This window comes from Megalops cyprinoides, chromosome 19, assembly GCF_013368585.1.
Source record: "Megalops cyprinoides isolate fMegCyp1 chromosome 19, fMegCyp1.pri, whole genome shotgun sequence".
NCBI classification, from domain to species: Eukaryota; Metazoa; Chordata; class Actinopteri; order Elopiformes; family Megalopidae; genus Megalops; species Megalops cyprinoides.
Genome location: NC_050601.1, coordinates 10,267,943 through 10,412,121, shown reverse-complemented (window position 1 = coordinate 10,412,121; position 144,179 = coordinate 10,267,943). Strand labels below are relative to the sequence as shown.

At 39.3% G+C, this 144,179-nt stretch overlaps 1 protein-coding gene across 1 annotated transcript; it reads left to right on the top strand.

Moving 5' to 3' along the window:
* Nucleotides 1–51,171: 51,171 nt before the first annotated feature.
* On the top strand, nt 51,172–111,256 carry hs3st4 (heparan sulfate (glucosamine) 3-O-sulfotransferase 4). The gene is made up of 2 exons (XM_036553118.1): nt 51,172–51,806; nt 110,600–111,256. The coding sequence occupies exons 1-2, from the start codon at nt 51,172–51,174 to the stop codon at nt 111,231–111,233; spliced, it is 1,269 nt and encodes a 422-aa protein (XP_036409011.1). The 3' UTR covers nt 111,234–111,256.
* Nucleotides 111,257–144,179: the final 32,923 nt, after the last annotated feature.

The window sequence follows — 144,179 nt, the reverse complement described above, 5'->3', positions numbered from 1 at the left end:
ATACCGGTAAACGAGAAATGAGTTCTCATTGGACCTTCTTGGTTAAAATGATAAATACTATATTGCAATCCAGAAAACAATTTTTTCTCCTATTAGGTAAACATGGACCAAAACAATCACAGCTTGTGATTAATTTATTTAAATGTGATTTTTTTTTTTTTTACTATTCTCCAACCAGCTGAAATTGTGCATGTTCTGTGTTTCTCTTGGGCTTGGTTACTCTCAGAGGCGGACTTAATGTGATAGAAGGGAGGCACTAAGTAAAGGCCATTGAACAGCAGGGCTCTCTCTCCCCTGGCAGGTATTGAATCAGCTAATTGTTGTTGACATTTTCCCTGTGTTGTTGGAATCAAAGCCATGTTGATGTATTGATTTTCCATGTTTGCTCTCAAAAGAGGAACATGGCACAGAAATGTCACCCTATGCTGAGCTGTTTCTCAGTCTTGCTGTGGACCTGGTTCTTGCAGTCAGGTGATTTTTAAAGAGTCTGTGCTGACCACACACAGCAGGCTCTGTGCTGTGATGGAAGGCCCAGCCTTTAAGATCCTCTTAGAGCAGCACAAAAAGCATCGTGTCAGAAAGGCACAGACAGTGATAACTGCCAATATCTCCTGCAAAAAGGCACAAAGTTCATAACTCCTGCTCCTACACACTGTGAGACCAAATCTCTGCTTGGTACAATGATGTCTGTAGAAAATGAACAGATCTGGCTAATTCCAAGGATGTGACTGACAGAGATGGGTACATTAATGTTCACTACATAGACATGAATTAGGTTGTCTCACTTTTTTATGATGTCTGTTGCATCACACAAAGTAGCCTGAAAATGTTCAGAGGTTTAATATTCTCTCTTCTGTACATCTCAATTCCTAAACCATACAGCTGCTGACTAAATTCTGTAGTTTGCTTTTTAACCAGAGGCAGATATGTGTCATTCTTAACATAATAAATGAGACAGTGTACTCCCGGCATTATATTTTCTGTTGAGATATACATTTAAACATGCACAAAAGTTTTGCTCTGGCTAAGCTGCAGGGTTTTTGGCCTACTACTTTTTTGCAGTTTTATTGACTCATTTTCCCAGATGCCATTTCACCCGTAGCGGTTCATCATCCGTGGGAAATAACCAGGATATCACCAGCCACCCTGTCTTAGATGAATGGTTGCCAAATGCTACTCCTGACAAACACATGGCATCTTTTATCTAAAAACGTCTGCTTTCAAATTGCCAGTAGTTTGTCTTGTCTTGGCTTTGTTTGTGCCAGGAAGCTGAGCATTTTACTGTTAAAAGGTTATTAGGTGTCACAGAAGTACGATTCATGCATCAAATTCATACCTCTTTGTTGTCCCTGCACATATGACATTAAATCTATCCAATTTTCAACCGAAGAATCTATGATGTCATTTTTTTTTTCTGAGGTAGAAAGCATGCATCATTTTTCAGAGGATTCATCTTTGATCTTGAATCAACAGCTAAAAAGTGTATTTATCTTCATAGCATTTGGGTCCTTCAGTTTAAATATGATAGTTCTGGATGCTCATATACCACACTGTTAATAAGATAATTGATCTATTAATCTACACTGCTTTGATGTGACTGTTTTGTATGGAGTGTCCAGTTTTGTAAAAACCATGTACATTTTGTTCAAATAAAAAGGGATGACCTGCTTTCATGCACAATTTCTGTTTCTAGCGTGGTGTATTTAGTCATTACAGAAATACGTTATATTCTGCACACATATTGTGAAAGACACAAAATAAGGAATCCTTTATAGGGTCCAACATAGAGAGTCTAGTTAGGATGCTTACGTGTAGTCTAATTGCTTGTAAAAGGCTTTAAGTGTCTTTTCTCCAGCAGCCAACCTGCCCTCTTTTTATCTAATCATTCAATTCAACTCTTTGCACTTTCTACTCTATGTGGCTTTGAGAGCTTTGACTCACTAGTTTTCTTTTTTTTTCCTGCAACCTCAGCTCCTCTTTTGAAAATCCCCTCTGCCTCTGCTTTCACATAAGCCACAGAGCTGCTTTAAGATAATAAGCTGGGGAATAAATATTCTGATGTGTTTCATACAGGATGTTATTTGCAAAACCATCCTTTAGTGTGTGAATGAGGGAATCTGACAGGATGGGAAACAAACACAGGCAGTAGTCACCTTTGCCTGACCGGACATCAGTTCGTGATGATGTCCGCAGACCGCTGGCCATTAGAAGCAAGCCTTTGTAGGTGGAAATTTGCTGACCTCCCAATATGGCCTACTCTCTATCTTTCTAAGCATAGCCCCTGAGGACGTCGGCATAATCCTCTCAAAAATGTTGGGCTTTGAAATTTCACAAGCGAAGGTCAAAGACTGCCCATGGGGTGTTAAATACAAACAATAAAAAGCAGATCCAAATTGCAGTAATATAGCCCTCTATGAACAAGACAGACTATTTTATCTTTGATAAAAGAAGATTATGATAATCGTCTCAATAGGATTATCTACAGAGGCAATATTTTGAACTACTTGAAAACCAGGTGGTCTTTCCCCTTTAAAGTTATCGTAAATCTCAAAACAACTGGGTACATTAAGGTATCCATTAATACGTTATATCTGTGTCAGAGCTCTCTTGGCGGGACCCTGATGGAAGAGGTATTCTGGAGTTTGGGGCTGAACATGGTTGAAGAGTGCAACTTGAATTTCAGAAAGGCCACCACTGGTTTCTATTTTTCCTACATTTATAAACACAGGTCCAAAGGTGATTATGAAGTCCTTCCTTGCAGTGTGTCTTGAAACACCTAAGCGACTTTTCCTTTTTTTAAATAATTTTTTCTGCTAATGTTAGAATTTATGAATTTCAGTGTCTGATGAGCTGATGATGGTTTGTTGCAGCTTAGGGAGGTGGACACCATTCATGGAACTAAACTTTAGGGGAGGTGGATTCTATCCACGACACTAAAGCTTCAGTGAGGTGGGCACTGTCTGTGGTGCTGCAAACATCTCCAGTTTGTGCTACACTACAGGGAGGCCACAGCTGTGGTCAGAGCATGTTCAGGGCTCCACCCAGCACTGCATCATCCTATTTCAACCGATAGCAAGCTGATTTTGAATTGCCCTGCAAATGAATTCACCACATTATCAGTGTTATTTTGCATACTTTGTCAAGACCATATATAGGATTGAGACAAGAAGGGTTAATATTTCTCTGAAATCTGTACTTGAAGGGTACTTATTGTATCATTATCTGTATCTAGTCAAAAAGTGATATATAATATTCCTTTTTATAAAATGATTATTCAGCATTGGCAGATTAGTTTCTTTTTCACCATATGTGACCCTTGTATTATTAAATGTTCATCAGGGCATTTTAAAAACATTTTAACACACACAAAAAATTAAAAAGCAAGTGGAATAAATTATAAATATTTCCTAAATAAATACTGCAGTGGGTACGTTGTGATCTTGTTGTTATTCTCCTTCCTCTATAATGTGAATGTATCTTCAGAAGACAGGGAAGGTGTTATTAATACTAGATAGTGGTATGCATGACACATTATGTATGCTCCACCGTAGATTCACAGCAGAAAACCCTACGATGAGGTTTTTTTGAGAGTGGTGCAGCTTTATTTTCCATGCAAGCCTGCTGGCATTAAGATTTTAGACACACCCACATTTCCAGGAGCTTAAGACCTGGGGGATAGAGCAGTTCATTAGTGAGGTAATTCAGAAATCGCACTCAAAGGTACCTGTCAGTCCCATGCTGAAGGCCAAGAATTCCAGCTACTCTGAAATGAGGAGATTTATCTGGTTATTAAGTTGAGGTAAATGCATTTTGATGAGGGTAGGATAAAATGCATGGCTTTCTTTGAATATGAACAAAACAGGTCTGCCTTTGGAATCTGAGGCATTTGTAGGTGTGTATCATTTGACACAGTATGTTTGTGAGTGTTCTGCCCTGTCAGGTAACATATTGTCCCAGTTTTGCCAAGCTGTTCCTAAAATAAATCTGCTATAAATTGTTTAACTAAAGAATTCAGTTTATTTGAGCATATTTTCCATGCTTGGATTATTATCACATGTTACTGTATTATAAATAAATATATGATATACATTATAAAAAATTACATTCATTTCAGAGGCAAGTTCTGGACCTGTGGTTAATCGTTTAACTAAAGAATTCTGTTTATTTGCCCCTGAAACGAATCTCACTTCATAATCACGTCCTTATAATCCAAGTATGGTAAACACAATTGAATATAACACATCAAGCCTCACCTGCAACCAGGAGATCCAGGCCTCATCAATCAATCAATTCATTCCAGTCATGTTGGGAACTGCTTTGCACACATAGCATCAGCTCAAAGTGCCACCTCATGTTCCATGAATCACGACAGTAGAATTACTGTCAGGGTTCCCAGCTGCTGTTTCCGAGGACAACCACTGTATGGCCTCACCTCCTGACTGTTCCCTGGCTCATTTAGTTAATGTGTTGCACCTGTGTTTAGTTATTGTCGTCACGTCTTCTTTCTGTTATTCAAGCCCTGCCTTTTCCCTTGCTTGTTGCTCAGTTCTGAGTTGCCACATTTTGTGCATGCACTTGTGCACTAAGCCTGCCTTTTGCTTCTTTGAGCCTTCAGTAAGGAAAACTTTGTTTTTTTTGAAACCAGCCTTTGTCTCTGATTGATCCCTGCATTTGGATTCACCCTGCTCCTCGTAACATTTACGTTCCCTCGCTGCAAAGTGGCTGCGAGGCCTGCTTGCTGTATAGGCGTGTTGGGCTGTGGATGGGAGGCACTCTGCTTTGGTCCTGCCGCGACAGGCCACTCGCTCCTAACCTTTAATGTTCACGAATGGTTGAATGTCAGTTTAGATGATTGTACAATGATTTAAACCGATTTAAGGAATCAATACTAACCCAGATACATATTTAAAAAGACTTCACCATGCCTCTCTTGCTGCTCTGCACATATTATTGTTGCTCCTTTTGTGTATATTTAAGGTACGATACTATATTACCCTCACAGGACACTCTTAACTAGAGCATCCACCAAAAAAAGAATATTTATTTACTAGGTAGGGTCAGCTGAGGACCAATTCTGTTTTACAGTGATGACTTAGGGGAGGAAATTATTTGGGGAGGGAATTATCTGGTCAGTTAACTTGGAGGATTATTAGATGGCCAGGCTGAAAGAGCCTGTTTGGGAATTTAGCCAGGACACTTAGGAGGCCCCTATTCTTTGCGATACGTGTAATGGGGTCTTTAACGACCACACACTCGGGACCTCAATTCAACATCTCTTCTGGAAGATGGCGTCTCCTACAGCATAGTGTTCCTGTTACTGCACTGATACATTTGTTTCCTGTAAGGTCCCAAAGGAATGCTGCCCACCAACATAACCAGCAGCAACCTGGTTTTCTCAAGGGGTCTCCCATCCAGCTACTAACCAAGCCCATCCCTGCTCATTCTTATCCATCACACAGGAGAAAGCTGCAGGGTGTGATAATACCATTCATAATTTAAGATGTGGAGGACACAGTTAATGAGATGCAATGAAACACTGTGCTCTGCTTACTGATGATTAACTTAGCAAAATAACAGTCATATTAGATGAATGCAAGTCTGAATGCATTGATTGAAATAATGGAGGGTGCTCTCATTAAATGAACGTAAATGATTGCTTAGACACTGCCTGGTAATCATATTGATCAATTTGCATTGTTTGCATGTTGTCTGACCTTCTGTCATCTCAGGGACATTAAAATAAAATATGTATACAAATACATACTTGCACAGACCCACAGTTACAGTAAGTACAACTGTATCATTTAACTGAAATATGATTATCATCCTGAGCTGCACCGTTAGTACATCATTAATGCATATTATTTTGAGACGGCTTACTTACTTTGACTGTCCAGAGACAAACATTAGTTTCAAGTCCTGATCAGACACATGTGTTAAATAATGACAATAAGGTAAAGTGCTGATAATTAGCAACAGAAATGCACTAGGTGCTTTCGAATAGGTCGAAGTTGTTGTTACGGAATGCAATTTATCTCACTGGGAAATATCACTGCAGGGAATAAAGTTCAGCTGTCTGCAAAAGGGGAAATCTGCACTCCATTTGCGATTCTTAACAGGTATCCAAGAAGAGGGGCTGAAGATGAGTCTAGTTTAGGTACAACATACTGATCTTCTAACAGACTGCAATGTATAGATTAATCTCTAAATAAATTTTGGGATAATTCTTTAAAAATATGCTGGTGAAAAGATGGGTTGGTGAAGAGACCTAAAAATAAAATGAATTGGCATGAGCTGAGAAACTGAACTTTACCTTTGAAGACACTACTTTATATAATTTTTACACTTTTCCGAAGATTAGAAAAGGTGACACTGAATTCATGAATTTGATTAAGATTATTTAATAGAATGTAAATATTCCTCCCTTTTTATACTCTCTGTCCTTCCTTTCTGGTGTGCTATCATTCTGGTTATTGCTTGCAAACAAGAGACACCTACAACTACAGTATCTTCAATTTAATAAGTTTATCATCTCTTAATTGCCCAGTAGTAGTCCAAGAGACCAGCATTAAACACCAGCATGACTGCTTGATAGGGCTTTTAACATTTACCTTTTCATCTTGTCCTGAACAACCGCTAAATAATGTACTTGTGTGCTTTTAGTCAACAAAAGGGTTTTCCTAGATGAAGACGCTATTTTCTGCTATCCATTCAGTCACAGATTCTGAGGTCCAGGACTCCTTTTCAGATAACACCCTTTCTTGAATATGCACTGCCAAATCATCAACATACAATTGGAGCTGGCACTTAACTGCAGCTGTTAGGCCATTCCAATATATCAGTAACAGAGGAGGTCCAAGAATGGAGCCTGGAGGAATGCTATGCCTGTTTTCTATCTTTCAATTAAGAATTAAAACTGTAAACAGAATTTCCATAAAGACCTAACAGACCTTTGAGCTTACAATACAATAAAATAATGTAATTAAATGTGTTAAATGTTTTTTTTTATTGATCAAATATTACCATACTTGTGCATTCACGGTTATTGATAAATAAATTAGACAAATCTAAAAGATATAACGGCGTACACCCAGACTAAAATTCATAAAACAGACCTTGCTGGACAAAATAATTGTTTAATCAGTTGAATGTGACTTGGTGTTACACTCAGTACATTTGGTGTTATACTCAGTACTGAAAGTTACTAATAATTACCCACCCCCAAGGAACTTTTCCACAATACAACAACTCTGTCCTCAAATGAAGAATTTTGGCATTATTCATTGATCAACTTTAATTGAGCAGCTGGGTTAGAACCTGGTTCTAATAGGAAGACATTTTGTGTTTATCTGGAACAAATGAATTCATGCCTGTAAAAAGACTATTTAATCTTTCTCCTTGACAGAAAAATGCTTGAAGGTAAAGTTTGAATCACATTCAAGAGGGGTGTCCATAAATTTAAGTCTTGATGGATTTCCACTGTCTTTTTGTGTATTCCCCTCATTAACAATCTACTGAAGAGTTGAAGCTTGTGATTAAATAAAGAAAAAAAAAGATTATTGAGGAGAAAATTGCAATGATTTTCTTTTTTCCCCTTGAAAATTTATTAAAGAAGACCATGTTTTCAACAGGAGGTGATTCTACAGTGTAAAGAAATGTTAGTGAAAAAAAATCTCAGACCATGGTAGTGGGTAGTGACTATGTGTCCCTGGGGTTAAAAATAAAAAATAAAAATAATCTTGACTGAATTGTTGGAAATTGTTGTTTTGCTATTAATAATGATGTTACCTTTTATATTTCATCTACTACATTTTCAGAGCAAATAGGAATTTTTGAAAATAGGATAAATTGAGGTGCGCTTTGAAAGTGTTTCTGAGCTCTGAAATAGAAACTCTGAAAAAAGTCTGTTTTCTGCTTCTGTCAGCAGTTAAATCATACAGTAGGAATTTACTAGGAGAAATTCCTAGGAGATTTACTAGGAGAAATTTAGGGAGAAAGAAATTTAGAAAGTGGTTCAAAAATTAAGCAATATACAGTATCCGATAGTGGTTAAAAAGTTAAGCAATATATATTTCATATTTTGTTGCTTACCAGTACAAGCACAACATTTTACATTATTTTTGGTCATCAATGAAGTCTCCAAATTCTGCTGTTGAACAAAAAGGTCAAACTTGTACTTGTTTGTAAGAGTTAAGCACAGGTGTTGGTTGAGCCTAGAGGTTATTCTTTTACTCAGAGCTGGTTCTTCTGGCAGCTCTCCTCATTGCCTACGTAAATCTTAGCGTATCTGTGTCATTTAACCTGGACAGACAGGAAAGCCCTTGTCTGTGAAATCATTTGACATGACCCATTGATTTCAGCTATGGCACAGGATTTGCTGGGAGGCACATACAATATGTACTCCATCATTTCCATACTCATCATATATAATATATTCCCCTAATTTAAATGATCTCCCCATGCCCATCTACCCAATCATTAAAACTGTTTTAGGATAGAGCCATTATTTCATAAGGATGTTGAAATAGTGAAAACAGATCAAGTAAAATATTTATATCCCCCAGGGACTTGTGCCAATATGCATGTGCTGGAAGTAGTAGCCAATGCAGACAAGTGTGTTCATCGCTATTATTATTATTATTATTATTATTTTATTTTTTTAAAATTATTATTATAAATACAACCTTTGTAGTAGGATTCACAACACACAACATCAAATAATGTTATTCCCTCCCATGCCTCCTTCCTTGCCTTTTCAAGCATCAACATTAACACAAAACATTAACACACGTTTGTGAACACATTACTTGAGGTGGGTTTTATGCAGCTTTCATAAAGAATTTATAAGTAATACTTTGTAAAATATACAGGTCTTGGCATAAGCATATATAAATATTGTGACAAGCTGATGACAGCTTGCATAAGGTGTTGACTGTTGGTAAGTGTAATAAATGTATGTCATTTCATGCCCATGTTTAATATTTTACTGCTTAAAATATCTTTCAAATACTTCTCAAGCTACAGTCTCGGCTTACTGATATTTGTAACAGCGTATGAAGAAAATTCCTGGATTAGTGGTTTTGACAATTCTTAAAATATGAATTTACATTGCCTAAAGTTGATCATGACGCTGTTGAGACCACATAACCACTCATAACCACAGCCTTTCGGAAAGGTTTCTGTGGAAGTAGAAATGATTCATAGTCAGAAATAGATGTAGAGAGCAATTGCCAATATCTGAAGAGTGGATGGTTTGACAAAAGACTGATGAAGACTTGACGGCATCCTGTACTAGTAACCAGCCACAGCTACAGCCACAAACCAGTTGCTTTCTTGATGCACACTAAATTTGTGTGTAAATAGTTGAAGGTAGTCTGCGGATAAAATGTTCACATCATACCTTGTGACATTCAATGGGTGCTCTTATATTTCCTAGAGTATCTGAGGGTTTCCTCTCGTATTGCTACCTTCTGAAGAGTTTTTCTTTCCTTTGTGGTCTCCTTCATTACTTTGTTTTGTTTTATTGCATGGTAACTCCAGCAATGTAAATTTATGAATTAGAAACGTGGGCCATTAGACAAGCACCAGTACCACTAAAACAAGTCACTGAACGAGTGGTGGACATTAAATATTTGTTTTAGTGAATTATCACATTGAGTTGATATTTTGGAAATGCTTCATTTACACATTCACTATTATGATATTTGTATATTTGTGCATTCTGAAGTTGTACTGATTTTTTGTGAGGATGTGTGCTGGTACATTAATTGCAAAAAACAGAAACATAACAGCGATGATGTGATAGTAAATTGTACAAACTGAGGACAAATGACTGCAAGCGTTGTAGCAGTTCCAGAATCTATAATTGTGAGGTTTATACAGTCACATACACCAGTGCAAGACACTCTAAAATGGATCAGCCAAGCACTAAGCCACATACATAATTCATGTCTGAGGGTGAAATTTTAGAACTCTCTGAGGTCCTGTTGCATTCATAATTGATGTGAGAATCCCACTCTGCCCTGTCGTCATATTCAGAACTCATTTATTCTCTCTGGTGTGGATAGGGTCCTTCTATCTTCTCCAAATAAAGTCTCAATTAATGTTCTCACTGGGTTTAGGAAAGGGATTTGAATAGGATGACTCATGACATTGAGTGAGGTGCAGAAATAGTCACATTCCTTATGTCCAACATGTTTGCCCATGGTAATGGGGAGGTAATGCTAGGCTTTGTAGCTGCTGCTAAGGGGTCATACCGGGCATGTCAAATTTCCTAAGCAGTCAGAAATGTATGTTAATGATGATCCAAAGAGATTAAGAACCTGAGAGGTTATCTAATCAGAGATGCCATTATCAGGTGGCTGGCTTAAGTTGGATGGATAAATATTTAATTGGGACAAGTTGATTGTGGCAAATACTGATGGGAGCGTTTTCAATTTTTAACATTGTTTGTCTGGTCACCTAGGACCGGTTCCAAACCCATCTCATTCCAACCCAGCTCATTTGAATATTGCTCATAGACTGTGAGTCTGCGGGGAGAGATAGCAGACAGACATCTTGTGAGGAGGAAATGGAGGGAGAAGAAACGAAAAGATTGGCATCAGTTGCTGTGCCAGAGTAATTTCTGTAACAGAATGCAGAATGGACAGGAGTGTTGTGTCTGGACAAGAAAGGGAGGCAACCCCTCTAATTTTTAAAATTACAATATTTTAACAGTTGTTTTAAACATGATGAAGGATATACAGATAAACACAAATTACACTAAGCAAATGAGGCAAAAGAAGTAGAGTGACTTAACATGTGTTAACTTCTGACAGACTATTTTAACACTTATTCATTTCTTTTTGATATACATTGCGCTCATGTTATAACACCATTTTGTCAGTTGCTTGGCAAGATGGGCACAGAATGAATAGCTAAGTAAAAAAATGGTACTTTATTTCTTCTATATCTTTTTTTTCTTCTATTTGCATTTTTAGCTTTCTAGCTGTCTACCACTAGCCAACTTGCTCACCATAGCCCTATATTTATTCACATCAAGCAGACAGCATAAGACTAAGTTGCCATTATAGCTGTTTAGCTATCACAGGTATGGATAGTATACTACATCCTGACATAATTTCTGCATACATTTGTTAAATATAGTGAGGAATCCTGTTCTATTGCTTCATTGCCCATTTTTACTTTCCTTTCCTGTTAACAAGGAAAAGGCTTATGAAAAAACAGAGGGTCAAATTAATCATCGATCATGTGATAGAACAATAATTTGAACCATTCCCCAATCACAAACATGTTTGAATACATCACCTCAAGCTCAAACCATATGGCAAAACATACAAACCAAGCTCATTTATAGACATCATTGCAAGATCAGGGTAATTTACATGCATCACCACAAGTGGTAGGAATATCAAATCAAAATGCTATTAATTATGAATTTAAAATGTGATATAAAATATTAACATAGAAACCTTAACATAGGTTAAGGTTAATATACAGTGAAAGCATTTTGATATCAAAAGGGCTATATTAATAGTCATAGCAACATAAGATGTTTGTGTTCAACAGAACATGGGTGAGACACCCACCTTTGTTATCAGCAATATCTTGCTGATATGGAATGATATGGAAATATGGATGTCAAAATTAATGTATGTATATAAATGTGTTGTGTATCATTTAGTTGACTAATTTTTCAAATATCTCTTCATAGCCAAGATGCACTATTTACATTAATTTACTATTTATGTGAATTTGTCATTAATCACACGTTTTTACATTATTAATTTCTCAAATGTATTGCCCTGTTCCCAGCTCTCAAAACAGTTCTTATAGTTTTTATTGAAATTCTGAGTTGAAAATAGATCTGTTCACAATCTGTTCTGATTTTCATGCATTATAGACACTGCAATTTTCCTCCGTATATCCTATGAATGTGAATGGGATTGTTCTTTCCATTCCTATTTCTGAGATAACTCTCTTTCCGTTTTTTGTTCTGTCAGACTCAAGGTTTCATAATTAAACATGGGGATAGCTTTTTATTTTTGATGGGAAAATCACTTTTGTTCTTATAACTTTTTCTCTTTGAAACTTTACCCTAACTTGAAACATTATTTCAGCTCCAGATCATACTAAGTGGGTCACTAAGATGGGATTGGTTTTCTGCTTTGCTCATTAGGCCCTTTACGCACGCATTTGTTGATGATGACGTTCATGGATTATTGTGGAGTTGCTTTGTTTGCCATACCAGTCATCTGCCTGGACCTGACAATCTGCATTATCTCACACTGGCTTTTGATTTCACTGGGGTTGGGTATTTCACGCATATTTGCCATGAGTACGGCACATTCTCATACATCTACTTTTGGTAACTGATGACATTGGGCTGTGGTGAGGCAGAGCCAAGCCATACCCTGGATAGGATGAATGCCCAGCACATGGTAGGCACCCAGGGGGGAACTGTAGAGATGCCAGTGTACCCAGACAGCATGTCTCTGAACTGTGGAAGCTAAACTGCGGCAGTGTTTCTCTCCTCACTTAGACTTGTCTTTCAAGGCTAGAGGCCTTTCTCAAGACTCTAGACTAAGCACATAACAATACTTGTAGTCTCTGGTATTCAGAAATTTCTAATGATCCTAATGATCTTACTCCTTACAGGCTGAGAGCATAAAGTTAAATGATCTCTTAAAAAGGCAGATAAAATAGTTCCATTTATATCCAAACCTTTAAAAAAATGAGAGTCTTTCCAGGTTCCTCACTTCATCATTCCTCTTACAGGTGGCTGACTCATTTGAGACTACTGCTGACCTTTGTGTACAGATTTACTGAACTGAATGCGAAATTGGCCAGCTATCGGCATGAAAGGTCAGCCACCACACTCCCTGCATTTCAAAACACCTGATTGTTATCTTTTACTGTGCTACCATTCTATGTGTATTGTGAGCTATTTAATGAACAGGGAGCATGTTGAATTATTCAAACCCTTTAAAGAGCCACGTTTGCATTTTTACTTCTTTCAAAACTAAAGCAAAGCCTGCTGTCTTTGACATGCATGCACAGTATTGGATATGATAATGGCTGCTTACAAATATACAACCTACATTAATAAATATAATACCCATAAGAATATAAATCATGAAATTTAAACAGCTATTCTAACATATATATACTGTGAAATAATCTTTTAAAATCTGTTACCACCGCTACGGTTTAATGAAAAATACTCACTTATTTGTGATTTATCCATTTGTAATATGTATAATACATTTGAATGAAGGGAAGTAGAGTGACAAAACTTTGGAATACGAAGACTGTTTTTCCGAAGAGTACATCTGCACAGGGCTAACAAAACTATTAAGAATTAACATAATTAATCACAGCTGTCATCAAACTATAATACGATTTTAATTGAGGATGTTTCAATACAGACAACAAAAATAAGACTCTATATAACTAATTTACTTTTAAAGTTTGTAAGCATATAAAACACAAAAAAAAATTCAATGCTTAATGCAAGTTCCTGTGTAGCAATAACACTGCTCAAAAGAAATAATATTCAAGTGCAATGCCTCTGTATACAAAATACTAAGTAATCACGTATCATTACATTACATTACATGCATTTAGCAGACACTCTTATCCAGAGCAACTTCCAGCACAATAGAACAGTATATCCATTCAGGTTAAATGAGCAACAGTGTCAGAACAGGCCAACAACACTACACTTCCAGACCAGTGAATGTGAGCATAACACCATACAAGCCCTACCACAAGCTAACTTGTGCAATCTGACAATAATTAAACCTGTAATATGTCTGCTGCCATGCAAAAAGTGGGCTGTTAAGTCAGACATGATTTTAACAAGGGTTTCATTATTGCCTGATGGCACTGCCACACAGGAAAAGAAAGGCTGGCATTTTACCCATGCTTATTCATACATTTTACAACTAAAATCTTAAAATTGCACATTGTACATGTTTTACAGCTATAATGCAGTATCTGAGTATTACACATATTGAGTATTACAGTTTATGGCTTAAGTCTGGTGTAGACCAAAATGGCATTTTCATATATAAACATACAGTCTAGTTGTAAGTGTTATAGTTATATAGGCACTTGACTAAAAAAATCTGATTTTTAAAAAACTTTTTTTTTTATAAAAAGTATTCTGTATTCTCGTTCTGTTTGCAGTTCTGTGTTTTTTTTATATATAATCTGTGTTTCCTCCTCTTCACTGAGTGAGTTTGCAAAACTCCCGAGCCATGAAAAAGAACACTTGAAGACAGGAACATGATGGAGAAGCAGTAGGGAATGTGCAAGTGTTTACAGCTGAGAGATTCAGACATTCGGCCATTGGGACATTACACGGGACATTCAGATTTGCGGGTTGTGGGATTTTATGCACAAGGTGTCATTGTGAGGAAGTTATGGAAAACCAAGCAAGGTTCACATCAGGTGCACACTGTTTGTGTGGTTCATAGACCTCCAGTACATACAGATACTGTGGTGTAGTAGTTTGAGTGTCTGGGCCCGCTCTGGGTGTACTCTGGTTAAAGAAAGATTTCTGTGCCTGGTGGAGAATCCTCGCAGCAATCAGTATCCTGAATTAATTTTCTCTTGAAGAGGCTGGCAAATCAAGCCAGTAAGGTAAGGAGCTTGACTAGACAATGGCAATGCAGTACCCATAGGGCCTAATTAAGTGTTATAATGACTGCCACTGAGGGGGTGGCCTGTTCTAGATTCATCAGTGCTTATGCCCAGCATCAAGAAAGAATTGGTTCACAACAGGGGATGATCAAATGATGATTTCTGAAAATCAGAGCAGGTTATTTCAATATCCATTATGCTGATGGATTTGTGTTTTTCATTTTAGGTGTATTACCATTACTGAGAGTACTATTTATCCAAACTATCTGTTTCTACTGTGAAATCCATTCTGCTGAGTCCCTCACTATCTTCAAGAAACATCTGAAGACACAGCTCTTCTGCCCTCTCCTGAACACCTGAAACACTACCACCTAAAGCAATTTCTTATGCCTTAAGTTTTCCTTAAAAAAATATCAAATCAATGGTTTCATGCACTTACATCTCTACCAGCTAGCTTGTACCTTGTCTGTCCAACTATTGAAACTTGGTCATGCAGTGCTTCTAATATTGACTCCTTATATGACTTTTTGCTTGTGTTGTACTCTTCTTCACTTGTAAGTTACTTTGGACAAAAGTGTCTGCCAAGTGAATAAATGTGAATGAAAGAATTAATGAAACCAGATACAGTTCTCCTTAAACCTGAGCAAGATACTCGCCATAAGCACATAGACACGTTGAGCAAACCAGCACTACGCCATGTTGGGGTAATGTATCATAGCTCAACAAAGATATCCATGTAACCATTCCAGCGGGAGTCATAAGAAACAGGAGGTTTTCCCCAAATGTTGCTGGGAGATTTTTTTTGATGCCGTCAGAATGTCATCATGAATGTCATCATGCCAGTGGTGCCGGTGGTGAGCACTGTGGCGGGCAGGGTTGATTGTGAGAAGCAGAGGGAAGTGCCATACGTCCTGCATGCTGCCGCAGCCATCCATTCTCTGTCACTGACTTAAGGACATTTATAGAAACCGTACTTGAGGATGAAAATGGATGCGCTTTCCGTGCCTGCAAATCCACCTTCAAAATGAGATGTGGTTCTGTTTAAAATTAGAAGGTACACTACATTATTGAGAAATATTCATGGTTTGTCTAGAGGTGTCATACAATTTGTTCTGCATTGCGCTACCCTGAGATTATTGGATATTGAGGACACTTATTCTGGTAAGTGCCATGCAATAAAAGAGATTTGTCCTTCAGCTTTTAGTCTGGGGCTTTTTTTCCCCCCCAATCAGCAGGGAATATGAGGAGAAAAAAAAGGAATATGAAAAGTCAGACTATCTCTGTGGTTAATCCTCTTAGTTTGCATCTATCATATTGCAGTTCTGTTCTTAAAGTGCTTTATTGTAGCAATTTTCAGGTAGCTGAAGATCCTTGGGAGGTAGGAGTTCTGCAGGCTGTAGAATGTTCAAGTGGACAGAGATTGGCTGGTGTTTCAGAAATTAGATGTAGAGTGGGAATGGTGTATTAACATTACTTGAGGGGATATATTCAATGGAACATTGAACCTGTCTATACAGAAGTCTAAAGTTACTCATTCCCTTTTCCACTTTTGTTCGTGTTCACAACTTTGAGGTGTTGCAGAAAGTTTGAAAGAGAACTCTTCGTAAGATAAGGCCTCTGTGTAATCTATCCTCGGTTATCCTTTGCTCAGTAACACATTTTAGGTGTTTTTCCATTTATTACTCAACATTTTTAAATTTCTTGAACAAACATAAGGAAAAAGCACATTAGAGCTGGAACGGAGCCAAAGAGAGCCTGATGTGTTGAGTTGGCAATCTTCAATATATTTTGTAAACAAGGCTGTGTTGGTCAGGATGGTCAGAGGCCAGTCAGTTTATTCAGTGAGAAAGCTTGAGCAAACAACAGCCAATATTATTTTCCAAGAATACCGTGCTATCAGTCCAGCCTAAAAGCCTATATAACAAATCATGCCAACAACAAACAGGAAGAGTTTCCAAAGGGCACCTTAAATAAATACCAATACCAGATCAGTATATGTATATCAGCTTTTTCTAACAGCCACTGATACCTTCAGAATAGTTTGCTGCCATACCATTGAATGAATAAATCAATTTTTAATATTTATGAATACTCATCCAGGGATAAATGTATCCTGTGAGAAAAATGTCCATTCATATGGGCAGTGGTTTTCATGCTGTGTGCTGTCAGTTTACTGTGCTTGCCTTGAAAATTAGTAGCTTATAATAAGATGTCATTCTTTCATTCTTTGGATTATTTATAACAAGTAGTGTTACTTAAAATGATTAAATGCCTTGCAAATCTCCTACCACCCCTCAGTAACAAAAGTGTCATGTTTGGATGCTCAATATGCTGATTGTTTGGATGCCCTAGATTGTTGCCTCTGTCATTGAACTACACCTTGCAGATTTTAATGACAATATATTTATTATATCCTTTCATCCAATAACTTTCAATTACTAAATAATATATTGATCAGGAATATGAGAATATGTTTTTGTTGGTCTTTCCTATCTTTGATGTTAATCTCCAAAGGGAAAAAAAACACTGTAAAAGCTAATCAGTTATGTCTGTTATGCTGGAAAGATGGTTAGCTTTTGCATTCTAAAATGCCTGCAGTCCCAAATAAACCGAGTGTTTTAGGATAAACTAAAATTGGAGATTGTTGGAAAAGTAAAACTTTGGGATACATGGAACCAAGATCTAAGTTGTGAAGTAAAGTGCTAAAGAGCAAAGTTATCTTTTTTCTCTCCCTTACCCCTTTGAACTTCACTTAAGACAGCAGAAAAGAAGTCTTCAAACATTTTTAATTGCTGTAACCCAAGCATGAAACATTTAACGAATCCAGAGAGAAGAGCCTTGCTTCTGGGTACAATGATAAAAAATGAAATTAGTTCCAGGACCACAGTATTCATTTCACTATGCATTTCAAATTTCTTTGGGGCTCCTTTTTAATGTAAACCCTTTTGTTATCACAATATTGATTGGCTAGTCAGGCTCTATTGATAACTGCTAAATCCAAAACATTATATAGTAACTTAGGCTATTTGAGCAGAAGTATTATTTTTAGAATACTCTGGCCTAGATAAATTCTAAATGCGCCTTCTTCGGCCTATGTCTCTGTGCCCTGTGTATTTTATGTATAACATCTCATCTTATTCTGCAACAGAGTTGTGTAGTTGGAAGGAGCAAAGCTTGTATGTTACCTTAAATCTACCAGTTCCAATTCCCAGGTGTGGCACTGCTGTTGTGCCCTTGGGCAAGATACTTAACCCAAACTGCCTCAGTCAGTATCCAGCTGTATAAATGGATGACATGTACACTAAGTCATTCTGGATGAGAGTGTGTGCTAAACATTTTTTAATGAGGCAGTTGGATGCTACTGTTAGTAGTCTCTTGGGAATTGAAACACTTTGCTGAAGTATTGGAGGGAAAGGTCTGTAAGACCAGTGGGGAAAATGTGCATTGTCAGCTTACTTTGGGATTTGCGACATCTGTAAATGTGAGTATGTTAATAAGATGTGTTGGATAAAATAAAGAAATGTCACCAGTCAATTTAACTGGAACTGACAACTGCATTCACATTGCTCTTATAATTGTGCGCCATTCTCTGGAGCTTGAAGCTCTAATTCTCTGCTTGATTCCTGTAGAATCATCAACACGGAGTTCCATGATGTGAATGGCATGTCACAGCTAAGAATTCCGACAGGAACATGGAGGGTGGCAGAGATGACATTCAGAGGCAGCCTTCGCTCTGAGATCTAACAGGTTGGGTGGCTGTTTTCCCTATGACCACAAAGTCTGCACACCACTCTGATGCTCCAAAAGGGTTTTATGCGCACACATAAATCACACAGTGTTTTGATCTCTGCGGAGCTTTGCCAGGAGTCCGGTCTCTGTCCACCTGCATCTACCACTACTGTAACAATTTACGTGTGATTAATTGTCATGTTTGATATGACAGCAGACCAACATTACAATGTGCACATGCTGAGACAGGGTATGTGACGCTCCTATAACAGAGATCTGAAAGAAACCTTTGTTGCAGTTTATTGGCTTACATTTGTCTAATCTGTTTTGTAAATGAAAATACTAAAAATTAAGAACAGAGCAATCCTGTAAACTGTTGTATTTAAATGTTGTAACAGCTAACAAACTTACAAACCTGATGAGTTTAACAGGACAAATGTAGATTGTAGGAAGAGTATTCTAACATTGAACTTATGAATTTTTATTTGTCACTGATGAATGTGGTGCATTTCTACACTGTAGACACAGGACCAAGGAGGAAGTTTATACTATCATTATATCTGTTTCCTTTGCAGACATCATTATTCAGGGTGACTTGAACACCTTGTATTTAACATAGCATTCATTCATCATGCATTTCCTGAAGGAATTTAGGTTAGGAATCGTGCTCAGAAAGTACAAGCAGTGCCTGAACTGTGATGTTAACCTGCAATCTACTGGTTACAGCTGAAGTTTGCTAGCTACTAGAAAGAAATGTATTCTTTAGTACAGCTGGTCTGCATATTATGATATCTTTCTTGGTGTTTTTCTGTGTCTTGGTATAATCACCAGTTTTTAAGAAAGACAGAGGAGCTCATTGGATGCTCCTGTATGGTCAGCATAATGTGTTGCATATTCTCTTGGCACTTTTGCCCTATAATGAAATCCATTTCACATGTAGCGTAAATTGTGACCATAAGCATTGATTCATACAGAAGACACACACATTTAATCAAAATAACCATTCTGTCCTGGTTGTTATTGATTAACCCTTTCATCACTGTGTGTCTTATGTCCAGCTTAGTATGAGTACCAAACCACACTACCACAGCAATCTACACTTCAGTACAGTAAGTCTTAAATGTAACATTTGTTTTTGTTAAACTAATGGTAGAACCAAATACAAACTGTAACGACAACATTTTTTCATCATGCAGGAGTTACATAAATTTGGCTTTTTTTCCACAACGTAAAGCAATTCTAAAAATAATTCAATTTTAGTTCAAGGCTGCAATCAGGCTCCATTTATAGTCTTAAAATTTCCACAATAGATGGGTTGGTAATATTATTACGTGTAACCTACAGTGATATTAATATTGCAGTATCTGCAAGATTCTCATTTGAAGTAATTGATGAAGCTCATCAATCTATACATGGAGAGGCCAAGCATTTCATTTCCGTTGTGTGTAACACTGGAATAATGGGTGTGTGCTCATACATGTGGTGTGTGTGTGTGTGTGTGTGTGCGCGCGCGCGCATGTGTGTGTGTGTGTGTGTGTGTGTGTGTGTGTGCACATGTAGCTAGGGAGTTATTAAAGCAGTTGCTGGTTGTCCTCATGATTTTTGGCTTAGCTCCTGTCTGTGTGACTTGTCTTTGGCCGATCAACACAATGGAGCATCACTCCCCTTCTGATCATCATAAAAAGGAACTGCTGACAGGAAGAGCAGGAGAGAAAAACTGTGGCAGCAAATTTGGACTCAATGGAGACGTTGGTGACTAATGGATTGATGCAGTTTGATTTAGAGTGTGGAAACTGCTCTTTTTTGTTGTGAGGCCAGTGGTAAGTGTTTGTTTGGGGTCCTACAGCGATCAGGTTGTTTTGTGTATTCTGTTCATTTTTGCTCCAGTAGACAGTGTTTGTTTGGAGCCTACAATGATCTTAAGCACTAGGTTGTTGTGTTTCTGTTTGTTTTCACCGGGACTCACAACCCTGCATTTTGAGGTCATGCTTTCCCCATCATCTCCTGGAGGCAGATTTATTTTTTGGCCTGTCTGCTTCTAGCCTTGGTGTAGTGGAGTATTTTGTGGTCCTACCCTTTTGAATGTTTTCCCCCTTTTCCCTCAGATGACTTTTACAGACACCACACAGACAGCAAGCTCACAACAGCTGGTGGACTGAAACATGCTTTCTTCTATTAGTGGAGGTTGGAATATGCAGTGAGCTTTTTTGCAACCTAGTTGAATGTTTTAACACATTGGGGATTTATTGTTCTGTCTGTGCAGTGCATCTGTTGTGTACCGTCCTGTTTCCAATATTCATTTTTTGACTCCTTAAGTTTGTTGTAAGTTTTGTGGATTCTGATATTATGATTCTCGAGCCACTGGATCAGTTTGATAACCTATACACTAGAGTTAGAGAACAGCTGTTTCTCCAAACCTTGAGTGTCCTACAAGTAATATCTTTAATTCTTTCAACGTAACTGTATTGGGTGTAGTATCCATCCTCATGTCTTGGATAAATACTGATGTATTCTGAACTGTCCAGAATACCAAGTGACCCATCCTGTTTTGCATGGCTCAGGGGCAGTTTTATCAGTAGAGAAAAACCTTTCTGTGCAGGTTGCATCTCTCAGATGTTTGGTGTCGCATATTTTACTGCTTGGGCAATGTCTGAACTCTTTTTTTGCATCAGGATAATGACTGAAATGAGGTCAAAAGCCACATAGGGCAGGTGCTTGAGGAAAACTCCAGATGATCATTGTCAGGAAAAAAACACTCATTGTACCCGTCCATTGGAAGGAGTACGTATGGCCAATGAGAATCTACATTAGAAGCCTATTGTTAGAGGGATGATAAACACCTGGGGGAAAAGACCTGCACAGCCATGCGAGAAAGCCGGCCAACACTTCTCACAAAAAAGAAAAAAATAAAATGCAAACAAAGAAACCCAGCCTTGGCCACAAGCTGCTCACAAGACTGCTCCCAGCAAAAGCCACAACCTATATTTAAATAGGCCGGCATGGCCCATTAACCAAGGGTTGCTTCCCTTGCGCATCAGACAATGACATTGACAACAGGCAAACAATGAACAATTAACAGGATTGATGCAGCTTATGAAATATGATCTACTATTGGTAGGTTTGAATTGAATAGTAGACAAAGGGCCCTTGAACATATAACAATTTAACAACTGACACAAATAAACATTCAGTTTCTAGGAGAGGTAAAGGCTCTCCTTCACAAGCCACTTGCATCTTTTTTTGGAATGTGTTGGCAATTATTTGGAATTATGGGGGAATAATGATGCTGTTAATTATTGAGAGAAGCCTCACCGATTCGATGCATTCGTCACCAATGTCAACAAGAAGCAAGCTGACGAGGCTTTAGCAAACTTGCGAACTCATGTTGGCCCAGCTCTTGCAGTCCACTGAAATATAACTTGAGTCATGTTCCCTTTATATAAATACAATATCCTAGCTCCAATCAGACAAATGAATGTGTGCAAACACAACAGGACTGACTGCAACAGTGTGGCTCTCAAGCCAAATGATGTGTGTGTACAAAGCTTTTGTTTATGGGGGGGCGGGGGCAGGGGGGCACAGCACAGAGTGAGCTCTGCCCTAGGCCTCATATTCCCATTAGGGATGGCTCTCTGCCTTGGTCATCATACCTCAGCAGTGCGAGGCTTGGCTCTGGCAAACAGAGATGACTCACATCTCATTAAAGGCTGGGTTAGAAATGGACTTACTGCATGTCATCCCAGCAGGCTCCTGGAAACCCATTCTGCCGAGCGTACCTCCCCCGTGGAGCCGAGTCCATGTTAGACTCGGAGTGGCAACGGCACCCCCCGCGGAGTTTCATTGACTGCCTGTGCTATAAGTGAGGCCTCCGTAAACTGCTGATGACTGTAATATGTGTGAAGTGTTTACAAGCACCAGTTATTTCTACTGAAGTTTGTGATAGCAGACTCAAAGCTTAGGCTTTAAAAGCATCAATAAATTGTAACAAAAATGAATCATATTCTTTATTCCATTAATAAATATTCATGATAGATCTTATTATAATAACAACAAGACAGCAAGCAAGTCTGTGTAGGTGAGCTGTACACTTATATATGTTTATCACATTCCTGCAATTCAGAGCCAATAACATATTGACAAGGGAGCCACACAGTGGAGAAAATGTGAATAACTACCATGGTAACAGAATGTCTGAAACAAGGAGACATCCCCTCCCACTGGCCACTTGTGATAACCAGTAATTTTTTTAGAACTCATATATGAGTAATTTATTAGAATGTTTTGAAGAATTTAAGAACCTTTGTCATGTTTTACAATACCCTGAATAATCTATGCTTGCAAACTATATCTTATAGCATGGGGGTATCCCTCAGTTTAGAATAAGAATAAAAATGACAGTATTTGATTGGGTTTCCTGCTCCTGCTGTACTAATTCTAGTCATGAGGCCTTTTAAATTAAACACAATCAGATGGTTATGCCAGCTCTCTGTGTGGAAGGACATCTATTAAAGTGACCTATTTCAGAGGGAAATTTGTTCTTACACTGAGAATAGAGATCATAGTTTTCCAGTTGTCCATATGTTGGTAAAATCTGTTTCAGAGCACCTTTATCCTACCATTGTGTACTGAGAAAAACATATGATTTTTAAAATAACAAATTAAAGAATAACTGTAATTGGGTATGCACTTGTAGTGAGGAAATTCTGAATGGTAAAAAACCAAATGAGGTCAGTACTCATGAACTTCCTTTCGTAGAATATTGCCATTGGCTTGACATTGTAACAAGGATGCTGAAAGTTAATGGTAAACCATTTCATTTTGATATCATACTTTTATCTTAATGTGCTCTTGAGTTCTCTGAAGTTGCAACTTGCCATTTCAGTTCCTCATAAAATCATGCTCCCATAAGAGATCCAAGGTCTAAACAACAGCACAGCCAATAGCTGTTTAAGCTCAGAACACAGTGTCAGCCACTGAGTTCTTAAAGGAATATTTCAGCACATCAATTCACTGTCATTGAAGCAGTCTCAACTTGTCGTAACCTTTTCAAGAACAATAAGCATTCAAGAACGCTTGGCCATCTGGCATACAGATATTAAATGGACATGTGCAAGCCTTTGGTTTAATTTTTTAAATTCCATTTTGATCCTTTGTACAAGCATACATAACATAATGTAAAAACTCTGAGTGAGAGCATTGTATATTCTATCCACAGAGCAAATCGCTGGAACGGAACAGCGCTACAACCACACACATCAAACTCGGACAGCGCTGGCAGCGTGTGTCAGGAGGCGATGGGTTCTGATTTATTTTTCAAGCATCACAGAAAACCACACAACGAGATGCACTGTGTGACTGATGTCAAATTGAAGAGTTTTATAAATGGACTTCAATAGGCAATATGTACCATGCCACCCCCAAATGATCCAGCCGCAGTTTGGATAAATGCACGGCCGATGGTTTTCAATCAGCAGTTTATCATACAACTATTGAGTATAAATGAACACTGATATCAGCAGATGTTATCTCAACGCAATATATATTTTAACATGTCGATAAAAATGTGATCTCACTTTATAAATCTTGTGGCAACATGATTTAGAATCCCAGCTCATTCAGCCATTGTAGTAGGTGGGTGGTACAGTAATTTGATAGCATTCGATCGTGATAACCAGAAAATGTTTTTTCATTTGTCTTAGTCTTTGAATGGCATTTTTTCATGGTTAAACTAGGTTTTAAGCATGATATCCACCTGAAATTGGATACCCTCCAGGTTTTATTGTTAGATGGATTTGTGTTAACTGGAAACATTTAAAATTCTTAAAGTCCTGTATAGTGCTTTCTGGTGGCAAAAGAATGCTAATAAAAAGAGACACAATGTATTTTCCATCCAGTCAAAACATCCCTTGAATGCATGTCTAGAAAATCCTAGGAATCATGGACAAACAAACAAGCTGCTTATTCGTAAATGGCCTATCTGTCAGGGCTCCGCTCCCTCAGCTGTTCCCTGTCCATGTGCTTTTTGTTTTCCTTGTGTTCCAGCCCCGCCCTGCTCCCCGCCTGGTCTCCGCCCGCCTGATTGCCCCATTACCTTCACCTGCCTGCCTGCCCACCTGCATCCCATCTCCTTGCCAGCCCTATATCTTCCCTGCGTGTCTCTGTCTTGTTGCTACTTCATTTCAGTGTTTCGACCTGTTTCGTCCCCACCATAGTTTGTTCCTGTGTTTTGCCGTTTTCACTTTTCCTGCCTGCATCCCGACCACGATTCTGCCTGCCGCCTGGACGCGATTGCCTGATTACTTGCCTGCCTGGTTCCTGACCCTGTCTGCTCCGATTCCCCAACTTTGGATTTGCCCCCGGACTGCTTCTCTGTGTTTTGAACCCTGCCTGTCTTTGGTCTTACGAACTGCCTGCCGTTTTCAATAAACGCCCGGAACCTGGAAATCGCGTTGTCCGCGTTTGTGTCCCAGTCACCCGCGTGACACTATCATTGCCTCAGAGCAAATAATCTATAGAAGTCTGGGATTATACCTGCATCATTCAATCATGAACATAAAATCACTTCAAATTTTGGAGGATGACAATATAATGCATCTGAGATATTTCTTAGTCTAGCAGTCTGTGAGGTACATGTTTGTGTCTTAGCTACCTACTGTACCTCTTCATGATTTGTGGAAACTATATGAATGAAAAAATAGACATCTGATCTGTGACTGAGCCAAAAAAAAAAAACATTAAGGAGATTTAAGATTGGCTGCTCATGAGATAAGCGTGGACAACATCCATCACATTTTGAACCTCTTTTATGCAACATCTCTTGCGAAAACCCCTTCTGTGCAAAGCACAATCTACATTACCATAGTTCTGCAGTCTGATTATTCCATGTTGTGAGCTCTTTGGCTTGCCATATGTGTTTGGCTGGGAGCACCTCCAGGGACTTTTTAAGGGGCTTCTAGTGATCTGAGTAATAGGTCCATGTGAATCCTCCACAGCACAATGCAGAGAAGTGACAGGCACTTAATGTATCATACCACAATGGCCTTGTAAGTGGCTCTGGACAAAAGTGTCTGATGAATGCATGAATAATAATAATAATATATTATTTAATAATAATTCTGGCAGAACAAGGCCTCAAGGGAGGGGTAGGAATATCAGTTGTCTTGCTGGATGAGGAGTCTAAGGCCTCACTGTCACAGCAAACTCAGTGCCACATCAACGTCCATTGTACAGCTGTAGTGAGCAATGGACACACCCAAGATCAAGACCAGAAATATGAAGGTGACCTCCAAAGAGGACTGTCTGGAATTTGGAATGCTTCACGGGACCAGTCTGTTGTCCTTGGTAGTTTTACTGCCCCACATTTATAATGGAGTGTATTCTGAATGTTAGTGGAGAGAGGCATCCTAGAATGTCCTAGAATGTCCTAGGTGTCCTAGGTGTCCTAGAATAGACACAGGTAATTGTCTAGTGGGTAGTAGTGGGAGAATGAGGCACCATGAACCCCATACCTGGCATGGCTGCTGTATGCTGTCAACCAGTAATTCATATGAACCAAGCAAAATACTTTGCCCTCACAGAAAAAACACTATGATTCGTTCAAATCAGCTCAGCAGTGATAACACATGATACACATGATAGTGATGACACCTGATAGTTCCACCCCCTTTGGGGTTTGTGAGGCCTCTTCTCCCACCTCTGACAATGCATTTGAGGATTGGCTGATTTTTAATGCACTTTTTGGGAAACTGAAAGGGTGTGGTAGGGTTCCTCTCTCTAGTCCTGGAGGATCACATACCAACCCTAAACCAACCCCAAACCTTATTCCAAACTGTGGTGACAAGAAAGTATGGGCAACAACTGACTGTCATGTACAAAGTCATATGTACCCAGTTTTAAGTACCTTTGAAGTTTATTAGTTTCTGACCCTTCTGTTCAACGCTATTAGTGCCAAATTAGTGTGGAAGTGTGGTGGAGAGTTTATGCACCCTTACATTCTTTCCATTCATTCTCTCAGTAAATTGAGACCCAGTTATTTCTTGTTGAATAGCACATGCATACAGTAAGACTCCAGCAACAGCCGACTTTATGATAAGTGGCTATCAGTTTTCGGCTCTCACCTTTGTGCTTATGCAGTGGTGAACGAGAGGTACTTGGATTGTAATGAATGGGAGGATGCACAGTATTTTTTGTGTTGCATCAGGACATGCAGTATGACATTATCTGGTTTACAGCATCCAGCTTCAAAGGAAATTGGTTCCAATACCAGGGAGATTTCCCAGGGTGCCCCTTGCCGCATTAAGGCATTATGAGTCTCTCCAGAACAGAAATTACCTGTGAATGCTTCGGTGGTGCATCTCGCTGGATTTTTCATTTTTATTTTTGTTTTTTATATAAATGCTTGCATTATTAAAGTGGGATAGTTAAGCATGTGAAATCATGACTTTGAGATCAGTTGATTCCACCTGTTTTTATTTGTATTATGTGAAGAACGTGCAGGCTTTGTTGTGGGGTGAAAGCGTGTTTGCTTTATAAATAATAAGGGCAAGTAAAGCTGGTGAATTGTCTCCATAGTAATTAGTGGAATGTTGTTACGTCTTATAACATGTTAATAGATAGGCCATGGATGTCATCCCAAACTGTGGCCCAGCAATTGCAGCCTAGTAGCAACTTTTATCTACACATTGCTACAATAAAGCTCTGCAGAATGTAAGCATGGGAACTGAAATGACGTCTGTCCACTGGAAAAAAAAAAACAACCCAATACACATTCACTAAAAAGCTCTCTGCTGTGCCTTGCATGCATATTGACCAGCTGTGGACAAATGGGGCTCTATTTTTCTTCAAGGAATGAATACATTTGTTACAGTGGTAGATTGATTCTGTGCTAGGGCAACCATCAATATCTGAATATGAAATGAAGGGCACACAAGAGATTCATATTATCGTGGAACTAAATCAATTTGGGAGAAAAAGGCTATGCATTTGTTGCTGTACTGTAGATAGTTTCACTCAATTTTGACATCCAGCATTCAAGAATGTTATTTATTTACATTTCAATGCATCGAAATGTTTAGTTGTAAACAGGCACAGGCAGTGGTCTTCAAACACACATAAAAAAAGACATCTCACAAATAACTCAGACTTGGCAACAGTTGCACATTCAACTCTGCCAAGGCAAACCATCAAACTGGCACAGGGCTGACAGATTTATTTAATCTACCCGGTGCCAAGTCTGTCTCCCACTCAGACTGGCACAGAAGTGCTTGTTCCTCCAATCTGTGCAAGCTGGCACAGGATGGATCATTAAATTAAATCTGGCAAATGTTACTTTCAGAACATGGGGGAATCATTGACATTAGCTTGTGCTCTGGAAAAGACCGGGATGATTCAGCACTGGGCCTTGTACCGGCTTTACATTTGCTGTAAACTACAGGGGGGTAAAGTGCACCGTTTCAATGTATCTACAAATGGATGAGAAATTAAAGAACAAATGTGAATTTTTTTTTTCTGAACTCAGGATCTACCTCCACAGAATCTGCTTAGGACTGTGGAATCATCTTGTTAGTTGCCCTATACCCTGTAGCTGTATAAATTAGCTAGTACTGCATCCTCAAACAGACTTTTGCTCTCAGCTGAGAACTACTGTCTCATTGTGGAACTGTACACATCCTAAATAAATACATGTAAATGTAAATGTAAATGAATCAGCTGTAGAACAATACCAAAACCAGACCAAGATTATTATTTAAAGCAACAATATCTTAACACAAGGTTTGGTCAGGGGGTTATTAGGGGGTTACACAATTCCAGGTTTTGAGAATCTGCAATGTTCTGATTGCTGTGAGGCTGTCTGGTAGTGACTTTTCCAGGAAAAAAAATATGAACAGAATTTTATACCTATGTTCATGTAAAATGACACACTGCTGTAGCTATATTGAAGTCTTAAATTCTTGTATTGTATATAGTCATGTGAAGAAACTGAGCAAAACTTACCATCTAGAGGTGAACATGATGACAAAAAGCTTCTTATTATAAGCCCTAAATAAATATACATTATAAATATACATTCATATACACATACAAGAATAAAAACAGGAAGGAATAAAAAGTGTTCATATTGAAAACTGCATCTTCACACAAATACAGGATGTGTAGGACTCTTGCATTCACTCAAGGAACATATGCCATGACATCTACATGTATATATATGTGAGAATCATTGCCCACATCATAAATTAAATGTATATGCAGTCATTTTAATGTGTCTACTCCACCTGACTAGGCTGTAATGAGTTTTGTTTCACATGCCATTAGAGAACATGAATCTTCTCATTACTAATTAAAACTGAAGAGGCAAGATGAAAAAAGGCAAAATGAGACACCATTTACTCTTAAACTGTCTGTTTCAGGTGCAGAAAGGTGTCCTTCATATGAATTCGAGCTCATTTCTTTTCATCTTGTCAAAGATGCTTCTTGATTGTAAGTGTCATGATAGGTTAAACACAAAAGTGCAAAATAAATATTAACATGAACAGGAGTGTTGAATGTTGTTTATTTTTATTCAACAGAATTTATGACATAGGTGTTTTTCATGTTTGAATGTTTTTTTAGTTGTTCCGGTAATGTATAAATTTATAAACTTCAAATATGATCACGTATCTTTCTGTGGTAGCTGAATATCGTCTTTGTACAGATATATAATAAAAGATTATTTGAACCCTAACATTCTCACGATAATTTCAACAAAAAGCACCACACACCAACACCTGTTGCACTGATGGACAGCCATTTGGTGTTCAGTGGTCTCAGAAATGAGTTTGTTCCAGAATTACTGCAGCCATGGTGACCCAAGGTTCAGGGCCTCAGGACAAGAATGCGTCTAAGCACATCTTGAGCAGCAGATGGCAGCACTTGAACAGGAAAGTGTGTGGAAGTGTGCACGAGTCTCAGAGAAAACCGCTCCACGTCCACAGCCTGCAGGACCACCCACAGGGTGCACAATGCTTTTACAGAGAAATCCTGACTGCGTTACATATGGCCATTGGATGTAATATGGTAGCAATAGACTATTTCATAACAATTTTGTTTAGACCGTGCTCTCCCATTTAAACTGATACAAATTATTGTTTGACAAGTGTACTCCTGAATGCAATCAATATTTGTCCTTAACTGTAACTCATGATGACTCAGGGGAATGTCTGTCTTTAAAAATGTGTACACTACGCAGGGCTGTAGCTGCAAGCACAGAAAAAATGAACATAGGTGATAAAGTGTAAACTGGCCACACACTCACCACCCTTTCCCTGTTTGACAAACAAACACTCCCTGTGTAGACGTGAAATAAAAGAAGGGATCTCTTGCAAGGAGATAAAAAGCTTTTGCCTTCAGTTTGCTGTGCTGAATGTTCCCATGAGTCATCCCTCAGCCTTTCTGAGGTGCCGGGAAGCAGACAGAGGAGGGCGAGCAGAGCACAAAACCAAGCAGTGCATCACGCAAGAGCAAACTGTAGAGTGAGGCTCAAACGACAACAACTCCCCGAAGATGAAAGGCGAAAATGAAGAATTTGAAGGAGGTGGGGAAAGTTGAAATTGGGCCTTAAAACAGAGGAAAAACAACAACAACAATGGGAAGCACATATGGGGTGTCTCTATCACTGACAGTCTACCCCCTTTGTAGAACTTCTCATGCTCACAGAGATCCTCCACCTTCGTCTGCAACGAAAAAAAAAAAAACATTATGGATGCAAAGGAATACGTGTAAGGGGCCCGACGATGAAATGTCTTCCTCTGACAAACAGCCCACTCGGCTGCATTTTTACATTTTAATTGAGGTTTTAATCTCCCATTCGCAGAGCGCACACTCCAGAAATGTCTGGCCTGTGACATACGAGGAAGGCGGCGTGCTTGCACGCAGCCAGTGGGCCAGCACAAAGCGGCTGAATGCTGAGCAGCAAACCCAAGGACAGATTTGTTTCGTCTGTTACCCTGTTTAACAAACGTGAACGCAAGACGTGTCTCCTAGCCAGACTTTTAGGGTCAATAACTTCCTAATTCAATTACCGTCGCATGCTGTATTAATTCAGTCACGGACCCCTGCTGATAAGGACATAATGCAGTTATGCAGAACGCATTCGAAAGCATCGTCGAATGCCTGTCTGTTTCATCAGTATTACTAATCAGCACTGTTGTATAATGCATATGCTCAGATATCCTTTTAGTCTCTTTCTGTTGTGGGAACTGTGCAAGCATGTATTGAAGGCATAAGGCCACATCTGTCATGGAGAGTGAAATATTGTTGGCTGTTGCAGTTGCTGGCAGCTACAGAATTGTGTCATTTGCCTTGCCCTAAGGGGCTGCCCATCTGTTGGATTGAATCCTAAGGATGCTTTACCTTGAAATGCTACAAATTTGACTCACATTTGAAGGTATCTGTAAATGGTGTTGCTGTATACATGGATACATTCTAACCAGGTGTCTTATTACATTACATTACATTCATTTAGCAGACTCTCTTATCCAGAGTGACCTCCTGCACAAGAGAACAGAAGTGTCCATTCAAGTTGAATGAGCAGAAGTGTCAGACCACGCTAACAACACTCCCAGATCAGTGAGAGTGAGCATAACACTATTCAAGCCCTACCACAAGTTAACTTGTGCAATCTGACTAGACAGCCTAGAAACTGAGGGAAGCCAGGTATACTACCATACTTCACAGTAACTAGATCACAAAATCCAAAACACATTGTGATACTACATGTAAAATAAACAGCAAGTAATACAAGTGATACAAGTAGCCAGTGTTAGGGGATGGGGATTGAGATGTATTATTCAGATAAAATATTAGGTTAATAATGTTTTAATGTTAAAACATTATTAACCTAATATTTTATCTGAATAATTCAATCTCAGGGTTTAAAAAAGACCATAATTGACTTAATTGGTCACATGTACAGTACAACTCATCATGCAGAGACCATGTACAGCAGCCCCTCAGATGTAAGGGGTGTTAGGAGCAATTGGTGCTCCTGAGAATGGGCTTAAATGGTTACTACTGAGTACTCTGGTGGTCATTTTTTGAAGTCCACCATCCTCTTTTTTTACATGTGTCTTCACAATACGGTAAATGTATAATTACTCTATATAATTAAATATTTTAACAAGGAAGCCATAAACTCCTTTTACACTGGAAGACCAAACGTTTGCCTTGCCTTAAGGCCCTAGCGTATTCTTACTTTATCTGCCTTTAGTTGCCTTTTCCGAACTGCAGGCAGTCCCCTTACAACAAACGTTTTTGCATTTTAAACACTAGACTGTGACAAGCAAAGACACATCTAGGCACAAACAGCACAGAAAGCTTGCATTCATGCTTTTCACAGAACTAGCCAGTCTCTTAAAAGCACGTTTGTGGAAATCAAAGTATCTCTCCCTGTCACCATGGGTATAGCCTTGCGCTTTCTTTGTTAACTAGCCTGTCTGGACTCAATGTCCTGGCAACATTCCTCTTTATACGCAATATAGTCGCTGTCATTCAAGGTAGTAATGGATTGCTGCTGACATTCATGTAGAAGTGGGTGTATGTCCAATGTTTTAAAATCAGATTTCTAGGGGATTGACTGTGTTAGTTTTGCTTTCTTCTCTGTGGGCCTGTTTTCATCCAGGTCTGTGAATGCACAAAAATGCTATAGCTAGAATTGCAGGCTTGGACAGCTGTGTTTGTTACCACGCAAACACAGATATCAATAGCGGCTTTACATATGCTTTCATTGACTACCATATGTACAGAACTTACATTAAAATGACATGAGCATGATGTTCTTGGATTTCTCAAAATTGGAGGGGGGTTAGGGGTGGGCATGGACCCCCCCTCCCCCACATTAGGCTAATGTAGTATAAGGTAATTAATGTACCATAGAGCCGGCACAAAATTCACCCCACAATATGACCTACTGAGGAGCTGTCCCTGCTGATACAGTAAATAATAACAATTTGACACCATGGGTACGACCTTGTGACCTACAGTACTATCCCCCAGGATCAAAACACAAATGCTATGAAAGCACTGAATTTGGCAGGATATGTGCTTTAATCACATTTCAGGGGAAAAGCACAGCTGAATATCTGCAGTTTGTATTTAATGTCCTCTTTGTATGCACAGTGAACTTCTTTAGAAAAGAAGACCTGGTCTGTACTACCACGTGGCAAACTCTGTTGATGTATCATGGAAGATAGATAAAGGACAGCAGCAGAGAAAACTAATAGGTAACTCAATTGTGGCTTTCTTTTCTGTCTTTGTTCACATTCCAGCTCCGCTTAAATGTTACTATTTTCAGACAATTGTTATTTGTCCATTTCCATGCTTGTCTCTTTGTATCCATTTCACTATACTATATATCTATTATGATTTCCATTGCTTCCATTGCTCCATTGAAATAAGTTTTTTGTTCATGTACTCAACCTCGACAGCAGCACGTTGGTGACAAATCTGCCAAAGAATCTGCCACTTTCATACAGATATTTTCACATTCAGAAATTTGTCCCAATTAAATATCCAGGAAATAAATATGCGCCTGAATATTTGATTTCAAATCTGTAAAGAATGGGGGAAAGGAGTGGCAAATGGTAATGCCATGTTTGCTTTTATACAATACAAGAAGCACTTCTATTGTCCCACAAATAGTTAAAATTAGATCTTTTTTTAAATTTCTTCTGGTTCATGGGTTTTTTGTTTGCAGCAATATTTACATAGATGTACATGAATCAAAGACCAAACGCATTTCAACAGAGCCAGTATTCACATTTAAAGACATTATTCAAATTCACAGTGGAACAAATTTGTATCAATTTCCAATGTTATACTTATCTCAAAAAAGGAGATTCGTGTTTAACACCCGTTCCACAATGTCATGAAAGAAAATATGTCTGCAGGTAATATGGTCATGGTGTTAGCTCAGAAAAAGCTAGGAAATATTCCATAAGACTGTAAATGGGGCAATTTTACAGTCACAGACTCCTTAAGTGACCTTTTCACTGTGATGAAACCTGGATCGTTTAATATAAATGTACTTAACGCAAAGGAATGGAAAGGTCACAGCAGGATTGAAGAGAAATCCATTTTATCCCATATTTCAGTGAATTTAATGAAAAAGGGGAAAAAAATGCTCGTCCTGCGTTGTCACTTTACGAAATATGGAAAATATCCGAGGAAGCTCTTTTGCCCACACTGATTTTGGCATGATTTTTGCCTGGTTATTTAATCTCATAATCTGTGCATCTGACATTGCTATTGCTATAGAGTTAAAGTGACTGAATTACAACTGCAAAAGCACTACACTGTAATATTATTCATAGATGTTAACATGGCATTTAATTGCATTCAGAAATACACAATGAATTTACATGGTCTGAATAGCCCTATGCTGCTAAATCACAGGATTCATGCATCAGACCTCAGTCTGTCAGAGTCAATGGCAGAATGTCTCCGATTGTCATCATTAATGCTGACATGCCAAGGAGTTATGTGAAAGTCCCTTCCTGTATTGTCTAATGACTGTCAGTCCCCCAGTGACATATTTTAAATATTCTGATGACGCTATCATCCTTGCTGTCCTTAGTGACAAAGTCATTTTCAGTTTGTCACCGCTTAGAGCTTAAAATATCCAAAAGCAAAAGGCGTGCTGATGGGTTTTCCAAATCCATGGTTGTCTATGATCCACGATGGTCTAACTGTAATCAAGGGAGAATGGTTGACCCCGGGGGTTAACTGCTGAGAATCAGCTCTTTTAATCATCACATGATCAAAGGTCATAGGCAGTCCCTGTGTGCTTTGAAAGGTGGACTTCTCCTTTGTGTCATTCAGCCTGTCTCTGTGGCTGTACTGTATTATCAACCTAATGTGTTTGTGTGGCGTTGGAGTCAGATATTTTTCCATGCTGTCTATGTCCAATCATAATAAATTCCTGAAGCCTACACAGAGTCCATCAAGGATCCTTGAACTTCCTATTACAAACATTTATGTTCTACACATCCAAGCTAAATGGCATGAAACCACTATTATAATTTCTGATTCGGGCTTTTTGGTACATTGCCATTTCGATAAATTTCTCTCTAGCCATATGTGTTGCTGATTGTGCTGTGAAAATGATGCTTCAGGAACAGTTCTTTACCAGTCATTGTGAACCTTTTCAACTAAAAATATAGCTTCCCTGATTATCCTTGTGTATACTTTGTCCTGTTACACAGGCTTGTTATATGTACATTATGTCATGTGTAATTTCTGTTTGAACTAAAGAAATTATATCATTGGTAGATGGTAATAAAATCTCACCTAATTATTCAAATTAAAAGGATATTCAGGTTTTAATTAAAAAATAGTATAACCTTGCCTGTCATCATTTAAGTTACATAGAGGGAATCTTTTAGGATTCAAAAAGACACCTGAGCACATTGCGGATTGTCTCTGGATAAATACAGGCACTGACTACAACCTAGGCCTATTGGTATAACAGGCTGTGGCTGGACTTCAGCTGGTTCAAGTTGGAATTGGATTCTTACACTCAATATTAATGCATATTGATGCATGACAGGGCAAAGCTGAATTGCATTAGAAACTATTCCACATATCACTGAAATGAGTGGCTCAGGCAAAGAGAATTTGACAGGTTTAAGCAGCCCTATTATGAAAAGTTAGCTATGTTCCTGGTGGTCTTTTGCAAAGGTTATCTGCCATCGCATGCATTTTTGCTGCCTCAAATCAACATAGATTTTCAGAAGAACATTTCATGGCATGAGTCATGACAGCTTTAGATGCAAGCAGAATCTTCAGTCTGCAGAGAGAGAAGCCAGCGCGGGTTTGCTTCTGTCGCGGTGGATTGACGATTAAGCTATTGTGTTGCGTGTTGACTTTTGCCTACAACAGCCAGTCTCCTTCAGACCCTAATGGGATAAATGTTGCGAGCTAGCGTGGGGTCGGGGGAGAGTGAATACAGCTGTCCCATGTTAGAAATTAATGGAGACCACCGTAACAGATTACAGGCACTTTGTCTCAGAAGGAGAGGGAGGTCCTGCCCGCGACTCATCCATCTCACCACCGGTCCCTACATGGCCTTCGTCTCCCTGAGCCATGAGATAAAGGGCCGTGTCAGCTCCCGTCTGCTGCTTAGCTGCACCACCTTCACCAGCACTCCTTCCCCCCAGGATGCCAGGCTGGTGCAGTGCTTCACGCTGTCTGCCAGGCCTGTGTTTGACCACACAGCCTCAGTCCCTTTACAAAACACACCTGGCAACAGTGGGAATTAAGTGGTTCTGTGTTATTCTCACTTTCTTTGTTCTGTTACGGTTTGGATTCATTTTGTTCAGGGCAACGTAACTATAATGTCTTGGTATTAGTGGTGTGTGTGTGCACCCGTGTGTGTGTGTGTGTGTGTGTGGCCTGGGTCCATATGTTCATGTGAAAACAAACAAATAAGAAGCTTAAAGGTGGCATGTAAAATAATCCTCTTAATTAGTTGTGAAAGGCAAAAATTATTAATCCTTTCAGTCATGGACCACAGACCAGAGATAGGAAGCTATCCTCCCAAGCTGATTTTTCAGTAGTTGGTTCATTACTCCAAGGACTCACAATGTGAAATACTGTATTGGTTGGTAGCAAGGGAATGTGATCTTGCTTCAGTCTTGAGTATAAAGCTGTTTCATCCTCACCACCCTCTCTCTTTTGGAGAATAGGAATCCTTCTTCAACAAAGAATATTTCACACCTTAAATTTTTTTAGTTACATGCATAATGTAATTGTCAAAGCAACAAAGACATGGGTCTAAAAATCATTGCAATATGTGTTTACCTTTTTTTCTGCAGAACAATAAGTATTAATGGCTTTAACATGAACTGAAGCAATCTTGCATTTGTGTTTTCATTCCTAAGCCCATTTGACACTACCACCCAGGTCCGGCATTGTGTATTCTTGAGCTGTGTAAGGAGAGCACAGAGGGTAAGTAGAAGGGCTGTAACTTATTATGCCAAGGAAGGCCCACTCATAATTTCAAAGATTAGGAACATATTCACAATAACAATTTGGCCATCTGGCTCCTCTTCAAATTCTTAAAGTCAGCAATTATCTTTTTTTTTCTCAAAAAAAAAAACACGTTAATCTAATGTGAAATATACACAAAGACATACACACACACGGAGCTGCGTCTTCTGGAAGGACACAGCCTTTTTTTTTTTACTTTTGAAGCAAAGGGGCTGGAGGAAATCTCTGTGGCGATGGGGATCAAATGGAAAATACTAATCATTAATCACAAGTGTTTTGTTCCAGTAACTTCAGGGAAAAGAGACACCACTAACAGTCCCCATCCCATTTATTTTTACAGAAAAAGGTATTAAAGTCTGTACTCGAGATCAAATAGTCAGCACATGAGAAAACATGGAAATAATGAATGTCAAAGACAAGGGCCGGGCATTTGTGGCTGTCAACAAGAAATCTGAGAACAGCTGGTTCACGGCACCGAGGATAAACATCAAGACAGCGCTTATTAAATTATTTATCTGAAAGGAAATGGAAAGTAGTGTTAATAAATGGTGGGTTGGAATTAAGAGAGGAGTTGTTGTTTTCATTAGACATACTGTCCATTTCCTCTCAATAACTTCCCCCTGGTGCACTAATAAGAAGCCATCGATTTGAAATAATTGCACGTGAAGCTGAATATTCACCACCAAATATCTCTCACTGTTTTATTAGTCCAAACATACTGAGTGCATTTGATTATACATTTCATGATCATTGCGGTCTGTGAGGAAGGATGGTGTTGTTGGGACTGAGCTATGGCACGGGCAACAGAGTAACAAGACTATTTAGGTAATTGCTGGAAAGTCTTCTGGTGTTGTAAGTAGTGAGATTTCAGGTCTCAGTATGGGTCCACTCATGATAAAAAAAAGATAATTCCTCATTTTTGTATAGTTTTATTTGAACTATAATGCACCTCAGACTCTTTGTCACAACACACTTTATTTTGCTTTCAATTCTCACGTCTTTTTAATTTCAGTGACCATGTGTTGTAAATAATGCCTGTTGTAAATAAAGTCTCCGCTTGAGAGAGTACGTTGTGCTTAGATTGAGTATGGGGTAGAGAGAAATAGAGAACAACACACCAACTAATGATATTGGGCTGTAACAAAATAATTCACAGTATGCTCTCTAAATGGCTTGTCAGATGGTGTAAAAAAAAAAAAAAAAACACTTGAATGCTTGACCTTTCTTCAGCGTACAGGTTCTCCCTTTAAGTAAAGCAATGCCTCAGCATCCGAGATGTGGAAGCCTTTATGTTGTTTACCCTCACGCCTCATTATGGTCTGGACCCTGAAGGTGATGAAAGGAATGCGGTTTATTTATAAGCAGCGCCGTGGCGACGGACCGCATGACTGACAGCCTTATTGACGAATCGTTCGCACCCTTTCTCCACAGCCCTGCCCCTGCAGTAAAGTGTTTACCTCATATAACATGCCCTTGACACTTCAAAAGCCAGACAAATGGGTTTGATGACTTTGGGAGGGGGGGCACACAGCCTCACAGTATAGTACTTGTTCACTCTGGTTTTGGTCGTAAGGCTCAGGTTTAGAAACAAGGGATTCAAGGACTGTAAGTAGATGAAGGAGGAAGGATTTATGTGGATCAGACCCAGATGACTAGGTATATCAGAACCCCTGGAACTGTCTTCTCATCTTTTTGAGGACATTTTGTGCTATTTTGAGCATGCTGTCATACCTGCTGATCAGAGATAAAAGTCTATCCGCATTTTCTTTGAAAATTATGAGTGCTACAGTAACTGTATCCCACCGAAGCTAAGAGTGAGGCTGGAGCCACACCAGTTGCATCGCGTGTGCGTGACGGCTACGTCGCTGAACTGCTGCGGCTCGCATGCGCGTGTTTGTCCACACCGCCAGCGTTGCTGCTGCGGCGCTGCCACTGCCAGCCCTGTCTTTCTACATTGAGTTTGCCTTTGATAATGGCCATCAAAAATAGAACCTTTGATTCAATTTCATTATGAATTTAATTAATTTATTATTTAGTTTAGACAGACACGCCGAAACTCTAGATGACTCGCCGCTGCAGCAAGGCTCGAGCCGCGCCTGAGACACGCATCTCATGCAGGCTGTGTGGCTGCTCTAACCTGTTAACATGGGCGAAATGAAAATCAAGAGGTTCCGCGACCGTCATGTACACGCAACGCAACCGGTGTGGCTCCGGCCTGACACCCCTGGTTGTGATCATCTACTGTTTCCTTTAGTGTAAGTCATCAGAAAATTATCAATATGGCCCTGCTATAGGGTCCCTCTTTCATATAGAATGACCATAAATAGGATATATATGCTGGCTGTTTAACATTAAGCACGGCAGTTCTTTGTAATTAAGCAGGATGATTATTATTCATGAAAACCAACTTTCCTGAAATCCTCTTTTGTCATTTTCAGCTTTATCTTCCACACCACAATAGACTGACATAAACAGTAACATATTGCAAATATTACATAATTAAGCATAATAAATAAGTCATGCATTTTGAGCACATTGCACCAAGTTGAATTTTTCAAATGCTTAATTGTTTTAGAGAAAATTAGGAGTGCCTGCTCTTGCAAGGCAAAGATAAGCCTAATTGGCCTGTTTAGAACATTGTGAATGTGTTGTTTGGTATGCGTTCCTCTCATTCCAAACGTGGGTTGAATACACAAACAATATTCCTTCCATAACCAGTTCTCTCTGACCTTGTGCATGTTTCTCAGAGATTTTGTGTAATTTTTCCTCACTTGTGAGTCCTCGCAATATGCTGAATGAGATTTACATTCTAATATGTGAATGGTATTAGAGTGTGACAGGAGGATTGAGTGGTATTGGGAAGCTTTCAGAACAAAGCAAAGTGAAGCAGCTAGATATGCAAGCATTCTCTCATTTTTCAGGGCAGAATTAGCCAGGGGGTTGCAGTCGAGTAGATTTTCAAGGCCCTTGAAAATATAGCAGTCAAATACTGTATATCATTAAAGGTTCTGCCTCTTCAGAGCCGGGGTTACCTATCCCCCATCTTAGAAATCTATTTCTCTTTGTTCCTATTGTGCTAATTCCCAACAAATGCAAGGTGACTGGCAAAGCTGAATTGGACCTCTAACTCCAGGTATATCAAAAGCTTCAATGAGCTCAGCCATAATGACTAAAATTAATAGTAGCTGTGTGAGTCATCCACTCCAAAAGTTTGGTTTGATTTATGCATCTGTGGGTGGTGATGAAAAGAAAAACAGATTGGAACATGGAATATCTGTCAATGGCTGTGCTCCCAAACACCATCTCTAACGTTACTGGAAGGACCCTGACAGCGGTATTAGTCTAACCTGCTGAGATAATGAGGAAAACCGTAAGAAAAATGTGGCCTTGTAATCTGTCTGGATCACATTAATATTTATTCAATGAAGAGGTGGGTAAAAATCAGCATGACTTGCTTTTGAACATATTTATGCTCTGTAAACAAATATAAATAAAAATATGTGATTCATATTCCCATTGTCGTATCAGTTATATCAAATCGGAACAACACAGTATCTTTCTTTAAATATTCATTTAAAAAAAAATCTCTACTACTCCTGTATCCCTTTGCACAGAAATTTGTTTCGGCTCAAAAACCCAAACCACTTTTTCTGCTTCATAAAGATTGCACAACCTAAAGCTGAATTTCTTTCAGAAGCAAATTGAATTTGGGAATAAATACCCCAAAAAACACACTGAAAACTTTATCTTTTCTCCCTTGACATAGTGAAGTTGTTATACCAGGCCCTGTGTTCTTCTTACTCCATTGAACAGAAAAGTTTTTCCAGCTATATTTGCTTGCTTATTCTTGCCTTTAAACAATATAAATAAACTATTTCCAAAATCAACTTTATTGTGTATTTTCTGGTAGTTTGCTGATCTTATTTTTCTTATATTCTGTAGTTTGCTGATCTACTGTGTAATAGTTTATGCACACATATGTTTATCACTTTTACTCTGTAGTAGTTGAACGCCATTACAAATGCTCCCATTACTTATTTTGTATCAGTAAATCAAAAGCCATTTTAAATCATGTGTTGATCAGAAACATAAGGTAGTGTGTAAACAGAAGGTTGACTTACACATAATCCAATGGCCATTTCTCCTTCATCAAAACCATTATTAGTCATTGATTTGTGCAAGGCGCACCCACAGAAGCCCCCAGCACAGACAAACAGATAATGTTTTCACGGCTGCGACAAGCTTTCGATGTGTAAGCCCTTGCAGCGCTCCCCTTTCGAAAGTTGGCAGAGAGATGACAGGTGATCACTCGCGGACGATGATAAAGTTGATCATTTCAGCTGCCGATGCTGTGGGTGGTGTCGGCTTATTAATCACGTCCTCCAGGAGGGCATTTTCACCTGATAGTTCTGACATAACAATAAAAAATGGAAAATAAAAATTGCTCGGCTGTGCTTCTCTTCTGACATCCCCTTCCCAACCGCGGGGATTTGGAGGGCCACAGGTGCCAGGTGATGGGATTTCTCTCTCTCCATTCTAATTTCAATTCCAAAGGCTGCAGAATTGCACGGGTTCTGGAAGGATGAGGCAAAGGGAGTGATTATGGTGGCATGCTGTGCTTTGCTGTGCTCGTTCTTTCAGAAAAGACGGCCTCCTTTTCCAGCTGTGATTGAACCAAACACCTACACCCTTTGGAGTGACACAACTTGAACTTCAAAGCTGATTTCTTTTGGGTTGCTGAAAGGGAAAACAGTACAATGGATAGATGTGGTACTACAGCATATGTAGTATATTATCAATCGCTTCCTTATTTAATGTTCTGGAAAATAATAGTGTTTTCTTAGTAATAAAAACATTCTTGTTTTCCGTCTACTATAATTTGACTATCAAACATCTGACACAACAAGAATATTGTAACAAAGTTTTGTTCAATATTTAGATTTCAGTTTTGCCACGCATATTTGTCCTGATATTTCATATCTCAATAACACTTTGATATGTGTTAACATCCATATTAACTCTTTGCCATATAATTTACAACAGCAGTGCCATTTTTATTCATTTTATTATAGTTCAAATTCTTCCCAAACACACATTTTGGTATGAACACAAAACAAAAATCTATATTTTTTAGTGGGTAAATCATAATTTTAAATGCATTCTGTATAACGTTAATTTCCTTCTCTCACTGAATTTTGACTGATTTTGACTTTGCTCTGTAGGTAGAGAGTTACCATTTGTGAATACAGCCATAAGCTGAATTTGTCCTTCCTGCACAAACACACATGCAAGGACCCTGGGGCAGTTGGTCTTTCGTTCTTCCTTTTCATCTTAGGTGTCTAAGGGATTGGCCTTCTTCATTCCTGACAAACACAGTAAAGAAATCACACACAGGGAAGCTCAGAACTTTGAGTAAATCCCTCCAACCAAACACAGTAAATGAGGACCAAATTTAAGGCACACGATAAATGGGCTCTTTCCTATTTTTTATACTTTTTGTTATTGACTCTTCATTGTGCACAATGTGATGAATTAATTCAAACAGATGTGATCGTGTGGATGTTATGCTAGAAGCACACATCTTTGCAAGTACAATGCAAGCAAAAATCATAAAAAACCGTTGTCACATCATGAATAAGCTAACAGATGCAACCAGGATAAGTTTTTTTTTTTTTAACAAGTAACATGAAACCAGGTGTAGCATGTGAAGGTTTCACTCAGTTGCATTCAATTTATGGTAAGATTTAACTTTGTATGGTTAATAGGGTATCCAGTTTAAATATAAAGTATGTAGGAACTATTAATCATGGAAGTCAAGCACTTGGCATAAATGTCAAAAAGTTCTCTGTCATCTACTGAGAATTCAAAAACTGAACAAAATTCGCATGGATGAAGCACCTCTTCAAAATCAGTTGACAGTATCAGATTGGGTAGATTGTATCAACCCATCACGTAGATTTGAACTATAGAACCTGCAGCTGTCCTTTAAGGAGTCAGGTGGAATGACCTTTTTCTTCAAATCTGTATGGTCTTCATCAACACTTCACTTTATTGATTCCTCCAGGATTTTAATGACGCTTGCTGTCACCATAACCTTTATCAGCTTTGATGTTATAAATTATTTTGATGAGTTCCCCTTCTTATACTTTGGAGAAAGGCACATGTGGCTTATTCATCTCCTGCTCCCAGGAATAGCCCTCGACCAGGGGAGTAGTCTGTTGTGCCCTTCAGCTGTGCTTTACTGTACTGGGGGACTGGTCACAAGTGTCTGCAATAATCCTTTAATTAGGCGATGATGGAGTATTTATTCAGTATGCAAAGCTGTAAATCTCTGCAGCGGCATGTGGGCCAGTGCTAATGATCTCAGCAAGTGGCAGCAATCCATTGCAGTGGCCTAGTGAAGGCATATAAATCTTCTGGGCGAGCCAGCAGATGAATGACCCAAGACCAGGAGCATGGGGAAATCTAGCCCTAATTATGCGGAGGGGATCGTGCCTAAAGCATATGTGCAGCTGAGAGGGAGGACAGTTGGGTCTAAGGGCCTTGCGGGTACAGAAGTGCACCACAACTTGCAGTTGATCCTAAGGACAGAGAATGTATAGAACTTGATCCCCAGATACCACTTCTGGGAGGGGAGGCAAAGATGGTGAACCTCAGGAAGACTCCATGGAGTGGTCATGACATCTGTTGCTCCCATATATTTGAGTGTGCTTTGCTTTGTGATGTGATTTTGGGTCCCTTGCTGCTGTATGTTCATACTGTATGTGCTGAGTGGATGATTTGACATGCGAAGTACTGCATAATTCAAGTGATAGATTTCAATAGTGCAAAAGTACTTTTTTCCTTCTCACTGGTACATGTTGTGCTAAATCAGGCAAAAAGCCACAATATTCCCTGTGACCTGAGTTTTATTTTTGTCACAGACTGCATACTGGGATACAAAGCCATCTTAGGACTAAACCAAATACATAGTGCATGCACAGTGCTGACAATTTTCAGAGCCACATCACAGTGTTTGTTGGTTCAGCCATTTTCATACATTTAAAATGACACCTGCAATTTACCAGGAGGGAAGGATTTGTCTGGGTCCTAAAATTGAAAATTTGCTGTTTTGTACAATTTTCAAGCAAAAACTTTTTCAAATGTATCAAAACATTTTTAAAAATATATTTTCTTTATGCAGATGACACTGCATAAGTGTTTTTCGTAACAACTCATGAATATATTCGTGCAGTAGGTCATTCAATACTAAGTGTCAATACTGATGTTACAAGTGTTACTGAATGTTTTCTTGAATGTAGGATTTTTTTTTAGTGTCTCATGCTTTGTAAAGATTACGCCATGCTTGATCCAGGTCAAACATATGTGTTCAATTAAGAAGCATATGCACATTTTTACCAATGTGGCTAGGTGTGACCAGGGACCACATGACAAGACGATTACATTAGTTTGTAGTCCACACCTATCATATGTGCCAAGCATGAGATGCGTAAGTGAACACTGTGACAAAAAATGCATACAAGCCATATTAGACAAGGCAAATTTGTATAATATACACAATAGGTGTGAGTATGTCAGTTCAGTTTGAGTGAAATCTTGTGATGTTTTTGAGAATTATGCCAGGAGGAAAAATATAATGGAAAAAAACTGGACCAATGAAATCCTCTTTGAGCCATTCTGGTCAGACATCCTACTAAAGTAATCATTGATTTAATATTTCATTTTTTAGGTTTAGCCTTTCAGGACACTGCACTGTTCTAGCACATAGAATGCAACACTGATCTTTGAATTTTCAGCCAACTGCTTAATTGTAAACATCTGACAAATTGATTTCACTGCATTCACACAAAATCGCACTAGGATCTAATGGGTTAGCAGGAGAGCGATGCAATCCTTTAGAAGGGGCCTGCTGAATTATACACACATCACTCACATTTCATCGTCTACCTAGAGTGCGTAAAGGCAAGCTAATTATTGCTACCCAAAACAGTGATATTGATTTGATATCACGCTGATATTTATCATTCTACATACTTCAACTGCAACAATATCTGTTAATGTCAATATTTCGTACTATAGATTGTAGGATCAATAAAGCATTCTGTGGTTTCCTCAGGAAAGACTTACTGTGAATATTTCCATCAGTCATGCAATGTATTGGACTACATCAATGTCTTCATGAATGTATGTATGGAAATAAACAAATCTGTTAATGCCAAGTCAGAAATGACTTCAACAGGCAAACCCTGCCATGTGGTTTCTTCGAGATGCTGATGGAAGGTGTAGTTCAGCTCTAATGTTAACAGCCCTCCACACATTATAACTCTGGATGTCACCACCCCAGCTTTTAAGGGTGCTTGCTTGACAGAAATGATGTTGCTGAGAGTGATATGTGCACATTTGTTTTGGGATATGTTTGAAGGACATGTCATAATACTTTACATGATCTTTTTAAATGGAAATTTTGTATGATACTGATGTTTTCTACATAATACATATATTAACCTCAAGGAAATCCTATTTAGTATCAGCTGTTAATAATAATTCTAATATTGCTACTGCTAGTACAACTACTAAGTATTATAAGAAGAAGTAGGAAGAAGAAGAAGGAAGAAGAAGAAGAAGAAGAAGAAGAAGAAGCAGAAGAAGAACCTGAGTGTGAACATTTCTGCAAGTCAGTAGTGTGCTCACAGCTGGCCATTTTCTCAGAGCTCTGATATTTCTGGCTCTAAGCACAGCTGTTTCAGTTTGGTGTTCAGAGGAGGCTGAAGCACTGAACCAAGAATGTAACAACACAATCAGTTTTACATTCTGTGACAGTATTTATTAATAAAGGCATAATATAATATTAGTCAGTCTTATGCTGATTAGAGTTTAAATGGAGAAGGTTGTTCATATGTCCATGATCTGTCCTGTTTTTATTTATAATACTGTATTGAATATATTCTGGGCGACGTGTCCGTTATGTCTTCACGGATTGCCGTTTGGTTTGTGCAGATGATTATTTTTGTGCACTAATACTGTGAGCTAATATTGCCAAAACTCATTTCTTGCTTTTTTCCAGTATTATTTCCAATAGGATTACTGAACCTTGAATCATTACTCTGGTATTTAATAGCATGGTATAGGGCTTTCATAATACATTAGCCTTTGGTGAGTCAATGTTACAGACTTATGATGCCAAATATTAAGAGGGAATCTATTTTGAAATGAATGAATCCACAAATACAGTGTATGTATTCTCTATATGAGGAGCACTAAAGAAGATAAAGTATTCATTAAGAGCTATTGACTTTTTTTATAGATTTTCCAGTTGTGTAATCAAACTTGATTTACTGCTTTAATCCTGCTCTAATCTTGTGACATAGACAGTAGCAGACCTTCCTTTCCCCCCGTGAATACACACTGAAACATGAACAGAAATGTGCCTCTTGGAAACACAACAGAGAAGGCTGACTCTGTCCAGCTGCGGGTCCCGGTGTATGGACATCTGCCTGGCCTTCATGGCAAAGGCCAGTAATGACAGGGCCATCAATAGGCAACCAGATGGCTGGCCAAGAAAATACATCTGGTCTGTCATGCAGGTTGCTTATGAACAGATGTAGTCTGGCGTTGTTTCTTCCATTCCTCCATGTATAGCAATCAGCCTTTGCTAAGTCAGTCAGAAAGCAGGACTGCAGTGTCACAGTGCAAAGGTGGGATGGGTAGGTATAGATGGCACTCACAGTTAAAAAAGTATGAAGGGAAGCAACGGTGAGCTATTTTAAAATTCAAATTCAAAAACAAATTTGCAGGGCTGAAAGCCAATACCCAAAATTATGTGGTTACACAGACCTCTGTTCAAGCTAAAATCAATAAGATGTCTAGCACACGTCCTTGCTTTGCCTACTCCATTGCCTTGAGCTTTGTTTGCAGAGCGTCAATGTAGGAAATTTTACTTAGAATTGTTTTGTTTTTGATGTCAAAGATAGAGTAACAAATCAAATCCATGTTGAAAGTGATTTTACACACCTGGATAAAGTGGATGTGGGTGCTGTATAACCTGGCACATTTTGAACTGTAAAGAATGGTAATTAGTCACTACGAATTGCTAGCTCTGACTAATCAGGAGCCATATCAAGGCCATTAGAAGCACTAACCTTTAACAATTTCAGTGTAGAAAATGAACGATCATGCTGATGATGTTCCCCGCAAATATCACCATTATGTTAACAAATAATAATATGTTTTCATTGGGTTTTTCACTTAAACCATTATGTTATGCATCTGGACCAACTACTGCACCAAAATACAGACAGGTGACCATGTGCTGTAGGCATTCAGTGTTTAATGTGTTAGAGCAGCCTGCAAAGTCTGCAGAATTTTTTTTACCTAGCAAACGGGGTTCCATCCCCTGCCCTAGAATCCCACCAAAACAAATCATGCTTTTTGGTAAGCATGTGCTTATTTTTGAATCTTAAAAAGTTAATTTGATCATATGCAGTGAATGGACAAACTCTCATGCTGTACAGCGGCAGGTGTTTGGCACAGAAAAGCCTCACACAAGCAATTCCAGTTGAGCAAAAGTCACATCGAGGTGACCGTAGCGTTGCGCGGTTAATCAAGCCACAGGGGAGAAAGGGGCAGGGTGTTGATTTATTAGCCCTTCACCACTTTAGTGGGATGCCCAATGGATGTTAATGCATTTTATATCCTTTGGGAAACAACGGGTCAAATTCAAGAGAGCTGAACTATTTCAGGAATTATTGAGACAACCATTCAAGTGCTGTGGAGGCACGAGGTAGCAGGTGTTCATGGTTTACAGCTCACGCTGCTGACTTTTATCAATGGGTTATCGTTGTTTTTTGGGGAGTTGTAGCAAGGGAAATATAGTTAAAATTAGATTTCTACTGTTAACTGTGATTGGTTACCAGGTAAAGCAGTGTATTATGACTGTCCATTTCAGAGTTTGTTCATCTGTCTGTCTTCCCCCATAAAGGGGCCTCAGTTCAGTTTGCTGTGCTTGTTTATCAGAATTATGAGATGTAATGAAAAATAACCTGACCACATACTATTTATGTTCTCTCTCTCTCTCTCTCTCTCTGTCTCTCTCTCGCTCTCTCGCTCTCTCGCTCTCTCTCACACACATACACACACACACACACACACAGATAACACATTCTATCAGGTTCACAGATGAGTACCAGCAGAAACTCTTTGGTACTGGCTGTAATTACTTATCTTCATCCGGTTCACTATCTAACCCCTCCTTGTGGTCTGTCAGCACAAACAATAAACCTGCTGAGCTTGCTGCACTCTGGCCAGCCCTCTGGATGCACTGGTGGGGTCTGTTGACTGTTCACTGTTTTCTAAAGTTCATTTGCAGTCAAGGTCAAATGGTTGTGTGGTCATATTTCTCAAATTATTGTGCATCAGAAAAAAAAAAATCATAAGGCTGATACACAACATCTCTCCTTGTTTTTAGTAATAATACTATCCTGGGTAAACTGCCACTCACAACAAGAGCTGTATTATAACAATGCCACAGAATACAGCAATACTTTTGGTTACGTACAATTTGCTTTTTGTGGTCATTGGTGAAGCGGAAAACTCGGATTTTCTTAAAGAAATTATCCCACTGAAGAGTCCCTTAAATGTGGGTACTTGTGTTACAATTTGGTAGATGCAGAGTGAGAAGGAGACAGAGAAAGACACTGAGGGGTCCAAAATACAGGTGCTTCACCACTGTTGCAGAGAGGAAGACTCAGTGGCATCATCAGAAATTTCTCTTATCTTTTTTGGCACCCTTACAATAACATCTGTATTTTGGCTCCTGGGTGTTAGTTCTGAATGCGCAAATCAAGCGCACCAAAGTCTTTGTGTATTTCCCTAGAATTGGGCCGGTCTTCTTCAAACAAGTATTTTCACCCTGCTGGAGAATGACATAAAACCAGTGTTGCTTTGCCTCATGACAGAACAAACCACGGCTCTTCAACAATTGAAAAAATCGTGTTCATGCTGGAAAAAAAAAACACGACTCTTCTCAGCGATCTGGAGACACCAAAGCTGAGTTCAAGCTCTGTATTCGCTACAACGTGTCTCAGCTGCCCCATCACTTTCACCCTCGGGTAGTCTGTCAGGGAGTACTGTACGTGTAATTCTCTGTTTCTGCAGCAAGCTTCCACAGCATGTGCCTACAATTTCTCCACTGCTCATTACTTTCCCCTCACAGAAGCAAATCGCAATCTTGGATGGCAATATGTCTGGCTTAATTACAGCAGCTGCTTTGCCTTTGTGTTGACACTAGCACCTCAGAGAAAATGGAGGGTCTTTGAAAGCAATGTGCCATTAAAAAAAAAAAGTCAACACAGACACTGCTATTTAGCCAGAATGAATCTGTATAATCTTTGGAAGTTCTGAATGAAATGTTTTCTCCTTTTCTAGTTAAATGTATGAGTGAACACCTGCAACTAAGGTGACTAAAGAGTCCCTCCAATGTAGGACAGTATTTTACCATATGTTCTGAAAATTGGGAAAGACTGTTACCATATATCATTTTAAAATATCAGCATGTACCTGATTTTGTGTTAAGTATGATAGATGTGGTTTGTGCTATCACTATGACATTACCAACAGGTTCATATTAAATACAGAGAAACAAATTAAAAGAGGTACTGTTGTGTCCTTTCAGTCTTGTAATCCAGGACACCGCTTGTGGAATGAAACCGCATATTGTTGTCAGCTCTCTAGTGACAGATGGGAACGAGGTCAGGCTTAAGCAGCATTGAAAAATCACAGCATATATCATACAGCTTTTTGATTAGACCGTTGAGGGTAGGTAAAACATCATATGAGCTAATATATATAAGCTTCATTAATATTGAAAACAGAAAAACGCCACGCGACAGCACCAGTAGTAGTGTTTGATACATGGTGAGGATATTGTCATGGGGACACTTATATACCGTACTGTCCAGCTGAAATTTTTTTTCCCGGCTGTACTGTATATACTGTAAGTGGTGGAAAGGAATTTAAATTCTAAGACGCACCAGCAGAGCGCAGGAGTGAGCTTTACGCACCTCGCAGCACGCATTAATTTCTCTAATTCGGCTCTGAGAAATGCAGAAAGGAGAATAAGAATAATTTTACACTTAGGGTTAAGAAAATAATACAATGTTTACTACATTCTATACTGAAGTTACTACACATATATTTATGGTTAAATATATTTACATTTACTGCTCATCTGATTTCAACACACAACAGATCACGTTACGTTATTTTACGTTATTGTTGAGCAACTTTTCGTTCGAGTTGTTTTGTGTCAGATTTGTCTTCAGTTTCCTCAATAAATTGTTTCTTAAGATGTAACTATTGCTGGTGTTGTCTTAACAAGGATCCAAAAACTACTAACATTTGAAGCACTTCACCTTATTTAATAGTTGATAGATCGACAATACCGTTTTCATTGGTTGTAATTACACATTTTTAAACATTCATGGATATTAATAAATAAATAAAGGGTGATTAAATACATTCCACCTGTTATTTTGGTGAAATACCCCATGTGCCTCGGGGTATGCTCTTCGAATTATTTTCAGAAAATTCTGTCTCTTGTCAGGGGGAGGTAGTTTAGGGTTTGTCGCCAAAGGTAAAGCGGTTTATTTACACTGTTTTTTAAATCTAGTGATGGTGGAAAGAACGAGGCTCTACATTGCAGCAGAGATGGATGCGTTTAAGTATTGATTATAATTATGTTAACGACGATTAATTATTAATGTAATTACAGTTTATTCTAACATTATTTGCGCGTAAAGGATTATTACTCTACAGCTGGTTTTATCGATATTAAACGGATTTTATATATTGCTATAATTCCACCATTGTCTTACGTTTCGACTAATTTGATTGATCATGGGATATGCCCGGTACAAAATAACATTACTACCATATGCTGGGTTTGTGCATTTTCTCTCCAGTTCTGAAAGACTCCAGAAAGAGCGCAGCCGTTCTATGCGTGCGCCAGCGCGTACTGTTATTACTTGGGCTCAGATGAGTTTACAATGCTGATGCGCATATCGTCTCCGCCAATCAGCAAAAGGCATTAGGTCAACAGGCAGCACTCTCAACTAGGCAGTCAATGAATTTGATGCGGAGGGCACGCACCTTCAGCTGCACAAAGTTCGCATAAACCAAAGGGGTGTGGACGGTTTATTGAACTACACCACAGTGTATGGATTAAGGCTCGGCGAATTTGTATATGATCATCGTGAGACTAACGCTGTGCACAGACATAGTGCGGAGACGGGATTGGATTTAAGACAGAAAGGAAAAAAGAAAGAAAGATGCGCGGGACTTGCAGCATCTGAAGATGTGCGATGCGCACTACTTGTAAGACTTTGGCAATCTCCTCTATTTTCTCCTTAAAATGTCAGGACTTCTTCAATCATGCTCTGCCCGTTGCAAATTGGGCTGCATATTCAGAAGGGTACCAGACTGCCGCCTGTCTAATCTAAAAATTCGGTGCTATAAATTGTGACAAAGGCTGTCAGCGTTGAAATAAGAAATCGATATTCAAGAAAGCCAGGCGATATCCCTTTAGAATTTTAACGATCTGATTTCTTGCGTTTCCAGCAGTGCATTTGCGAGCTTTCTTTTTTAAGGTGAGTGAGGTCCGGCAGTTTCGGCAGGAGCAGTGCTGATAGTGACAGATTATTATTGTTGGGTGTCCATGCGAGACTTGGGGTGAAAACATGTCTGGCCACTTCTCTGAGGGGATTACTGCTATCAGAGATGGCATTTTGGTCCAGCACTTCAGTTTTCACCTCTAAAGTGCCTCGGAAGATCTTATTCATGTTTACCCTCTCCCTCTCTATCACCTACCTGTTTTATAGCTTGATGAGCTGTTACAACTCATTGCAGTTCCCCTTGCAAGAAAACTACGTGTACCAAGGGAGGCTTGTGACCGAGGAGACAACTTTCCTGACGATTAGAGAGAAACTTTATTCCACCACGTCTCAGGGTTATTTTGGCGAGGACTTGGGAGAAAGGACCGCTACTGAGCAAACGGTCGCCGGCTACGCAGTCTCCGTCGTTAACCGAGAAGATAATGTGGAAAGCGAACGAAAGACAACGGAGTGGTTTAGAACACAAACACCTCCGACTAAAACGATGGCAGGAGGTCAGATTGCAATTTTGGAAAGGGAGCGTCGGGAATTCAGCACCACAGACGACGAACTCAGTAGGGGGGTGAATTGCACCTCGGATTATGGGGAGAAAAAGTTGCCGCAAGCCATCATTATAGGGGTAAAAAAAGGAGGAACCAGAGCTCTTCTAGAAGCTTTAAGGGTCCACCCCGATGTTAGGGCAGTTGGGAACGAGCCGCATTTTTTTGACAGGAACTACGACAAAGGACTGGACTGGTACAGGTGCGTGCTTTCCGTTTTCGTTAATTGTTATTTTCAGGAATGGATTCGCTTTTCAAAGACTGCAGACGACATAACAGCAGATATGTAGTGTTTTAGGTTAGTGTGGCTTTAATTTGATGCAGTTAAAGTCAGCACCAGGTTCAAATCCCAACGATAACGTATTGCGTCTCTTGTGTCTGCAAATATAGGGTATTTATATACAGTTGAACTGATTGGCTACTGTAGAAAATACCACTGAATAGCATCAGTAAAGAAAACTACAAACTCCTGAACCTGTGGCACACACCCTAAAAAATACATTTAATTATTTAAATCCAACACTAACTGAAGATATATTTTTAGTAATTAGTTATAGTTTGTATTAAATACTATAGTTAAACCTTAACGAGAGCACTGTGTTGTTTTTTTGAACCTTTTGGCCTTTCATGTTTCTAATAGATTCAATGTCAGAACATATTTGTCAGTATTGCTCTTATTCTGTTACAGAAGACGTCAATGAAAAAAAAAAAGTCTTTCTGTGATAAAAGCTCACTGAGACACAGATGTGATTGATTCTGCAAATACAGTATATACCACACGTTAACTGGCTGGTGCATTGTGCTGAGAGATCACATAAGCATTGTCCTCTTCGAGCTGTGAATGAGAATTTTGAGACGTGCTCACAGTAAGCCCTGGACATTGCTTGTGACATTTGTCTGTATGCGTTCTGCATTCTGAGTGTGCCTGAAGGTTCATCTGAGGCTGACAGTACTGGAGGACCAAGGGAACATGTGAAGACATTATTAAGGCTGGTGTGAATGTATATTTTAATCATATTGTCATGACTGTGTCCAGAGTATTTAGGGAATTGCTGTAATGTGTGAACATCATTTAGCAATTAGACTAGGCAGCTACCTGGTGGCAAAACGGAAGGAACTCCCACTAGGTATGCCACCACGTCATCCTCGACCTCAGACAAAGTGTCTAAGACATGCTGGCTGCTGGTAATGCTGTTACCTAGGTTTCCAGGTGACTTTTTTTTTTTTTTTGTGATCTGCTCCCCTCAAAACAACTCTTGATCAATTGAAATTCCTTTTCTTGCTGCCACATAGCTAAACAGGGACAGTAATAGAAAGCAAACTGAGGATTGTTGAGATGGTTTGAGAAGTTAGAACAAGAGAAAGAGTTGAAAGCAATCTGTGAGGACAAAAAGGTGCAAATTATTGTTGGACGTTTGCAGATTATTACAACATGAAGGTGTGTAGTTTTAGCTATTTTCTATGGATTGCATTAGTAATCACTCTCCAAACAGGGATTAGAGAGAATTACTTGAAATGAGATGTTGAGGCTCTCAGTCTTGTGGTCAGTGATTGCCCTGCTCATGGTTGGTTCCTGGTTGACTTTGGTATCAATAATGGTTGGTGAGAAGAACCCATATACATAACATTGCTGGTTCGAATCCTAAATGGGTATGTAACCTTAATAGTGGCATTACAGTAAATGTAGCTGTAAAAGTGGATAATTGTATAAAATGAAATACAGGCAAGTCACCTCAGATAGGGACGTCTGCCAAGAAAATAAATAATGCAATCTACAGTACCGGGAATTTATGATTCCTGCTCTGATTTATAGTTATTTTCACTTAAACAGAAACTTTATTTTTTTTGCCAGGGGGGCTAAAGGGACCCAGGGGACAGTGGGGGAGCTGTGAGTAGGTGTGTCCTCTCTCTGCGGTTTTTTTTTTTTTGCCCATAGTGTTGTCTCATCTCTGAGGGGAGGGGTGGGAAAGTGATGGGAGGAGGTAATCAGATTGAGAATATTATTTTACCTCTCATGTCAGTTCAATTTTTCCAGGGGAGTTTAGGGAAAAGACAAGCTGTCTTTTAGCATTTCTTTATTGGTGTTCTCCTGCCAGGCATGCGGGGCATGGGCAAGGCGCTAAATTATCGCGGTGAAGTGCTGATCCAGCTGGATCCATCTAAACATAGCTGTGCTTTTCAGTGCTCTCTCAAGGGCAGAGGAAATGCAAATTCTGTCATGGTGTAGGGGTTTGGATGCTGCTGTGGGTAAACCACCAATTTAGAAAATGTCGCAAGATATCTGCGTACCCATTCGTCTCTATTCTCATCAGTACATTTTTATGCATATAAGACAGTGACATCCCTCATTTTTAAAATACAATTGCGCAGCCATTGGACAAAGATAATAATTCAAGATGAACCACTTTATGTCTTTGAGAATCTGGACTTTAGTTACGCATAGGAATGTGTGTTTTGAAAGCAGGGGAAAGTGTTAGGGGAGTAATAAGGATCAGGTCTTGTAACCCAAAGGATGCCAGTTAAATTCACACACACAGAGAGAGAGAGAGAGAGAGAGAGAGAGAGAGAGACAGACAGACAGACAGACAGACAAACAAAGAAACATTGGCTGTCATCTGTATAATTTTCATAGTTTTGTAATGTTTCCTTGTTTAAAACTGCAATAAAGTTTGTTAGCAACAGGTCTGTAGCTACACATGGTACTCACAGGCTCATGCCATGTATAAAATGGTGATTACATCTGTTAACATCAGCTACAAATTATCAGGTGTTTAGTTACTCCAGGCACTTATTTGTTATGGTCAATTCAAGGAGAAACATCACACTAGGGATTTTATGGCCTAAAAGTATTGCTTTTTTATTTATGAAATATAACTCTAATTAAACTGCACAATTAAAAATTGAACACGCTATATTACAGAGGCCCAAATCTGCAATGTGGTAATGTGAAAGATAGTACCAGAGCAAGACAGGCTTGGTCTCATCCCCATGTGTTAAGTACAGTGAGAAGGATATTTTGCACATCATTTGCCCCTTTAATCAATCAAGTGTAGAATTGTTTTGAAGGGGATTCCATTAGTCTTGAAATACTGGGTCAGAGATTTGCAGGTTTTTTTTCTTTTAATTTCCACCTGATCACACTATATGTGAGTGCTTGAGGAGCAAGGTTAAGATTTCTATTTTCACAGAGGTAATCTATCTTGCTGGCTAATTAAATGAATTCTTGATAGCTCTTAAAACTGTTTAGGCATGAGTGGTTTCCAACAGGAAATAAAAAAATAAGTCTTCATAGTGATTGTGGGGCATATGGAGATTGGACTGAAGTGTAAGTTATCCATGGCTTGACTGAGACGAGTCGAGACTCTCAGCCAGAGGCACTCCATTACCACGTGATTCTGCACAAGTAGCCAGGCCTCCGCCGTGATTCGTCCTGGAAATTTTGCAGTGAGACAACATAGTGATCACTGTGTTTCCACTGCACAAGTTAATGCGCCTTTGACCGCTCCCTCTGGGGAACACCACCCATTAAAAACACAAACAAGCCCTTGCATAACCATGTAGGCTTCTGTGTTCTTAATTGCTCATTTGCTTGGGATTTAATGGAGGCTGTTTCATAACATTTCAACGGTCATATAACGTGAGTTGCGTTTAGAGGGAGACTGACAAGGGCAAGTGTGCCATTAGCCTCAATATGACGCACAGGATGCAGAAATGATTATGGAGTGCAATATCTATACCTACGGGAAGAATATCAAATCCTGTCAATCCTCATCCATCCCCTGAATGTGGGAGCGTAACGATGTGGCATGAAGAGAAGGATTGAGTTCAAAGCTCTTCACATGATGTGGATGCTATGATGAGAAGTCAAATTTGGTGACCTATTTTTTTGTTTTATCCACTGAAATCTTTCTCTGTCTGAACATTATGCCTCCATGCAACTAACTAGCTACTGGAGCCATCCACCATTACGTAACTTTCCAAAGAGAGCCTACCAGCTATCTTAACTTTAGCTGGTGTGTAACCAGACAGCTACAACTAGTTCATGTTAATTTAAAAAGAACTGTCCACTTGGATTCAAATATGATTCATATTTATATATTTTCTTTCCTGTTCTACTGTTGCTTTCCACTGGGAAATACTCAAAGTGAACACTGAACAAAAAAGAAAATGTCCTGCCTTAGACTTAAAATGTCACTGTACGTCTGAGAGGATGTCCCCAAATGTACACTATACAGGTAGGCTTTCATGATAGAAAGGTAGAAAAATTGTCTTATTTCTCTTTCTGTGTTCATTTTTCTTCAGGTGTAATTCTGAAAAGCTTTGCATGACATATACATTATACATACATACATACAAATAGTACCTGGTCACTCTCATATTTTCCTTCTCTCAAACATTGAAAGTATATGTACACTTCACCAAACCTAAGATTCACCAGCTCTTCAGCTAGAAGCCTTCACCCTTCACCCAATGAGATGCCCTTCAGAGAACTGCGCATGCTAGAGTTTGATTGGTTAGATATTAATTATTATTATAATTATAAGATTACAAAATTTTGTTCGATTGTAAAGCGTCATATACAGTAGGAAATTGCATTCTGCCTATATAAGGTTTTTTACGTCTCACCCACTGGGTTTATATATACGTGATCCATTTCCTGTGCGACATTTATTTTGCTACCAGAGACAACGTTTAAAGGTCTTGTCAGCCACATAGGCTGTTAACCTGCTCATGTCACCGCTCACACAAGTCTGCGGTTTTTCACGGAACCGATAATCCCTTCTTTTTGTTCGATAATAATGGCATCGTCACTGTCGGTGGAATTGCACTCATGCTGTGAAGCCTCTGATGACAGAGGTGCTGATCTTTTGCAAAATTTACAAGTCATAGTATGCTGTAACGCTAACATTACTTGCGTTTAGAAATCGCTATGTATCTTACAATGTTATTGTTTTTATTTAACAGCATATGGACCATTTTAGATACTGTTGTATTGTAACATGTCAATGAAGTGCACAGGTAATAGCCTGTTGAATACTTTCCGAGCTCACGTTGTTAAGTGCGACTGTCTGACCACTACACACAAAGCGTTGGCTTTGAAGCTGTAAATAATTGTTGAAGGCTTGGCTGTCTTTACAGACCCATATTTCATCACCCTGCAATTTACCACATAGCCTATAATAACAGCAAATTACAGGTGGCTTAGGAGGTGTTGGCTGTTTCTCAGAAACCTGCCACGCTGATCAGCGTCCATTCATCCCCCAGCTGTCGGAGGACAGCGTGAATCAGAAATGCGGGGCTCGAATGAACAGTTTCCTCAGTCTTAATTTGAGAAATGTCTGTTTTTTTCTGAAATGCCTGAGTGCTCATTTCCCCATCACAAAGGATTTTTTTCCTTCTTTCCTGTGCAATGGCTTGCTCTCTGCTGTCCCTCCAAGGCTTCACTGTGCTCCCGCTCACACAGATCCACATAGCTGAAGGTTGTTATGAGCAGTATGAAGGCATTGGTGAAATGCTCGCTATAGATTCTGTAATTTGTTCTCCAGGGACACTTTTTTTTTTTTACAGAGAAATAGCAGTGTTTTGTCACTGCCGTGTAGGATGTAATCTCTTCCTCTTGAATGCCCATGGCGTGAGACTGACATTGCACAGAGTGTGAGAGCGGAGTGCTCTGAGCCCGCTGTGCTCACACTGAGATCCCCCGGGGGAAACGGGGTGAGCGTGCTCTAGCGGCGGGCTGATCCCGCCACTGCCCTTCAGAGTCCACGATAGAAGCCTCTGATTGAGAGTGTGAGCCAGAGACAAACTCCCCAGCGGTTAGTCGAGGTAGGTGGGACGCGGACCCCGCGTTTTAGGTCCACCTGCTCGTCAGCAGAGCAGCCGCTCGTAAGCCGGGCCCTGTGCCTCTGCTCTTCTGAGTGGGGACCGGCGGTTCCCTCTTCAGCGGGGGGAAATCGGAGCTGAGCGGATTAGCCCGGGCGGAACCCGCATCCTGCTGTTGTAGCCGAGCTCCCCTCACACCGTTGCCCTTCCCCGGCGCCGTGGAATCTGCGTGTGCCAGATAAGACGCTGGCACTGCGTGTGCGCACGGAACCCTGCTGCCAAAGCAGCGGGCGCAGAAGAGAATCTTTAGTTATAAGCCTGTGATAACCGAGCGCCTGGCGAGACTGCGGCCGGCTACCCCACCCCTTCGTTTAATTCACAAGCCCTGATACAAATACAAATGCTCCTTGGATATCCACCAGAGCAGTCAAGCTTTTTATATCATCATTTAAATATGTCATCACTATTGGCAAGGGTTTGCCTGACTTGCTTCCTGGTCTGATATGTTTGGTTTCACAAGGATTTGTGTTGAAGATGTTTTTTTCCCATCCTCACAGGACAGCATCGGATGTTATCTTAGCCATTTTACACTAATTACTGTAAGATTTTATGTGATACAGTAATGTACTGTTCTGCATAGCTCTATAATGTACTATGTTATAATAACTATGGAACAGTCTTCTCTGGCTGAAGCTGTGCTTCAGTATGGCTTGGGTGAGACTAAGTGTTCCAACAATCATTTTCTCTGTAACTTGCTGGGAAGAATTCTTCAGCCAGGGCCCTAAAGTGATCATAAGTCATTTCTAAAAGTAGCTGTTTGCAAAAATCTTAAGACAAATTGAATTCACCAACTTGAAGAACTGGCAGCTGAGAAATTATGCCAGCAAGATTTACCTCCCAACCAGTATTCTATCTGTCCTAGACACAGGAAAGGTCATCTGGAAAACTATATATAAAGACATAGTTGGCTTATACCAAGCCTGCCACATGCTTTCCTTAGGCTTTTACTTCCTTGTAGAACCATCCTATGTCCCTTTAAAGGGCTAATAAAAAAGATGCTGTAGCATCTCTGTCATACATGCAGGGAGACTAATTTAGATCCCAGTTTCTGCGTGGAACGCCTCCAGAAAGGCAGTGCTTCTCCTATTAAATAATTCATTCTGGACAAAACAGCAAAGTGGCTGCTGAAAGCTGAAGTAAACTCTGGCTCAAAGTGGTTCTATTCCTACAGCATGAGATTAAGTTGTGGCACAATCACCACAATGTTGATTCCATTCAAAAGGGAGGAAAAAAAAATGCAAATTTTACTGGCAGCTCTGAGTTTCCTCCAGAATAAGATTTTGTGAGGGGAGAAAATAAGCATGTCAATCATACTTGTCAGGACTCCAACACCCCCGAGAGTCACTGTGGACACTTCCATCCTGCCAGTTGCTTATCATTGAAGAGCAGAGAGAGCACTCTGGTTGTTTGTCACTGGACCAAACCAAATAAACCAATTCAGTAATTCAGTCAGGGGCTGAGAGTGACAGGAGTGGCCGGCAAGGAGGGGACTCGTGGGTTGCGGGGAGCTCGTCCAAAACCCCCACTCAGGGAGTGGCAAATATAACATGCGCCTGAGAGAGGGACTCCATTTTGCTCAGGGACATAAGGGAGTTGGCATCATATATCCCCCCCCAAGCCATGCTCAGTACATCAGTATTTACACAACAAGGTCAGTATGCGGAATGCAGCAGTCGCATGCATGAACAATGGAAATGACTGGGAAAAAAATGGAAATACTAGATAGCTGTTTGTGTTGGCTGCATATGATAGTAGACTAATTTGGCATGCTCTGTCTGAATTAACCATGAGATTGAGAGACTCCCCCTATTGAAAGACGCAGTCCAGTGTGCCAAGTACGTTTTCCTCGTGCCATCTGTGTGGTGCTGAGCTGACCACTGTCAAACAGTGCTTAATTCAATTAAAACTGTTTGCTGTGGTGAGGCTCCGGAGGTGTGAGCTCATGGTTCAGTTTACACCACTGAGTCACCATCGCAAAACAAAGACGAACACATTCAGTGGCTTCCAGGATTTTGCTTGGTGCGATTATCTCCCTGCTTTTGAAGTGTTCCTCGATTCGCGTTATTTATTCATGTTCTCCGTTTTCATAAATCACCATTGGGTACCCCGCCGGAGTGATTTTATTGTGGTGTGAAACAATATAGGAGCAGGGAATTAGATGTGTAAGCCACGCTCAACATGCTTCTTACAAAAAAAGATCACAGCGTTGTGTGATAGTGTTGAGAAAAAGGATGCTGGAGGAAGTCTTCACAGATTGTTAGTGATATTTTTGGAACAATACCTTGATGTGCACATTGAAGACTAGACATTGAAGAAGGCTGTTATCAGAAAAACTGTCACAGGTTTATCTGTTATAGTCTAAGTAAAAAGCCTGGACCATAATTCTAGTTTGGTAGAAAATAATAGTAAAAATTCACTAAACTGAGCCTAATAAGTAAATACATTAGATTACTGGCATTTAGTTGATGCTCTTACCCAGAGCAACTTACTTCAGTTAGAGTAAGTTTACTGGGGTAACTGTGGGTTAAGTACCTTGCCTAGGGGTACAGCAGCAGTGCCCCATCAGGGAATTGAACCAGCAACCGCTTGTTTACAAGTCCTGCTCTTTAACCACTATGCTACACTGCTGCCCCCATGCAAAACAAAGTGCCCTTTGGAAAGCAGATTTATACCTTCTTAGTGTGTCCAACCAGTTTCTTTAGATGCTCTGAGTGGCTCAGTCAGGTCCTCATCTTGGGTGTGACGCATACTGGCAATGACCAGGAGTGCACAGAGGTGGAACAAATTGCATCCATTACACTGGGGATAGGGGTGGATAGGTCAGCCAGGGTGTCCTCAAGATGTCAACAGAGGAGTGCCTATCCTCCAACTGGCGCCTACTTCACTCTGATGCACTGTCTGGCTTGCAGTGTGAAAAATACCTGTTGGCTGCACATGAATGTATCGGATGATTGTGTTTGTCTCCCTTCAGTGCTCCTCCAGGAGTTCAGAGGTTGTTGTGGTGAGACGAGCCTAACGTGGCGATTCCAAACAGGGTTGTACAAAGGGGGAAAAAAAACCCCATGAGTATTTTTATCTAAGAACCTTGAGTCCATTTTAAAGTTCCACTTTTCCATTGTTAGCATTGTGCATTATCAGGTATCTCTAGACAAGAATATTTTTTTTTCTTTCTTTCTGATGTTATTTCTTTCCTTCCAAATTACAAAAACTGCAGCATTTGCCAAACTCCTTTGAGGCTGTGACAAAGCCGGAGGGCTACTCAAATATGCTTTGAGAAATTATGCTAACTGCTAATTGGAGTAGCTGAAGGCAATTGTTGTTTCTGAATAATTTGGATTATCGCCATTAGCAAAGGATTAGGGGGCAGTTGATGCGTTTTGAGTCATTGAGGGGATTATTTACATCGGAGTTGGGAAGAAGGTTGCTTCCACGTGAATTCACAGTTTTGTGTGAAAGGACACAAATATTTTATCCCCCTTTCTTGTCCGGAAGATTCATCATTAATTATTCTGGTAACATTTAACAAATCCACAATGCAAGCTCTGTGGCTGCAGGCAGTTGTCTTCCTTATGGTTGTACCAAAAAAGCACCATAACACTGTTGAGCAAAATGGATGTGACGCCGTGTGCTGTTTCTCAGCCTCACTTCTTCTGTATTTTGAAGATGTATTTCTTTGATCTTACAGAGTACAGGTCCACGCATACCACTGATGGTATAAAACAACTGTAAAATGCAACAATATTGAAATATCAACCTTAAACCGATTAAACACCTCTGCTTTAAAAGGCACATCGAAACTGTGCAGATCAATGGAAAGTGACGAGGATCCTGTGAGAGGCAACACTGTTTGTCAGGGGAAATCAGAGCAGCTAGACTTGATTGGCCAAATTCAGATACTGTGAAATGGAGAGATGTCATTCATTTCTTCACACAGTACACTCCCTTCATGTCCCCTGAGATTGTCAGCCCCCCCCCCCCCCCCCCCATCACTCCATTTCTTCCATTTACTGTATCCAGGGTTCCAGCAATCCTTGAAAATATTTTCATATCAGAAAGTCATGGATAAGTCAAGGACGGCGGTTGGATATCACTCCATCTTAGAAGAGCCCTGGAATATTTCCCAAAGCTAAAAAGTTTATTCTTACTTTATTCCTGTACTAAATTGCTCATTCTAAATTATGGAACAGCTGGGGCTTGGGAAAGGTCACAAGGTTCTCTTTAATGGCCCGATTTCCTTGGTATGTATTGAAATTCACAACAAGGATAAGTATTTGAACAGATCTGAGCCATCAACAATGAAAACAAGCCACAATGCTGCTGATATAGTTGTGATTTCTTAACAGAGACCTTTGGGTATTCGTAGTGGCCAGTAAACCATAAAGAAAAGGTGAGAACGTATCAGAGCTCTAAAAGGTTTATTTCCTGCTTACAGCAAAGGATGCAGTCACTTTGGGGGAAGTAATCCTCTCCTCTATTATATCTATCTAAAGAAATAAAAACACTCCTTTCTTGTGTCTTGTGATGTTTTAGCCCTGAGACACACGGATGCATACATTTGTAGTAAATAAATGCAGTTTTTTTGCATACTTTTTCCGCTCATTCTTTGGCTGATTTCTTACAAGCCTCATAATCAACGTCACGCTGGGGTGATGCTCGCTGAGGCGGGAATTGATCGTAAATGAACGCTTGTGTAAACATGTCTTTAGACAGACCAGGGGGAACGTTTCGCAATAACACTTTCCTCTTGATTGGAAAGCACGCTGCCCTACTGAAAGCAAAGCGGAGGGTGTTTTTGTTTGTTGTTCTTTCAAAAAAATAACAACAAAAAGGTTCAATGAGAATTGAAACCTGATATTCTTGACATTTTAGAATTTTTACAGAGGTGTAGCATGATTAGTTCTCAGAAATTGTTGATGTGCATTTCTTCTTGTTTTTGAGCTCAAATGTCATTGCATCTGTTGTGTTTACAATGGTATTTACAACTAGGTGAAAAATGCCTTGGTATTTATGATGTAATCTATGTTATATAAATTTGGGTTTCCCAGCAGCCTCTGGGCTCTCAATATGCCATTTTTATCTTAGATCTGTGTCACGATAAATCCAATAAAGTCACTTTTAATGTTATAAAATGTTATAACAAATAAAATGAATACCAAGTCAATACCAAATATTCATTGATTAAATTCATCACATGCTTTGGGCTTTAATGCAACGTTTTAAAGATCTGAGCAAGTTCGTGCAAACGAGCAAGTTCACATGTTCCAGGTTTGGGTGCAGTACTTCATTTGAAGCATTGTGAATGGTTTCTCTGAAAACCCTTGTGTAACGCACAGGGGCAATAATGTACGCTCATCTATTAGGGTTGCATTGCTAATGCCTTTCAGAGTACAAACGCACAGCACGGTGCGTACAACTCAGCGCAGTTAATAAATTAAATACTTTCTTTTTTTTTAAAATCCTGACCTGAAAATGCGGCTGTGTGTCACTTTCCTCTCTCCCAGGTGCATTTGAGAGGGGAAAGAGGCTCCAGATGGACTAATGAACACCTTTGAACAGAGGGGCTCTATAGAATGAGCTGCTCCGGCGTGGACGAGGCGTGTCCTCGCACTTTAATAAGGCCAGTGGAGGCCTGTCGAGCCTGGGGTGGCCCTCGGAGACATGTCCCCATTCCACTCCTTTGTCTCCGCTTATTTCCATCATCGGGCTTTGTGTTTGTGACCATCTCCCTCTCCCCCCGACCTCTTCCTGTGTATTATTTTAAATGAGAAAAGCACAGCAAGGTTCGACCCCATAAGCTGTCATTGGGTAAAGCTGCATGAAGCAATGCCTGGTGAGAAAATGATCGTAATTAACATAGGTTCTTTGGCAATACTCATATACCTCCATAGTCTCACACTGCACAGTACGTTACACTGAAGGACTTTTTTCCCCTTTTCCTATGTGTCATCCACCTTACACATATGGCAATTACCATCTCCAAAACAGGAAGTAGGATTAGTTCCCATCAGTCCCACTTGGTGGCACCCATAACCCCTCATCAGAGCCATTTGATGTAAATATGGTCTGATTAGAAGTTTAAATATCCCATCGTAAGCCTCCCATGCTGCAGTGCTTCCCACAATGCACTGCAGAGCTGCTACACATAAGTAAATAACCCTGACATATGCAAGTGTCCTCAAGGCTGGTGCCTCGTTCACGCTTGTTGTTTTGGAGACATGTCTCTCCTCACAAAGAATCCGTGACAGGGACATTCCCTGTATTAGCTGTGTTAAAACGCCATGATGTATTTTTTTGGGGGTAATTGTTTCAGAGGTCACAGACTGTACAGACAGCCCCCAGAACACATTTCCCTTTTCACTGTAGTGTTAATCACGGCAAATAAATCTAGGACGTCCTATAAATTTCTTCTCCGGCACATTAGAGCTATTGGGGTGTGAAATGTAGACATCTTCACAGGGAAAAAGAAATATGACTCATATAATAATATGAGTGAGGCTTTTAACATGTCCCAGGTATGTAGTGCTGATAACCTCTAATAAAAGGCATGTCTCCCTGCTTAGCTGCAGGCATCTCAGAATGTATCACAAATAACCCAAGCATGTTCATCACTCAGACATTCACTGCTATATGACATGCAGATACATTTTTGGTTTGAACATTTTTGTTAGAACCTCTGACCCTGAAAAAATGTTATGTTCTGTCTTTGTTGTGAACACTTTCTTCTGTGGATCCTGAATTGTTTTCACTTCCATTCTCCAGCCTGTATATATAATTATTTGTTTAGTTAGTTAATTAACTTTGTAAATAAGGCTTTGACATTAGATGATACACTCGCAGAATACAACTAGAAAATAAGCAAGCAAATGTACAATACAACCATCAGCATAATATAAAATGATTTTTGGAAGAATTGCGGTGTACAATATGCCTTAAAAAGTGGAGACATCAGAGGTATTTGTGGTTAATTTTGGGAAAATCGTCAAAGGCAATCTGCTTTTGGACCTGAGCTGGAGGGTGTAGCTGAGAAAGATAGAGCATCATTTTCTCTTACATGTCAGTCAGTCCCTTACCCACTATGTCAGTCCCTCCTTCTTGGTATGAATGGTTCCAGGGAGTACAATTGTGGTATTCATACTCAGTGAGTACGTAGTCTGGTATCAAAGGTTTTAAATTGGGCTGGGTAGCAAAAAAAACATAAATGGACTTTCTGCAAAATTCTATCCTTCCCCATTGTATTTCAATAGCATTTGGAAGTAAAATCCATTTATGCCCCACTGAATATTACTTCAAGAGTCCATGAGTTGAGTCAGAAAGAAATATTTCAGCAAACACTGTGTACCATAGTATGACTATTTTTATGAAATAAAAATTTGTAGTTTGCTGAGGTAGGACAGTCTGACAAAGTAGCAAAGGATGGAGCTGAAGCGGTGGAGCTGATGTCTGTATATAGGCAGGGGAGGTAATATATTTGTGTTGTAAGTACTCGAGGGACCAAAGCCTTTCAGCAAGCTTTCTAACAGTAGTTGGGATTTACAGTAATTGCCAGTGAATTACCCTGCAAATGCACAAGTCTACAGTCCTTTACTTATCCTGCTCTCAGTATTGTTATTCACCATTAAACTCCCACTGCATCCTCCTCTCCAGATTTCTTAAAAGCTTAAACTACTCAGGGCTAAATTCATGCAACACTGCATCATGCTTTTCTACAGCACAGGAAAGAGCAGTCATATCACTCATGGAATGCCATAACTGTTTTGACATGGCTGTTATGATATAGAGTCACATCTGTCTTTAATAAGGCAAGGGAGATGGAGCTGTAATAGTTAACCCTGCTCACAGACATAAATTAGTCACCCGAGACAAGGTAAGTGACATGTCTGATTGAAACAGCAGCTCTCAAAGTCACTCGTTCTTGAACAGGGGGGCGAAACCAGGCATGGATTCAGGTCTGAAGGGATTGATTAAGAATCTGCAATCAGGGCTGATACAAAAGTAGAATATGAATAGATTTCAAAGCAGCTTCTTTACGTAAAATAAGAAAAAAAAAGACTGTGAATAAACTATATTTGCCAGTATCAACACAAGCTTTGTTCTGGAATAGCAGGATGTGTGTGTGTGTGTGTGCGTGCGTGCGTACGTGCGTGTGTTTGTGTGTATGTGTGTGTGCGCGCGCGCAGCTGTCCCCCCTCCCTAAAATCAAAGACAGAAAATAGAGACAGGACATGAATTAATTATACTGACTAAGTAATGATTTCTGATGACGGTCGACATCAAAGCCAGCAGAAGACTCCAATGGGATCCGCTGGGAATAAGTTATGTTTTTGCGTGCGTGGGAGCGGGGGCCTGTGTTCAGCGGGAAAGGAAAGCCTGTGTGTCAAGTGTGATTCGCACTCTCCTCTCAGAAAAGGAACCTGCTGGTCTTCCCCACAGAGTGGACACCATTGTGCGTTGGGTGTTTTTCTGCTCAGCACTAAAAATGGTACTATGCCCTATAAACCTGTAGCACAGGACCTGATTGGGTATGATTTGCTATGCAAATATATTTTGGGCCAATGAAATGGCTAAGCAGGGGTAGACACACTTTCAGATATAAGATGCATGAATTATGCAAGGGCCAGCTGTTCCAATATTTATGGTATAGAGCATCGTTGCCTGTGTCTGAATACGTTTCAAAGCATATCCATTGGCCATTATTCTTGTTACAGATTTTGGCTTAGTTGTCTATTGTTGATGGATACATAAAGTCGAAATATGAGACTATTAGTTTGTCAGGAAATGAATAAAACATTGTCATCTATTGTACTCCTTCTCAGCTCTCCTCGCAGTCTTGTAAATTTAATAGCGAGTGCATCATGCCAGTCATAATTTTCTCGCAAAGTTTTTGAAATGAATTGCCTGGTGTCTGAGGGCATGCGAGTGGCATGCTCGTTTTGTTTTCAGACACGTGCATCCAAATCGTGCACCAGAACATTGCGAACACGTCAGCCAGACATTTTGCAGAGTTCCTCTCACAAGGAAATGAAACATTAATTGGCTGTACGCACCAGACATCCCTTTTGTTTGGCTGGAATTTGGATAATGCATATAGTAATTATATCTGTCATGGAGGGGGAAAAAAAAGCAGAGTTGATTTTCTGATTTTTTTTTTCTGTCTGTTTGGGTTGGATGGAAAATGAATTTTTGTTGCTTTTTGCAGTGTTTAACCAGTCCTCCCTGGGCTTTGGCATGGGCGGCAGGATTAAGATGAGGCAGGTCGTCGTTGGTGAATTCGGGAGGTAATCAAAGCACCCCCTTGTTAGAGGGGGTGAGGAGTGTTGGTGAGATAATTGGGGTCCGTTGCAGCCCTCGCCGGAGCATCAGGAGGAGAGGAGTGACAGGGCGGGGGTGGGATGTGCTGACTCAGCAGGGAAGAGCATTTTTAGGCAGTCACACAGACTGACTGCCGCTGTCACCCCATCTTAGGCTCTCTGTGATGCCTGTTAAAGTGCATTGATAGTCGATATGGTTGTTAGGGGTGTCTGACATGGGTGTCTTTAGCTTGTCACCTGATGTCCATCCTGCATCCTTTTATAGGAGTCAGCATCACAATATTATTTTTTTTCCCTTGATAACATTATCCAGGGAATAAATAGCATGCATTTTTTGTGCAAGAACTGTTTATGGTCAATAAATGTGACCTTAGTGGCCAGTCAATAAATGGCCAGTCCTGGACCTACAAGGTTCTATAGTAACTACAATGTAATGTTCATCAGTACACTACACTGTCACCGCTGAAGTTTATCAGCAACTCTTTTCTCCCTGGAAACACTGGTTAGAAACTTTCTGGTTTCATTCTACCATTCATTCAACTATCATCACTATGAACCATTGAAATAGAAATGGAAACTAAGATGGAGACTAAGGAACTAATATAATGTGCACAGTGCGCTAATAAAAATACAGGTGATGTTTTTTTTTTGTATTTTTGGTACCATACTTTGTTCATTCCTTCCTTAATGTGCTATTGAAATAACCATTTATGTGCTGTCTTAGCCTATTACACTGATGTCACACCTGGAAAGGGTCATGCTGGTAATGTTTGTCCCACAATGCTCACTGCTTATATTTTATGCAAGGTGTCTGATTAGTTAATGTTGTCTCCATCACACGTTTTTCAGGGTAGCAGGCAAAAGTGGTTTAATTGACCTGATTCACACTGGCAGACATACAAGTTGGTAGCACACTAGAGAGCTATAGACATTAGCAGCTAGCTTGCTGTAATTAGAATCCTTATTTTACATAGACAGCTAAATAAAAGTTAGCTAGCTAGCTAATATAGCAGGTGCTGTAGCAGCTGCTATTACCAGCAGTAGCTATAGCCAGTAGCAAATTAAGTAGCTATTTAGCAAGCTAAATGGCAAGCTGTCTGCTCAGCTATATTTAATACATGGCCATCACAAGCCAGATGGCTGTTACTGGGTAAAAGATTTTTAGCAACATCAATATTCATTTTTCACTTCCCATTGCATCTCAGGTGCATTTAGAGACGCAGCACTCTAACAGGAGGTAATTGGTACAGCATTTGCTTAATCTAAAGGTTCCTTCACAGCCTAATTTTCAACCCAGTTTTAGTGTTGGTGCGGTAAATTTGGCTGACCATCACTCAGATCATTCTACCACAGGCCTGGACCATGAATGTCTAATTTGTAGTCTGGTAGGGCAACCCTTTCCAGGCTTAGAAATAAGTATGCTATACTACATATCTACATACTTGGCAGATTGGTAGAGGGAAATCAGCTGAGTGGTACTGCATTTTGAGAACTGCATTCAGCCATAAGGCATACTCAACACTGACATTTCTACTTTCGACCAATACATCACTGAAGGTCTGATGTATATGAGTGAGTGGTGTCAATATAGATGCTTGATTATCATTTCATTGCCTTACATTCATTCATTCCCTTCACTGCCCTACACTCTACATAACTGAAGGTGCACAAATCAATTCATGGCCCGCTTTGGCATGACAGTGATAGACAGCTTCTCAAACTCGGTGTTCGTTGTGACAGCCAGTCCATTAACGGGGAATAACACTGACCCTGATTCTGCTAGCAGGTATGTGTAAAAAAAGAAAGAAAAAAAAAAAAAAAAAAAAAAAAACCAAGACAGATTTAGTATAGAGAAGCAGACCGATGCAAACCTGAGCAAAATAGCACAGCAAACATTAAAAAAAAAAAACAATAACCCATTTCAAAAACCAACAGACAAACAAAAGAAAGAAAGAAAGAAAGAAACCAGCCTGCACAAACAGCTTGCAGAAACAAAATGAGCCTCCCCTGCTCTCTAGCCACACACCTGTATTTAATAGGCCTTTAATTAGGCAGGTATGGCTCATTAACCAATGGGCTGGTTCAGCAAGACAAAGACAATTAATGACAAACATGCAAACAATTAACAATTAACAGATTTGGATGCAGCTGATGAGGTGTAATCTGCTATTGGTCAGTTTGATTTGGGTAGAAGGAACAGGGGGTGAAGGCTCTCGTTCACAATTAGCAGAGCCACATACTGAACCTATGATAGCAGGGTTTGCGTTTGGCACTTCTTGTAGGATATTAGTTTACATAGAGCAGGGGTGTCCAAACCTCTCCTGGAGAGCCACTTGTCCTGCATGTTTTAGATCTCTCCCTGCTCCAACACAGCTGATTCAAATGATCAATTCGTTACGAACTCCTGAAGCTACTGAATAACAAACTGATCATTTGAATCAGCTGTGTTGGAGCAGGGAGAGATCTAAAACATGCAGGACAAGTGGCTCTCCAGGAGAGGTTTGGACACCCCTGACATAGAGGGTACCTAGTAATGTTTTCTTTGGGGAAAAAATCTGTAGTTTACCTTACAGTTGATATTTAACATGGGTATCTAACTACACCCTGACAGAACTTTGGAATTTCCTCAGAAAACTGAACAAATATCTGAAATGAGCCCAGGGAAAAGTATTGTCCAACGTACCAAGCAGATACTAACTTAATGGCCGTACAAGGTTGATTTATAAAGAGAGGCATTGTTTTGGAGAACATTTACATGACCTGAATCATATTATCATTAGTATTAAATGTTTAATTTTAAGTTCAGTTGTAATTCATCTTATCTGAGCTTCATCTTATGGACAGATGTGATAAATATACCTTGGAAGCTATCATTCAGGTGCAGCCCCTAGGATGTTTTAACACCCATATGCAGATGCTTTATGTAGCCATTCAAATTATGAACTACACATTTTTTTTTATGAAGAAATGGATACATTATTGATGATACACATGATGATGATGTCCCCCCATTCATATCCAGCCCACACACCTTTTTTCAAAAAATATGTCATATCTACCTTTATGACTTGCCTCAGTTGTCCACTGTCTGTGGTTATGAGCCAAAATCTGCTGACTCATGGTCCTTAACCATTTGTAAGGAAGGATGAAGGTCTGTCAGGAATGGTAAAGGGCCAGTGATCTGTGTCATGAATACCCATTGTTACAAAACTACATGGAGAGGAGATACAACAGCATAGCCAATGGGGTTGAAGTGACATTGATCTCTCAACTACGAGAAGACATTAACAGTAATCTAGTGTATTCAGGATAATTAATAGATTTCCTTCCTGTTGTTTTTAGACACTGGGGCGTGCATTTGTTCTTACCAGTCCAGACTGTTATGTGACATCTTAGCTGCATTTGCTATTGACTAGATGTTTTGATTGATAATGGGTTGAAGCATTGCGACATTGACAAGTGTAGCAAATGAAGGAAGGGCAGCACAGAATGTTGAGATAAAGCAATACACATTTGCAAGGAGATTGTGACATACAGTAGTGTTAGGGAGCAGGGCTTTTAACACAGGAGTTGCCAGCTTGACTCCCAGGAAGGGTCATAGCTGTTGTACCCTTGATCAAGGTACCTCAAATACTTAAGTAAAAATCTAGCTTTTAAAATATATACGATCTATAAGCTGTGAAATTCGCTCTGGTTAAGGGTGTCTGCCAAGTACAAATAACATTGTAAAAATAACAATTTGACACAGATGCAACACTGTGGGATTTTTAGGTTCCTCACACCAGATTCCCAACATATTTCTCTGGTCTGCTTTCCAGACAAGTGAACAACAGCATTTAATCATTTAATTACAATTTGATACGACTGACTGACAAAAATCAAATCAATTCAAGAAGAGCAATGCTTAATAATGTTATGACAAGGTCCTTTAAGTTACTGGGTATTGGGTATTAGAGGTCAAATGCTTGCACAGAGCCCCATGAAACCCAACAATATTTAGATGATATTTTACGACAAACACTTTGGCAGAGGTTGAGTTGTTGTTGTTTGCGATAATAAGGCAGGACAATGTATGTACAGAAATGATTTTGGTCATGGATTGGGCTTGATATCAAAACAAAGAAAACTTGTTGGGCTTTGGTTTGGGTGTATCTATTTTTCCTTGATCTTATATCAGCTTTGGGCTTAAAATCCAAATCCAATTGCAGTTATCATGCCAGTTATCATGACAATGCTTTGGCTTAGGAGGAGCTTTCTTATTGACTTGTAGCAGAGGTGGAATGAGAGTATGCTGAGTGCCCAACCCTTGTTCAGAAACTGCTGACCTGAATTGTAGTGGATAAAGAAAATGCTTTTTGTGTCCTCTCTTCTCAGGGGCTATGGGCAGAGGGACTAGACATATAAAAACACTTAAGGTTTAAAATACTCACCAGGGTGTTGTCATTCTCTAGCTGTCTCCATCTGTCTTTCATGAATACATCATGGCACCACCACACAAATCAACCCTCCCAAATAAAAAAGTGCCCTTTTGGGGGCTGTTTATATGTATGCGTATGTTGGTGGAATGTATGAAAGACATTTCATCATTTGTTTATTAAGGTTCCAATTCCCCTGAACCAACTTGGAAATGATGAACTGCTTATTCATATAAGACCACAGTATATAAAGAGTATATATCAGTGTATATATGGCCCTCCTAAGAGCAGAGTCTCCATCTCATTCAGCCGGCATTAGTGCTGATCCAGAATCAGCCCCTTTTAGAAGAAATGCAGACCAAAGCCTTGGGCTTTAGTTCAGATTCTAATCACGCATTAGCATCGGTTTTCTCTGAGCTCCTTTCAGCGGCTTTGTGCAGAGATGATGGGAGTGATGGAAACTGTCATAGATGAAGGGAGGTGTTTTATATCTGCTAATAACTGGTGGCAGATCTAAATGTTAAAGAATCTAAATGTCGCAGCAATGAAATTTTTTGATATTACTTTTTAACAATAGCATATCGAAATGTGAATTTGAAGTGCAGATGGAATTCATTTATTATTATTATTCACTTCCAGTTCCAAACAGCAAGTCCTGGAGGATCAACTTTCCAATGCATCCAAAATGTACCAAAAAATAGTTTCTGAAATTTGAAAAATATCATTTCTCTGGCACAAGGAGGACCCTGGGGAGCAAACGATGCTGAACATCTTCAGACAGCCAGCAGTGTGACTTCCAGTAGGTACAGATAGTAGTGTGGTAAATTGGTAAAGCTTTGGACCAAAGAGCATTGGATTACCTGATCTGAGCATTATAGTTTGGTTTTGAATCTTTGGTAGGATCCAGAGAATGTATGTTTCAGCAAGATTCTTAAACCCCTAGAACCCTAAAGCCACAAATTGTGACCATATGACCTTACCCTGTTCCCTGCTAAATAATTTGGTTGTTTTTCCACATGGAAACTTCTTGCTTGTTTTACAGTGCACATGAGGCTTGACGCTTTTGATGTAGTGAATATTTCATCAGTAAATTAATGATTGGCTCCGCAATAATGGTGCAAATCTGCCTATATTTTTGCATCATCAACGGTTCTTTTGTTTACTTCAGAAAGAATTCCAATTGATCTTCATTTAATATCGGTCATTTCAGGACATAAAAACATTTTCTTTTACTTTTGCTATGTACCAGAAACCTGGATCTTACATGGTGTTCAGATGTCAGTAAACAACAGTATTGTATTCAGCAAAGATGTACTCCCTACCGGTAGATATCTGTAGTATATTCAGAGGTGTGCCTCTCTCAGCTCAGCTGACAATGCAGACAAGACTAAATTCAGTGATTATTAAAAGCATTTTTTATGTAATAACTGAAATATGAAATGATATTACATCTATTTGGTTGCAATTAATTAAAAAGTATATACTTGTGGATTTTTGTTTTGCATTGATTTTGTATTATTCTTAATCTAAATAGCCATTTACTGTTGCAATATATAGCTGTTTTTTGATTTATTTTTATTTCAGTATTTATGTGAATAGTTATTTACTATTTGCAGTGTATTTAAAACAAACAAAATAAAACACTTTTATTTAGCTTTCATATTTCTGAGCATATGTTTGCCTAGCACTCAACTGCTACCTTTTCACATTAAAAAGCAATTGAATTTCCCCCTGGTGTGGTTTTATATGTATACAAACCATAATATCAGATAATCCATATTATCAGTCTCTGTAGAGATAACTGAGCTGACACATTTGCGTTTGGAGAGGCATTCAACCAAACATTTTTTTTTTTTCAATAAACAAATATTATTTTCGTTCATGTAAAAATGGCATATCAGATTCCTCATGTCATGGTCAAGACTCCTGATTGCATTTTCCATTAGACAAATTAGATCTGAACAAAGTAATATTGGCATATGTGGATAGCTATTGAAGATCCTGTGTAATCTGTCTAAAACTGAGCAGGGTCTAAAACATTAACAATCATCAAAAAATAGAGCTGTGTGTTCATAAGGTTAATTGCCTTCAAGCAATTCAACACTGTAAATACTGTTGTGAAACTTGTAAGTACAGAATGTTACCCTAATAAAAGGGGAAATCATTTAACATGGAAAGTACTTTATTCAATTTATATGCATAAACTGAACAGTGCTTTCCATGTTTATTGGTTGAATAAACAAGATCATTTTAGAACCTGTAAAACAGACTACATTGAGTAGAGCAGTGATTTGCTGTTCACTGTGTAATTTGTCCTTGATAAAATTTTAATGGCATCTCCTGGCTGTAAAAAAAAAAAAAAGAGTACATTTTAATGTGATGGAGGTCTAGACATGCTCGAAAGCTCTGGGTGAAAGCACAGATCATTACGGAATCTCAATTTAAGAATAATTAAAACTTCTTTCGCCCAGCTAAACTGTACAGAGACTTCGACTAATTGCATGAAGGAGACAGGAAGTTGCAGTGCCATAATGCTATGTCTGTGTATTAATGTTCCATAATGGTTGTGCTGAAAAGGAAAATGAGTAATAATGCAAGCTTTAGAGATGCTAGTGTTTTTTGTTTGAATATCTGATGCCTTGAGAACATGGTTTGGTCGAGTGTTTGTGGTTATTGCAAAGATATGCTGTATATATTATTTTATGGTATAACTATAGCTTATACATGCATTAATTAACTTAGGTGTTTCCTTAGTATTCAACATGAAAACCAACAGTCACCTTTCTCAAAATGTCTTACAGCATGCCCGCCTCTCACAGTGTCATGTTTGTTGTTGTACATATTTGACTTTGGTGGCAGCATGAGTAATAGCCTTTTATCACTGACAGCTGTACGTTTGGAGTGCTTTTACAAGCCCTGACAGGTTCAGGGCTGCAGATTCATTAACTGCACCAAGGAGTTTGCCTTTGCGAATACCTCTAGATCTCACTCCCGAGTTTTCACAAGTCAAGATCGCACCTACTGGAGCAACACACGCTTATCTGGTGGTGTGAAATGACGAAAGTGAGTCCACTGACACCGTCTCCGTGTTTGGTAACACACTTTAGAAGAGTGCAAAGTGCTCATTTTAGTCTCACTTAGGTGTATATTCATGCACTGTGAAACGTTGCAAGATGTCCACATGAAAGCAGTATCTCTTGCTGGTAGACATTCGTTTGGTGATGGCATTTGGAGAGAGTTCAGAGGAATACATTTTCATATCGGTATTCGGTGGATTTGATTATGCCATAGAGGTCCTGAGGGGACACACCATCTTGGTCTTGTTCGTGTCTCATTGAATGCAATTGATTTTATTTACCAAGGGCCAGATTCCAAAGCCAGCAGTAATTTTATCAAAGGAAGGCGATGAGCTGAAAGTCAAAATTGGACTTCCAAAATGAGGCTTCATAAATAGGAGCAGGGTTTTGAAAAGCTGCTTGTAAGAGAGAACTGCAAGTCGAGCTGGGCTCAACCTCATCATCTTTGTTAACAGTCAGGCTTGCACACTGCCCCCTCTGGTTGAATACACACACTGCACCAAAAAAGGACTTTAACGATGTCTGAAAATAGTTAATAATCAAATTAAAGGATCCATGGGCTATTTTTGACTGTGGATATTTTAGAACGTGAACACTGAATGTTAAATTCAAAAGCTCTGAATAATTGGAAGATTTTACCCTGTGTTTTACATAAAGGAATATGTGTTCTGTGAACTCAGTATTTCATACCTGCTTCAAAAACCTATTGTGTACTTAAAACATAATTAATTATTCATTATGAATCTAGTATGCTTTATAGCCACACCATAAAACTCTGGTAATAGAAGAAAAAAAAGTTATTTTTATCCTTTCACTTCCACATTCTCCATGGCGTGTTAACAAGACTTGTTGTAATGGATATTTGACCTGTCATTCTCATTGGAGGTCAAATATTAGAAGTAAATGTGATTTAAAACCCCTGTAATGGAATAGCTTAACGCCATATTGAAATCCCTTTCTGGGGTGGTGATAAGTGAAATTAGCCTGCTTTTATTCACCTGCTCTGAATGAGCCTTTCAGAGGAATATTTAACATCAGTCACGCAGGTATAATGGAAGATCCATGTAATTAACTAGATGACAGTTCTTTTTCATGTAACTACAGTCCACTTTGTCAGTTAACTGTGAGTAAGGTGACGCATTGTCATTTCTTACACAATTTTCACTAATGTCTGTGACCGCTGAACACATAATGCAGCATGTAAACTGAAAAAAAAATACGGAAAGCCACTTAAATTTGGGATTTTAAGGACAAGGTGTAAAAACAAAAGTGTTCACATGGGTGGCAGTCCTTAGGGGCAGTATACTGGGGAGTCTTTTCAAAGACTAGTGAAAGCTGCTCCATCAAGCTCTATCATTTTGTCTCCTGTGTAGGAGAAGCCCATCAACTCTCTAGATAAACACTCACTCCTTTCAAAGAATGGAATTAGCTAGACTGCCCATATATTACAAAAACATAAGAAGTAGCAACAAGAGACTGAAGCAGTTTTTCCTTTCTATTTCTCTATTTTCCCCCTTATGTTCTCTTTCTTTTCTTTTGACCAGCAAGATGTAGTCAAAACTAATGCTCGACTGTTTCTGTGAACATGGCACAAAAAGTAATTTATAGACATACAGTTAACAACAACGCAGAAAGCAGGAGATTGCAGAAAACAGTTTTTGAGGAGTATCGATAATGTAATATCTCTGATGGGCAGTCAAGAGACAGCCAGGCAAATATGCAAATCTGAAGATAATTCATTTGGCTCACATGTACAGCAACTGGATGTGCTAAGCATTTCAAAATCAGCCTTGCAAGAGCCAATGTGGCTGATGTAGTTTGTGCATGATACAGCCAACCAGACAGTTTACCTGGTGGATGTTTAAATGCTTTTTTTTCCCCAGAAAATATATAGATTTTTATAGAGGTTTACTGCTTGTTATTAAATAATGGAAATAGTATGTATCTCCCCATTTGCAGAGACTGCATTTTTTGCCAAAGGCAGGAAGGGTACACAAAAGATTTCAAGGCAGAGCGACCATATATGTTTGTGTGTGCATGCATGCATGCCTTCTGTGTTCCATTTTCCACTGATTGACAGCTCGGTCAATGGGTCATAGGTTTCCATTCACCTGTTAAAACCAAGAGAGCCAGCGGAGCAGGTGGTTCCTTCTCTAGACACCATTGAGAGGATTAGTTGATCCATAGAGAATTCAGTGGGCAGTGAGAGTGGGAGCTCATTCTCACTCAGTGCCTTTCACTTATTAGTGATGAATTCCAATCCTCCAACCAGAAATTAGCACTGTATTCCTGTTTTAATCATTTGGATGCCTGCCCAGAAAGAAGTTCTGGACTGTAGTACTGCTAGGGAAGCTAGAGAAATTACTACCTCTATTCGCCAGTTCATATCCATGAAAGTAATGTGAAGACAGTGATATTGGCTAGACCAGTTAAACAAATAAGGGGTTTTCTGGGGTATATATCTGATAGTGTGATATTTTATGCTTTCTTTCTTAAATAGTAATACTAAATTTTGAAAGTGTTTTTCAGACTCAAGGTCCAAAGTGCTTTAAAGTAAGAAAGCATTCCATGCTATGTAGCCTGTCGGAGCACTTTGATTGGTTCACTCTGGGTGCACTGCACTCTGCATGCTGGGTGTCTAATGGCATGAGAGCCATCCCTGAGCCACAGGACACAGCTTCACATCACTGCTTTGAGACGCAGCACTACTCAGCGCTCTGCTATGATAGAGCTGTCAGCTCTTCTCTTTGTATCTCTCTACCTCAGTCGTTTGTAGGGGGTAGAGCCTGTCGGTGGCTTGTTTCATGATGGCTTGATGCAAGGGAATGCATTGCTGCCTTGAAGTGGGAGAACGTGGAGTTGGAATAAAAAAATTAAAAAAAAATGTCCACTGCGAGGCAAATTTATTAAAATGTGTGGGATATTCTGAGATGGTGAAAATCAGAATCTCCTCAGTGTTGGGGTGCTGGCCACATGTAGTGTGAAAATCAATTTAATTCACAGTGATGAACTTCCCCATCTCAGAATCTGATTGGCCGGTTCATATCTCTATTAAAAGTAAGTGTGAAAAAATATGATAAAGTCAAAGTGTGTCTCAATAAAACGCACTTCTACATCAAAGTTGATGGAGAGGGAAACAGCACGTATAGGCCTCACTATAAAAAATAATGACTTCCAGTTTGACTCAACAGTAACTCGGCAGACCTCACAAATGTGAATGTTGCAAGAATTGAACATGAACTATAACTGTGGTTCTAATTGTTTGCTGCATTCTTAGAAACATTTTTACGGGTATCTCCATTGCAGTCTGTTGTTGCATTCAGTATGCCATGGCAGAAAAATTAGTATATTGACATTTTGAGGCAGGTAAATTTCCTGACATAAAACCTAGCCATTGTACAGAACAAGGAGACTGAGATTTATCACCTACTAGCTTCTAGAGCCATGCCATGTCTAAAAAATGAAAATGCCTGAATTACTGACACAGTGATAACTGGGTGGTGTAGACAGCTATATAAAACAACAAAAGAACATTATCCTCTGGTTTGATTTTGACAGAGTAAATTCTGTTGAGTGTCCTAATCACCCCCCCCCCTCCACTCTTCCCTGGTATCTCTGAGCTCTGTGATCCTTTTAGCAACGCTGGCCCCTCCGCTCCATCGCTGTCACATCCGGCCCTAATGAGTGCCAGCGCGAAGAGGGCCAGTCGCTAAAGTGACTCAGCCGCTGATTAGCACTCGCACAGCTGCGTGGAATGGGAAAGGGCTGTAGTGGATCTTGTAGTGAGGCGTGGGAAACGACGTTGGCATCGCATAGCTGTATGTGCAACTATCCTGCAAGCTCAACATCTCTGTGGACTTCATTGAATTGATAAGAACCAAATCAGTAAAGGTAAAAAAAAAACAAATCCAGCACCATGTGTGGTATGACAATAACATATACATAATAATAACACATAACTTTTTAGATATTTATTTACATTTACATTTATTCATTTCACAGATGCTTTTATCTAAAGCAACTTACAAGCAAGGCAGAAAACACAAGCAAAAGGCATACATTCAACAATATTAGAAGTGCTACATGACCAAGTTTCAATAGTTGGCCAGACAAGGTACAAGCTAGCTGGTAGAGACAAAAGTGCATTAAACCATATTTCTAATAAAAATGTATTCTTTGACAGCTCCATTTTCATTATCCCCGTAAGCACTACTGACCTGTTTTGCCTTTTCCGTGTCACTTGTTTCATGCACCTTGGTGGAACTGTGACTTAGCACCACTGTTTAAACCAACACAAAATTATACGCATTAGCAGACTGCCTTGTGTAAAGCAACCATGTTACACCAAACTCATTTATTGGAGCATGAGATCTTCCTTCCATATCGCAGTCCTTCAATTTGGCAACAAGCTGCTAAAGAGAAACATTTCATTTTACAGGTTGAGTAGAACATTTATAAATGCAGATCTTTTTCATTGCACCGCGATCTTCTGTAGTTCCTAATGGTGAAATAAGTGATGGGAGACTGAAATGGCTCCTCTGTGATTTCACGGCACCATTGAAATAGGTAACCGATCACCGCTTCCAGGATGATTTGCATGTGATTATGCAGCTGTTTCCGGGAAAGGAGTGAGGATGGCTGTAATTGTCTAACTTTTTGCTGGCAATTATCTAGCCATTTGCTTGCTGTAATCTCGGGAGCCATGGAAAGCGCTGTGTGGCAGTATGATTTATGGAGAAGAGGCACGCACTGCCTTGGCGCGCATGTGTTTCTTTGTGTACTGCTCTCTCCATTATCCTGCACATTTAAAAGGAAACGTCTCTGAATACCAACTGACATTATCTTGTCTGAGCAAACAAGTCTCTGTGTTAAGGTGCCGCTGACTTCGTTTTTTTTTTTAAAATTATTTTCAAGTTCCCCAGTACCAGACTACCGCCTAAATGCAGATTTTGAACACAATAGAATATCTGAACAGCAAATAAGCCGCGCAAGAACTGCATACCTGAACCTTCACTGGCTGGGTTGCGTGGATGGGTTTTTATCCCTGAAATCTCTTCGCTAGCATCTTTCTCTCTCTTACAGAGGTTACAGAAAACAATCACTATCTGTTGGTAACAACTGTCATTAAGTGAATCACATTATTAAAAAAAAAAAAACAAGCAGGAGCTGTAAGCGTAGGAACTTCAAGGCTACAGGACCTTTCCTCCATCAGCCAGTCAGAGGGGCTCCATTTGCACAGACGTGACGCCTTTATCCTGGCAGCTCTCATCTCGTCTGGCTCCAGATAGTGATATTGGCAGCTTTCAGGAAGACTGGCAGTGAGTGCAATCAATCCAGTCTCCCCGCTGCCCTCGTCTCTGCCCGTAGGAGGAGAGAGAAATGGCTGGCTCTCTGTTAGGGGAGAGGAGGCTGGCCCGAGAATTACATAGTGTTGAAGCGCCGTGTGTGAACATTTTGAAAAGGTTGCTTGTCATTGGTTGGTTGTGTTTTTAAGATGACTAGTACCTCTTTTTCTCAGATGAATTTATATGGTTATTGTTTGATTCAACTAGCACAACAGGGGCACAGAGAAAGCCAGCATTCTCTGCAGATTTTGGGGACAGGTGATCACATTTGTGATGGTTCATCATAGCCTTGCATAAGCTCTGCAATGATAGGTCTGAAATGGGGGCATGTGTTTCTCATCCCTACAGACAGGAAGTTAACAAATCCTCAAGGCTCACACCAAGCCTGGCAATGGTAGCTTAAGTGTGGAGTGGGTACTCTGGAACAGTGTATAAATCTTCATGAGGAACTACAGGGGAAAGATGGCTGTGTGGGGAAACAAGTTTAAGCTGTTGCATTTACTATGGGGAGGCTCTGTTTCTTCTCCTTGTTAACTGCTCAGGAGCAGCTCTTAACCAATGTAGTAGTGAAGGCAGGGGGAGACGCAGTGTCAGTGGTACCAGGTGACCCCTGTAATGTCCCCAAGAACAGACAAACAAACCTCTTGTAATGTATGGTGGCCCCACCCCAAGAAGGCCTACATCCAGAGCCACCTAGGGGCAGTGACTGAGAGACATCCTGACAGACTATTTTGTGTCCTGTCACCTACACACATAAGATTCATGCTAAAATGTGGAGCCAGGACTTGTACTTTTTTGGAATAAAATGATAAAAATTCAGGTTTTCCCACAGGACGTGCTGGTGTAAAAATGGGTTTTATTTTCATCAACTTCTAAAACTTCAAAGCAGGAGTGTAATAGTAGCCATTACCTTAGTGACGGAGCGCACAGGAAGACTCCATGGCTAAGGCGCTAACCCTTCTGACTAATGCGTCCACACCGCGAGAGTACCATAACGGTGGAATAATGCGCAGGGCTCACAAAGTTAACATTTGGAAAATCACCTATCGCGTTAAGCCCTTTTTCTGTGGGAGCAGTAATCGGCGCTTGTGAATATTAAAGAGGTAGATTATTGGCGTGTGTAAACAGTGGAGGTGCATTCGCGGTGCCCTGCTGAGCTTCGCTCTCTCTCATGGCGTGAAGACGGATGGAGAGAGAACAGCCTCCCTTGTCTCGCTAATGGGACATCGATAGCAAACTCTGGCTCTGCGCTGCCATTAGCCCGAGCGCTTCTCTGTGGGGTCACGGTGCTACCCAAAATCATCCAAATGGGACACCACATCCTGATCCAGATCATTACTGTGGATATCATGCGATGTGCTGGTTATAATTTTAAATGGGTAATTGGAATGTCCTGGTCTTTGGAAATTGAAGAGAAATATCATCACCTGAGGCTTTTTTTTTTTTTTCTCTCTGCTGTTACACCAGTGCGGTTTTGTGTTTGCCTACAGAGTGTGCCGCAGAAGCTCGTGTGCCAACAAAGTAGATTATCACCCATGCCTAACACTGCTATTTTCTTTCAGTTTTATCTTCGTATTGAATATGACTGAAGAGGTTGTGAAGAAGGTGGCGGCATCTGGGACAGTTCAGGCTTGCGTCTGTGCGCTAGTCGCCCCTACATGTTAAGTTATCCCTCTCGCGTTCATCCATATTAAAGTCATTAATATAATCTAGAAACCTGTCTCTGAATACTAATTACACACCATTCTTAGCACAATCGATAATTACGCGCAGTGGAAGGGGGAATGAAATCACCCAATCACCCATTAAAGTGAAACTGGATCAAGTTCATTAGTGATTCCTGAAACACATTCTGCAATATTCAATATTGCAGACATTCGACCCTCCTGTCCTTTTTTATCTTCTGTCCTTGGCATGTGTGAAACGCAGATAAATCGGAGGTCCAAGACAAGTACGTCTCAAACGGTAGACAATCTCAAATAGCATATGTATGCTGTATGCATATGTCAGGACTGCGGCTCTTTAGCTGGGTTTTTTTTTTTTGTTTTTGTTTTCCCTGTCCATGTGCTTTTGTTTTTCTCTGTGTTCCAGCCCTGCCCTGCTCTCCGCCCTGTCTCCGCCCACCTGGTCACCTGACTGGCTCCACCCGCCTACCTACACACCTGAACCCTATCTTGTCATCAGCCTTGCCCCATATATTCCCCGTTTGTTTCATGTCTCGTCGCTAGTTCGTCTCAGTTCGTCTGTGTTGCTACAAGCCGTTTTTTCCTGTTCTGCCTGCCTGCTGTTTTATTGTTCTCTTGCCCGTTTTCTTGACCACGTTTTTGGATCCGGTTTTTTGGTATTGTTAGCCGTGCTTTCCTGGTTTTCTGACTTCGCCTGTTTTGACTACGTTTTTCCCTGTGTTAGCTTAATAAACTACATGCTTTGTGCACCCTATTCTGCTGTCTGCGCCTGAGTCCTTGCCTGAGCCCTGACAGCATATTAGTGGAATTTAACTGTCCACAAATTTCTGTTCCAATAAATTTGACTTTCCCACCAAGATATTTGTGCAACCCTTCCTCAGTGCTACACGTGTCATCTGGTTTGACTGCAGTGACATAAATGCAATGGTTTGCATTGGTGTGGTGCTTTAGGACCTCCTTATTAATCTCACTAGTCTCAAGATTGTCTTAAATCCCCGGCCTGTGTCATAGTTTCTGGACAAGAGCGTGCGAGTGGTGCTACATAGCTTTCACATCTATTATTAGACTCTAAACGGCAGTGCATAATCTGTTAAACACTGTACAGGGTTCGGTCTTTTCCATGCCTGCCACTCACCAAACAAAATACAATGTCCTATTAATCACGTTTGCCTTTTGGTGCACTTTTTAGGAGCAGAGCGCAGTTTGGGGATTATATGAGACGCCATCTGGACGAAAGGTCAGAATCGGATTCTCGTTAAAGCCTCATGGCGTACTCTGCAAAGGATGGCATTTTAGATAGCTGCTGGGAAGAGGAAAAGTTGTACTGACTATTGCAGTGTTTTTTTTTTTTTTACTATTTTTTCCCCTGGAGAAGAGAGACACACTTGTCGCTGTAAGGATTCTAGAAGTTATCTTAAATTACTTCTCTGACCGATACAAACCAGCAGAGCCGGGACAGGGTCAAAGGCTGTATTGCAACAGACAAGAGAATAGTGAATTCTTTATCTGTAAACTTTCACATTGTATTGTGGGAATTGTTGTTTTGTCAAATTATTAAATGGCATTTGCATGAAATTCACAGACCAGCAAAGAATTGGCATTTGCCTGTAATATCTGAAAGGGGACATTTCTTAGACAACCTGGGTTGCATTCATTATATGGAGCTTTTAGTAGAACTGCACATGTACTCAAAAATGAAAAGAAATGCAATTTTCCTAATTATTTTCAACCTTAGTTGAATAAACAGATACAGTGTGTTGCAATAATAAGTCATCAATATGTCAATATGGTATGCTGAGGGTTGCAGAAGCTATAATTTCTATAGACAAATTTAATTTTGGGACCATTGCAATATTCATTTATCAGTAGTGACCTGCTCTCAACAGCTAAATTTGAGGTGTATAATTATATGCTGATGATACAGTATTACACATCTCAGTATGTCCCAGGTTATGATGTCTTTTCTTAATTATTTTTTGATTTGTTAAAATAATGCTTTATGGTGAATAAGCTTGTTTTAAATAAAATTGACAGCACTGTTGTACTATATATCACAAAAACATGCTTTACAATTAATGTAAACAAAAAAATAAATAAATAACAGTGGTTGTGCACTACGATCATCTGATACTGTGAATTTAAGATTTCAAAGGAAAACAAAGGCTTTGGAAAGAAAGTATTTTGTGGGAAGGAACCAAGGGACTGGTAAAATATGTTAGATTATGCAAAGTATAAAAAACGCTGACAAGATCTTTATTCCCATTCATGACACCCGACCTCTTATTTAACAACTTCTTCCAGAATATAACAAGTAAATAAACTCAAAAGGAGTTTGTGATTACAAACAAGAACATAATATGCTTTTTCTAGCATAACCTTAGACAGGAAAGACAGTTTGTTCACAATTAATAGTTGTGCTCTCGGGTAGTTAAGAGTTAATAAATGGATTATTAAGGACACTAATTGCGAAATTGCACTGTAATGGACAGAGTATATTACAGTTAATACATTTGGACAAGGTGCACAGTATAACATAACCCTTATCAAAAAAATCTCCTTAAATTTTCAATGGTGGGTAATTTGTATCACATGAATTTGCATAATGAATGTTAATATATTTAAATCCCATCGCAAGATGGTGTTAATTAGAATGATTATATGCTCATGGAATTCACTGAATCAGATGCACCCTAAAGTAAGACCAAAACAGCAGAAATTAGAAGCAGATTATGTGGCCTCTAAGCCTATCAGATAAAAGATTTCCCCTCACCTGGGCTAGAGATGTGTCAGTGTGGTTTTGCCCTGTGTCGACTCTTGTGTTCAGTTATCGTCACACTCAAACTCAGAGAGTGACCTATACAGAGTGCAAAGCTGTCACGGCTGAACCCCTACGTTGAAGAACAGTATGGCCTTGATTCCTCTATGTAACACTACAGAATTTCATATGTGCAGCATCATTCAACCGATAATGCACAATAGTGAACGAAATGATGCCCAAAAAACACAAAAATACTTTCAGCGTACAAAGAGGTTACTCATATGTAGAATACAGACATTCTCTGTAATGCAGGAAAAGACTTAATCAGTGTGCCATTAACATGACTAATATGAAACGCAGCCAAGTCGAACTAAAAAGCAGGGCCATCTCAGTGCAATGCTACTCAGTTTCCCAAACTCATTTTGTGTAACTTGGCTGTTTATTTTTCTTCTTACCATCTGGAAAGAATGCGGGCTTTAAAATTTAATGCGTCACATTGTAAAGGTTGTAGTGTTAACACAGCTTGCAAGCAGGCCTGCCCATATGGGTTAGAAATGATACTACCGCTTGCATGATCATATATAATGCATCTGAAGCAAAACAAACAAAAGCAACTCCAGCCAGCAGACAGCTGTGTGCTACTCCTCTTTGCTTTGGCATCCAACAAGTTTGTTGTGAACAGTTTCACTGTTGAAGCATCAGTCATTTTTGTTTACACCATGGAAGCACACTGTAAACACGTCTAGCTCTTCCAAGCGAAGGGAGGAGATCTAACCAGAACTGGCGGAGCTCTGGAGCCTTTGTTTTCACGTCTACAAGGGTCCGGGTGCTTAAGATGTTGAGAGAAATCCCGGGGCCACTCCAAGCCACTTCAGCAGGAGTGCATCACCTGTCAGCCCCACATCCATTCAGCCTCTAATATAAAAAACACTCCATCGTGTGTGCGTGTGCACCCTACAAACTCGCTACACTGGCAGCTCCAGATGGGGACCCACTCTCCACATGGTCGACCCATTTTCTGGGCCCATAAAATGCTTGGCTGGTTTCTTTTCTACCCCGACTCACGCCTCATCCCCTTTAGGAGGTCGGCGTGCGCTTTGTCAAACAGCGGTGTTTATAAAGGCTTAAATGCTCAGAGCTCAGAACAGGAATTCTGAGTTTATTGCTGAAAGGACTTCTGAATATGTCTCCCAGAAGACATGTAAAGCTTCCGTCTTAGAAGCCCCAGATCTATAAATTCGTAACGTCGTTGTAGACTTATGTTTTTGTATGAGCACAACTATGACCAACAACTTCACCTGCTGAAAATGTTTTTTTTTTCTGGGACACTGAGTCTGCAAAATCTGTGCAAATCATAGTCATTTTGTCATCATAGTCAATGACATGTCTTTTTCAATAAATTATCTTTTCAATCTTGACAAGCAGAAAAACTTATTTAACTATAATAAGTATAATGAAATACTATGAAATACATTTTGCACTTAAGATTGGGATAGACAGTAGACTTGATTTAGTAACACCTGAAGTGACGGATGGCTTCACTTTTTTATTTTCTGATACATTTCACTAAATTTCATTTTCAAGGTATCACCACCTTCTGCTCTCTCCTAATACTTTTTAGCTGTGTGTGACAGATGTCCAGCTTGGCTCCCCTATGGCTTTGGAGGTGACACTTCCAAGGGATAATAGATTATTTACTGCATGCAGTGTGAAAACCATGTTTTGCTTACGACAGCTTGTCTCCTGAGTTTTTGCTCTGCAGGCTGGTTCCGACTGAAACAAGCACAGTAGCTTTTCCTCTATTTCCTTGTGAGATATGCTGTTTCAAGGCTTACACGTTTGAGTCAGGGATATCAAGCCTCAGTTACAACTTTAGCAAAGCTTCAAGATAAGAATTCTGACATTATATAAAATGGTGGAATCTCTCCTGTATTGATTTTCTACCTAGTGGTACTTCTGAATTTGGAACCATTTTTCTACCCTGACGCATTTGACACTGGTTTTCTGAAGTCATTGTTTTTGAAATAAATGTACTTTTTTGAAAGCTGTCATTAACATCTCCACAGTCTTGAGCAATGTCTTCAGCAGCACAGAAATAGAAAACTGTGAAGGATTGCTGGATGCCCTTCCTGTGACATTATCTGAAGAGACACATGCTGAGAGTAGACTGGACCAGATTGCAGAGAACATCTCAAAGTCTGAAGAAGACACTTATAAAAATGAGACATGTAGGAGGAGACCATTCTCTGAAGCCTGCATGAGCACCATTCATCATCATCATCACTGTCATCGTCATCATAATCATCATCATTGTCGTCATCGAATCATCATGATTTTTTAGACGTAAACCCTTTCTTTTCTTTTTGACTTCTTTTCCAACATTAGGGGCATTTCAGGTAAAGAATCTGAAATGCTCCTAAGAAATCACCTTACTCCACTGCGATTTGGTCATCTATAGAACACCTTTGGATAAAAATAACATTCATTAGGATGTTAAGAAAGTGTGCAAAAGTCAAAATAGTCAACACTGAGATACCCTGGATTGGGTCAGATCTGTTGAAGAGGAAGCCCTCAGCTCATAGATGTTAATAACATAAAACAATAAGCATTTGATAATCAACCCATGACAAAGTGACAAAGCGTTGAGTTGTCTGACCCATGTTTGCAGTTCTTTCTTGACTAATATTGCACCACAATTTCATCATTTTGCTTTTAGAAACTTGAAAGCTAAAATATAATGCAATCAAACAATATGCTGCCAGGGCAGGAGAATGCTTCAGCCCTCTACTGTAGATTAAAACAGTAAATGAAATTTGCTTATTGAGTTACACCCGCTCTACACCATGCTGCATATCACAACCCCTTCCCCCATCCACCTTTGCTAACACACATCTTGAAAAATATCCCATTACTGCCACACATTTTCCTGTGTTGCTTCCATTCCATTAAGTCCTTTCTTGGGCAGACATTAGCTTCAACCAGACCCTAGCTTTTAGCTCCTCTTCACCTTGGGCATATTGCTTACAGCATGGAACACAGATAAGTACATCCATGGAAAAAAAAAACAAGCTTAATCATGGGTATGCTCCAGCTCTGACTCCATGTGACCCCTGTGAAGTCATCTCAAGCACTTTTAAAAACAAACAGAGCAATGAATAAATAACCCTAATGGAGGGTTTTGCCACGCCATGCTAAAGTCAGGGACACACTCTAGAATAGAGAGTGAAATGTGTCTTTCACATTTGTCTTCTGGAAGCCTCCACACGAACTGAACCAGACTGAGGTCAATCACGCGCAAGACCAGTGCATAGATGTAGCATGAAAGGAACACTGCATAGAATGAACACTGTGATTAAATTATAATTATTATATACAAGTATGAGGTTGACATATATGTATTGTCAAGATGTAAATCTCGATACTGTGTATATACAGAGTAACAAATATTTCGTATAAAAGCATTTTATCAATGGTGACTGTATGTCACCTATGGTATTAGTTTAGACGGGTAGAGAACACTATACTGCTAACACACATGAGTTTGTGCTGCCGCAATGCCATACGGCAAGTCGATATAGTATTTGAGCAGAAAGGTTTGTGTTTGTAGCCTAAGCCAACACAGTTTATGGTTCAGGGAGGCTGCTGCTGAGCTACTCAGAGGAGGCATGGCGCTGAAGCCTGAGGGGGGAGAAGGTCAGCTTGAGCAGGGGCCATTAATGAGCGCCTGTGGGAAGAGCCTGGAAATGTGGCCGCTTTAAAACCATAACAGACACACAATCGTCACCGGGGAAAAGGCTTGAGGTGATGATGCTGGCACTAAGGCAAGGTAATGGTGAATGGGCTGAGGTTTTGCCCTGGGACCTCCTCTAAGTCCCAGCTTTACGAGTTTGCCTAGCCTCCCCCATCTCCTCCGTTTATCCATTAAGCTTTCTTTCCCCACTCAGATGAGTGATTTTTTTGAGAGGGAGGCTTCCAGTCATGCGTATCCCTTGTCTCCTCACAAATGGTGATTCCTCTTTAAGAACAAAGAGAATGGACGAGTGCTGGCCTTTTTTTTCCTTTGCAGTTAATTTAAGTGATTTCAGCATACCTCCAAGGGTCCTAAAGGCAGTGGCAATCATCTGTGTCCAGATTTTAGAAATGCAGCTTTAGACTGAATGTAATGACAGTCCCCTTTCTGGCAGTGTACCCTTGTTTCTGCTGTGTCCATTTACTCATCACTGTTTAATACTTTGCATGAGAGGACTAAACCAGAAGGAGTATAGCAACACAAAATGGACATGTGAAAACTAATTGCCAAAATGGCTGTCAACAGCACTTGTTTCATCTCATTTACAGCTCAGTGATGGCACATAGCTTGAGGCTTTAAGGAGAGCGAGGTGTCTTACTCTGACTAACAGCAAACATCAGTAAAAAAAAAAACTTTCAGAACCGGTACCTGGATGTGACAGGTGGTGTTTGAAATGCACATTTGCTGTCAAGCAGAAACTAACAATGACCATATTTATGTGCAGGTAACATTTGGAATACTTAAGGATTCTGAAAATGTGCATTTGGAATATACTACATACTTAAAATAGATAGACATTAGGTAATAATAGCAATGTGAGCAAGCATTCTCACACTCTTGGAGGTAGCTATGATCATTCAGGGACAGAGATAAAACACTTTTTTTTCCTGTTATCAGTCAGGTAGATGCAAAATATCTTACACATATATATGACATAGAAGACAAGATGTTGAACCTAAGACTCGTGTGAACATGGAATAAATCACAAAGCCTATCCATTCAATTCTGCCATTTCCACTCAAATGATATTGGTTTTAGCCCATTGCATTTTCTCTCTAATTTGTTTCACACCTGACATCTGTAAGCAGTTTCATTGCCAGAGTTATCTGTGAGGTAAATGCACGTGCATTACAAGTTCACTTGAATGGATTTAATATTCCTGTGTGTATATCTCCACATTCTCAATTCTTGCCTAATGGAACATATTTTATTCAGAATTAGTATCTTCAAATTTTTAAAAATTGTTTCAGCTAATAATAGAATATTAGAGTGCATTTTAATGTGCCCTCAGCAATCGTCTGTTCCTAGTTTCACATGGATGCCTGCCACTGCCTTACCATTTGCTCTTAAGATGCTGCTGGTAACAAGGCAGGTCTGATGAGACATATTTGATTAAACAGTATGGAATGCTATTGTCCAGTCCTACACAGTTAAGTGCCAACAAAGGGAGTGGTGCACTTGAGGCTCTTTGTTGTCTGCATAAGGCAGTGAGTAATCCTAATGGGCCATTTAAATACCACTCATTGAAAAGTGTCACAGGATTCGGCTTACAACAGAGTTTGAAGTCTCTACAGCTCGTTTATCCTCTTTACCCATGCAGGAAAAATGGAGTCACTGGGGATGCTGAGCCGCTGTGCATGTTTTGTTCACAGAATGTCACATATCATACCTGCAGAGACAGACAATAAAGTCTGTGGTGCTGTCAGTGGATTTATTGGCATTGTTGTTCTGTTTAATCAGTTCTGTGTTTACAAAATGCAGCAAGAAACTGCGATGGACAGTGTCTTTATACAGGCCTGATGAAGGCAACACCTTGAGTTGATTGCGACCAAATTAATGTGTGCTTGCTTGTTAGCGAGGCTGTCACTGTCCATGGTCCTGAAGCACTCCCAGTCGACTGAGGCATATATACTGTAGTATAGTGCTGAGTGGGCTGTGGCTATGTGTCCCACACAGGGACATTAGAGGCTTGCATTTTCAGTGGCCAGCTTTTATAGTCTATAATTCAGTCCTCCAGCCAAATGATATCAAAACAGTTCCCTCATTAAACAGTTTTTTTGATGTTGGATGTTGATTCGTAAAGCAGTTCTCGCGGCTATTGACGGACATTGGTTTTATTTAGCACTAGCTTTCAATTCTGGATTTACCGTTTGCATGATACTTTGACTATAATCATGTATATATATATATATATATATGTATATTTGGCAGGGTACATGTTGAAGTAGAAAAGTTATTGTGGGTGGAATATTTGCACTTTCAGAAATTTGTGAAAAAAAAAAAAAACATAGATGGTTTGTTTTTTCCTTGATCTTGTTAGCCATTTAGTAATTTTACTAAATGGATGTCATTGAAGGTCTTTACACACGGTCTGTTTTTTTTTTCTTTCTGGCATCTGTGCTGTGAACCTGCTGTGTCAGAGATCAATGCTCTTGTTTTCTTCATGTGAAAATTGACTATTTTAGGTCCCTTCACAGCTGAGTTGCAGTAAGAATCAGTCCCTTGTTTACTACATGTGCGATCATGGCTGCATGTATTTTGGGAAGATCAGGCCTTTCCAAGGGGATGTTTGCATCGATAAACAGCGCCGTTTCATCGTGTAACACAGCTTGGTGGCAATCTGAGCTTGTTTTGTAGGGATTTTTTTTTTAAGTTACATCTCACCGCTGTCCAAAAACAGCCTTTCGTTTTGTTTTTTTGGTTCCAATAATTTCAAATGTTAATCTGTTCTCAATTTTCATAAACACGGCATAAATTGCAGTGCATGTGAAAAAAAGAGTTATGTATGTCTACCCCAAGTGGATACTGTTGCACGTGTTTCTTTAAAGAAAGTCTTGTTACTTCTTTCATTGCCTGTAAACTAATCTGTTCAGTTTACACAATAATTTATTGGTGGATTCCATCAAACTTGATTAGTCTCTATCTTGTCAATCACTACTTAATCACAGTTAATTACCTGACTATGTGTTCAACTTGAGCAGTTACAGAGATGCATAGCTGATTTTAATTGAATCACAAGCTATAAAGCCAGGTTGACACAAACTCAGGGCCCCTGTCATAATATAGCTTATGATCATGGCCCAGTGACTGAGAACTCTTGTTTGCATAATTTCACAACATATCAGGATGTTTTGCCATGCGTCACTGATTTTAACATGTCATCTCATGCTCCTCATGTATCATTTGTTCCAATGCAAACGTCTTTTTAGGTCTCTGTTTTCATGTTTTGCACATTTTTGGGTTCCGCTTGTAGTGTTATTCTACCATTGGGTTTTCAATGATGGATGCACATTCATCATTTTTATATCAGCTTGTTAAAGCCTTTTTTCTAACAAGTAATACAGTGTAATATTCTTTGGTATTACACACGATTAGCTTGACAGAAACAAAAACCTTAGCAGGTCAGCAAGCATTTGATTTTCTCCAATACCCAATGAGCCACATTTTGAATGATTATTATTAGTATTAAAATATATACTTTGTTCTGTATGTGATAGCAGAGTAACGCCAAAGATGATGCATTAAGGAAAGAGCAATGCTATTTTTACGGAGTGGATTTGAATTGATTTCTAAATGAAAATGTCACGTTGCCCTTTCCCATGGTTTAGTAGTTAGATGTGCTGCGTCTTTATTAAGTTACTGCAATATCCCAGCCTCTTTTTTCCCCCAAATACAGAGGATGCTCTGATATCAGCCTCCTTCAACGTTTCCTTGGTTACCACTCAGAACAGATCAAAGTTTTCAGCAAAAAATCTTTCCCTACAAAGCCTTCTTGTACCAGGCAGATATGAAGGTTGAGAAAGTATACATATATTATTTTTTTTTAAACGTTAGCTCACTCCAAGGCCACACTTGTCCAGGGAAGTGTCACTGTGCTCTTCCATCTTCTGCAATGGCCGCCACCCTTGTCATTAAGCTGCACATTTTTCATTGTGAAGGTGCACCTTTCCATTCATTTCTCTACAGCTGAAGTAATACCATTTTTTAAGGTTGCCGGTCCGTCGTCTGCATCACAAAGCAAAGTACATAAACCCAGCAGCTCCCAGGGTTGTGGCAGATTTAAAATACCATACAACTGAAGGGGAAAAAAACAAAGGGTTTGACTGTCCTGGGAGAAAGTAATTACAGTAGAGGAAGCTCTTACGCATTTTGTCGTAACTGTGGTGCTACTGAGAATAGCCTTCCACTACTATGAATCGGGCAGACCTAAACACGCAATCAATGCAAACAAGTACCATTGTCACAGTTAGAGGGGAGAACTGCAACAAAACTGCAGGCCTCCGCATTCCTAATGACACTGACATTGACATTAACTAACAGAAGGGATGCAGACCCAAGGTGAAGGGAATGCCGGAATGTCACATCCAGACACAGAGGTGCAGATGAAGAAATGTAGGAGCACTGTGACCATTGTAAGAAAACAGCATAGTTAAGTTGTTTTAACGTAACTGGTTAACAATAACTGCTGTTTTGCTTGAATGGGGAAGACTGGAGACCATTATTCAAGACATATGACATATATAATATACAATATAATAGGTAAAGAAGGGCAAGGTCCATCCTGAAGATTTCCAGTTTCTGCTGGATTTCATTCTGTATCTCTTAATTGTTTATTTGAAGCCAGTTTTTAAATAGACAGTCACCTCCTCCTGTGTTTTAGATGTAAATCAGTTTACAGACAGGATCCTGGCCCATGAGAACAAGAATGGCCCATCCCTGTATTTCATTCCATAAGTCATTTCAATTGGCTGCACCATGGTAAGCCCGTCTGAGAGACTTAATTGCTGTGGACATTATTAATTGCGGTGTAAGGGACCGGTGCGCTCCTGCGTGCCTGTGTGTCTGAATTGTGGTCTGAGCGTATACTTAAGAATAGGCCTTGTGAGTCTCAAACTGTTTGCAGACTGTATGACTTTGCATATGATCTGCATTCATTTGTCACAGTTTTACTTTCCTTCATTTTCTTATGTCGTACAAAATTGGATTCAAAGTCATCAAAGAAAACAGCTACATATATATTTTTAAATACATATTTTGCAAAATATCACATATTTCAGAGTGATTAATGTGAAATTCCCTGTAGTATATATTAAGGCTAACAAAAACCTAGTTGTCTTCATAAAAGAAGCTGGATTGCTGTGAATCAATCACGTTTGAAGTTATTTATAATATTCTGATGGTGCAGCTGCTGACAGTAATTGGCACGTCTGGGCTGCCTGCCTGGTAAAATACTATTTGATATAATCTCTGCTCACATCTGCATCACAGCAAATGCTGTAAAACGCATTTTCGTTTCATTTGTGCGCCTTCACAGTGTGTTTTTCTGATTTCCCGCCCGACCCCCCCCCCCCCCCCCCCCCCCATGGACCTCAAATCCTGTCTGGATAACCATGAAAAGGGAACATTTACTTGGTTAAGTAAACTTTTTGAGGAGAAAAAAACACAGTCATCCATATTTGATGATATTGTTTGTCTCAGTCTGGCTTTGTTCTCCAGAGTCCTTCGCGCTTGGATCCAGAATGAGTTTTGCATCAGTTGCAGTGGAAAGTACATTTTTCATGGGGCTGGTCTGTGTGATTCTTTCCACATGAATAGTTTCTTCTCTTCTGTTACAGTGTGTTGTGGTTCCCCTTTTATTCACAATAGCTAAGATTTCTGGACAGGTTACAGGGTCATTAGAGAGGAATTGTGAAAAACATCCAGTGTCTGTGTGTCAGTTTAGTGGAATAGGAGGTGGGGAGTTGGGCCGAGGGGGTTCCTCAACTGTAAAAGGTCAGCTTTGGCAGATTTTTTTCTTTATTTATAAACCTCACAAAGAACATGCATTGTATAGGGCAGAAAGGATGACAATAAGCAGGATCGGTCTGGACTGGCACATTCACCAGAACGTCATTGGGGCCCGAACCTTCCTACGCCTCTTGCTCGTTGCTCCAATGAGTAAATGGTAAATGAAAACCCAGCAGTATGATCCCCAAGGTCATTGCAATTGATCCTGATTAAAGTGCATGGCAATACAGGTCTCACATACGCTTTAGGCTGTCGTGTAATGCTCAGCAATCTTACTGTCATTGCTGCTCTCAGAGGGGGCAGTGTGGCTTTGTGGTAAAGGTAGCGAATGGAGTCCTAACCATAAGGTTTTCCTTTATATGAACCTCTGCTCTTCTACTCTTGTGCAAGGTACAATGATCTGAATTATTTCAGTATTTCCTGTGCAGCTGTTAGGGGAAAAATATGCAAAGTGATTTGTCGTGAATAAGGGTGTCAGATTATCACATGCATAAATGATAATGAAAGAGCAACCTGATATTTATCGTACAGGCCTGGCATATTTATCGGCCAACTTTTAGCAACACTGACAGGCATTCTAGTCTGCTTTTTGTGTCCAAACCGCTACAGGCCCACCCCTAAAGGGAACAGTTCTGCTTCACTGAACAACAGCCTTTTATTTTTCTCTTTTGCCTTGAAACGTCTTGAAATTCCTGTGCATTGGAGTGAACTGCAGCTATTTGCAATAGACATAAGGTACAGCAAGCGTGGCACCGAGGTTGAGATGACAAAAGCAAATGAATGAGGAGCAAAGTAGGGACAGCATTTAATGTTTAGTACAGCATTATCATTACTGTCGAAAGTAATGATAATGCTGTACTAAACACATATATAAACAGTGTAAGTGTGTGTGTGTGTGTGTGTATATATATATATAGATAGATAGATATGTGTTTGTGTGTGTGTGTATTACAGTGTAAGTATGTGTCTACAATGTTAGAGAGACTATGGAATTCAATTTCTCTAGATGGTGTGAAAGTGCAGTCAGTGCTTGACACAAAAATGTGAGTATGTATCCTTTGACTTGGTATTGAAGGCCATCAACAATACTGATGTCCTCAGCTTCCCAAACACATTTTCTGTGCTTTATTGTGTCTTTTCATTTTCATTTTCTATGCATGTCTCACAGACTCAAACATTTTTATATAGCTTCAGTTGAAGTGACTAATTGACAGTCTCACTCTTTTAGTCAACACTCTTTCTGTCTGAGCTCAATTTACTTTGTGAGCTGCAGTGTCACTATTTCACTGATCAAGTAAATGTTTCTTTTTTTTTCCACTGTCTCCCTTTGTACGGAAAGCTAGTTTCTTCAGAGGGAATCTGCGTCACCGTCGATGACAGTGAGAGGTTGACAGAGTGGTTTTGTGTGATTCAGAGTGCAGTCATGGTGATGCTGAAAGCGCTTGTAGTACAGACGCTTTATCGGGGTAGGAGTGCGGGTGGAGGGGGGGCTTGTTTGGCATCCAGTAAGCGGCAGGTGCACCTCTGTGGCTGTGGCCCCCAGAGTTCAGATACAGGCCAAAGCCAGCTGTTATTTTTGTTCTTTAAATAATGTTTATTTGCCATGGAAACTGAAGAGGGACAGTTTGGAATTCAGATACAATCTGAGTCAAACCATTTACCTCGCAGTAGTGTTATATATGATCAGCTATATTCTGTAGAAACTCAGTTTAGTTAAATTAAAGTCATACGTTTATGTGTGGAATTGTGCAGAGTGAGTATGTGAGAGTCAACTACAGAGCAATTCCCTACAGAGCAAGGGTTCAATTAATTTCCTTGGCCAGCTAGCTGGAGTCATTTACTCTGTATGGTACAGCAGGTGATATAATTATCTCACAGACAGCAAGACCAGTTACAAATTCAAAGGTTGTGTCCCAAATCATACGCTAGCATATCGCATATGAACATGCTACACAGTATGCATCTCTGCTAAATCTTTTAATACATATCAATTAACGGGAAAGTATACATAATGTATCGATTATGAATAAATGTCTCAATTTATTATTTATTATTTATTATTAATATTTCTGTGCTAAGAATCATTGATCCTGGTTACATTAGCCAGACTAGCTAACTAGGTAGCCACATATGTCAGTATTTTGTTCTAACTAAAAGTAAGTACTAAAACTGCAAATTTATGTGACAGTACATCAAATAGTATATGTTAGCTTAATACCTGAAACAGATTGAAAACAACCACAATAGTCAATAAATATTAATGGTTACTGCTGTGCTTAGCTGCTCACAATTTTTACATCTGTATATTGGGTTTGGGCTGCCACTCTCATTTTCCACCACTTTTGCCATTCTGTACTCTGCTGATACACTTCTCCTGTTCATTTGGCAATGTGGCCTAGGATAGGAAATGTTAAACACTCCTTGGCTAGTCTGCACACAATGCATCCTTCTTTTAATCTGGCAACCGTCATATGACATCTGGGTACTTTGAAGCACACAGCGCTAACAATACTATCATGTGTGAATATGCTTGACGGCTATATATAACAGCTAATCATACTACATTGAATGCTAGTGTGTAAATTGGGACATTACAATAATGACTTCCCTATGGACAATATCATGAAGACTTGGATCAGAGGTAGGGATATTAAGGTAACCTTTTGTATAATTATTATGGCAAACAGGTGTTCCACCTTTATTACTTTGTCACAAAAAGGAGAAAGCTAGTAAATAAATAAATATTAAATCAATTACAGTGTAACTAGACTGTTGAATTGCTCTTTTAACATACTGTCTCCAAAGATCTGAGCTACTATTCAGGCTGATCGTACTAGTACCCTCACTGAGGAAATGCTTTTGGCACTCCATCTGTAATGTGCGCTACTCAAGTCACAAGCATGCCATTAAAGTGCACACACGCACACACACACACACACACACACACACACACACACACACAAACACAGATGCACACTTTTACATATGCATCACCACATGACGTGCCACATCATATATCACTTTCTAATATGGCCTTGGGGTGTGAAAATCTAGTGCTTCAGTCTTTGCAAGTTGTCAGCCAAAAGAAGGAAGAAAATGGGTCCTAAATCTGGGTTAAATCCCCTCCCCCCTCCTCCTCCTTCATCAAGAGTCTCCTCTCTAAAAAAAAAAAAAAAAAAAGCATCTGTTTAGGATTCCTCCCAGTGGGGGAGACTTCAGACAGCCGCAATGCAGTTTTGCTGTGTCAAGCCTTCTGATGGTAGCGTGTAATTGAATCTTAAGAAAATATCAGACAAAAACGGTGCCGGTCAATTTTATGTACCTAACCACTGGAAATTAACCCATACGGAAATAAAACTTATTGTGATATATTAAGAGATATATTGTATATATGATTTTAAATCTGAAATATATTTCAGTGTACCAATACTGAAGTAATTTACATATTTTAGATGCATTGATGGAGCTAAATATATATATTCTCTAAAATATATCCTCAATATATCATTTTCTGTGTAGGATTGGTTGGGTCTTAACTGAAGTGGAAGATTTTAATTCCTCACCCCCTCTACCCTCTGCCAGATGATCCTAATATCCAGAAGTTTCAATTAGATACCTAGGTGACATAATACAAATCCACAAGTATCTCACCTCACATGCTCTTGGAGTTCAGTCAATCAAAATGTAACTGGTATAGCAGTTTCAACTTCAGTGTCACAAACTGCTCTACGAGGTATGTTATCCAGGGGGATTTGAAAAACCTGTAAACTCAGGTCAAGCAGGGACAAACTAGAAAAATGCTTCCCTCTCCCCAGGAAAGGAGACTTCAGCCCTCCTCTGGCGAGGCTGAGTCGTTGTGACCCTGGCAGACTGCTGTTCTGTGAATCACAGGACACCCCAACCCAAGTCTCATAGTGGATGAAATAAAACAGTTCTGTCCATTTCATGTGACTGTGGATAGTACCTGCAATGGCCAAGCCAACGCAATGTGCAGTCTTCATGTACCTGGCACTGTAGGGATGTTTTGTATCCTTTGTCTCTTTCGTCTCTACTCAGCGGTGCTGATTTAATCAATGGGTTGACATTCTCAGGGTTCGCTCCTGCAGTCTAGCAGAAGAAGATGTTCCTAGTTAATGACTTAAGGCAAGTTGGACTGGCCCCATGAAGATAGCTGTTTTCCCTGTTCTCACTGCAGTGGAGGACCTGGAGAATTACGTATAGAATCTCATGCTAGGGGCTGCGGAGGATAACCAACCGTGACATGTTCTCTTGTGGTCGCTGTACACGTTTTTGCTGAAATTACAAAAATAGGTTGCTCCCATGGTTCACAAAATATGATTTCTGAAGTCTTTCTTGTCTGAGTTTCACGGACACAAGTGAAGATAATTACTGTGTTTGGATTTAGTTTAATTTAGTTTAGTTTTAAGTGATTCCAAAATCCAGGGTAATTACGCAGTGGGTAATTTGACTGGAAAAAGGGGAGTGCTTCTCTGTGCTGAAGTTCCCTTAGTGGGGTACGATGCAGTTGTTTGGGGTTGGAGAGTTAACACTGATGAATGCAGAAAAGATAAGAGGAATGAGAAAAATGGGGTTGAATGCAATTTACCCATACTATAAATATTACAAAATGAGGTGTCTGCCTCGGCTCAGATGATAGTAAATGCACTGATTTAATTCCATCACTAATCAAATAAAATACTGCCTACTGCAGTTAAAAATTGCAACGACAAGTGGATTTAGATGTTATAATACAGCCTTTTACACAACAATGTTCACTTTTTAAAGTATAGCTTTCTGTTGGTTTGTCTGAACTAGAGGACAGAGCTTCTAAAATTTGATAATTGCAAAATGCATCCCCCCCCCCCCCCCCTTTTCAAACATTGCGTTTTCTGTACTCTTTACCCAGTTACTGAAAAAACACAGTGAATGTAGTGTGTCTTCAACATCAAGGGAAAGAAAATCACCATATTTCAAGGTTACTTCCAAATGAGTTCACTGTAATTAAAAGAAAGTGGCTTCCAACACCCTAATTAGTGATAAATAGAGGAATCAATAAATCTATGCGAGGGTCAACTTTTAATGAAATTCGCGGCCATGTCCTGTTGCATGGAAAGGCCATTTCTATGGAAATGGCGTTTGCTGGGATGCAGGGTTTGATTCGGGTGAGGTTTCTGTGCCATTTCTCTTTTTGAATCCCTGACCATCTCTGATCCAGGACAGAAGGGGGTCATGGATAATCTGTCTTCAAAGTAGCGGACTCAGATGTAAATGGAGGCGATGCAAAACAGCCAGAGAGAGAGAGAAAAGATCAACAAAACACAAGCAACCACCCTGCCAACACACATCTCTCTATCTCATAAATATGAAGGTGGGGAAGGGTCAGGAGAAAACGGAAATTGAGGGACACAAATAATTTGGCATCATGAATAAGTATCATGCATGCTACGCTGAATATGACATGAATAACACACTGTAGAGATTGCAAAGATCAATCGTTGCAAGGAATCACAGTAAAACTAAGGTGCAGGAATATCCCAGCGTGATTGCTGTTATTCTGTGCGTGGACTGTTTTCCAAGCAAATACACAGAGACTATTTTCAGCTGAAGTTTGTGGCCCAATTTGATACTGTACCATGCTCATGATTTCAATCTCCCCTCAGATTTTCAGGGAGTGTACTGAAATATTAATTTTTCACTTTATAGAGAAACAGTTGAGTTCAGAGAACTGCTGAGCAGTGAAGGAGGATGTGGGGGTCATCACTGTGGCTTGTGGGTGCCAAGTATAATTCTGGAGCAGGACTGTCACTTCCTCACATGGGTCACTCACTGCCCTACAGTACTCTGTGACATTACTCCTCTCAATGCCCTTGTGCTGGCACAGGGGATAATTCTTCCTACTTACCAAACATGTGCCGCCAGTCAAGGCTACTAGAAAGTGACTTATTTCATATGCATATGTGTGTACTGTGTAATTATATGTATTTACGATGTATTTATTGAATATAAAGTATTTACATACAAAATTATCTATAGTGTTAGAGTAGTTTCTTAATGTGTTTTCCAAATCCTACCTGTGTCTGGTATCACAATATGAATACAATTAAGTGAAACAGATGTTGGCTATGATATAACAACACTTACTGTAGGATCTGAGCTCTCACCTGAGTTGGCCAAACTCCCTAAAGTAATTCTGGTTCTGCTCTCCCTGGAGGGAAAAAAAATACTGGTCAATGATTGTGTCATGTACAATCTGTAATCTCAATTAAGTGTCATAAGTGTCTCAGAAATGTTTTACTTGTTTCTCACAGAACAGCTATTGGGCCAGAAATTATTTGAGGAATAAAAGATTTGTTACAGAAATTGGGAAATTGATACATTTATGTTACATGATATTCCACGCAGACATTTTCTAATCACTTTGCATTCATCAACTTTGATAGTCAGTTTTGGGGTATTAAGCTCCGGAGTTCTAATCAAGTTACTGTTATGCGCAAAATGTAGGCACCTGTTGAAGCCTATGGGGAAGTGCACAAAAATTTGGTACATTTAGATACAAATATTCAATTCTTCACATTTTCTAAAAAAGGTATAGAGAACAGTAACATCCTTAGCTGTGATTGTACATCACAAAGCTCATCACGCTTTGTGTTAATTAAATGTCATGACAGTCTTTTTCGGTTGCTTGAGCTATTTATCAACACACTATCCAGTTTAAAAAAAAAAACATCTAACGTAATTCCTAGAACTGTAAGGTGTTTTACAAAGCATTTCATTTGCCAAAGTCACCAAGACTCTCAAAATAGTAGATACATGCCACAGCATCAAATAGGTCCATCAGTTTCACTTTCCATCTAATGAAACATTTTTTCTATCAGCCATTTCACAATGGCAGTGTTAATACTGACTGTAAGCATCCACATAACATGGCTGTCCCAGAGGTTCCCTCTTTTTCTTTTTCCTCTTCTTCTTCTACTTGTGGTAATGTAATCATTAATGGTAAGTAAACATTTTAACATAGTATGTAGTCACATTCTGCTCTTCAGCTGTGATCATGTTCTCTGAGTAGAAAGAGTATCACTTAACAGCAAAAATACTTGGACAAATACTTTTTACAGTTACAGTAGTGCTCCTAATACACTTCATTATTGTATTTTTTTTACATTAAATTAGAACTATTAATACATAGAACTCTGTTTTAAAGATTTTACAGCAAAAATACATGAAATACACCAAAGACACTTAGGACCAGGTTTGAGGTTATAACAAAAAAGGCCAAAAAAGTAAAAGATATAACTGTCCTTTTGGTCAGGCCACATATTTTTATTTACTTCATTTCGAAATTTTCCCCTTACAACACAGTGTTTTCAGCCCACATTCATGGCACCAAGAAGCGACATGTGGTCATGTGGACGGTTGACACACACTCCCTGACCAGGATAAAATGAAATCCTCAATGGGGTTAAGAAAAGGCGTTTCAGTAGGAGGCACTGAAATTGTCTGAATTACCACTTATAATGCAAGACTCTGGGGCTAATTTGTGAGTCCCATTCATTATTATACTGTGTGTCTGTGTGTGTGTGTGTGTGTGTGAGAGAGAGAGAGAGAGAGAGAGAGCTTGTCAGGTCTGTCATTCTTTGCGATATTGTCAGGTATTTGAATGTCAGAACAATGCTGACATTGATGGAAAAAAAAACCTTGAATGTTAGAGGCAACTTGGAGTGGATTTAGTAAAGCTTTTTCTTCAGCGGCTCATTTTTTTTCCCCCTCCTCACAACCTTGGTGAAAATGTGCCGTTAAATAGGTCATTCCAGTTCAGGCGGAAGGAAAATGATTTCTCCCTCACCGGCGTCTTAACCTCTGATGCACAGCCATTTTTCATCACGGTCACAGACAGCCATCTGTGTAAGTGAAGTTCTGCAACACCTTCTTCTGCTCCAGCGAGGAGACGGCATTCTAGGCGAGGAGAAACGGATGCGGCTCTGAACACGCCACCATTCCTGCGGGGAAGGGTAATATTTGGGATTACACCATCGAGAGGGAAAAGCCCCAGGAGGCCGGGATTTCATTTATGGGCTTTTATTTTGTCCATAAAAGTAGATGTGCCTTGCTTAAGCTCACCCCCCTTGGGCAGTAAGGATTATATGAGTTAATCTGTATATCTGTAAAATATTATCTTGCATGTGTGCTTATGTCAGATTCATTCACAGGGACACACTGCTCCTGTTGGGGAGACAGAGGATGGAGGCAGTGGGTCTTTTGAAGTGCCCAAGCAGAGCTGCTAGGTGCTGGCAAGTTTTCTGAGCTTTGTCCCGAGATGTGTGCTGGGATAATATGTATGTGGCCATCCCGTCCAGTGTAGTAAATCTACATGACAGAGCACAGCAACTTCACAGCCAACATGTATGGCTGCATGGCTTTCTCAAAAGCCACAAAATTTTATGGAGGACAGCTCAAGGGTATAGGGCAGAAATTGTAAACAAAATGTGCCAAGAGCCAGTTACACAATTCATACAATCATCCTATTCACTATAGGGATCGAGCTATATTTCTGAGCCAGGGGAAATTTTATTGCCACATTCAGTGCTTTGAAAAACAAGAATGAAAACAGACAGAAAAAAGACCTTGTCTGGCGTGGCAAACAACATTCCCACATTATCTTATAGGCAACATATACCAGGCTACATACACTCTTATTTCAGAATGAAATGCATCAGAATATATTCAGAAAGCATAGGCAGCTATTCTAAATTGACAGAGATATTTTCATGAAAGAACTATATCCCCACAATGTTCCAATTCAGTTGAAAAAAAAAAAGTGTAGGCGTGGAGGTGAGAGGGTTACAAATTCTACTTGAAGTAACAAGAATAAACACTGGATACAAGGGTATTTTATTTTTAAACTGCCAGTGGTGTGTAAAGCCCTACTCATTCAAACATTGTTGAACACTCTTAATGGTGTATGTCTTCAATGAATGTGTTTCCTGAAGATCCATATTGTGGTTTTATTACAAGTGCAAATGTATATTTGTTATCCTACAAACACCCATTTGAAAGTTTATTGAATCTAAGCAGAACACCACAACACTACATGGAAGATACAGAGTAAAATGGAAGATTTGAAATGGTATAATTACAATTGCCATTGTAAATGCTTTACCATGCAATCAATTGGCTATGGATTGGCATCCATTTGTATTATTTACCTTTGCAGGTTTAAAGGGTTACTGACCAGGAATGCTATCACATTTAATCGTCATGACCTAATATATTAAACAGGAGAAAGAAGAAAAGGTTTACATCTGCACTGGGCTGTGTACCTAGGTTGGCTGTTGAAATCTATGAATCCATAAATCTCTTCCAGCTCTGATTATACACCACCAAGCATTGATGCATATCTAATGCTGAAAATGAGCGAGGGAGACATATGAGCATAAATACGCACAGGACACTATGCATTATCTCACTGTATTTTTAACCTCATTGGTCAAAATGTACAAAGTGTACTAGTGCCATTCAGATTAGAATAGGTTCCACAGATATCCTAGCTTAGCCTCTAATGGAGCAGCTTATGTGTGATTATAACATTTTAGCTGCCCATTTTCCTGTGACCAGATGTTCTGAAATAAAATAAAACACAAGGCGTACAGTATTTACGTCACTTTTCACTTGAATCCAATGCAGGTGCCGTCCTTTTAGAGACCTGAACCAATCATTGAGTGTCCCAGAGATGCAAGCTCCTGTAGTATGCAACAACTGTTTTACATATTGTACATAAATACAGATTATAGTAGCTATGAATATACCCAGTTAAGATATTGGCTCCAAGGTTCATGGCAGGTTTAATGCATTTGGACGAACAGGCCCCATGTTCCTATGCTAATTCGTGTAGATTATTCCAAAGAATGGCTTTGTGAATAAGTACATGGGTGAGTGATCTCAAGCACAAAAAGGTTCAAAATACTACATGCATTACCCACCTAGTGGTAGTTAACAGTTACTCAAAAAGTGCAGGGAATTAAAACATGAGGAAAAGAAACTGAGATTTGGTGGAACAATGCCCACTTTTAACAGGTACAGGAACAACTTCTCCTCACTCTCATATACTTTCGTTGATAAAGAGAGTGTGACATTTTGAGCATTCAAATGGCAACAGTGTCAAACAGAACCAGCAATTTGCTTCCAGCACTGATCTGCTGTGTGTGATATTTGGGATTATTTTTATAAACCACTGTCAAGGATGATCCTGCCTAGCATTTCACAATCCCAGTCTCCTCACTGCATATATCAAAGGTCAATTTGCAAGCGGAAAAGGTTGATAAATGTATCTGGGTTTTTTGTTGTTGGGTTGGATCAGTTTTTGACCTTTAGCCTTGCTAATTTCCCATCCTGCCTTATTGCACTCTTCTCCTCCGGCTTGGCTGAAGCCTTGTGCCCTTTCATTACATGTCACCCAGGAAGCAAGATAGCGAAACTTCATTTCAACCAGACCCAAAACTCACATTCAAATGAAGGTCAGTCATGGAAGGTAATTGTGCCATCCATGTCCTCACATTAGTTCCTCCTGCTGTACACCTGCATTGATAATTAAATGAAAGCATTGCTTGCTCATTTGCATGCCGATACATTCAAATTAGGGAAGCACAGAAAATGAATAATTATGTAAATAATTGACTTGCATGGCTTTTGTGTGGCTAAAGAAAACACAGGTTGATCTTGTAATGGTATTTTCCTATGTTACTGAGCATGAGTTGCTGAGAGGCTAAAGGCAGCCATGTCACAAGCAGACTGAGCCCTGTATTCCAGATATCCCTGACATCATTTGTGTTTAAATTGTGTCATTGACCAGCAATGACCACAAGTCTGTAGCAACAGATCAACAGTTGGCTTTGTCCAGCCAGCTAGGGTTCCTCAGATAGCTGCTGTTTAATTGGTTCCTAGCAGCTCATCAGCCATTTGTAGTTTACTTGTTGTCAGTGAGAGATTCACCACTCCCCCTGTTGGCACTCCTATGGGACACTTTGTGAATTTTAATGAGGAAAATTATTGTTAGCATTGTCACAAACACATCAGAGGGGTGCATGCACCTTTCTCCCTGTGTCGTGCCATCAATTAGAGAAAGCATAAAATATATGTAAGGAAATTGCTAATATTGTACAATGGCCAATGTTTACACTGCACTGTTTCAAAAGCACATCAAGTTGCAGTCTGCCAGAAAAAAAAAATCTTTTGCTAGTTTTTTTTTTTTGCTAGGTTGTTGAGTAAACATGAAATAATTTCACTCTCACATTTTGAGTGGGCCAAGTGTCCATCATGAATAAGTGGCAGCAATTGATTGAAAATGTCTTTGAAATATCTTTCTCCAGGCAATCAGGACAAACAAACAATTTTCTGCTGAAATTTCAAGCCACCTGGAATGTATGAAGGCCTCTCCAGTCACAAGGTTATGGGGTGGTGTTTAAAATCTTTGAATGAACACATACATCAAGGTCAAATCAAGAGTTATGATGTTAAACCTGCTTTACAGTGAACTGACATTGTTAGGGCCTTGCAGGCGTTTAGTGCACCCACAATTTGACCAGCATCAGATATCATTGCCACTGAATGAGTTAAGAGTTCTGAGGTCTCTATAATGGAGAATTAATGAACCAGTCCAGAAACAGCGCGGTGGCCGGGGGAATTTGTCAATGTCCTCCACACTTTCTGGAGTAGATGATGGGTTTGAGCAGGTGACTGTTGGCCAGATAATGTTGCTCAGCCCCAGTGCTCAACAGGAAACAGCAGTCACTGATGCTTTGTGAGGGTGTTGCTGAAGTTCCCTTTTCACCATGCATGCTCTTCTGCATGTAGAGTAGATTTACATCTCTGTCAGTGCTCACAGTCATTAGTATCTATGCACAGAGACCCTTTGCAGAAAGTTTTGAGCTTTCACCAAGTCAGTAACAAATGCGTCAGTAGTCAGTAACAAGTGTCCCTGGATTAGTGCTTATGTGCATTTAGTAGCCCACATCCTTTGCAATTGGTCATGTCCATTCTGTCATGATAATTAGTTCTGCCTAACTTCACCAAATGAGTTATATTGTGGGAAGGGAATATGAGCCTTTTCCTGTGATGTACACAGCTGTGGCTGCAAATTGCTGTATGAGGTGTGCCAGTAATTTTCCACTAGATATGTTGGGATGAAATGATGGCATTACGATGAAAATGGTGGTTTTTTTTTTTTTGGTTTTCTGTTTGCTTGCCTTTGTCTCTGGCTGACCCCTGCATCAGAGCCTCACAACAGTGTATGTATTGCTATAGATATAGCAACAGCCGCTGAATATATGTGAATTGTGACATGCTAGTTTAATCGAGTTGTCAGTGTTTAGACACAAGTGCTCTCACCAGCGCTCCAAAGTGGCGTAAACACTCCGCAGTTGAGGACATTGGAAAATAACAGCATGACAACAATTATCTATTGCTGGAGGACTGACAGATGTGTAGCTTGCAGTCTAGAGCTGCCTCTGGGTAGTCAGTGTCATCAGTCTGAATTTTAGGTTGTTCACTATCGGCAAGATGACAAGCACAGGGAATTGAAGACAAGATAGATGTCAGCCTTATGGAAGCTGTATGGAAACGTACGATTGGCCCATTTGTCTAAGTACATTATCATTAAATAATTGAAAGTATTATGACAGTCTAGATTTTCTAGTATCTACATACAGTAAATGTAGTCATTTTTGTTGGCTAATTTTAAAATATTACAACACAGATTCATAGGACATTTTTATTTCTTACTTCTTTTTTAGTTTGTTTGATGTTTTTTTTTAAACCTCCTCTTGTTACCAGTCTTTTTCATGGTGATGTTTTGCTCATTAGATCTCAGAGCTGTGTATTGTAATGGAAACAACACAGGGCTGAAGTTCTTTCACCCGCGTTTGACCCATGAACCACTTCGCCTTGGTTGTGCAGAAATAGCTCTCCATGCATACATTGTTTGTTCGAAATGAGAGAGAGCATTCCTTTATTGGGCTCTTTTTATGAACAAGATCAGCCTCCCGTGCATGAGTAATGAAGAGCTCTCAGGAGCCAGCAATTGCCATTGACAGAGGTCAGACCTGGAGGCCAGGCTTGCTAGTTTTAGTCGACCTCTTCTGACAGACAAGCCCACCATCCAGTCTCCCATAACCAAAATAAGGCGGAGGGGAAAAAGATATGCGTTACTGTGCCAGTATTTACACAAAAATGACTTAGCATGGCAACTGGCTATCAGGATCTGTGGATGAAAGGTTTCAGTGAAAACTTGGAAATGGACAGAAGCAGGCATACCATCACGCCTTGTACTTTTGATGGCCCTTTTAACCCTAGATGAGACTTTCTTCAGCATGACAGACAAGTGGATTGGATATCTGGGAAGACTAGGCAAAGCTAGGTGCTGTATTCTGGAGGTAAAATAATAAATAGGGTACAGTATGCACGGTAATCAAAGATAGAAATGATTCTTGAAAAAACTCTCATCCTTCTGTCACCATCAACTTATGTTCTGTTTGTATACCAGATTGCAATTAGCTACTTGTTAAGTACGGTTGCCTTCTCTGTTAATTGCAGAAACAGTGGCCAGCATGTGAAAGTGGACACTCTGTGCTCTCAGCGGCATTTGGCGCTGACTCCCGAGCTGTGTTTCCATGTGTACTCCATCCTCTCCAAGTGAGGACAGTCGCAAGGCAGATTCAAAGAGCTTTCATTTCCACTGGAGCAAGAAAACCATCTGAAATAATCAGTTTCTTGCTTTGCAGTTGAATAGATCTTCAGGAACAGCAATTGGCACATTAGAACACATAAAGCTTTCATTCAACCACAGCTCTATGCATTATTCATGAAAATGATGTTTTTCAGCTGCCAACTAAATATTTGGGTTTTAACATTTACTTTAAAAATAAAGTTCTAATATTCATTGTTTAGAGCTAATATTTTGAAACCACAAATTCCAAGTGTGGCTCTCCCTCAGTATAAACAAAGTCCTGAAAATACAAAGTAAAATTGCCAAAATGGAGTTATGTGATTTCTTCTGTGTGATCTGGTGTGGTATAAAGGAACCAATGGTAAACATTGTATTCTACATTTTGTAGTGTTATAATTTACTACCCATCTTGAATGACCTGTGGTGAGTTGCATAGGTGACACAGAATGAAATTAACTATTGACACCTGTTTAATATAGATCCAGTGGAGAGCAAGGCCAGAAGAGTCACCCACATCTCACAGCAAATGAGCTTGTTTGCCAGCTGTAATTTATTTACAGTGGAGTGGTGCATACTCCGCTTCTCTTTCCCTGACATTTAAGTCTAAGTGATCCATGACCAATTTATTCACATGGGGTTCAACCTCAATCAAAGACAAAGGCCTTGCTCATCTGTAATCTACCTCTTTTTTTTTTCGTTTTTAATCACACATATAATGACTTGCATTGATTTTAATTTGGTCAATGGGTAGTAACTCCGTTTTCAGGGAAAGCTGAAATAGTCTAAAGTCAAAAACATTGAATTCATCTGGATCAAAACAGTTTGATCAAGAAATAAATACTTTAGGGTTAATAATCTTTGTTTTGTTTTTCACAAGGTTATCATGATTCTAATAAATATTCACTCCTAATATTTCTGATTCTATGAAGATAATTTCTACATTCCTGATAAAAATGCACGAGAGAGACATTATGAGCCTGGAGAAAAATTAAAATCAATTAAAAGTCTTGATTATAGTTAAAACCACAATTGTTTTTTTTTCCTCTTGTACGTGTTTTGCCTGTAGGTCAAGTGAGCTGTGCAGCTCTCTGGCTTCCTGGGCAGAGCTTCACACCTTTCTATTAAAGCTGCAAATGCTGTCAAGACTTGCATTCCGGTGTTGCGGAAACTGGAGCCTTGCTCCGAGCTGACACACCTTCCGCAAAGACACAAGACTCCCCCCCACCTTAATGCTTCAAAAGTGAGGATGCAATATCACAGTGATCCAAGCCCAGCCGATGCTTATTTTTAGGCCTCGACTTACTCAAACACTGTAGAAGGCTTTGTCCGGAGACTCACATCTAAGGTGTGACACGCCTCAGATGAAACATTCCACACCTTCTGAAGTCTCCCATTACGGAGACTGTTCCCTTAGGATGTTCCAAGGTGATTGATTCTGATCCATGTTATTGTTTGCCCTGTGCCCTGCTGTTGGTCTCATATACAGCCAGAGCACTTTGACCCTTACATCAGACGTATTAGAAGTGGTTTTGACTAGCCAGCCGCGTAAGACCTTGAAAGGAGAAAGAAGTCCTTAGTGATTCATTATGGAGCTAAAGATCTGTGGAACGTTGACGGCCTGTAGTGAAAACTAATACTCCTTCCAGGCATTTTGCTGGAAACAAATGCTCCGTACCCTGTTAGGTCATGAGAAGTATCCACAACCACAGATCATGTATTATTAGAGTCACAATACTTTGTCAATAATTAAATTTCAAAAGCACTTGTGAGACATGCCTATTGGGGGATGCACGCCATTAGCTGCGCACAAAGTAACTCCTTTCCCATCCTGCATTTCAGAATTTGATCATGTGATTAGACAGCTGTTTGTTATGATATGTTTGCACCATGACTTGTGGAAAACCCTACAATTTGTAGTCAAGCATTTGGGCAGGCAAAAAATAAACTTAATCAGTTTGATTCCAAAGAAGACAGGTAAACTGGGACTCAAAGGTGTTTTAAATTAAAAGGATAAATACAATTTTTAAAAAGGAAAAATAATCAATGCCACCACAGCAGGTTACCACTGTTAATTGATTTGTTTGATCAACAGTGATCAAAAGTCAAATACTGTGGTTGATTATCTATATTAGATCCATGATTGGAAAAAAAATACTTCTTGGAGTTCTTTGAGTACAAAAAATAAAAAGTATCTAAAGAAGTTCTATCATTTGAGGATGTTCTTTGAGTTTTCTCTGTAAAGCAATCTATCTGTGAAGACAATGAGCAATCAGTTCTTATTGCTTATCTTTTGGGAGAATGCTGTGTTGATGCAACTATCTGAATACCAGGGGAAGTAGGGTTGTTTTACAGTTTCCTTAGACTAAACTAATTAAACTCCTTCAGTTCTACTAATGCAGATAACATATTTTTTTGTTCCAGAGATAAACTCATTTTTCATGTGGCTAGGGGCGGGGGGTGGGGGTGTCTTACAAATATACGTAATTTTAGATAATTATATGACATTACATTAACGGCATTTATCAGACGCTTATATCCAGAGCAGCTTACATAGGTTACAATTTTTACATGTTATCCATTTACACAGCTGAATTTTTACTGAGGCAGTTCTGGGGTAGGTACGTTGTCCAAGGGTACAGCAGCAGTGCCCCAGCGGGGAATCAAATTGGCAACCTTTCAGTTAGGAGTCCTGCTCTTTACCACTATGCTACACTCCATTTATTATAATAAACCTTGTAATGTCCTCTACACTACCACATTCTCATAAACCAGGGAGAAAGGAGAGACAGAGAAGTGTTCAGTATGAAAGGCATGGAGGAAACCGTACAGGAAATGAAAGCTAATGGTGCCATGACTTCACGTGCAGTATCTGAAGATTCAGTGACTCCACTGGCTGTGAAGAGTTGACGATATCTTGTGACTTCATTCTCAAAGTGCTTTTGCTTGAGTCACACCGATGGATTTAATTAAGCAATGAGTAGTCTCCATTTACTTCTTCGCTGTTATCTCTAATAAATTACTTTGAGGTTGTAACTCTATGTACGTACCTTAACCCTTCGTAAAGAACAGTGACAATTTCAATTATTTTCAAATTATTTACTGCATGATAATATCTGCCTGTAACTCTGTCAGGGTCACACACGCTCCTTTCTTTACTACAGCAGTTTCACTGGCTGTAGTGGTTATATTGCAGGTCTGTGAATATATTCTTCTGCTCTTTGTCTCCCCAGGGACCTGATGCCCTCCACCTTGGAAGGCCAGATCACCATGGAGAAGACGCCCAGCTACTTTGTGACCAACAGCGCCCCCAAGCGCATCCACTCCATGGCCAGGGACATCAAGCTCATCATCGTGGTCCGCAACCCGGTGACCAGGGCCATCTCGGACTACACGCAGACCCTGTCCAAGAAGCCAGAGATCCCCACCTTCGAGGTGCTGGCCTTCAAGAACCGGACGCTGGGCCTGATCGACGCCTCGTGGAGCGCCCTGAGGATCGGGATCTACGCGCTGCACCTGGAGAGCTGGCTGCAGTACTTTCCGCTGGCGCAGATGCACTTTGTGAGCGGCGAGAGGCTCATCGTGGACCCCGCTGGGGAGATGGCCAAAGTGCAGGACTTCCTGGGTCTCAAGCGGATCGTCACGGACAAGCACTTCTATTTTAACAAAACCAAGGGGTTCCCCTGCCTGAAAAAGCCGGAGGATAGCAGCACCCCTCGGTGCCTGGGCAAGTCTAAGGGCAGAACTCATCCCAGAATAGACCCCGACGTGATCTTTAGACTGCACAAGTTTTACAAGCCCTTTAACATGATGTTCTACCAAATGACAGGGCAGAACTTTGGATGGGAGCAGGAGGACAGGCAGTGACCCTTGAACTTCACAGATGCCATTTTACAATAATGTAATATGTTATAACATTAAACATATAAGGAATGAGTTTGTAAATGTGTAAAAATATACAGCATGCCACAAATTCAAGCATATATTAATTGCCACATCAACATGTCTAGTTATGTGCACATTCTTAATAATATATTGTAATATTACATGAGGGTCACCAAAAGTGTAGTGTCACATTTTAAGCTAATTCTATAAGTACATTTCACTTTCTTTCAACACATTTTGGCTGACAAAAAAGGGGGTTGTACCTTTTGGGCAACCCTCGTATGTTGTAAAATGTACTTCAAAGTGTATGGTGAAAATAATAATAGTAAAAAAGTGGCAATATTTGATATGTCATATGCTGTATATTTTCACACATTAGAAGAGGCATTGCTCATTTTAGATTTCTTTTGCCATATTCTGATGAATATTGCTTGTTCAGAAGGGTTGCAGCACTGCAGAGTTATACCACCAGGCTTTCACTGCAGTAATACTTACCCACTATCAGAGGACCATATGGTCCCTATTTTCTGAAAAAACGTCTACATCTGAAGAACTTTACCTGAGTTTGTCATCCTAATGTCAGCGGTGGTGTCAATAACTTGTATATATTATACATAAAATATATTTTTATTGGGAAACTGGCTATGATTTTATTTATTAATTTGTGGATTGATTTATTTATTGATTGATTGATTTTAACAAAGATATAGTGTGAACCTGTCTGATCAACCTGCAGCAGTGTGTGCAATGAATTAAGTGTCCTTAAAAAATGGTTGGCTCTTTCGGCGTTGTTGGCAGAGTCATAGTAAAAAGAACTGCTTTCTATGGTTTTCTCTGTTAAAGAACCCTTAATTGTTGTATCCCTCTTCATCAAATTTCCATTATCAATGCATACCAATAACACTGCGCTATAAAACTTCCATCAGATGAGTTGGATTCTTTTTTATGTATTTGCATGCTTGGGTGTGAGTTCAGAAGCTCATGTACACTAGTATTGAGCAGAGTTCACTGAAGCAATGAGCAATGCATGCAATTCTTCCCACAAACGCACACACACACACACACACACACAAACATCATATAATGATGTCTTAATCAGGTGTGTCCAAACATTTGACTGGTACTGTACATAATGAAAGTTGCCAGCATAGAAGAGGAGCATTGGTACCAGAGAACAATTGTGGTTATGTATTAATATTGACAAAGTCTACAGTAATTCTTTCACATGGTATCATAACCCACTTTGTGAACCCAATGTAGAACTCAGGACAATTGGAATATTAATATAGTTAATCTGTAGGTTCTTTGGCATTTCATACATTTCAAGACCAGGCACAGAGCACAACTGAGGCAGTCCACATAGTGTTTTGCTCATCAAATGGTAGTCAAAGCTGTAGTTCCATGTGCTTCTGCTTAAAGTTTTGGAAGATTGATTGGCTCCCTGCTGCATTCCATGTTCCCTACTCAAGATAAGTTGGCTTGCTGGTGACTGGTAATAATCAGATCAATCAAGATAAGCACTGCATTGCCCTTTGGTGGGCCTGGATTTCATAACCAGGCTTTACACATCAAGGCTCTTGGATCCTAATATCCAGCCCTAAGATGCTGTGCTGTTACTTTGCCTGATCCTGTTCAGTCCTTGTCTTTTTTTTCTTTTTTAATGTTCTTAAGCCTGCCAAACGGTGTGGTGCTTATGAGGAGTTGACTGGAGTATTCCTGATGCAACTGAGGGGCAACAAATCATTTAAAATAGAAATCATAATCACATTAACACATGGGAGCAAAATATTGAACTTCATAGTTATTCCAATATGAAAATATATTAACTCAGTGAAGTGTTTGACAAATTGTTGAATGGGGATAAATAATAATTGATCCATACAATCCGTGGGAGGTGTGTGGGAGGTTCAAACAGGCACCCAGAGAACAGAGCATTTGTGAGCAGATGCTCAACAGGTAAGGGACTGCATTTAATGTTTATATAAAGGGACGTTCTACAGTAATGCTATTCTCCAGGAATGATGCACACTTCTTTTAGGACAACTCAGGGCTAATTCTTGTAATGCTACATTCAAAGGCTGTCCATGTCAAAAAGTAAATCAAAGCCAATGTTGGACAGAATCAATTCCTAATCTGTGGAAGTTAACACGTGAGCACATGAATGGTTTATCCTTTAATAAAGTTGTATTGCAACCCACTGAGTGTTTTGCGTTACATAGCCGTAACACGTCCAGATGCAGACAGAGAATGGAGAGGATGAAAAGCCTGTGGTTAGGAATAAGCCTAAAGGTTGCTGTAAAAAGCACTTTGTCAATGTGGATTTGTAAAGTTATATTTTAAAATGCCTCATTTCTTCATATTTGCTCTTTGATAAAATGTTTTATGGACCCAATAAAATAAATATTAAGATGAAGTGCAATTACAGTCACATTAATGAAAATTCACTATTGTTATTAATTGTGGTAGAAGCAGAGGCAGTAAATGCATTTTAAATTTACTCATTACTCTTACCCAGAGCGACTTGAGGTAAAAGGACATTAGTCCATATAATACTGAAGAGTAGTACTGATCCAGAAAACATAAGCAAAGCACTTCAACAAAAGTGAAAATGTGTAAGACAGTACTACAACAATCATAGTGCTACTCTGGAGAGACCTGTGAAATGATACCACAATCATGAAAACATCGGAAACCTACTGTAAATGCGAAACTGGTAATGTGAACCAGTAATCAATGTAAGTATCACACAGAAAAAGATTACACAACAGTTGAGTTATGGTGTCAGAGGAAGTATTGTCATAGTAGTACAGTAGTAATAACTATAGCATCTTAAGTATCATTGTCATCTGAAGACATTTTAGACAGTGTAATATCATGAGACAAAAAACGGCTTGTCAGTTAAAAGTTGACCAGCTAGCATGTAGCATAATCTGGTCATTTTTGGTAACTATCTTAAAAAAATATAGTTTGGGAGTAGAAATGCAGTTTGCTTATATGCATTGGCCATAGCCTGAATAAACCAAATGTTCAAAAGAATATAATGTTTCATCTTTCATTAAAAAAAAATCTCTTAAAGTTTAATTTCTCTGACATCAAGTTTAACATGAAGAATTTTATTAAATGATAAATAGAGGGGTGAGGTCTATAGTCTCTATAGCCCAATCACAAGTAATGGTTCAGTAGGTTATTACGGTTATTAGTTTTTTAAATGTTCTGACTCTGGACAAATAAAAGCATTTGTTTCCTATTGCCTATATGCCTGGATACCATTTCAACTGAAACATTAAAAAAAAGCTTTTAAATGGAAAAGCACTTGTTTATTGTGAAGTAGACCCATTCTCAAGAGATGATAAATTGTGGTTTTACAAATTATTATTGCTGTGGGCTACAATCCAACATTCAAGCTATTTTGTTCTCTTTATTAGGCTGCCATATGTGCAGCATGCTGTAGTTGGTAGGTATTAATAATCTGCTGGTAGTTCTTTTCAGTAAAGTTCACTTGAAACCCTAAGACCTATTCATTACAATGCTTGCATGCTGTGATCAGAATCTGCACACTGAATGGAGTGGAATTGGTAAACTGTGGTGTTATATAATAAGATAACTGTCATCTATTCTAAATATCAGTCCCACTAAAAACGGCACGTCTTTTATGATCTATTTTATAACATATTCAGCATTGGCTAACAGGTATGCTCTGACTATTGTGCAGTGTCACCAGGAATCCCATCTCAATTTCTGTGTCACTGGCAAAGCTTGAACCCCACTAAAAATAATAAGATCTGGGTTTAATGTTCGGCTGTGACTCCAGAGTATTACAATGTAATACAAGTCTATGTAATACAGTGAAGGTATCTTATGACAGGGGTCTCTGGACAGATGACTGTACCCGTTTTTAAACTGCCCATTTCAACTCCAATTCCAGAGCTGGTATAAAGTGGAACAGCTTTACTGGCTGCATTTAATATCCGGGCAAGCTGTGCTGGGTCATAAAGTGTTATGCAATGATCATTGGTTGCCCATCAAAATATACACACACAGCTGTAAAGGACTAGAAATAGAAAAATAGGATATGCATTTCATGGGCTTAATTACCAAATAGATTCTGTAGGTTGTATTCACAGTGATCAGTGTGCATTACCAAGACTTTTGGGAGTTTTTAAGTGAGAAACAGAGCAGCAGCACCATATGCAAAAACCAGAACCTAGTGTCAGGACACAAAGTCAGACGCAGACCAGGCGAGCACAGGTTTCAAGGGCTTTATTTGGAATCGCTGGGTAAGTTCGAGGTGGCAGTACAGGCAGAGTCAAAAACTGGGGAGGCAGTCCGAGGCAGACACAAACCAGGAGCAGGGATCAGAGACAGGAACAGGCTGGGTCAAAATCAGGTAGGCAGGCAGGCAGATCAGGCACCCAAGGCAGGAACAGCAGGCAGAGACACGGTACAAAGCCAGGCAGGAATCGGTAGGGGACCAACACAAGTAACAAGACAGAACCATAACACTGAGAACAACTTGCAACAAGACAGAGACAAACAGGGTAGACATAGGGCTGGGCTAACGAGGATATGGGATGCAGGTGGGCAGGCAGGCAGGTGGAGGCGATCAGCAAATCAGGTGGGCGGGGACAGGGTGGAGAGTGGGGCGGGGCCAGAACACATGGGAACAGTAAACAAAAGCACATGGATGACACTGACAGACAGGGAAAACACCAAAACAATGGCTAGGGGGCCGAAGTACTGACACCTAGTTTTGATTGTCTTTCTTGAGTAACAAGCTTGCCAGTTAAATCAAGGTTCACTCATCAGCAGTGAATTCCTTTCTACTTAATTACATCTAACAGCACCTTTGCATTCATAACATGAAATGACTTTAATAACGACAGTGTTTTATGTGAAATAAAGATTATAACAGAAATCTAAATTGGCTGAACTGATCTTTAGATTTTTTTCCTTGTTGCATTAACAGCTTTCATGTCAATAAACAAACTGCACATATTAGGTGCAATCAAACAAAATCAGCTACTAATTGATGATCCTTATTTAAATGACATTCTCATCAAGCTAAGCTAATTTAAAACAGGTACATGATAGCCATCAAATAAAGGAAAGCTCTTTTTATTTGTCACTTGATCACCGCCGCTGGCACTTTGGAGCTAATGCTGCTGCCGAGTGAGAGTTACAGAGAATCGGACAAGGACTTTTCGAAGGAATTAATTGAAATGAAGTGATGCAATGAAAGATTTTTTTTTTTTTTTTTTTACCAAAATCACATTAGTGTTAAATGAGTTTTTCTTTTCCATCACATCACCATTATATCTAATTTGATGTCTCTTATAGTAATTATATTGGAGGACAATCAAACCCCCTGTTTCTCTCCTCCATTTTATGAATGTAACCAATAGCATTTCATAGATTTCACTCACTACAGGAAAACATAGATAAAGGTTAACCTTTCATACCCTACTGCCTCTTTCACGTGTGTTCACTCTGACACGCTCCTCACTGTCTCCACATGAACAGACACATGTTCATGGTACGTACCCGTGCAGTAAAAATGTATACATACAAACAAAGACACAAAGAAATGCGTAAACATATACAGATACATACACACAGCTACTCAACATGCTTCTCAAGGGGCTCCTGGGTAGCTCAGCACTCAAGGTGTTCACTTAGAATGCAAGCTGGGCTCTGTGGCCTGGGTGGTATTCCAGTGTCATCAGTCAATGGTGACCAGGAGCCCGCAGCAGCAGAAAACATTAGCTTTGCTCCGCCCTGGGTAGGGGTAGGTGGGTTTGCCAATCTCACCACTTACCAGCGACCCCCCACTGGTCAGCTGAGCGCCTGCATGCAGATGAACTGTGCTCCTCGGACTCATGTCAGTACAAGCTCGGCATGGAAATTTCATGAGCTTGTCTGCGCCGATTGATGATTGTTATGATACAGTAGGCTCTATGATACAATTAGGCAAATTGAGAAAAAAATGAGGGAAAGAGGACATTCCAAGTTATTAAAAAAAAGACTTCTCACAGACATGGAGGCATTCATAAATGCAGCATCTTCACACTTAGCCACACACATGCACAGGCACACCCACACACACAGGAACAGCAGGAACAAGAATAGCAGTGGGATAGCTTGGGATTAAAGGCTTTGTTTATTTCTATTATTACTTTTTATTTTGACAGCCAGTACATTGTTTAGAATAGCTCAGCAAGAAATGTGTCATACCTGTCATTTTCCTTCCTGCAATGACTTGTAACAAAACGTTTGGAGTAGAAGGAACTTCAGCACATCACCAGACTAATCAAAAATACAGTAACAGGTTAAAGTAACGAGTAATGAGTAAAGAGTTAGACACCCTCCTTTAAACAGAGCCAAGTGAATTAGTTGAATGTGTGCAAGAAAGAGCCATTTCAAAAACTGCACAGTTGGCATGCAATAGACAATGTCCACGTATCCCCTCACCTACAGAATCCAAATCAAATGCAATTATAAATAAAACAAGCTTAATCCAAAGTCTTTTATCAGGCAATTTATTCCACTGACGTAATTAGTTAGCTTACGATGAATATTGTTCAAAATGAATCCTGCATGACCCCACAATAACATAACAGAATATTATTACAGACACTCAGTCTACACAATGACCCATACAAATGGAATCGTATTTGTGGGGAACGTGCGCCTCTTTTTGATTGCCTATTTGATTGTATTAATGACAATATTTACAGAGATAATAGGAAGCTGCATTGTTATGAATTATCCTCCTAGGCCATCAAATAAATGTGATAAACAAAGGCTACAACTGTTGTTTACAGTTTTGCCTCCAGAATGGGCCTTCCTCTAAATTACTCATTTCTTTAGCAGTCCTCATAGGTACTAGTCTCTGTAATGCCTCACTGATTTGTTTTCTACTACGCAAACTGAATGCACATGAACATTTGCTCAGGAAACATTTATTGTGCTCACTCAGATCTGTAGCTCTAAGGCTCCTCAATGGGTGGCTGTTGCTAGCTGTCCTTATCCTTGTAGAAATGTTATTAATAAACCTGTTGCACACAGGTATCTAGAACTGTGCCCTAAATCTATGGACAATACTGAAATGTTTATTTGTAATTCACAGTATTCAGGGAACTAAATGGCTCTGTAGCATTTTTTTGTCTCTGTAATGCTCAAAGTCAACATTGCCACTAGTCACTCCTGGCCTCTGCCTGTAAGCAAACACAGCAAGTGAAATTATTCTGACTTGTGTGTCAGAATAAACAGTATGTAATGTTTTATTTTCAAAATAAATTACTACAATAAATCCATTAGTAACCATCTTAGCTCTTTTTGGACAAGTGTGCTACTCCTCTCTGCAAAGATCTGTTCTGATTTTATTTGTCCTCTGTAATCAGCATTCCTGTGGGGATTTATACAATTTCTCCTTGGGCTTGATACTGTGGACCCTGAGCTCTGTGTTACGTATTTGCTTAGCAGACACCCTTAAACCTAGCAACATACATGCATACTTACCCTCACTTTTTTGTTTTGTTTCACACACTGTATCATTCACAAACATCTGGTTATTTAGGAGAGTTTGAATCCTTGGTGGCATGCTTGTGCCTCTATAGGCTGATCTCCAATGCCCTAGCCACAACACAACATCCATTTTGAGAGAGAACATTTTGAAGAGAACAGATACAATATAATTGTTTCACACCTCATTTTCTCATAATATGAGGGCAGCAGGGAGCCTACACCTGTATCTTGATGTTTAACTCTCATTGCTCATTTTTTTTTCCATTGTTCAATGTAATAAGTATCTCCAGATCAGTGGTGGGAAGGCAGGCTGCTTAAAGATTCTGCTCACATGTTCCTTTTCATTAAAACAAACATAGTAGGCAGCATTTTAATTACATTTGTTTTATATGTGTGGAGAAAATAAGAAAATTTTCAGTAATCACATGTGTTGCATTAGTAAATTGCGATATTATTCATTAAGAACAGAAACCTTATTATAGAAATTGTTTAGCCCATACCCATCTCAGTGATAGACGGGTAAATGTAGATAAACTGACTGACCAAAGGCACCATGTGTAAAGGGAGGAAGCCTTTGGTTTCTCCTGCAATGTGTTTTCTTTCTTTACTTGTTTACATTATCCTAAGAGGGCTCCATATTTTCCATTTGATTATAAGAGAGGATTAATTCAAACTGGGGAAATAATGAAATAAAAATGAATTGCTCTCTTTTGGTATCAAGTCTACCCCACACTGGACTGTGGGTGTACCTATTCTAAAAATTTAATGTGGCGTATTGAATTATTGGTCAAGCGTTAAAATTAAAGTAGGGTATTCTTTCACTGATGACTGGAGTAAAGAAAAAATATACAGGGAAAATGTAGATTCGCAAAATGTAATGAGGCTCGTTTCATGCTCATTTGTTTAACTTAATTTTGTTAACAAGAAGAAGCTGTTGACGTAAATTACTGTTTTGAGGAAGCATGTTGTGTAAAAGGAAGATGGAGTTCTCAGAAGAGTTCTGGCAGCCTTCCGACGTTATGGCAGTCTGACAGGAAAATATGTTAGCAGTCAATATTACGATAACGGCATCTTAAAATATTGACCCGGCTCTGCCCCGGGCTCATCGCTTTCTCTCTTTTCATATCCGGATTTCATTTGCGTCACAATCAATCTGCAAGTTTTTCAATTGCCTCAGAAGTGGTCACTTAGACATTCATTGATTCTCTCCGCCATGCATGACTTCTGTGCCAATTAATGAGCTGTGGGAAGTCATATCTCCAGTAAAGATTATCAGAGGCTGCTTTGTCATGTGTGCCAAAGTCACATGACCAAATCCACCCCTCTCCCCCTACTGCACTGTAGCCAGTTTTAGATATTGCATTCAATAGGACAGCAATTTGTTCTGTTGCCTAAATTACCATCTGCCTCTTCTGGCCATATCAGGGGATCCTTTCTCAGATTAAAAGGCTAATATAAATACCACTTTAATTTTCCCCATCAAAGACCAACATTTTAATTAAGGCCACGCTGATCAGTTGTGTTTTAAAATGATAAGACTGAGGAACATCAGTCGCCTCTAGCCTTTACTTCCTCATATGTAAACCCAGCGTAGTACTTGACAGAGTGAGTGTTCTGTAGGATGCTAATATGACCTAATATGAGTCAGAAAATTAATCCTGTCACAACATACATCCCGACGCTAGGCAACAGCAGTCAGTGGGTGACAGCTGATGAATGATGAAAATGAGTGATGAATATGTTCTTTCACCTGTTTACCAGCATCAGCTAAGACTTCTGCCTTTGGGTTAACTGAGACATGCATTTCATTTTGGAAAGGAATATACCAAAAGCAAGCTGTATAAGGCTTAAAAAAAAAAAAAAAAAAACATTTTTTAAAAATTTTCGATATACACCAGTGGGTCACACTGGTGTGTTCACATGTGCAAATTAAAGCTCTCTAGCTGTCGTTTTAAAGGTCTCTCTCCCTGTGGTCAATATTCCAGCTCCCTCTGGGTAACCATGATGGACCATTTCTGTTTTCTGCACAAGATTGCTCTTCTCAGCATTTAGGGTAAAGCTAATGGATGATCTGGTGAACAAAGACAGCAATCTGGAGGTTTCTCTTTCATTCCTGGGGCACACACAGGCCGATGATAGACCAGCCATAGGTATGGTGGCAATAAACTAAATCACTAGTCGCAAACCCAGCAAGACCCCATTCATGTAGCCAACAGGGAATTATGTAACACAAATCCCATCTTCAATTCCATAGTCCCATAACAAATTATGCTCACTTGTGCACATTAAAATGTATTGTGGTCTTTGTTGAGAACATTATTTCTGCAGTAGTTATGGAAAACATCCTATAATACCACTGACTTGTTTTTATTCTCAGTAGTTAAGTGTACAATTCCTTAACCTAATACGGTTCTGGTAGCTGTTATTGATTCATGCTGAAATATTCCATTTATCTAAAGAGGCACACCACAGAATCCATGCATTGCTTTCCTGTGAAGAAGTTGTTAAAACAGCTACTCCTTATGTGTAGCATATTGATCCACAAAATCAAACTAAATGTCATGAATGTGTAGATATGAATCAGAGCCTAGGAGCCCTTTCACATATGGCCATCCAATTGGCTTTAGTGTAGCCAATACATGTATGGATCTGAAGACGAGATGAATAGTGTACAGTGTGCAATTATGAAAGTCCTTGTACAAATTTTAATTAATTATTGGACACCCTAAAACAAAAACTGACAACAGTAATGAAATAATACCATGGTATTGTAAAGATTTTACAGAATCATAACAAATTTATATTGGGGAAATGAATGAAGACAGCAAGGGGCAGAGGCCTGCTTCACAGTAACACGCCAGTATTGAGAAAATGAGTGGAGAAAGTAAGACTGCAGGAGCCTGCTTCTCAAGCAGCTACATCTAATGGAGGGCCATAAATAACTTTCCAGCCACCACGAGGAGTGTGGAGCAGCATTTCCTGCTCACAATATATTCTCTGCAATATTTGATTCATATCTACCTCTCTGGTAGCTGGTGAGTCTCACATTAGCCATTAGCCTCCATATCCACATTCTGAGCACTTCATTCTGAACAGGCAGGGAATGCCAATGTTGTGGGTGTGCAGAAACCCCTCAAAATCCCTCATGCGCTCCCTTACGAGATTCAATTTTTTGTGTTTGACTAATGTGGTCCTTTTGCATCTACACAGTTGTTCATTTGCCAATTGCAAAAAAAAATAATAAATAAAAATTTGTGGCAGATGTAAAAGCTTACTGCGCCTTCAGGTTGGGCTGTGGATGTTGTGTCAGATATGCTCCTCTATGCATTTAAATACTGAAAAGTTTTCAAACAGATATGTTTATTTCCCATATAGCCTTTCCCAATTTCTAAGGATAAATATTGTACATGTTGCTTAAGCCTGTAGTAACGCCTTGTGTTTGCTGTCTACGACACACAGCAGTGTGTATGTCCATGTTCTTAAACTATTTTAAAACTTAACTATTGCATTATCATGCAGAATAATGTGCATTTCTATCTTTTAGTTTCAGTAGTATCGCAAACTGCCTTAAAGTATTTTTCTGAAGTCTATTACAGTGTCTATTACTGGTGTCTTGCAGGATAATTACTCTTACTCAGTTTCCTCTGGACTTTGAATGAAGAAAATGAATCTTTGAGACATTATCGAAGAGTGATGAATATACTGAAGCATGATCTTTTGTCAAACACCGTGATGTTTTCCCTTTTCCCGAAACTCTTTCAGAAAGATTAATTAATATTATCTGGGCTCACTTAGGCCCAATCTACATTCACTCAATCCCATCCCACACTTATAAAGGACTAATTTCCCTTTGCTTTCCAACCTCACAAGAAGTTTAATTTCGCCATAATCTGCATATTATCATCGGCGCAAAGCCTGATGAAATGGCTTTTGACAAATGACGCCTATTAAAGGCGCATGCATGCCATCCTTCCATTACCTTTTTAATTGGAAGCCACATATCTGCATAAGCTGACAAGACATGTTATGTAATATTACCCATACGATAAAAAGGCAGTGCATTTGAAGTGGCACCTGCCAGACCACTGATTACCTCAGGTTAGATGAGCCCTGCCTCTGTGCAGAACGTAATGACAGACTCCCCCTCTTGCAGATAAAGCGTTTAAAATGATATATGAAGCCTAAATTATTCAATACTTTACCATCGTATTTTTCAAAGCCTAGCTTTTTGCAAAGATTTATAATGGGAATGCTAAGTGTGTAACTCATAGTTTAAGACAAACAACCAAATCAGTCATTTGAAAAATGAATCCACTTTTTCTTTTTTTTTTTTTTTGTAAATTTTTGGATGTTATTGTAATCATGTTCTTGACATTCGTATTTCTGCAGTTATCCATGATAAAAACCATTTCCACTCAGAATACACTTTAGTAAACAATTGTCAGTCACATTTTTCCAGTTTTAAAATGAAATCGTTGGATGTCAAAATCAGGCAGCAGTGTTGCACGCTATACTGTTGTTCATCAGTTACTAATCTGAAACAGAATTACAGAATTATTTACTCATCATCTGACTACACAGACAGAGGGAGTAGCAGGGAGCACCAGCAGAAGGGACCAGTGGGAGTGAAGCAGGTACAGCTGCATGCATCTGAGGAGCAGGGAGGTACAGTGTAACAATATCCACAGATATGGGGAGGTCAAGGCAAGGTAGCGCACATTAATACTGTTTATACTAATATATCTAACACAAGAGTAGAATATTATAGGTTATACTAAAACTTGCAACTGGATACTGGATCTAAATACATCTAACAAAGTCATATGCATCAGTATTCATACCAACATGGGGGAACAAACTCCCATAAATGTTGAAATTATTTATTTTTTCAAATGTTTAGTCCACATTTATGGTTTATTTTAGTTAAGGCTTCATACATTTTCTTCTGAGAACTGTGTTTTGGGTTTCCCAGTGTCTGTCATCATTAAGGCCTAATATACTTGGATGCGCTGTATCTTGAATACCATACCATGATGCACATTACTAACATTGACATCTATTTAATTTGCAACCAGTGACTTTGGTAGTAAGGTTAAGGTACACCGGTATGGTGCTGTGCATAGAGACCTGTTTGTGGCCAATAGCACTTGAGAGTTATGGTCCCTGAATGTTACCAGCATCACCCTGCAATGAAGGATAAAACTGATCTAACCCTTCATATGATATGTTATGAATTTTCATACCAACCACCAGAGCAGCAGACAAGCTGCATGCTGCACATCAGTATGCATTATTTCACACTATTGCTTTATTTTTTGTGTTTATTAATGTGCTGTAACAAACACTGCCTGGAAAAAGGTTAATTTTGAACATTTTAACTGAAGCTGGATAATCACCTGCTTACTCTCTCCCTCTCACACACAGTAGATTATCATAATGGTGTCATAATGCATGCAGAGACATCAATCACAAACACCTTTTTTTTCTGAAAACGGTTATGGCAATTGTTGGGTTTAGACATCAACTTATCAGCTTTTTTCAACCATTTCAAGCTAACCTTGCCTTTAAAATGACCCCACATGCTTTCACCCGCTCATTCCAATGGTTGAAAACCACGCATGTGGCACCATCTACTGTGATGATGGCATTAGACAAAATTAAAAGAGACACCGCATTCCTCTGAAAGCTTTCAATGTAAATATATTCCACCTCTGGAGCCAGTGACCGAATACCACTCTCACTTGACGGGCACAAAGCTTGCAGGCAACAGCGGCCCTGGATTACTAGTGAATATGCATCCTGCCAAAGTGGTGGAGGATTGTAGCCATTCAGCTGTGCACCCCGCTGTATGCTGTACTGACATCTGCGCTGTCAGGGGAGGCCATTGCTTTACTAATGCAAATGCATGGCTGTGTCACGTCTGACTGGTGCCTGTTATTAACGTGTCTTTATCCAGGCCCACGGAAATCACAGTTTGTACAGTTTCAAGCTGAAACTGAACAAGAACTGAATTAAAGTGACAAAATGTTTGGCAGGCTGTATTGTCACTGGTAAGTTTTTTTTCTAAATACATATTTCTTTCTCTCTCAAGCACGGTGCTTAGCTCCATTACTGCCCCCTTCATTTTTTATTTTTTTGCCTTGATCTAGGTGAGTCCTGAATCATCCAGCGTACGTCCCTGTGGCTCTGCTCTCTACTTGAACTCTGGTCTTAATGACCTAACTGGAGTCATTAATTGTGCACGGCCTTAGGTTATTTTACTTTATTTCAGGGGTGTAATGGATGCGTCCACGGGCCATTCTGTGACAGTGCCTCAACTCCTCACTCTCGGAGGTAAGAGTTACAGCTGTGTCTGTCCCTCACATGCACACGTTACAATATTTTACTATCTCATTAAACACAATCAAAAAATCTATTATTGCGTATAATGTGGTGTGCAGAGAGAGGGACTGCATCAGAAGCTCGCCAATCAATCAATCAAATCTCATTCATTGCAGTGCATTTCTAAAATGGAAATTGGTCACAAAGCAGTGAACATGGCGCGTAGTGCAGTTTTCAGACTGAATGAAAGACACAGGAAAAGTGAGATTAATCTTCAGAAAGAGGAAGTCTTAGTCTTAGCTGGAGGTCACTAAGTCCGAGAGCCAGTCATTTACTTGAAGGGTCACTGTATAACTTGAGACTGGGACTAAATCGTGAACAGAAGTATATTTTATTTATTCACAACTTCACCTTTGATAATTCAACAGATTTTGTAGAAATCCCCACGCGGTTTGCTTTTTCACTCGACCAATAATCGTTATTAAGTTCACTTGTTTATTATTAGCAAGTAAATTTTGCGAAAGATCCTCTGAGAAGCTGCAGACTAGCGGAGACGAATTTGTTTCTATGCGTCAGCTTCCCGAGGGAATACAGCCTCCTCAGTGTCATGTGCACTAAACCTCAGTGGAATTATACAGCAGGTGGCAGACATTTCCATCAGATACAGTGCTGTCAAGAGGCCGCAGCTATGTTGATTATGTTCACAATCAGCAAGGTTTCTTAAGCCACACAGTTTGTCTTATTTGAGGAAGGATGGCGTTCATACATTTTCTGAATCTCACACAGGAGCATGCAGTTACAAGAAGTGAGAGCTGCTCATTTTATGGTGGCTTCATAGGAGCTATCATCAACGTCTGCAGTACTTAAATGGTATCATATTTAAGGAAATTCTGATTAACATATTGATGGAAATAGCCATTTACATCATTTCCCCTGCCGGAGTCCTCTGCTTTCATCCAGCTCCCTGGGTGTTTGATTGTGACAATGGTCATTTATTGTTAAATGCGAACCTACAGTACTGTATGTTAACATTTTGTAGAACGTCCGAGATGTTTGTGGTGTGTTGTGAAGGGATAGAGTGAACAGTGGATCACTGCGCTTTTGAGCACTGCATTTGTTAATGAGGACAGCTTAATTAGTGTCATGGGTGCACAATATGCCTTGCCCTTTTCAATAAACAGTTCTACAGTGCTGCACTGCCTCCGTTTCTCAGAGACGTAAACATGTAAACTATCTTTAGATTCTTTGTGTACTGAGAAACTGGCCCTCAGGAAGAGAAGATTCCTGAAGAGAAGGGTTGTATCTATGGGTTTGTTATCAGAGAGTCCTTTTTCTGATTGCAATGAGCAGTCATACAGAACAGAGGAATTGCCAAATAAATACCTTTTATTCTTTATTATTAAACATTAGCATAATCCATTTTTGTTTACAATTTCTTTGTGGCAGCTATAATGCAAAGACAATCAAAAAGACGCTCGAGATTCCTAATACTTTAAGAAACAAATCTCTGCTTGAATTACTGGATGTCCTTGAACATTTCATCACAACATCCTTTGTTAACAGTGTGCTGTTAATCTCATACTAATCCTCCTCACTGCACTAGAAAGAAAAACATTGTTCCAGAGAATTGCAATTTTAATTCAATTAATTTTAAATGTGAGAAATATTTTAAAAATTCGGCTGAAAACTTCCTGTTGGGTGGCACCGTTACTGTTACACTTACTGTAGCTTAATTTTCCTATGAGGTATAGTTTTTTGTCTTTAATTTCATATGCACAGTAGTTTCAAGAAATGCACTGCCAGTAGGTCACTGCATATTGGAAGTTATTAAAGATCAGTGTTGCACCCACACAATGGTCATAAATGGTATGTAAATATATGATCACAAAAAGTACGGAATAAGATAGAAAGGTAAATACCTCGTTTATATGCATCTGTGATTCATTTCAGCATAATATTGAGATGCCAGGGTCACCTCAACACACATCACTGAAGTAAAGAAACATAAGCACAAAGCCAGAGTCTCAGTTTGAAAGACTGTAAAAGTGCAAAATGCAAGAGTGCTAAACTGCCCGGTAACAGCACAACTGACAACACAGCATCTCCATCACCCGTATGAAATTTCTTTGCAAGAATCCATTTGATGGAAAAAAAAAATCTGTCAGTCAATCACCATTAAGTCATGTGATTCCTGAGAGTAAATAACCCCTCAATTTTCTAACATGGGGAAGTCTCAGCCCACTCATAGATTAAGAGAAGCAGAAAAAAATACAGCTGAGGAGAAAAAGCAGTCAAACAGCAGCATATCTACCATGTTGTCAGTTAGCGCTCTCAAGTGACTGTATGTGAATGCATTCCACTTCCATCAGTTAACAGCATACAGACGCCTACTTGCCACATCATTTTCAGCACCAGGCTCATTAGGAACCGAATTAACTGGTAGGCAGTTAAATGCATTTTTGTTTCATTTTTTTTTTTTCCTGAGTGCCAAGCCTTCAGATTACGACACAGACTTGGTATTGGTTTTCAGTTGCTTTCTACAGTTCTAATTTACATTTGGTCATGTGGAAGGAAAAAGTGTGGAGATGTAAATTGTGATTTCACTATATAGGTTTTATTGTGAGGAAAAAATAGCACATTATGAGAAGTACACTGAGACTTACACACTTTGATCTGTGTGACTACCTACTCAAACACCCACACAGTGAACAACCAAGGCTATCTTCAGATTATTGTTTTTTTATTAAAATCATCTGCACATAATTTTTCATTTGTACAGGCATGTATACATGCATGAAAGCAATAACAATGATAACAATTGCCTCCTTTGGAATGCTGTATAAGTAGAACATTCAGATCAATTTGATCTTACTTGCAAGATTTTGTGATGTAATTAGTTGACCGTGGAAGTTGCACAATCTGATTTTAAACATTGTCTTACAGAGCGCATTATATTTACAGACATTTCATGTAATGGGAGAAATGATCAGTAAATAAAGGCAAAAATGCATTTAGAAATGGATTTGAATATCATGGAAAAAAAGCTTATAATTGCATTGTGCCAAAAATAGTCTTATTAAATAGCTGGAAATCCCTACCTGCTGCTCTCAGTATAGTGCTGTTTGATCTGTGACAAGTGAAGGCAATTGATCTTGCCACAGGTCACGTAAACAAGGGGACCACATGTTGTATTGCCATTACAACATTCACTGAAGCTGAACATTATGCAAATGAGTTAAGGCCCAGTTGGTATGGATGTTCCAAGAACATGACAATGTAAAAATTAACAAATTAGCATGTAGCAAATTCTGCTGAGTTTGTTCGTGTTCATGTGCCCAGTTTATGTGAGCATGGAGATGGAGCAAAGGCAGTACTGTCTATAGTACTGGCAGGGCTATACTTTTTTTTATTTCCCCAACAAAAAGAAAGGGTAATGCATCAATGATGCACTTTAATCCTGACAAAAAGATTTACTGTCCCCTTGCAGAGAGCTAAGTACCAATCAAATTTGGGGTGTGACACTGAAAGTTAACACAAGTGTCTGACATTTCAAGCGTAAGTCTACTTGCATGTTTGACATTACAAGCCCCTCTCACTTACAATGGCTACACTGCAGTTTGATTCCTCAGTACGGTTGCTCTCGCCTCCTCTGCCCAAGCTGAATCTAATGCAGTAGTGTTGCCTACTGTTGCTATAGATCCATAGTCCAGTGGGTTTTAAAGCTGTTATTCAAACAGCAGGTGACTAACAACTGGAGCAATTGGTCAACCGAGTTTCAGTTCAATAAATAGCTTTAGTTCAGTACTGTAGACCAGAGATGGAGCAAAGCCCAGAGACCAATGTGCTCCAATGAACACCACTGGTAGAATGCAAAAAAATGGAGAACAGTACCTGCCCAAGCCAAACCCCGGTCCCTAAAATAAGTGTGCTTGGGTGGCCTTGCCTCAAATACATAGGATGAAGCATGAGAACTTGATTCATCAGAACATTGACCTAAGTTGAGTCATAGGTTGAGAATGTTGAAGCATTGTACTGATAACCTTCCAAGTGGAGATTTTTGTTTCACTGAATAAGTGAACTGGGTTTCATTCAGCTTTATTTTTCCTATGTACACCATTGTGAAAAGGTCTATTGATGTATTTTAGACCCCCACTGTACTGCAATCTAACAGCATTCATGAAACCCACAATTCTGTCAGCGCCTAATTTAGACCTCATTCAGACTATATAAGAATTGGTTACTTATTCAAAAGACCACCTCACCAAATGTCTTTGAAACTGAGGTCCACAATCAAAAATAGTCTTCTCCACCCCCTTCGTGTACAACCCTGACATTCGGTTTCCAAATGAATTATCACACCAGTCAGAGCCATCTCAGTGGTCAAGATACAACTCAGCTTTCTGCAGTTATGCTATATTTACATGGGTGCTTTCATGGTTAAGTGTAGTAATACAGTTGACCCCCACAGAAATATCTTCATATCCATACGTGTCATAGCACTTTCAGATTTACACAGTCAGGTCGCCATTAGATTATTAGCAAATTTTAACACCAGAGCTCATGTCTGAATGAATCAATTGGACTGCACCAGACCAGACCATCATGCCAATCAGTACCATTTCTACTACTACCCTAGAAGTGTCATTCTTAAACTTATGTAATTTGTGGAATTGCACTCTGTGCTGAATTTCACCAAAAACCCATGGCAAACTATTGCAAGAGCAAGCTTGTTCTTAATGAATTGATATGGGATGCTCTTTGTTTCTTTTCATTCCGTCTGGCAGGCATGTGAAGTGACACATTGCCATCTGTAAAATTACATTAAACACTCTGAAAGCTCTCCATAATTCATTAGTAGTAGGAGACAAAAAACCAAGATGTGCAAAATTACATATTTATAATTTTGGCCTTGAAGTGAACCTAAGGCTTTTCTCAGAAAAAGTAGTTTACAATTATGCCAATTATGTATATCTAATTTGAGCTTGAAATTAATTTCTGGGAAAAAAAGGCATTTTTTTTTTTTAATACAACCCCAAGGATTGTGTTTAGTTGAATGCATCAGGCACGGACTGAGTCAATGGCCCTCATAAGGCTGATTTGGAAATGCTCAGAAAATTCAACAACACTTTCCCCAGGTTTTATTTTGTCACAGAACCACCTGTGGTGCTTTTCAAAGGAGAACCCTGGGGTAAGGGAGATCAGAGCAAGAGCTAAGGACTCATGCAGACTGCAAAAGATCACTTCTCTGCCCCCAAAGCGAACTCTGCAGGAATTTCTCCAGAATGCTGTAAGACTGCTAAAATGTAAAAAAAGGTAAAACATTCATTTCTACTAATATAAACTGTTTATTCAAAGCCTATCATCTGCAGTTAAGAAGGATTTTTCCTTCATTAAAACATGAAGAATACATACTTGTATAGGTCAAAAAGCCAGAACATGTCAATTAGCACATACACAGTGAACGCGTTTTGAGACATACAGAAAAGGAAAATGAAGGGTAATTCTGACTGTTAAATGTGTGAAAAAAGAGGTGAGCTCTCGTATGTTCTCATATTCATGTTGCCAGAACTGTTCGCAAGATCTTGATTGCCTGCATGTTGAATATTCACAGCAGTAATGTGTTTTCTCTGACTGATAAAAGGTTTAGACAGGCTTCAGTAGTTTTTGCTAATCACATTATGATTGCACTGATGATAATTTGGCATACCTGTAAACACCCTACCAGATAGTACAAATACAGCAAGTACATTGCGTTTGGCTTTGTAGTTACCATACAAGGGATACTAGCCATTGCCATTCAACAGCTTAATGTTGCCGTTTCCAACTTTAATGTATTGAGTTTCAGAATCTAAGAGTTTGTAGAACTCATAAAAAAGTATATATGACATCAGATTTTTGTACTACTGATTAGTGATTGAGTTAAGATAAACTCAGAGTTTACTGTTAAATGTGTCCTCTGATATATTAAAAACAAACAAACAAAGAAAAACTACCTTGAAACAGAGGAAATGGAAAGCAGCAGTGGCAACTCTGGGGGAAAGCAGTAAGAACTGCCACTGATAAGGATAATGTCATGGAGCTAGCTTGCAAAATCAACAGTGTTCATTATTTGGCAGATATCCTTGACAAAAAAAACTTAATGAAGACATTTGAACAATGGTACAAAATGATTGACAGACTCTTCCTGAAATGCCACCTCCTTCTTGATAGGTTTTTATCTGACTGACATAGAGTAAAACTACAAGGCAGTTCACTGACCCAAGCTGTGGCCTGCCTCTAACCAGGTCACCACTAGATAAGTTGACCCAGTCATTTCTTGTGCACCATGGCAAAAGAGATTACTGGAAGCCACCTGGAACCTGAATACCGTGAAAAAGGATATTCGAAGAATTCTTTGAAGAGGTTAACACAACGCAAGCTAGAGTGTAAAAAAAGAGAAAAACTGGTACAAAAACAAGCATTCATTCACCCAGTGAAGAGAAATCACTTGAAAATTCTGAGAAAGAATTTGAACTTATGTTCAAAGATTCTCTATGTATTGAGGTCACACCATTCCACCGTATTCACTGAATCACATACCCTTTGTGTTTTTGTTCTATTTAAATAAAATTAACAAGTGAAAGGTAGGCTGAGTTGAGGGGAAATTCTACCATCTTCCAAATGACCCAAATGACGAAATAATAATTATTCTTTCATTCTATTCAGTTATTTTAACTATGATATTATCAGTATTTTAGCCTTACTTTTAACACTAGAAGCTGGTGAATCAAAGCCCTCTGCCTTGCCATGGTATGGTTGATTATACAAATTATCAAAAGGTAATCATAGGTCATGTAGATGTTTTCACAACAAGCATACTAACAGATAAATGTCAAAATGTGACCACTGGTGCATGGTAAAGTGACAAATCCAGATTTATGACTCCATGTACTCATCAAATACTGTGTGCTGAAGCAAATTTTGAGGAAAGTCCATGTGGGTAATGGAGTTGGGATCCAGAACCTGATTGAAGATAACGTTAAAGTTAGAAATTGTATAACCTTCAATTGTATAACCTTACTCAAACAATTGCATGAATCAGTAAATAGAAGATAATACCTGTACTTGTTCTCAGGCTCCACCAGGTTCCCAGAACTCTCCTGCTTTCAATCAGTGCAAGACCCCAGGGTCCCACTATCCACATAATGCTGCTTTCAACCCAACAGACTAGACTAATATGGTTTCAGTGATTACGCTGTTAAGTTTTATTCCTGAATAACAAGCACTCTGTTGCTGACCACCCAAAAAACCAAAGACTGATTTTAAACAACCCTTAAAATGCTCTGATGTGCAACGAATGGAAGGCTATTTAATGAAATGGCCTGGCCCAGAGGCCATGACAAAAAGGAAGACAAATGACCTATATGGTCATTTCATTTTGATGATCATATTCTAAGTGTCATATTCACAGTTTTTGGGATATTTAATGATTTACCCGTATACCCGTAAAATGTATTATACAAAGTGCAGTGTCGAGGATATGCTAAAAGATTTTTCGTGTACACTAAAAATAGTCAGGATAAAATTAATGATGAATTAAAAAGATAAATTTAATGAGCTAGAATAGCAGAAAATGACAACAGAAAGAATAATAACTAGAAAAACAATCTACTTGATGACTGTATTTCTAGAGAGTATGAAATCAGAAAAGCAACAATGGCTTGATATACAGGGTGCAGGGTCACCTTAGACTATAAGGTAACATTGAAGTATCTGAATTACTTAAATTTTGGTGTGTGTGTGTGGGGGGGGGGGGGGGGGTGTTTGATTTCACTTGCATATAAGCCAATGTTGACTTTCCAAATACACATTTTTGGCAACACTTTCCAATGTGAATGTTCTTTGGAAGTAATGCTGTATTTCAGTTAAAGTCATTGATTTTTACTGTATAAAGAGAAATGGTCTTGTGTATTGTCCATAAATAGTCCCCCCCTTTTATTGCACAGAAACAAAATGTCAGCCAGTGACTTTAAAGTTACTGTTGGTCTGTTAAATCAAGCTTTCATATCTAACAGCCTACATAAACTTTGTTGACCCAAATTGTCTGGATTTAGCAAATACACATTGGCATAAGCTAGCTGCCTTACTTTTCGGTCATTGCTTGTGTCAAGGGACAATGCTTTTTTGCCCAATCTTGATGCACCTTTGCTTCCATCCCCACAGGGTTGTTTAAAGATCATAACATGGAATGTAAAAGCTAATCAATATGCTGTCGGTGTGCTGAGGCCCCTGACTCCAGACCTTTGGATCCACTGTGTTCACACCTCAGTGCAGCAAGAAAGAATAGGTCAAGGTTTTCTCAGATCAGTGCATCAGTCCCCCAGGCATGGATGGTAGGAATCAGTGTTCATTCGGAGATGCAGACCATGTGAAACAGACATCATTAAATTCCTAGTTACTGTTCATTATTCATATTCACCGAATGAAATATAAATGCAGCTGTGTTGCATGAACTCTGTGAGGGTGCAATGTGAAATGTGGGACCAAGCACAGGTTTGATTAGATGGAGATAGAGATGGTGCCGCCACAGATTCTGGCCCAGCTGAAGGGTATCAATCTGGATGTTATCCAGGACAAATAAAGCAAGAACATTGTGTGGTTGGTTCATTCTTCCTTCTGTGCTGACTTTGTATGAAGGTCTAAACAGAATGTTCAGCAATTCAGATATACAGAAGTAGTCAAAAGTTTGGACACACCTAATTAAGGTAACGGGAAACATGCATTCAAAGACAATTTGATCTAAAGATCAAATTATGCTTAGATTCTTAGACAAATATAAACAGTGAAGTTGATGCCTATGCATGAATTTCTTTCCAAAAAAACAATGTAAAAAATATTTTTTGGGTACTTAGAAGACTCTTATTTTGATTTGTTTAACATGTTTTGGTCACTGCATAATTGAATAAATTATTTCATAGTTTTGATGTCCAGTATTTTTCTAAAATGTGGAAAATAGTATAGATTTAATAAACAAAGAAAATCCTTCTGTGAGCAGGTGTGTCCAAACTTTTGGCTCACACTGTATATGGACGTCAAGAAACAATACACAATGCCAATTAAAGGTAACGCAGCTTTCAATAATCATCAAGTTTGGTCTTGCTCTCTTTACTCTCAACATCATATGTTTTATATCACTATCTGTTGTTTAACTTTCAGCTCATTGTAAGTACCACATAGAAATCTTAGGTAGAACCCTATGTTTTGTCTCCCTGTCAGGCAAACTGCCAGCTGAGAGGTCACTAGGGAGATAGCAAGCCCTGCCCTGGTACAATCATTTGGTGAAGAAAAAATAAGTTAAGTGTTGGGGTGGGGGAGGGAGCTCAGAGACAACAGGGATTCCTCTGGAGTTAACCACTTAGACTTTTGGTTCACACCTCACCTGAGAGTGCTATACCCACTTATCTCCACGTGCATATTTTCATTAATTATTGACTGAAGTAAGTCTCAGGCTGGGTTCCTGACTCTCCTCACATGTCCCTATCAAGACAAATCTGTTAAATCCAGACATGCTTCACAACCACAGCTGTGTCTGGAGGCTGTTCATGCCTCATGTGTATCCTCTGGGCAGAGGCTTAAGCATGGCTCAACAGCCCTGATGTAATCCCAGAGTGTACACTGGCATTGAGCAGTCCAAACACTGCTTGTGGGTCTTGATAACTTCCTTGTCACATTGTCATGGCAGTTGAGGTCACAAAACAATTGTCTCAATTCAGTCCATTGTACTATGCACACACCCAGCTCCCAGACCATAGTTCTGTAAATCCTCAAGCACTTGAGTCTGTTGTATGAGTTGAAAGGTGTGCTACACAGCTTCTCGTCGCTCTCAGATAGGGCCATGTCATCTCACGCTTTAGTGAATTTAAGTTTAATGAAAGTCGTGTAGCCGCAAGTCCAAGAGAAAGACAGGGTCTCTGAGGGCTTAACCTTTACTGAAAAACACAGGAAAAAATAAATGATTTGTAAAATTTAGCCATTTATTCAGCATATTCTTGATTTACCATTTTTTTCAAACAGTCTTAAGTTTTTTTTTTAAACTGAAAATAACTGCGAATGTAGAACAAAAAAATCTAGTAATTACACAAACTAAAGTAATACTTTCCGAATATAAAAACCAGTCAGTCATTCAATTGTTTGAGGTTGCCTTTGATTGCAAGTCACAGTAAAAAAGACACTGGATTTAAAAATCTCATACTTTCTTATTCAAACATAAAATAATAATATAATGCTGCAGGGAATTATGACATAAATTAGTGAGAATACAGGCTAAGCCATCTATATATAGATAACCTAGTTTAAAAAAAGGGAAAAATGTTGAGGAAGGTGCTATTGATTTTGAACCATGCTCCACAGAATTCTGGAGAGAGACATTTTTTGTCTCCATGGAAAGCCAGGCAGGAGTCAAGCATGAGAACATATCCCTTCAATGTTTTATTAAAAGAGAAGACTGACAAAGTAGCCAGAGGCAGCAGCTCCCAGCCAGGGACTGTTCGCATTCGTAGCAGGTTTTGAGCCTGGTTCCCCTTGGTCATATACACGTGCATGGAGAGAACATGGGAATTCAGTTTGTTTTCCCCAGGAAAGCGCAGGTAAAGGCCGTTTCGCAGGACACCTTGAACTGATGCGGTTTAGCATTAACCCTCTGGTGTAGCCTATTAGTGGAAAGGTGATTCCGTGGTGGAGTGAGCCCTGGACTCTCCGCTGCTCATTGATTTCCACAATGCATTTGCCTTTCCTGTCACGGCTCTGTAGGGAGAATACATGACATGGATAATGGGACAGCAGGGTAATTACGGGATAATGAATGCACCTGCGTTTAGCAGTGTACCCACAATGTCAGAAAAAAAATTGGTAGCTGCAGAAAACACTGGTGTTGTCTATGAGTCCCTGTTTTGTCACTCCATACTCCATTTCTGTCTCAGTTACAGCAGTTTTTTTTGTCCATTTGCATTTTGGGCAGATATATATTTTTTTCATTTCTTGTAATTCTTTCATTTCATTCCTAGTTTCATTTCTTTCAGTCTCATTACAGTAATAATTGTAGTTTCCATGTTCCAGTGTGTTTGTGATACAGTCCCTTCCATTTAATGTTGAAATGCAATCTCTAATATATGGATACACAAATGAGTGAGTGTATTCTCACTCACTTGTGTATCCATGCGTTTGGATCCATGCGTTCGCGTTTCAGTGTCAATGAATGCCATTACAGAATTAAAACAGAGTTCTGCAGAGTTTCACAATGGATGGGCTTCTTGACAAGAGTCTCATAAGACATTAGCAAGTGATTTTTACACAAGTCCCAGGCATTGCAGCTATGACTGTGACATGCATTTGGAAATAGGTTTTAAATGATTACATCAGTGTGGTCAGGACTGGTGTGTGTGTGTGTGTGTGTGTGTGTGTGTGTGTGTGTGTGTATATATATAAGTGAGAGAGAGAGAGAAAGAGAGATCCAACAAAAGTGAAGAGTAATTGCATGAAAGCTCAATAATTATCCTGATTCCATAGACACCATGGCCCAAAGACACACTTAAGACTTTGTGGTGTCCAGCTGCAAAAGATGTTAATTTCAGCCACTTAAAAATGAGTGATGCATAAAAATAATTCCCTCGTCATGCTGATAATGGTCAGCAGAAATAATCTCATTACTTCATCCAATAATATTGAGTATTGCGGTGGTCTGGCATGTAGAACTGGCGGGGCGTGGCTGAAATGCTGCCATCTCCTGGCCACATGAATACTTCACAGGCTTACTGGGTAAAGAAATGGATGCACCCTGTGGGCAGTTGACTAGCAATCAGCACAAGCGCAAAAGGAGCACTCTGGCTTCTCTTGAGAGAAGGAAGGAGGGGAACAGTTGTGCTGTGCTGCTGTTTGTTCTGCTGCAAAGAAGCAAGGCCACTGAAGCTGATAATCAGCCACGTTAAAGTGTTAAAGAGCCTAGGGTAAGAGAATAACCAAAACTTACTCAGATCTGGGGAGGAGCTAAATTCGGTACGATAATTTCATTTGGAGTGTTTTTTGAACTGGCAATTTTGTGAATCTTTTCCCCAGTAAATCCATTTTTGAGCTCCCCCCCTTAAATATATATCTTTTTGTTGCTGCGTAGCTGTCTATGCACTACACCCTGCAACACATCCATTCACTCCCTGGGTTGTGGTACAGTACGTAAATCACAACCGACCTTAAATTACATGTTAAAAACAACCTGTTCATAGCCATCAGCTCTCAGCAAATCTACTATTCCTTCTATCACTGTAAGTTTTGATGTAACTGTCACTGTGTACAGTTAACAACACTGGCATTCACAGTGCTCAGTAGGGATACAATGCTCCTTTATGTGCCACTGAAATAGCAATACCACACATTATCTTGAGAGTACACAGCAAAATAATGATCATTATTTACTTCAGTTCAACCAGGCAGACTTCTGGGATTAAAAGAATTTAACAGGAATAGGTTCAAGAGACAGATATACAAGGAATGCTCTGGTGCAGATTGTGCCCCTGGGAGACCTGTGCGATGTGAAAGGGGAGTGCAGTGTGTGCTTGGCTTCAGCAGGGTAGGACATGAGATGTCATCCCAAAAGCAGCAGTCCCCAAAGGTTGACTTCAGGACTCACCAGCCTCCCTCCCCAGGAAGATCCTGGAGCCAGACAGGTGACAGCAAACCTCCCAGGAGAAAGGAAGAATCAATTAGGCAATCAAATTTCAGTCAATACAGCACTCCTAACCAAGAATTGCAAGAACACTTCTCAGATTCAAAATTAACAGGTCTTAGGGCATCCAACAGGGCCACCTTACAAAAATTACAATTTGAAATCATAAAACAATATACATAATTTGTTCTTGAGGGGATACAAAAAATTAAAAAGCCACTACATTGGTGAGGAAAAAATGGAAAATGTGCCCCAGATCCACAAGTGCCAATCAAAGAAACTGTTAAAATCAAACACAATCTCACTCACTTTCATTCAGTAATCACAATTATGCTAAATTAAGAACTAGAATTTCACACATGCACACAATGTACAGTTATCAGGCCACAGTGTGGGGACCTGAGCAACGACAGAACCATTGTTGCTGACTGGAGCAGCCGTGCATTCACCACTTTAATGTATCAAAGGTTTATGGCAGAATGACTTTCCGTTACCCCTAATAAAATTGACCTCAACTGCATGGAAGGTAGTTGGTTTCCTGAAAGGCTGTTGATTGCATCAAATAATAATAGGCATATGAAATTTTGTTGTATGAAATGCATGTAATGCCTTGTCTGCATAGAATGTGCTAGCTGTCTGAAATGCAAGAAATTCCGTTAGCATGAGAGAATTACCATAAGGTGCACAAGACATTTGCATCTGCAAGAGCTGCTGAAAACCATGCAAGGGAAAGTCAGACAAAATGCAATTTAATTATTCTTTTGGGCAAAAATAGTTATGCTATGCTATTGAGAGGAATTAAGAATCCACACATGTACACAATCTCATGGGCACTCCTGGAAATGAAATTATAAAAGAGCATTTGCTACTCCAATCTAACAACCTGGAAATGTTCTGCTGCCAGACATACCCCCCATTCATGCTAGCCACACTGAAGATGAACTGTGAAGTGGAACTGCCACAGTAGTAACCTCATGACCTCTAACTTGCAATTACATTCAAACTACACAAATACTGATTTCAAAACTAGCCTGCCCACTTCAATGAAATGGTTGACTAAGCACACATGACTACCTATACGTGACAAACATGTATATTAAGTATTTCTTGAAAGTAAATATAGTGTATGGCAACCCTTACAAAGCAGTACTGAACCTCCAATACGCTGCATGAAATAAATAAGGAACAATCACTGAATAGCGCAACTTTTGTTTATACATTTGACGAGTGAGTTCCAAATCATTCTGCCAGGAGTGAGTTTTCAACACATGAGAAAAACAGTGGAACCTCCTTTTTAACTGTCTTCTTAAAATCACATTTAGATTATAATTAAATAATAACACTGTTCTCTTGACGATTTACACAGTTTTGGGCCAAATTAATTCTTTGGAATCCCACTCCAAATGACTGCAACAAAACCAGAGATGAAGCACATCTGAAATGAAAGCACCATTGCGTAGGAGTTTAAAAATATAATGTTTTCTTCCAGCATTCCAGCGTTGACCTTGAGTTAGTGTACTTCACTGACGTGTTTTTTTTTTTCTTTTCTTTTTTACTCTTAATTGATCTGCAATGATTCATAAAAATGGCCAATGGAAAACCTACCCACTGACCATAAGATTTGTAAATCAATATTACAGTCAGGCTGATTCTCCTAGGATAACAACAGGAGATGTGTTCTTTGTGCGGTGCTGTTTTCTGCTGAGACTGAAGTCAGCCATAGCTGTTGACACTTAACTTTGTTAGGGTATGCTTTACCGCACATCATTCAGCTTTTATGCCACAAATATATTAGTGATCCAACAATAGAACACACCCAATGCACAAACAAAGATCATTTTTTCAAAAGAAGAGGAACAATCTAGATGCTACAAGCTCGGAATTGCAGTTAAACACTATTTTGCATCAGTAGCTACAGTAGCAAACTGTATGGTCAAGATCACAGGAGCTGCTATCAATGTATTCATCTTGATGGCAAATACTAAAGTGGTCAAAAACACACAATATGTACTTTTAGGCACAGCTAAATAATAACATTTGCATTTCGGTAGACTTTGATGTAACTTGAATGATAACAATTCAATATGTATTTATTAATTTACTTTGTTCAGTTGCATGTACTTTTCTGAGAATACTGAATTTCCGGTAGTTATTTCCAGTCACAGTTTTTGCACAGTCCAAGTCAGATCAGTCTGACACGCACATAGACACACAGATGCCTATCATAATTTTTCCACAGATGGGTCAGACACTCCTATGCATTGTGCTTGATGGCATTTATGATTTAACCCTTTTAACCTGTTTAAAGCCCTGCACAAAATAATCTGTATTTAATGGATATTTTACTGTAAGCCCATAAGCACACACAGCTATTGCATCACTTTCAAGCCAAATGTCTCCATCTTTAACATTAAAACCAGATGTCTACCAAGTGCTGTGACTGGTTTAATGGGTAATGACAGTGTTTGCCTACATTCTATCCAAGCTTGGAAACATCAGCGATAGCCCTGTTTACAGTAGATTGTAATTGCTGTTTCAAGTTGGAAAGGCTTGTTATAGAAGCAAATATAAGTACCAGTGTCACAAATGTTTAGATGTTAATGTGACTGTATGTAATGTAGACTTAGGGATGTGAGAACAAACCATACATTTACTTAACTGGATGAATGCTCACCCATGTGCTTCAGAGTCATCAGCCAGAGATTAACATTAACATTAACATAGGACCCAAATACAATATAGATGCATTCAATAAGCTCCCATACATGCTATTGAGCTTTGCAGTCATCTACAGGTGTGTTTTTAAGCAGGATGTAAATATGTTAGCAAGAGCATATAACCATCTTCTATCAGCTGCTGTCTTTACATTACTGTCTTCAGCCTCTGCGCTAAAGGTATACGCACATTTTAAAAGCTGATTTCTTCGCCATTTCCAACATGTAATACACATGGTTGCATTATAGACTAATGCAACTATTCAACTGAAGATAAACGATAACAAGGCCCCAACTGTCCCGAGTTTAGTCCCAAGACTAAACTGCTTTTATCCAACAACAATATCTCTTTCTGCTGTTGATCTCCAAAAACACACACAGATATGAAATACATGGTTATAAACAATAAAATTTCAAATTGGCTTAGTATAAAAGCATAGAATATAAATCGTATTTGAAGAAATAGCTGTTTAGCTGATTACAACAAGCTGTAATTTATACACAGCAGCAGTTGGTGTGTGCAAGAAGTACTTTCAAATTGTGATAGCACTTGGAATGAAGGATTAAGTATATGTGTGATTTAATGAGTGGAGTTATATACACACGAATACGCTGATACATAGCCAGTGACGCAGACACCAGAACAGCAGTAGGCTAATCAAGCTGCAATAGTAGCCTGTAGCTTGTTAACAGTATATCATTAACTGGAAGTAGTTTAGCTTGCTGATTGCACCTGAGTTGTCTTTACAAGCGTGAAATCAAAAGTGAACTTTACTGTAGCTGACATTTGACGCACAAATGTGAGGTACTCAAGAGGTAAAAAGGAAATGTAACTGAATTTGTTCAAACCATCTGAGAATTGTATTATTCAAAGGCTACTTTTGAAAAAAGTTCCCACCCCATCTTTTTATTACAATTTATCAGGTGTACATTTGCATTTCCTAAAATTCTATTCTATTTTATGCAATAAATCTTTTCATAAATGTCATTGCATTGTCAGTATTGTATGACTGGTTTCCAGAAACCCAATAATTTACTTTCACTGAAAAGTTGCATCACGGGTGTCAGATCACCAACACTGACACCCTCATAAGTAGCACCCATTTAAATTTTAATTTTGGACACATCCAAAAAAAAAAGAAACACTAGTACTACAATTTAGATTTAAAACCAATTTTCATTCAACTTCAACTCTTTCATTCAGTTCTTTATTCTTGCTTTCACACATTAACTTTTCATAAAGTCAGACATGTCATCAGACTTGGGCTGCAAAATGCTAATCGTGCTCAAGGCTCCAGTCAGACCCACTGCGGTAAATGCTGATGTCTTTATCTGTAGTTGTATTCTTGATTGTATTTCAAAATCAACAGGTATTTTTGTATGAAAACCTCATGTTTGCTTGTAAACTCTACTTTTTATTTGCAGGCCCCTGTATCGAGACTAACTCACATACGCACGTAAGAAAAAAAAAAAAAAAAAAACAAATGATGACGGTTTCTGATAAATATGTATACATGAGGCAATATATCTGACTTTGGCAGAGTCAGATATATTGCTTCTCTCCCATGATTTTCTCTCATGAGTGATCATTTGAGTTTTTTTGTGATGTCTCTTAATGATGCCAGATGGTTTCATTCAATATCTTAATGGAAAGCCAAGGAATATAATCAAGCAGTTCAAGAAATGAGACAGATGCATAATTTAAGATATTTCATTTTTTGTTTTAATTTTTTTTCTACCAATATTGCTGTGGAGAATTCGCTCTTAAAAATAACTTTTACACAGCTTTCATTTTCCTTAAAATTTACAGAAGTTAAAAAGTCATAGTTTAAAAAGTAATACTTGCAAGGAATAATTATTATAGTTCGTATGTATGTCCTTTAATAAAGCAGCCAAGATGATTTAGTAGTTGCTGAAGTTGTACACTGGTGTAAATCTCACAAGCTTCACTGATGCACTATATATGCCGTTAGCCACACCTTAGCATATGTCTTCTCTCCCCCACCTCAGCTGTTGTATCCTCTGGCTCACAACCTTCACCACTGTGCTGATATTGGAAGGATGATTTGGTGTGAGACTGCAGATCAGATAAATAATTCAGAATCAAATTAAAGTCATTCACAGGAGTGAACACTGCAATAACCAGGCTCCCCGCATGTAGAATGTAGAGCTGTCTCACCGTCATTTGCAACGGGCGAACATTTAAACGGGGAAATGAGCTGTTCATTCCGATGCAACACACCGCATTTAAATGGAGGAGGATCCCTGACTGAACAACAGAAGGCAGCATGTTTAACCTCATTTTCTTTGCGGTATTAAGTTCTACCAGCTAGCACTTACTTAACCACTCACTTCACCACATCCTACCACTACCGCCTCCATCAGTCTCACGGGAACTGCTACACACGCATCTCTCAAAAAAACTGATAACTCCAACATAACTTCTTAATCTGTTCCAGAAGGTCTGCAGTAGTTGTGTTAAAAGTAACTTGAGGGGCTGATATTTTACTAGGAGTGTAGCATACATCACAGGCTATCCAGAGAAATGCTATGGCTCTCTGCAAACCATCAGCACCAACACCCATCTGAACTGTGCTCTGAGAGTTTAGGATAGTTGGAAGTACTGTAATTTATTATGGAGATGTAATCATTTGCTTCTACTCACATTTTCCCCACCAGAGTTGAGAATTGCAAATGATAACTGTATCATTAAGTTTCTCAATGTATGGTGTAATATTGTAGTTATCATTTTGACATATATTCCCCTTGAAGAGATTGGCTATATATCCAGTTAATTTACAGGGCAATCCAGAGCTTCTTGGTGCCATTAATCACTGTGCTTTATGGATCCCCCAGGCCGCAGTACTTGAAAGGTTACCCCATGGTGTAGCTTAGGATTTTACAATACCCTATTTTGTGGTTTCCTTCCACATTTCAAATTAGGAAACTGCTGGCAATCTCTTAAGCAGCATGGAAGATACATTTGTAGGCTTCCGATATATTACATTTTAAAATGTGCATACCTTGGAGAAAAAGTGAAAGATCCAGCTTCTAATTAAAACTGATGTAATCATCATATTGTGCTTTATTGTTCATTTTTAATTGATAAAAATCAAGGTTCAGCCCATCTGGGTTACACTGTCACCCCCACAACACACAATGAAGACATTTATATATACCTTGACACATTAAGAGCTCACGGACAAGAGGAATATTTCCTTCATCTGTTCTGTGATCTGTGCTATTCATTAATGAGAAGTTGCTAAATATGGAAAGTTTTTAATAGATTCCATGAGTCTTGTGAGCAGTAAGGACTGTCTTTATAGCTAATTAACTAGCGAGATACAGCAACTCCCACTTGTTTACAAAACTTATTTCTGCCAACACAACAGCTTTAAGGGGGGGGGGGGGGGGGGGACACCAAAGCATATTTCTTATTTTACCCCATATTACATGGGGTATTGAACATTAGATTTTATGTCACACAATGTAACTACACTATCACAATGGGAAATATTTACATAAAATAAAATATGATCTGTATTTTCCTTTTCCTGATGGACATTCACTCCATCAGTATGATACCTTATTTCATTTTTATGTTATTGGATAACAGTGTTGATGTAGCTCACTCTATTCTGTAATGTACAGAGCTTCTATGTACCTAGACACTAA

Excerpts from the sequence above, each read along its gene's own strand:
- hs3st4 (XM_036553118.1), top strand. The coding sequence starts at position 51,172 with ATGGCATTTTGGTCCAGCACTTCAGTTTTCACCTCTAAAGTGCCTCGG. Across the intron at positions 51,807-110,599 it reads AAAGGACTGGACTGGTACAG|GGACCTGATGCCCTCCACCT; the intron begins GTGCGTGCTTTC and ends TTGTCTCCCCAG.